Source organism: Topomyia yanbarensis, chromosome 2 (assembly GCF_030247195.1).
Source record: "Topomyia yanbarensis strain Yona2022 chromosome 2, ASM3024719v1, whole genome shotgun sequence".
Taxonomy (NCBI): domain Eukaryota; kingdom Metazoa; phylum Arthropoda; class Insecta; order Diptera; family Culicidae; genus Topomyia; species Topomyia yanbarensis.
Window position 1 is genome coordinate 42,965,176 of NC_080671.1, and position 144,179 is coordinate 43,109,354.

The 144,179-nt window shown below is 38.5% G+C and overlaps 1 protein-coding gene across 1 annotated transcript; it reads right to left on the bottom strand.

Moving 5' to 3' along the window:
• Positions 1-10,202: 10,202 nt before the first annotated feature.
• LOC131679445 (GATA zinc finger domain-containing protein 4-like) lies at positions 10,203-115,333 on the bottom strand. The gene is made up of 3 exons (XM_058960174.1): positions 115,283-115,333; positions 61,359-61,424; positions 10,203-11,177 (listed from the first exon to the last, which is right to left on the bottom strand). The coding sequence occupies exons 1-3, from the start codon at positions 115,331-115,333 to the stop codon at positions 10,203-10,205; spliced, it is 1,092 nt and encodes a 363-aa protein (XP_058816157.1).
• Positions 115,334-144,179: the final 28,846 nt, after the last annotated feature.

Consider the following 144,179-nt stretch of genomic DNA (forward strand, 5'->3'; position numbering starts at 1 on the left):
GATTCAAAGTCTGTACTAACAGGTTATCGTGCTCAATAAAATTACAAATTAAAAATTATCAAATTAAACAAAATCTGCAATGTGTTCGATTTTAATATGTCGAAACATAGAGAGAAGTTACTAAGAAGAAACATTTAAGTCACAATACATCTGCGATCATCACAGAAGATTTTGGAGTAAAATAAAATAAAATTCAAAATAAAATTTTCAACACTTTCGCTTCACACGGTTGGGTAATGCATAATAGAGACCCTGTGGTTCGCCACAGCGACCCTTAGTCTCTTGTCCAGTAACAGTACGAGTAACCACAGGAAAGATTGGGTAACCATCCCCGGTGGGACCATGGTAGTATGCTGATAGGGAAGGGGGGCTCCTCTTTTCGGAGGGTGAGTCCATCCGAGCGTCTGTTCCCCATTTTAGGGGCGGCTCAAAACAGCGTCCGTTCTCCATGTTAGGGGCGGCTGATGTATCGTCCTCGTGTCAGCGTGGGACTCTAAACAGAGCTGACACGATGGTCCTCCGGGGGGTTGGGGAAGGCTCAACAAGCCGCCCTGGAAAACTAACCGTTACGAACAATGCAGAAGAAAATACGAATCGGAACAGTCGGCAAAGACCTACGCGACGAAATAAGGACTACGATTGGAAACTCGGTACATGGAACTGCAGGTCACTCTTTTCGACAGGATAGTCTACGACGAACTCCAACCACCTAACTCTGTAACACTGCAGGAACTTTGCTTGACAGTACAAAAGGTATGGAAAAGCGGGCATCGGGCGGCTACTTTCTACCAGAGCTGTGGCACCACCAACGAGCTAGGAACCAGATTTGTAGTGCTGGGTAGGATGCGTCAACGCGTGATTGGATGGACTCCGATCAACGCAAGGATGTGTAAATTGGGGATCAAAGGCCGTTTCTTCAACTACAGCATCATCAACCTACACTGCCCACACGATGGGAGACCCGACGACGAGAAGGAAGCGTTCTATGCGAAGCTGGAGGAGGTGTACGAAGACTGTTCGCAACGGGACGTGAAAATCGTTATCGGTGATATGAACGCTCAGGTAGGACAGGAGGTAATGTTTAGACCGGTAATCGGGCCAAATAGCTTGCATACCGTATTGAATGACAACGGCCAACGATGCGTGAACTTCGCAGCCTCCCGTGGCATGGTAGTACGAAGTTCCCCTGCAAAGATATCCACAAAGCTACCTGAAGATCACCTGACCAACGCACCGAAACCCAAATCGATCACGTTCTAATCGACGGGCGAATCCTCTCTGATATCACCAACGTCCGTACCTACCGCACACCATGGGCCACAAATCGATTTTTTTGGTCGAAAATCCAGAACTTATAAACCGTTAGTACTAGAATTTCAGTGTCTTTGGAACAAATTCTCTACAATAAGTATTCTTCATTTTAGGGAAAACAAAATTGGGGTGGCCCTCTCGATTTTTAAAATAAAAAAATTATCTCCTGAATGAAAAAAGATAGGAGAATATGACCTTCCAAAGAAATGTAGAGAAATTAATTTTGAGTAACTTTGCTGAAGACGTCGAAACTCTATCTTCAACGGTTTTTATTTTACAGCGATTTCCCGTGTTCCGTTTAGGGTGGCTCCTTAAAATTCAGTTTTTTAATTATAACTTCTTTGAAGTTGATTTCTCGTAAATATCGACTTCAGACAAAAGTTAGCTCTTACAAATGCGCACATTTCTTCTTCAGAGACCAACTCATTAACTTTTATATAAACAGAGTTATTGACGATTTTATGCTCAAAATTCGACATTTTCTAAGCTAAATAACTCCGAAGGTGGCAAAAAGTGGCAATCAATGTTACGACCAACTGATAGTACTTCAAAAACACTACAAAATAAGGGGTACATGGTTTGTCTCCTAGCGACTGTTCATGTGAAATGTTTGCTTGTAAACTCCCTCTGTTATAGAGAATGTATGCGGAATTCATCTAAATTCGCACTTAAAATATATATTAATCATAGTTGCCGTTCTTATATACACATATCCGGATCTCCGATGCAAATCAAATGTAATGGTACTCTCGAAACATGTTATTCTAAACTTGTTTCGTGGAGTGAAATTGTACATAAAACATGTGGTTTTCGGACAACGGTTTATAAAAAGAATGTTTGGAGTATTTGCATGGCATTCGTTTTATTCGCATGACAAAAAAGAAATTATTATCAACGTATTACAATATATTGAAAGCTCAGGTCAGGGGCGGCGAAACATTTTACGCCCGAGTGGTAGAAAGCATAGGATGAGGGGTCCTTTAGTAATGATTTTTTTCCCTTTTTGCAATGCATACTCTTACATTATATTCACATTAAGTCACGTTCGTTTATGCAATTGGAATTGTGGTACATCGATGTTTTCAAATGGGTGTAGTGCGAGATACTTGCGTTGCACATCTAAATTTTTTGAAATGGTTCAAAATTTCGAGTGGGTAATTACCCACTCGGTTATTTTCGAGTGGGTAGTACTACCCATACTACCCACGCTTTCCGCCGGCCCTGGCTCAGATTTACCGTAACGGAAGCACCCTTTGTTTAGCATTAATGATTTATTTGTCTTTTATTAATTATATTATCTTCTCTGTTTCAGCTCACTGTAATTTGCTCTAATAGTTTCCCAACATACAATTTTTTGTCTTTGGAAATTAACAAAAAAAATCCACGTGAACGTTGGGGGACAAGCTGTTCAGCTCTCATTATTAGTATTTTTACTATTATCAAACGGATAGATTGGCAGCCTCCTACTTCGGAGTTAATATGGAAAAATACGCGGCAAAAAAACTTTATCAATGATATCAATCCATTATCCATTTCATAATAACTCGATGAGGTTATGTCGATGGATTAATTGATGCTAATAATGGGTCCTTTATGAATTACTTCAAGCGAGATAACCTACATATTAAAAACGGAAGTTTATACTACTAAGGATGGTGCAAATATGCGATAATTCAACAATTTCGACTGCTCTGGAAGATTCAGGGATTCTGTCAAGTAACAGTTTTTATGTTGATTTTAGGCTTTTAGGATAGAGATTCTATCAGGATTCTTGAACTTTTCACCGAGGAAAATAATGTAAAACTGGTGTTGTATAATATAAATTTTCAGTATTTTTCATTCTGGGACGATTTTTATTAATGGGTATTTTTTACGTATTTCGTTGTAAGTTTTCCACAAAAAACAATAGATAAAACGTAACCAGGTTGACGTACAAGCTCTTTACCCATTAAGTGGGTTATTCCACTTTTATTCAAAATGGGCAGTTTTCTATGCATTAAAAGGTACTTTAATTTATCAGAGTAGAAATTGTTGAAACGCGCAGAAAAAAATTTACCACTGAGAAAATTATTATAGGGACGATCCATAAATGACGTAGCATTTTTTTAGTGATTTTTAACACCCCCCTCCCCCTGGTAATTACGTAGCTTGACGGTAATTCTACCCCCCCCCCCTTGTCCACGAAAAATATAAAAAAAATGAAAAACGTTGTTAGTTAGTCCCCTTTAAAAAAGCTACGCAGCACGACATGACCCCCTATCCCTCTGTCGTCACACATCATCACAAAATACAATACTCCCCCTCCCCCATATAATGCTACGTCATTTATGGATGATCCCATGTTAGTTTTTTAAACTAATAAGTTGGTTTCCAAAGAAAAAATAGGCACTTATCAGAACGAAATTTCAAATTTTTTGGAAAATTTACTTCAAAAGTATTTTATTGAAACACTATTTTTTTAAAGGTCAAGCCAAACCAAATAATGAAAAATGCCGTAAAATAAATGCCTCTGACGATATTTAAGGAATTGTCAACAAAGTTACTCAAACATGATTATTTTTTAATTTTCAGTAGGTCTTTATACTTCTATTGTTATTATTCAGGAGAAATTATTTTCATTCCAAAAAGCAAGAAAACCACCCTGTTTTTTACACCGAAATGAAGCGCACTTATTGTGAAGAAATTCTTTTGAAGACTCTGAATGTCTAGCACTTACGGGATATAAGAACTGGATTTTCAACAAAAAATCGATTTTGGGCTCATGGAACAGAGGTAATTTATAAGCAAACATTTCACATGAACAGTCGCTAGGAGACAAACCATGTACCCCTTATTTTGTAGTGTTTTTAAAGTACTATCATATGGTAATAACATTGATTGCCACTTTTTGCCACCTTCGGAGTTATTTAGCTTAGAAAATGTCGAATTTTGAGTATAAAATCGTCAATAACTCTGTTTATATAAAAGTTAATGAGTTGGCCTCTGAAGAAAAAATGTGCGCATTTGTAGGAGCAAACTTTTGTCTGAAGTCGACATTTACGAGAAATCAACTTCAAAGAAGTTATAATAAAAAACTGAATTTTTAAGAGCCACCCTAAACGGAACAGGGGAAATCGCTGTAAAATAAAAACCGTTGAAGATAGAGTTTCGACGTCTTCAGCAAAGTTACTCAAAATTGATTTCTCTACATTTCTTTGGAAGATCATATTCACCTATCTTTTTTCATTCAGGAGATAATTTTTTTATTTCAAAAATCGAGAGGGCCACCCCAACTTTGTTTTCCCTAAAGTGAAGAGCACTTATTGTAGAGAATTTGTTCCAAAGACACTGAAAGTCTAGTACTAACGGTTTATAAGTTCTGGATTTTCGACCAAAAAAATCGATTCGTGGCCCATGGTGCCGCAGTGCGAATATAGATTCGGACCATTACCTAGTTGCAGTATGTATGCGCTCAAAACTCTCGACGGTGTACAACACTCATCGTAGTCGGACGCCAAGGCCCAACATCGCGCAGCTTCGGGACGCCGGGGTTGCCCAAGACTACGCACAGCGGCTGGAAGCAGCACTACCCACGGAAAAACAGCTGGGCGCAGCTACTCTTGAAGACGGCCGGAGGGAGATCCGTTCCGCCATAGGAAGTACTGCTATAGCGGCACTAGGTACAGCGATTCCGAATCGAGGAAACGACTGGTTCGATGACGAATGAAAGCAGTTAATAGAGGAGAAGAATGCAGCACGGAACGAGAAAGAATGAGGAGCGATACAAACAAGCACGGAACAGGCAAGCCTCGGTCTTCCAGGGAAAGAGGCGCCAACAGGAGGAACGAGATCGCGAAGCGATGGAACAACTGTACCGCGTAAACGACACATGAAAGTTCTAGTTGAACAGTTTGCGCAAAGGCTACGCTCCGCAAGCCGATATGTGTAGGGACTTAGACGGCAACCTTCTTACGAACGAGTGTGAGGTGATTGAGAGGTGGAAGCAATAATATGACGAACATCTCAACGGTGAAGCAGCAGAAGACGAAGGCGTTATGGCAACGGATCTTGGAGCACGCGTAGAAGACGATAGGCTGCCGACCCCTGATCTCCAAGAAGTCAAGGAGGAGATCGGTCGGCTGAAAAACAACAAAGCTGCCGGTGTAGATCAAATACCCAGCGAGTTATTAAAATACGGTGGTGAAACACTGGCTAGAGCGCTGCACTGGGTAATCGCCAAAATTTGGGAGGAGGAGACTCTTCTGGAGGAGTGGATGGAGGGTGTCGTTTGCCCAATCTACAAAAAAGGGTGACAAGTTGGATTGCTGCAACTACGGCGCGATCACACTACTTAGCGCCGCCTACAAGGCCCTCTCCCAAATTCGTTACCGTTGATTGATTTGCAAGGGAGTTCGTGGGGCACTAGGAAGCGGAATTCGTGGGTTCCCGCGCCACGACGGGCCAAATATTCGCGATTCGGCAGGTTCTGCAGAAGTGCCGCGAATACAACGTGCTCACGCATCATTTGTTCATCGATTTCAAATCGGCATATGACACAATCGATCGAGATCAGCTACGGTAGATAATGCACGAGTACGGTTTTCCGGATAAGCTAACACGATTAGTCAAAGCGGCGATGGATCGGGTGATGTGGGTAGTTCGAGTATCAGGGACACTCTCGAGTCCCTTTGAATCTCGAAGAGGGTTACGACAAGGTGATGATCTATCATGCCTGCTGTTCAACATTGCGTTAGAAGGTGTAATAAGGAGAGCGGGGATAGACACGAGTGGCACGATCTTCAGGAAGTCCGTCCAGCTTCTTGGCTTTGCCGACGACATTGACATAATGGCACGGAGCTTTGAGGTGACTTGCAATTCAAGGTCGGAAACGTACATCCGACTGAGGGCTGAAGCCTGCAGGATTGGACTTGCCATCAACGTTTCGAAGACAAAATACATGAGAGGAAGAGGTTCTAGAGACGACAATGTGGACCTCCCATCCCGAGTTCCGATTGACGGTGACGAAATCGAGATGGGTGACGAATTCGTGTATTTGGGCTCACAGGTAACCGCCGACAATGATACCACCAGAGAAATTCAGAGACGGATCTTGGTGGGAAATCGTGCCTACTTTGGACTCCGGAGGACGCTCCGGTCGAACAAAATTCGCCGCCGCACGAAGTTGATGATGTACAAGACGCTGATTAGACAGGAACAAGAAGACTGCGAGGCTGGCAACAAGCAGCAATGGACCGAATGGAGTGGAGACGGCTTCTGCATACAGCAAGAGACAACAAGGCTCTAGCCTGAACGGTAAGGTAAGTACTTTCGCTTCACGTCATCCATAAGAGCTTGTACCTAGAGTTGTATCCCATACCTCTGTATCATTTTGTATACTTTTACTAAGCGACCCAGTCAGCCGTTATGCTGGCATATCAATCGAAAAGACTGCTTGGCGTAGCCAAGGGTTATCCCCCACCAAAATAATTTAGATTGAATAAATAGAAAAGATATAAAATATGTTTCAAGAGTATCATCTGATAAACATTTCGGAAACCTTTTCTTGCGAACATCGTAAGAGCATTCGGAAAATTTCGGGAATATGTTAATCTTGAACCTGACGTCGTAGTGATCTCTAAATTGTTCAAATGTATTAAATAAAGGCATTATTGTAATGAAGCGACCCACGTAGAAACTATTCTCGAAATTCAAACTAATCTTTTCCCCTCGATTTCAACTAAAGACTATTTTTGATGAATTTTACAGTTTTATCAAATATCGATATTTATTCCATCTAACAAAATTTGAAACAATTCCCAGTTGTTTGGTTGCAGTATCCTGATCAGAATCAAATAACAAGATTATAACAGAACACAATTTTTGTAACATATTGTGTTATAAATTAGGTATCGTTAGTAGTTAAAATAACAGAAATTTATAAGAAGTAACAATGCGAGATATAGTTTTGAAATATTTCTGTTATGTGTTTGTGATCGGGTAACCACCAAAACACCCACCAGTACACAAAAACTATTGAAATAAAAGGCCAAGATTTTACAAAGAGTGTGATACTGATACTCCTTAAGCTCGTACCACGCATTGCCCCCCTGCTCCCAATCATAACAGAATGTATTGTAGACTTCCAGGTATCTTGATATTGCGCCATCACTTTTCTTGTACGCACGCGCATGTTCTACGATTGCATACAGCCATTGAGTACAGGGCTAACCAGAAATCGACGGCCGAGTTTTCTACTGAACATAACTCTAGCAGGTCTTTTTCACGTATTATCGCTACATGGCCAACCCACTCTAAAAGGTGTACTGATCAAAACTTGGTCACACAAGAATGTGCGTAAATCTGGCTTCCAGTATTCTTGTGAGTATTCTGCGGATTTCGCTCGACGATAACCCCAGCTCGGGTATGTTGGGAAGGTTCCTTGAACATCACCTGCACGTTGTTTGCGACAAACCACTTAACGACCTTTTTCTGTCATGACAGCAGTTGTTTTACCAGATACTTGTTCGAAGTTTTGTCAGATACTAGATGACGATACCGGTTTCGATGAAACTTTTCAAGCTGCAGGTACAGACGGCCTACCAAACTAAATATTTTTTAGGCAACTTCGACAGTATTATTTGCTTGAAAATGTCGTCTTTCGTATACAGTTTCCAGGATAGGCACTATATCCTGATATCATGCATAGCTACAATATAAGGGATGCTGAGGTTATTGCAATTCCTGACTAAAAGATATGCGAGAATCAACTTTAAGATGACCAAACGGAATTTTTGATAACTAAGCCAACCTCAGAATGTTCTATTCGAAATATGCTTTTTTACCCCCCGGCTAACATCGTTATCGTCACTAGTGTTTCAAGCTATATGAACGGGCTTCGTACCATACTTCATAGTCACTGGAATAGAGAACAAGGCAGCCGGAACCAACACCGTTCCAACTGTTTTGTTCTCTACCATCAACCATGTCCTTTGTCTTGTAATAGTGTGTCGTCAGTCAGCCTTTTTTTAAAGGCCGTAACATCACTTCTACAGCTTTGAGATCGACTTCAGTGATGTCAACCTAGTCCGCGAAGCATAGAAACATATGGGATCTGCTAATGATAATTCCGTTCATTTGTGCCAGATGCTCGAAAAGAATATTACTTTATATGAAGGTACAACTCTTCAAGAATATTTTCCTAAATTTTTATAGAGATCCGAGCCATACATCGAAAATTACAGCGCTGCGAAGCGCGCCTCGGCTACCAAGAACTTGAAGTTTCAAACTAGATTATCTCGAGGTGTCGTTTTCCGAAAATAGCTTATCCGTGATAACGATTGCTGAAAAACTCGTAATTAATGTTCCTCGAACCTTAACCATTCCCTTTTTATGTATAAATTTTTGTTTTAGAAAATTTACAATTTTTAGAGTTCAAAACATCGATTTTTGGACAGAACGTTTCAGACAGAAACAAATATTATTAATTCAACTAATCGTTAAGGTACGAAAAATACTTCTACACCAATGAATTTTTGAGTTTTGGGATTTTAGCCTCTTAAATAAAAAAAAGGTTCTGGAGAAAAAAACATAAGTGCGCCATCAAAATACTATAACTTTGATGTAAAAAAATCATCGTTTCATACCTTTACATGAATTCAAATTTCATCAAATTTTTCTCGCAAAATGGTATGTAACAAGTGTGGGGTTGGAGAGAGGGTCTTGCTGACGAGTAGTATAGGGAAACGAATTCTGTCTTATGGCATTTGAGCCAAACGTCTGGGGCTATGCCAAATTTATTTTTCACGGAAAAAAATTGGACTAACCAATCTGGCACATTACCTAACATAGAAAAGTTGAATTTGAATGTTTCGTTTCCACTCGTCAGTAACTGACTGACACCAACTCTGTGCTTGGCTAACCGAGACATCACTCGGTACCAGACAGTTTCGTTGGGCGTTCACACATGTTGTGTGAACTGTTTGGATTTAGTGTCTAACTGGCGCTAAGTTGGTGTTAGTTTGGATATATCGTCTAACTGGCAGCAAGTTTGATGTCAGTTACTGATGAGTGGGACACGAAACACTCAAATTCAACTGTTCTACCCTGAGATGCACAAAATCCTCTAGTATGAGGAAGTTACAATGAAACCCATAGTATTTTCATAAAATTTGTCCCATTTTGTCAAATTTTACAAATTCAAACGAAAAAAAAAATGCTGGTAGGTGTACTATCGAAGATACGTACTCTAGAGATATATCTGTATTTCTATAAAAGTGTGATCATAAAAGCAACAACTTCGCCAAACAAACTATATTTTTAAAGTGAACGGTTTAGACACTATTAACTTTGAGCAGAAAACGGCATTTTAAAACACTGTGGAAAGACAGGATTTTTTCAATACAGGGTCGTTAGGATAAACGTTCATTAGTCAGAAGCACCTGTTCATTAGGCAGAAGCAGCTACTGCTAATCCTAAATTTACATGCATAGTGGTGACCAAGGCCATCTACGTTATTGATTGTATAAAATTGATGTTTCACGTTGAGTGTGCTGTGCTTCTCCCAAGTATCATGCAATTGGATTGGTCAAGGTAAGCTAGGTAAGGTCAGTTATGTCAAGCTAAGTAGGTATGGTTAGGATTGCCTGAAACAAATTCTTTCATTCAAGAGATCCAACATATTATTCGATGATTTCATCTCTAGCTCGAACTACTACTGACGACATGGGGAATTATCCATTAATATTGCAAAGCTCTGTTTCGCTTCGTGCCCATACGGGTCAGTTGACGCTAGTCAATAGAAAACCATATGCCCGTCCATACATTGTAAGTACAGTACAATGAAGTCAACATGAAAAACGATATGTGGGGCACTTCTGCTGCAGCTTCCCATCAGCGGATGGTGATGCGTACACTTATGTACATACCTGCGTAAAATGATGCGACCGGTTGATGGCCGTTAGCTTGCCACCACCTTTGCCGCCGTGTAATAGTGGCTGCTGTCCCGCGCGCGGGTCCTGTCCAGCAGGACCACCGGGCGGAAGTATGACAGCGCCTGGTCCACTTCCGTCTCCAACCAGCTGACTGTGTTCGATGATAATCTCCTCCCGTTGCATCTTGCCACCACCGTCCATCGGTAATGTGATATCTCCCACCCCGAATGGCGGCTTTTCGTCCAGATAAAAGGACTTGGTCGAGTGGTGCTGCTGCTGTTCCTGATGGTTGAGATACTGATTGTAGTTGTTGTAACGATGATGGTCGGCACTGATTTTGTTATTCTTGTAGTTTCTACCGTTGTTCTGATGATGGTACTGATAGTGGCTGTCGAAATGATTGTTTTCGTCGTATGATGGCACTGCACCAGGTACCAAGCCGGGCGTTGTCGTTGTCGTTGGAGGCGATATCAGTATGTTGTATTGATTTTTCGTAAAATTCAAATTGTAGTTGATGTTATAGTTCTGGCCACTGTAGTGCTGCTGTAGCACGCTGTTGGTGTTTTTGGCGCTGGTCGGTTGTATGGTGTTACTGTTTCGGGTAGCGTTGTTGAAGTACTCATACTGCTTTAATTCGTAAATTAATGGACGCCGTTTGGAGTAGCTGCCGTTGCTACTGTAATTGTTATTGTTTTTCAGTATCCCCGCGGGGCCGTCGTGATTGTTCAGCAGCTGCTTCTGATAGTCGAGGGGTTTAGGTTTGGATTTCGGCTGTTGAGCCGAATAGTAGTTGTTGTAGTCACTGGGAGGAACGCTAGAACTGGCATCCAGAACGGATGGTTTCAGTTTCACACGTTTCCCGGTTGACGGTTTGGGAAATCGTTGCGTTGCCGATGGATAATGCTGCGGTTCTGAGGGTTCGAAAGGATGCTGACTCTGGCGTTGCAAATGTGAAACCTGGAAAATAAAGAAAAAATATTAGAATTTATGAAAGTATAGCTTAAGCAACATTTCCGTGCATTTTCGCATTAATCATGTCAACCAATCTGTCCACTAATGTGGTACTTTGTATATGAATAATGAACCACCATTTGAAAGGAAAACAAATTGCTTCATTCTTGGGTGCGTGACCTCTTGCTGACAGCACGCAGCACATTCTAGTAAACATCATTTGTCAGTTAAGTAGACCCAGCGAAACACCTCTTTCTCTCGTCTAACTGCCAGTTCCTTCCACCAATAAATTATGCAGATTGAGTGAAATGCTGTGAAAGGCATATAAATTACAAAATTTGTATCAGTCGCCTTGCAGCTGTTGTAATGTGCGTGCTATAAGCACTCATTGGCCAATCAAGCGCCCAAATCAAGTCACCGCTGCCGACCGTTGGACAGACGCTGCAAGTCACGAAATGACACGCTGCTCCATACAGCTGGGATCAAATCGCAATTATAGACTGTACCCCTATACAAACACTCCTATCTACAAGCACTATTTCACACGCAGGCCAATTTGTAGTCACTAGCCACGGTTCGACCGCCCGCCATCGACTCCATCGGGTTGGGACCAAAAACCTACCACCGAGTCTGCTGAACGTTACATGCCATGTGCACAAGTACTAGCGGCGTGACACACCCATACCGCGTTGCACGAGGCACAAATAAATCATTTGCATAATTGATCATTGAATAAGTATGTTTAGCGCGCGCATTGCCATTGAGGTGTCACATACGAAGGTAAAGGGGGGAAAGGATCAACAACAATTGCGGAATGAGATGATACTTTTTGTGTCGTTTACCGATACCCGGAATGGGTGATTTATCGTTCGAACTTTGTGGTGATTGAAAATTCCTCTACGAAGCATGAAAAAATATATGCAATCAATTTTGGTTTGTTCGGGAGGCACGTTATGTTAAGGGTTTAAGGGTCAACGGTTTACGCGAGAGGGTTTAAACGATTATAGCACCATCATTCTTTTCTAACTCGCACATCTATTGGTAGGTACACGAGTTTCTGGAATAGAAGTTTTTCGAAATTGTCTGACGAAATTTTAATATTGGTTTTCGTTAATTCACAAATAGTATCCTTGTACTGAGAGCACTCGAATTTTTTTAAAAATAAATTTAAAAAAAACATGTATTTTCGGCGACTTTAAGCAAATTTGTAATTCGTTTGGGTTGAACAAATTATTGAGAAAAGTTTGAAGAAAATTGCTATCTACAACCACCAAAGAGAATACACAGTAGGGTGGGACAAAAATTAGATTCATGCTCCGAGCAACTTTTTGGGTTACATTTGGGTCCTAAAACAATCGTGCAAATTCGTAGCTCGATGGGTGAAACTACATTTTTGCGTCCATAGTTTAAAGTTTACATGGGAATTCGTATGGGAAAATTGATTTTCACAAAATAATTCCTCCCAATACCTCCTAAAAATAAATCATTATGTGGTTTTAGAAGGAAATTGACCAGTGAAACAATTAAAATTAAATTACTTAATCTTACAACATGTATAGCAAAGTTGTTGTATTTTACAAGGCTCTTCTTTTAGTTTAAATAGAAGCTAGGGTGGTTCTAATTTTAACAATACTTTTTATTGAACTTTTTAACGGTTTGAGATAGCGGTTCATTGTCTTTGATGGTGTTGTAGAACAACACATTTTAAACAAATTTGCTAAAGACACGCAAGCTCCAGCTTTTATACCTTCCATTGCACGACAAATCCAAATGTAAGCTTAAGGGTGTTCTTTAAAAAAACGGTTTTATTTCTGTGACTTTTGTAGTTTTTATTTTACACTAAAGTACGCTTTGGCCAACTTGAAGATTATTTTAAGGCGTATAACTTGCTTTAAAACACTAATTACTAAACTTTTTCGTTTCAAAGTTATGAGAGTTTAAAAAAATACTTTTTCAAAGAGCGTTATCTTCGATTAGGGCACTTAACATTAAATACCGCTGCTGTCATATGCATTCCGTGTAGTATAGATCACCAAAAATGACAAATGCGATGTTTTTATATCCTGCAATATCCACTCAAAAAATAGTTTATTTTTAGTAAAAAGTGTATATAGCTTTCTAACGAGAGTAGCTAGAGGTTCGGTAAATCGAGACAAATTGCTCTCCTTCAAAATATTTGAAAGTATTTCTAAAGTGATTTTAATGAAAAACTAAAACTGCAAAAGTTATATAAAGAAAACCATTGTTTAAGAAACACCCTATTTGTATTTGGTAAAGTTATTGTAAAGTGGAAAGTACACGACATAGAGTTCCACTGTTTTCGACAAAGTTTTTATTAAATTTTATTTTCTACAAATTTCTGGAAGACAGCGAAACTATCTCGGACCATTAAAAAGTTAATTCTCTGGTTTAAAAAAAATAGAACCACCCTACCCACTATTTAAAATAATAGAAAAATATTGTACAGTGTAATATTTTATCATGGAAGCGAAACTATATTTTTTATATTGTTCACCGTGAAAATAATCATATTACAAGTCATGAAAACCCAAAATTTTTTTATCCCTCATGCTCGTTTGGCTGCACTTTTTGACAGTCCGTTTGGTTGCAATTTTTTAACACTTCGCTAGTCTGTGTATAAGTGTCTGTAGTTCAAACTTGCGTTCAGCACATTGCGGTATCTATCATTTTGCACGATTTCTCTTGTATAGCAAAACGTAACTTCTATTGTTTAGAACGTCGCACTATGGAGCGACTAGAACAAAAAATTGGACAAAATAGGAAAAAAAATTCTAACCTTTTAATCAAACTATCAAACTATTTTTTAAACATTTTTCAATACTTTCTACATCATGTACTATTGTAATAATAACTAAAAACTTTGACCTAAATTTGTGACATACAGTCAAACATTATTAAAAATAAACAAGCTTTTTTCTGTAAATCAGGTAATAGGAAACTGTTTCTACTGAAATTGAACAATACAATCAATGAAGTATTATTATACTAGGAAACGTTGCTAGTGACCTATTCTAACTTCCTAATGCTGGAAATATCGAAACAAAAAAGGTAAACTATTTTGTTTTGAAAAATAAAAGTACTTGTTTATTTTATGATTTTCGTACTATTTCGCAATTAAAAAAGTTATCAAATTAAGTCAAATTAAGATAGAAGGTTGAAAACATACGAAACTATCGGCTATTGTTAGTCGATCGCAGGTGGATACTGATGCGACCGCGTCCGACCGTTGGTTTGAGAGCAATTTTAAAATTGTAGTTTTTGCATAATTTTGGTGCTTTTTATCAAACATTATAAGCAACTATAAGTTTTATTTAACTGGATCGCCTGCTAAGATTTCTAATCAGTTTCGTAAATTGTTTACCGTTTATAGTAGTCATATATTTTCGATGACAAACCCTCACCTCCCTCCCTCCTCGCCTTTTCAAACCAGCGGTAGAACTTGAGTCATCGAGGAATATTAACGTTACACACTTTTCTTCAGTATACAGTAGCACTTCCGAAAAAAATTTTATAATGCTTTTATTCATAGTCGATAAACTGAAAAAGTGTTTCTTTTTTCTTTTATTTACTATTTACCAAGAGAATGAGATTCCCCTAGTAATTTTCCATCGATGTCGACACAAATATTTTCTCTAAGCGGTCGCTTACATCCGCATTTCAATCTTTGAACAATACATTCATACACAATGACGAACAACATTATTGTGACTATAATATTAAATGCATGCATACAAAGTAGCAGTTTCTGTAGTATATAATTGAATATCGTCTCTTTTAAAAATATTACTTTTTGCTTTGAGAAAAATAACATGGTTTGAAATAATTATCAATATATCAAAGTAGTTTATGTATTGTCCCCAATATCAAGGCAAATATAATAAAATACATTAGAAATTCGCCCTACAAACGCTACTATACCCATCAACCACAATGGTTTCATTTAGGTTAAGTTTTTGAAGAAATATTAGAAGAAAACAAATTTCACACTGCTAGGTGGATTTTTTATGAAAAATGTGCTCTATATCAATTATTTGAGCTTCTCTTGAATTATAATTGCAAAATAATATATAGAACAGCAGAACATGTCCAGCTTTTCGGCCTAGTTACCCCATAGTGCGTCGTCAGTTCTATTGTTAAAATTTAGTTTAACATATGTTAATTAAAATTATTATCTTAAATGAGGTTATATAGTTGTAACGAGTACGATACACATACAATATATGCTTTAGCGCAGTTATTTTCATTTAGTTAGGAAACTGAACAAATGTCACGCGGGATGGAGATCGAGAGTAGGTACACACTGATAAAATAAAGTACCCATTAATGCGTAGAAAACTACCCATTTTCAATTAAAGTGGAATAACTCACTTAATGGGTAAAGAGCATGTGCCTATTAATAAGTACAGATCTTGTACGTCAACCTGCGTACGTTTTACACATTATTTTTCTCTGTATAGTTGCAAAAAATGCTTAAAAATCCCATTCATGAAAATCGCCCCAGGATAAAAAAAATTTCTAAAAACAGAATTGTTTCTGAATTTAAAGAAAGCATTATAAACATTCATTTCACATTATTTCCCTCTCAACAGTATAGGAACCTCGATAGGAATCCTATTTTAAAGCCACAAAACAAAATAGAATCTGCCACTGTGTAGATTTTTTTGTTGATTGAATCGTCTAAAGCAGTCAAAATTTCAGAACTGGCGGATATTTGCTCACAAAAACAAGTAAGGCTCATTAATATGACAATTGCCTTTAATTTGAGTATTAACAGTTACAAGGATCAGCTCTAGAACTGAAGTTATTGCAATTAGTCTGATTAAATTCCGATGGAGCAGTGCTGCCAGGCACAGTTTACGTTGACGACGGAAAATGATTTTTTCATATATCTTCGTTATGGTGTTATATTATTGAAAACTGATAAAACTTATCAATTTAGACTGTCGTTGGCTACGTTCTCCACGTAATTGGACTATTGTAATTATTCTGGGAGAATTGTATTGAGCATAAGAAGGTAAAAATTGACCAGCATCTAGCACTGCCATGGAAGCATCTATCTTTATGAAAATAGGCTTTTCGTGTTTTTTGACCCAACTGTTTTCAAGGAAAAATAGTTTTGAAACCCTACATGCAGTAGAAAAAAGTTGGGCATGAAAGGGTTAAAGACAAATCTGCAGCGAATTTATATTTAAAATTTCACATAACTATTATGTTGTGTTGGTATTCCATACTGATGGCTTTTCCCGGAATAGGCTAAACAATTTCATTCATTCATTCATTAGATTGTCTTGTAGAAACTTAACTTCATATTCACCGCAGCATATTCGCTGACAATGCTGTCAAGGGCGCTAGAAGACTACGCCACGGCTCTGTGTAGTACCATTTAAAATGAAAATATAAAGTGGAGTTAACGCAAAATTATGGTGTTGCCATAGAACAAGTAGTAGTGACAAGACGCCTAATCAAGAAAATTGGAGATGCACCGTTTCTCCGCATCTACAAATCGCCTGCCTGATCAGAAGATTTTGAGCAATTTTTGACATTCTCTTTGTTCAAACTTATTCTGCAACAATGAACTTGGATTTCACGCTGATATATTCCTCTCCATGGGGATAATCTTGACGTAGGTTTCGTTCTTCATCACGATGAAACACGATCTAATTAGCAAATGCGTGTAAAGTATCGTGAAACGGGTTTTTAGATAATATTTTTCTACGCATTCCAATTTAGCGTCTTCTAAACCTAGAATACCTTGCATTTTCTAGCACTATCAAGGATAAATCCTGGCTACGGGTCTACTCCCTCATCATTTCCTGTTCGTCCTTCGCAACTGCAACTGGTCTTCTGAAGTTTGCGCTTCATTATGGCACAAATCCACCGAATTAGCCGTATACCACTCTTACACGGTTTTCGAATAAGAGCATAACGACAACTCAAACCAAAACAATAGTTTTCGATCGTGCTCTCTCAAAAACGGCAAAAGCCGTTTTGTAGGAACTCAGTTTTGTAAATCTGACCGTTCATGGTACCTTAGGTCACCAATGATTAGCTATGTTTATCACAATTGCAAATGGTCTGCAAATTGTGTATACTTCGCGCATTTCGACACCTTGTTTTCCAAGTTCTAAGATAGGCTCAACATTTATCCAATATGAATTAAATTCTTTTCAACTAGTCTACTGAGAAAACCTTGAACAGCGGTCGTCTTGGAAAACGAACAAAACAAACTGTTTTATTACACACCGTCGCCAGAATCTTCATGAAAATCAATCAATAGTATTCTAACCATGCCCGAATACGTGGATTGATTTTCATGAAAATCAGGTAAAGAGTAGCGAAAAAACTACTTTTTTCGTTTTCAAATAAGGTCGCTTTTTGAGGCTGTAAAACCCAGAAAAGCAACACCTTAAAGCTACTGCAATACGCCTTATCAAGAAAAAAAAAAAACTAGAAAACATTTCCGCAGCATAACGTCATTCCAAGCTGTCTTTTTGCACGAAACAATAAAAAAGTGCTTGAAGCTAGATCTTGGTTCCAAATGTAGTAATGGATTTTTTACAATGGTCTTTCGAGTACCCACTTTGTACTGAATAGCCTTTTCAAGCGAGAAGATAACCTCTTCACTGAAACAGGTACACAAGTAGCAACAAAGTAAAAGAATCAATATTATTCGTTTCATTATATCTGCAAAAACCCACTGTCACACCTCTACTGGAATTGTATCCCCGTTCATATGCAAATCACTCTGTTTAAGTGTCGGTACTTGAGATTCCCCATTTTTTTTGCACTACATGTAGCTATAGAAACTACTACCTACTAGGTATGTACTAGCAACCAGAACCGGGCCGCGGGCGAAGCGAAGGGGCAACACTTGAATAAGTATCTTTTTCACACTCACTTACGCTGACAGACGGGACTAACAAGCCTTCCTGACCTGCGAATGGGGGTAGAGTGTGTGGTGGCTTTGATGGGTGGTGGAAAAGAGCAAACAAATTCGCCAGTTTTGCCTAAACTAACACCAAATGGGGCATGGCTAGGAATCGTGGCCAGACAGCATAACATACGATACACTTGATGTGGAGGCATTTCAGCCGGAGTTTGTACACCGTCAACAAATTTTGTTGATTTTGCTAATCTATGCATGAGTAGATAGAAATCTGACAAACAGGTGAATGAAAAATAAAGGTAGCACTCGTCTTAACCATTTTTTTTGTGGGAATTTTGCATTGAAACTATCGAACGGTAAGTTATTGACAGTGTACCAAGTGCAGCAACTCCCTTGCAAATGCGTAAATCAAATTCACAGAATATGGAGCGCTGGCAATAAATACCTCTCCTGCTGTCAAGGAAGATCCACTTACGACCGTAAAGCCGAGGGGATCGAATAAGACAGTGTTCCCCCCGGCAAGGCAACGGCCGCAGAACGTTCAAGAGTATATTGTAATGTGTGTACACACATTTCAGTTGCAATTGAAATTTATCACATTTTATTGCATTATTTGTTGCAACGACAGTTTATCATGTTGTGCTGCCGACACGTATGCTTTTGCGTACTGGGCGGATTGCTTGCACCAGCACTAGTCCACAATTGTGATGAGCGGGATCACGGTGCGGGGTTGTTTGCGGAGGGAACGCACTGACTGTTGTCTGACTGCAGTTGATGTTTAATAATCCCGCTGTTGTTGAATTGAATTACAGAACTCTGCTATTCAGGTTGACCTGTGTGGTGTGCATATGTTCGGCGACGGGACTACAGGACAGGAGAGGCAATGTATGCGAGGATTAAGTTGTCACGAGTGACTTTTGGCGCGCCATAAATGAAAAGGCTTGTAGACTTAGTTGAGGTGAGGCTTTTGTGTGAGCTGTTCTTGTTGATTGAATTAGGAACAAACTGTAAAGTAGCAACAATAAGAACTTTTATATTTAGAATACCAATCACTTATATCGATGTTATTCGAACTGATACCAAATTTAATCACGGTATTTCAGATGCGGGAGAAATAGTGAAATTGGAGTCAGACTTGTCGAGGAAGGTTAAACGAATCGCTTTCCCTAACTGCGAGCAGTAATTTTCTTATTTGGGAAAACTTTGATTTATTGCCCAAACGGCTACATGGAGCTTCTTGCTTCTGTGCTTAAAAAGGAGGAGAATCATGGAACATTCATCATTGGCTCGTTTACGACGTTAGCATCCCGAAAGGCAAACCGACCGTCGGTTCAGGCTCAAAGTCGCAGCACATTTCGTGTGCCATGGGAAATTTGTTTCGAACTAACTAACCAACCAGCAGCAGCGGCGTAAACTTTTCCATTTGCCGGTTATGCCAAAACGAGACTTTGGTCAACTCTTTGACCGCACATTCCAGCCTTTTACAACCAGCGCACCATCAGAAAAACGTTATAGATAAAATCTGTATATGCGCTGTCCATTTTCGGACACGAACAACTTTGTGTGAATAAGTTAGTCCTCATACCCTTGCTTGCCTGCTGCAGAGATTGAGAGTTTTGAGAATTTCTATTTTTCTTCCATCTACTTGATATAATAATTGACGTGCTTCTGGAGAATTTTCCTGCTTGACATAATCTTTTTTTTTTATATAAAACACGATACTGTTGTTGATGGATCACAGCTGTTTTCGACTGAATAAAAGTCGTGGCTGGAAACTTATATTTTGAGTTTGTTAAAGAAATATTAAATGCGTGGTATCTTAAAGGACTTCCCGAGCAAAGGCAGACAATAACACGATTTCATTGATAATATTGTTTGTGGCCATTACTTTTGAGCTAGAAAGGATTCAATATAGGGGTCCCGTTTCAAAAAAAATGAATATCTGTCGTTGTACAGAATAAAAAATTAGATGTCGCTAACTGATTGGAACAGTAATTATTTGCGCCATGATTGGTCCGTACAATTCGACCAAGCAGCGAGCGTTGCTACGACTGCCTCTTTGTCATGCAATGAACTGCGACACACGCATAGATGTAGATAATAAGCAAAATTCGTCAGTTTGCTTTCTGGCGTTGTAGTAGCTGCTACGTTTCATGTCAGCTCAAACTCAACGGTGGTAATATATTTCATGGTCGCCGTCAGGCATCACTCCAATAATGTATAGGCGTACCAGTTTCATACATACAATGATCACACACTACGGAAAAACCGTAATGCTCTTTCTTTTGGCGCTGAGCAAACGGATTTCAGGGGTGATAGGGTGATTGGGTGCGAGAGAGCCCGCTCTCGTGCTCTATAAATTATATGTGACGCGCGCTCCAGAGTGCACTGCGGTGGTTGTATACACTGCACAGTTGCACGACTTAGAACAAAAGGTGGACTAAAGTCAAAACTTTATCGTATCGGTTCAAATAGGACGGTATTATGTAATTTCGGCACGCTTAATTCGTTTTTGATAATAAAACATATTAGAAATAAACAATTACTATTCATTTGGGTGTCTCAAAAATATCTATTTTATCGAAATTGTTCTTAATTTTTTTTAATACTGGAAACCCGATTTTATAAGCCCCCGATTTTATCAGCCGCCGATTTTTTCTGCCCCCGATTTTATCAGCTTTTTTACCTGATTTTGTGAGCCTCATATGAAAATTTATAGTTGGTAGTTTGATGGGCTCTAACAGACGAACCAAGAATGCGAGTAAATACTTTCTTGAGCATATTTTTCTTATCTTAGATATCCGAAATACGCTAAATTAAAAATTTGAATTTCTTTTTGAAATTTTGAACTGTTAGACCCTCTTAAAGAAAATTTAGACTAAATAATCAGAAAGGTTTATGAGCCTATATCAATGGACTGAAGAATAATATTTTAAGGACTTCTGTTTATTAATCTTAGAACGTTGAACTGGGGTACAAATGTACCCCACGCCTTCTTTGGAGCCTTGTGAAGACGAGAATTCGGCATTTGCCGACCTGGGATCCTAACCATTATTCGATTTAGAGTTCCTAGTAAGAGTAGGAAAAGGTGGTATAGCCAGTTTGCTTATGGCTTTCGTGGAAGCAGGTCTCAAAGTTGGCGTGGAGTACATTTGTACCCCAGTGTACGGTTGCCGTTAGCGTTTAGTCAGGTTTGGTACTGTCAGTGGAAATGGGACTCGTGACAATACCAGTTTAAATACTGTTTGTTTTACTACGTAAGTAACAATTAGTATTATAAAATCGTTTTTAATCATTTATTCAATTAATTTCATTTAATTTTTGAGCAGAAAAAAATCGTTCTCATTTTTGCTGATTTTAATTGTTGTATTGTTTATTTTTTGTAGTTTTTCAAAACAATGGCTCGCAAATATAATTTGCGCACAGTAACTGCTGAAACAGTAACGTTGCGTGTTAGCAATGCATTACTGTTCAGTATTTTTTTTCATTTCAATTTTCACCCCATTTCGTGGTATTTTTCAAAACCCGATTTTTAAACTTTCACTCTTCCAAATAATTGCACTTTTTCAAAAATATCAAAATTATATTTTATACCATTTCTAGACCAAACTTTTAGAACCATTTAATTTTTTTAAATCGGTTGAAAATTCGCAAAGTTATTGTAATTTTTTGTGAAAAACGTTAAAACAGCGATTTTTTTCATTTTTTGTTCAAACCAATTTATGTAACATTTATTAAAGAAATTGCGTTCTTTGACCCATACAGCTGTTTTCGCAATTAAAAAACAAAGAAAATGATGTATTTTACATTTCTTTCGCTTGCATTTTTGCCTGCGAAAATTGCGATCAAACGCGTGGGGTACATTTGTACCCCAGTGCAACGTTCTAGGGAGTAAAACGCAAGTGCAACTTTCTAGGGTTAAAAACAAAGCCAAGCATATGTCCCTATTTTGTCAATCTCCCCGTTATATCAGCCTAAAATTCACCAAGGGGCTGATAAAAACGGGTTTTCGCTGTATTAATTTTCGTACGCTAAATATTTTTTGGTAATTTTACGATGTAATTTAATCACATGGATAATTTTGGTGACGTAATGCAATGCATAAAATCAACCGTTTCTTCGAAAAACGGAAATAACCGGATGTAGTTCTCATGACAAAATTTTGCAAAAAACCCTTGAGTTAAGCGGTTTAAAAAACTGTCAAAAATTCATTTTATGTTTAAATCACCTAAAATTTCGTAAAAATGTCTCTGATAGCTTAGCTGATAAGAAAAAAAATACTAACGATAATATCGTGGAACCTTCATATATGGACTTAAGTCCGGGCTCGTCCCACTGCACTATGGGGAGGCATGTGGCCAAAAATCGAAAATTGCATCAACTCCAATTCAAACCAATTCTATACTGAATGTTTATATATACTCTAGCTAAGCAATTCCCAGAGTATCTCGGAAATATATTTGACTTAACTGTGTATATGGGTGTCCAATGATAAAAATTTTGAAAAACAGAAATATCACGTGCGTTTTTTCAACTGTTCGTATCTTTGCTGAATTTTGAATGAAACATTTGTTCATATATGCCATTTTAAAGCTAAGAATGCCAGCTTTGTGATTATATTATTGAATTTTTTTTATATTGTAACGACAACGACAACGACATAGCAAGGGACTGGAAGGTGAAGTATTTTTCAAATATTAAGAGCCATAGTACTCAAGGGAGAGTAAAGATTTGAACTAAGAAAGTTTAGAAAAGCGTGGAGTAGGGTCAATGAACAAGCTTAGAGTTTCCCGGTTACTTAGCTTTTTGTCTTCTGCAGCGCAGGAGTCAGGATCTTTTGGCATTAAAGGCGAATCACCTGAGTCTGCGGCATGTCCGGACAAGCGTAAAGTCAATTTAATGACTTATGCTGTCGGAGCCGACAGCATAAGTCATTAAATTGAAAAAAAAGGAAAAAAATTATTGAAAATGCAAATATATTGCATTGGTATGGAGTTATATGAAAAATAACGATTCAAAGTCCTAAAATATACACAAATTGGATCCGGGAAAAAAAGTCCCCCAATGTCCTCCGGAATTCTCGATGGGGGATGCAAGGATAATGCATCTTCTAACTTATAGCGAAGATTTTAGTTGCCCGAATTTGCCCCAAACTGAGAACGCATCACTTGAAGTTTTAAAGGCAGTCTCAACTAGTCGACCAGAAAAGGATACTTCAGTACATGTTTCGGTTGAGTGCTTCATATTCCACAAAGAAATGAGCGTGGACTACAATTTTGTTGAAAAGATAATTCATCTGACTACATTTTTGCTATTCAACATTACTGTGTAGCAATAAATGGTACTGAGTTGTACTGGAATTTCCAACTTACCGTTAACACGATCAATGTAACCAAATATTTGAAATTTTAAATAGCATGATTTGTAAATTCAAAAAATGTTCATGCTGATAATAATGAGCCCCGGAATCGCCAAAAGCAGGTTTTGTGACCAAGAATTTTTTTATGGCCACTCATAATATAAAAAAATGTATTTCAAGACCTATTCTGATAGTTTTAACTATTTCGTTTTCGTGATATTGGTTTATATAGGATTCATTATACTATATTTCCGGAACAAGAGTTCCAAATGAAACAACAATTAATCGCAAGCTATAAATATGAAGAAGATATATTGGCATAGCAATCAACTGAAAGAGCGACATTTCTTTTAAAGCTCATTGGTCATTTCAACATTGAAATAATCACTATGCACTTCAAACTACTTTCTATTTACTTCTATTTAGTAAATAAATTAAAATATTTTTGTCTCTTTGCGGCATGCATTTTTTCTCCGTTACTATTGGTTTGAGGGTTAAAAAGCACATGTTATCTGAGTTTTTCCTTTTTTTTTGCTTTTTGAGTTTTTTGTAACACTTTGAAGCCAAAGTCCCATTTTCGCTAAAAAAAACTACTAACATTTTTTGTAAAAATAGTTGTAATAATAATTTTATCGAAAGGTCTTGTAGTTACCTGGAGAATGATGTGAAGAAGAACTGTGAAAAATTTCGAAACCATTGGCCCAGTAGATTTTGAGTTATGATGCACACCGCATTTTTTCGAGGTACCTTCGGAAATTCATTTGACCAATGAAAATTTAAGAAAATATTGTTCAAATACTGCATCATTATATGGAAAGTGATTGAATTGAGTAAAACTCTCTGTGCCTCTTTTTTATTTGTTTAAAAAAAATACCTTGAATACCTATACCAACCCCCCCCCCACCTCTCCCCCTCCTCCTCCCCCTTAAGGTTTTTAAACCTGGATACGTCCATTATGAGTTTCGTTCATTATTAATAGCTCAAACAAGCTTTTCGCGAAAGAATATGAGACAAAAAATTTTTGGCCACCTGTTTGTATGGAACCTTCCCATAGTGCACTGTGCACTGGAGTGTTCATTTGAGTGTGCCCTTTGGTTAGTTTTCTTCTGGCAAGCGTTTGACCACTTAATTAGCACTGTTTGTGGTGTTCTGTGAAGGAGATGATGATATTATAAGTTTCTGATGGTGATATTATTAGTTTCTGCTGATGATATGATACAAACTGCTTCGTAAAGCTTACGAGTTTACGGAGAATTGTTACACTGCCTCGGGAAACACGGGCCTACTGTGAAAACTTTTGACATGCCATCGCATTTGCTGCTATAAACACAGTTTTATAACGATCCGTAGAACCAGATTAATTGTATAATAGGTGCATATTAGGGTGGGACAAAAATTAGATTCCAGCTCCGAGCAACTTTTTAGGTACCATTTGGGTCCTAGAACAACTGTGCAAATTCTTAGCTCGATCGGTGAAACTATATTTTCGCGCCCACTGTTTGAAGTTTACATGGGATTTTGAATGGGAAAATTAACTTTTACAAAATAATTCCTCCAGGAGTCGCCCATTACTTCCTAAAAATAAATCGTTATGTGACTTTAAAAGGAAATTTAACAAAGAAACAAAGTCTCGAAAACCACAAAACGATCTGACGCGTGAGAAAATAGTTATTAAGCAGAAACTGATTGATGCTCTGACGATTGATAAAATATTCATTTTTTCTAGCACCACTGCTGTTGGTTGTTCAGTTATACGCAATTTTGTTTCAATCCTCTCTTAATGTGTCTAAATCGTTTATCTACACTGGCCACTTCGCAAGGTTTTGAGGGCTTCTTTTGTACATAATAAGAGAAAGTTAAATTTTTTTTGTATATAATTAGACCGTCAGAAGCAGTGATGCTATGAAAAGTGAAATTTTCATCAATCTTCAAGACATCAATCGGTTTTTGCTTAATAACTATTTCCACAAGCATCAGATCGTTTTGCAGTCTTCTAGACTTTGTTTCCTGGACAAATTTCCTATAAAAATCAGACATCTATTTATTTTTAGGAGGTAAAGGGCGACTATTGGAAGAATTAATTTGCAAAAGACAATTTCCCCATACGAAATCCCATGTAAACTTTAAACCGCGGGCGCAAAAATATAGTTTCACCGATCGAGCTGAAAATTTGCAGAGTTGTTCTGGGAGCTAAATGGGACTCAAAAAGTTACTCGGAGCCAAATTTTATTTTTTTCATATAACCATGTCCCACTCTAGTGCATATATGACCGGATTTATGCATGCATGTTAAGGGGAGGTTCACAGTCAAAATTTTCAAAAATTTGTTTTTCTCGTCATAGACGGGTCTTTCGATCCGCGCATCAAAAAAGTTTCTACATGCCATTGTTCGAAGCAGCATTTTGGCCCCCATTGGGACGCTCTCGGCTCGAGACGCGCGCCTCAGGTAGACACCTTTTTATAGTATTATGAACGTTCCTAGAATGCTATTAACCGCCTAAAACCTCTATTAACAAAAAATCTGCATATCGCATTCGAAAGATACAGTATCCAAGCATCTTCTCACCGAATTTCAAAATGATCCATCGAGAGAATCGAGAGATATTATGATTTGAAATTTTATGACTCGTTTAATAAGGCTATAACCATACACTCATAGGTTTTGTCTGATTTTTATTAACAAAGAAATATTTGTATACTTAATGGTAGTGGTCATTCAAAAGATATAGTATTCAAATATATTCCCTGCAAATTTGAAAATATTTCATTGACGGAATCGAAAGTTATTGCTATTTTAATTTTTATGCGGTCATCGATAGGTTTTCTGTCAGACTTTCAACGTGAATCTATGTTTGTACATTTCCTATTTAGAGTGTTTTTACGTGTTGCAATTTTAAACAAAAACCTTGCCATTTATTTACTTACATATAATGTGCAAAAGGTGCTATTTATATGCTACACTTTAAAAAATCTGAAAATATGGTTGTGTATCTAACGTTATAGTTAAACGTGTAAATTTAAAACAATGTGTAAAAGTTGGGATGTTTGCTTCAATAGGCTATACTAGTAGTTTGTTAATCGTTTCTAAATAATATTTCTATTGCCTACCTCAAGCACTAGACAATTTAATTATTTTCAACTATACTACTGGTACCCACATAACAGTCCCATATGAATTTTCAACAGTTTTGAGCTAACCCCAGGGTTAGGTCTCATTTTTATTGTACTATCAAATAACGTACTGAAAATTATCGATTTATTTAAATATGTACAAAAAATACCAACTAATGTCAGTCCCATATGACAAGTACCCACATGCCAGTCCCATATGCATTTTGAAAAAAATTGGTCACATTTGTTCAAGTCACATTTTAGTCCACCATATTGGAATCGCCATTTTTATTTTATTGATTGTGATATATATTAACCTAAATTTGTGTTTATAAATCATAAATCCTTTTTTCTCGATTTTGGCTGAATTATCATTTACTTTTTGTGGGGGTCTGCCATGTTGGTCTTTTTGAATTTCGAAAACCTGCCTTCAGATTTGTAATCAGCGGTCTAAAACCCATAATTCCATGCTATTGTTACAAAATTTTACATTCTATCACAAATAATTCATTGAACGTGTTCTCAAAATAGTAAACGCGTGTATCTCAAAATATGATTTTTCAAAACTGCGTGCAATCTCATTTCAAAACCGTTCAATTTAAAGACTTCATCTTTTGAACTCAAGAAAGAAAGCCTTATTCATTGGAGGAATGGCCTATAAAATCTACAAATTCTTTGTATAGTTGTTCAAGAACCGTTCCAATTTCCATAAAGGAAACTTCTATATTGGAAAGCTACTTAACTCCATTTTCGTAGCTCTCAAAAAAAATGGTATGACAAGTCCACGTGAAATGCCTCGTGTATGTATGTATACTGTGCCATCGACGCATGCCTTATATCCGATCTCACAACTCGCGATATTTGTGCTGTCACGGTACATATGACTGTTGACAATATAAGCAAGAAATACGTCTATTATTCGGCATATTTGCCGCATAATGAATCATCATCTTCTGATGATTTCAAAAGGGTTGAATCATACTGTTGCAGAAATGGGTTTTCCCTCATAATCGGCAGTGATGCAAATGCTCACCATATAATTTGGGGCAGCTCAGATATCAATTTGAGAGGCACCGAATTAATGGAATACTTGACTAGTACAAATTTGCATATACCTAATGCAGGTAACCGCCCAACATCTGCACGAGCTGGCAGAGAAGAGGTGTTAGATGTAACTTTCTGCTCTGACGGTATCAAGCATGAGTTGACAAACTGGCTTGTATCAAACGAGCTCGAACTGTCGTTATCTGATCATAAGTACATTATCTTTGATCACTTAAACGTTTCGCTAGATATTTAGATTTTTTGGAACCACTACGAAGAGCGCTTGGCGACTAGGCTGAGTATTATTCATGTGATCTTTGTGAATCTGATAACGGAACATCATATCATTTGATAGGTAAATGCCCTGCAGTAATGCAATCGCGTATCTGGACCCTACATATATGAATCAAGAGCCAAAACTTAATGATATGCTATTCCTAATTCCTAACCCAGTGTGGTGAAGAGTTATAGTTTAAGCCATATTTGAGAGGCAATATCTCTTTGGGTTGTTGTCTTTCTGTTATCTCAATATCCTCTCGGGGGTGTTGATATATCCGCCCATCGAAAAGTGTCTTTTATTCCCTTGGGAGTGATGAATACTTCTGTATTGTCTATGTTCGCTGTGTCGTTATTTTCGTTATCGCTAACCTTGCCACTTCCCCAATCCTTCCCATCAGGGAAAGATGAAAAGAATTTTTTTTATAAATTTGAGTGAAGCAAAATAATCAAAATTGTTGTGCATTATAATGTATCATTTCAATAACATTCTGTAACTGCGGCTGTCCAGAGTTCAAGGTGTTTTCGATGAAACAAATTCTCGATAAACGGTTACCCAGAGTTGAAACGCCTTCGCATCTAGAACATTTACGTATCCTACAGTCAATAAACTATTCAAACATTTTGTGCACGAAAATATGTTCTCAGTCACATCGCTTGCTTGAGGCGAATCCTGACTAACAACCCACCCACTACCCAATCCGTGGTACTTATGGGAGTGTTACTGAGTCGGGGCCTTCCGTTAAGTAAGTACCACATCAAAACTTCCTTTCTCGTATCCCAAGTTGAGGTAAAGATGTTCGTGGCCCGCAACGGTGGTTCTCAGGCAAAATTCTCGCTTGGACTGGATCAATTGTTATTCCCAAACAATGCTCCTCCTCTGGGTGGAAATGAGAGTCATCAATCTGCAATCTACGAAGTATACCGTGCTTACGCAACGCAACGCAGTGTGACAAAAACGTAGAGAAAACAGAAAAGTGGCATTTGTTTTGTCCAACGCAAAAATGTACTTTTCATACAAATTTTCTTAGTACGCAGTCGTTAAAGAGTTTAATGGCCATGTAGCGAGATCGAATAAAATTAGACCATCGAGCATCGATTAGGGAGGTTTGCTTTGTTTTTATTCAATAATTATTAAGATTACTGGCGCTTTTTAATGAGGATCGGTATTTGTTGCACATGTTTTGTCCGATAATGTATTTCCAATTCCAGCTCATTTCAGGTATCAGTAAAGATGATAGTGGTCGACAATGAAGAATTTTAGGCTGCTAGATGTTTGAGGGGCAGGGCTTTCGGAAAGTCATAACGGAAAGATAGTGAGAAATATTGCAGATAGAATAAAATTGTCTCACAAGTAGTTGCAGGGATGTGGTAATCGTCAACTGCAATCAACGAAAAGCCGCACGTTGTCACTGAAAACCTTGTAATATGCTACGTCACACAATTATTCAAATTGATTACGCTATCAATGCAAAATTATTATTAATTTAATAGCTATTGATTTTAAATATTGGTTATGGAGAACATTGCTGACCCGCATGTTGCCATCTTTGATTTTAAAATGGCGTCAGGCTGCAATTTCCGTTATATAGTCGTTTACTCGAATTTAAAAATACCTAACTTTCATTAGCAAGAGTTAGCTAAGAATAGGGTTAAATCGTGTACCGTGAAAAGGGGGAACATTGATCGCTTTTTCAAAAGTTTTTCGAATAACTATCTTGAATTCAAGTAGATGATGCAACTCTTTTGATTTTTCAAACAAGTACTGGTACCCATAGATTGTAAATGTTCAAATTGTTGTGTATTTTTTTCGTTTTACTATAAAAATAAAATTGCTTTGTTGTAAATTTCCATTTGTTGTTTTCAGGGTAACTTTGATCTGCAAAATATGTGCATCGAAATGAAAAATAACGCTCCAAATGTTGTGTGAAAAGCATATCTGCAGTTAACTTCATAGCCCTAGAATAAAGTGGAATTACCTAGAAGGATACTGTTGACTTTTATCGAACTTTTTAGGAAAATAGCCGAAGTTAGCAACAAAAATTGCAGATTTTTAAAATGATTTATTGTTTAAAAATATATACGTTTTCTAAAATAGTGATCAGTTCACTTGAAGTTGATTGATTTCATTAATATACAAGTGAGTGTTTGAACAGATTGAAACGAAGCATGAGAGTTGTACTAAATGACGAAATAATCGTTGTCGATAGATGCTGAACATGTTTAGAATATCGTTTGTATTTTGTTTCGATGATTTACGGTATAATTTCATAATGTACTGTATGTACTCAAACTTATTTTACAAACGTTATTTTTAATTTAGTTCGCAAAAGAGTTATTCAAATCGAATAACGCGTAAAAAGGTGTTCACAAATAAAAGCTCAGGTTATAATGCAAGATAAGATACTAATCAAAAGCTCTTCGATGTGAATTGTCAATGCTAAATAACACATCATCACCAAACCTTATTCCAAATGATCCATTCTTTCAGTCTGCCTCCAACCACCAGTTGGAATCGAGCAAAATGACAACTCATCATTATCATCCTGGGCGTCCACTTTAACATACACAATGGATCATTTCAGGAAATCAAATCGTCGTTGGGTCGGAAAATCTCTATGAAACTAGGCTGGATTACAACAGTGAAAAAAGAAGCGAAAATGAGAAGAGCTCGAATATTATCATGGTTGGAAATCATACACGCTTGAGCAACTCGTCCAGACGTCTGGATGGAAGCGACGGCAACCGGGCAGAAGGTGGATGATGTCTGGAACACGTTTATCACTCTCAATCTTCGGACTTTTTACAACTTCTTTGCCCGCTGGCTGGTGATTGTTGTTACATTGTCCCGCCGACGAGTGACCATCAGGAAAAATCAACAGCTGCAGGATTGTGGCATTAGCCAGCGGACGCCGAAAGACCGGAACAGTGAGCCACCATATGGGGGTAAAGGTTCGATCGAGAAATGATAAATGGATGGAAGTTTTACGGAACGACAACTATTAATTTCACAGACCCTTCTCCACCCCCGGAAGATGGCATTATGTCAATGTGATTTTTGCCTCGTTCTGCTATTGTTCATGAAGCGATAATTCTTAGAACTACTGGTGTCGTGAAATGGTTTCCTACCGAGATCGTACAATCTACACGCCTTTCTGTCTTCCTGGCTAGTGCTCGAGATGAGAGAGATTATTATGGTGATTAGTTGATGAGTGATCATTTATCATGTGAATTTTTATTGCATACTTCAAGTCAGTTTTATACGTAAGGGACTGTCTGTTATAACGTTAATTTATGAAATTCTGCACTAAATTGGTGTGCGCAAGGTGAGGGATTAGTTCCACTTGTTACTGATTGCCGAATTCCCACAAATCCTTTATGAAGTGATTTGAATTGCGATATATTGGAAACTGTTCGTGTGTATAAATAATTAAACTTTCGAAAATCCATCGGGCTTCACTGATAGAACATACGTTTAATTAGAACATTTACACATTTCAAATTTCTATGAGTTAAAAATACTTTTTCGTAAAACGCAAGACAAATGAGAAGAATATAGAAGCAACTTACTTCGACTTTTAATTTTCAAATGAATTCGATAATTTCTTAATTTCGTTCTCTGCTTGTACCTAGTTGCTTTTAACGGATTCATGAATAATGAATGAAAAAGAAAAAAACAATGATCATGACAACATATCCTAAAACAAGCGTTCGCACTGTTGATAAAGGCACAAGCTCATCAAGCGACACAGGCGAAGACCGTAACCGTAATCATTCCTTTCTTTTTTTATTACCCGACATGCTGAAATGAAAAGAATGCAACGGATTTTACGACTAACTAATAATCAAAAAAAGCCCCCAAGGCTCTCTTCACAATGAAAACGATCGCAAATACAAATTATAATAATAAGGTGCGGTTTTCCGTCCACAGAGAGGATACTTTAAAAAGTGCTTTGTTTTTCTTCCTATGCCTTTCTTTTATCATCGTTTATTATCGCCGATTTGTTTACTCTTTGCGCCCTGCTTTACGCCGGGTGTGTCGAGATTTTGATCTCGAGAGAATATCCTTTGGCACGATTTTTGGCACACAGTACACAGAAGGAACGGCGTACTTTCCTGGAGACTGTACCAGAAAAAGAAGAAGGAAAAAAATGGGAGCACCGATCGTCGTCGCAGGCCGTGTTCCACTTAATAATGGTGATTATTCGCTATAAATATTCGCTTATTGTCGCGGTCGGTTTCGCACTTTGCTCCACAGGTGATTGAAGTGTGTTGATAAGGTAAATGATGGGATCGATGTTTCATGGTAATAAATTAGTGCGACAAGGCGGCTTCCAGTTTGGGGCTTGCTTTATAGTGGAATGGAAAACCGAAATGAATCCCTTTATTGGTTTTTCGTGGATGGGTACATTTAGTACTCGTTAGGCACACAATCAGAATCGTGAATACAATGGGTGGTATCGAATATTCGAGAATGATCAGAAAAGGTTTTGCTTCTTCACCAGAGATCGCATTTCTTTAAAAAAAATCTGATCACCTGAGTCATGGAGATGTGATTCCGAATGAATTCAAAACTGATCGGAACTTCCAATTGTCCAATTGTCACAGATAAACATACATACATAAAAAATAATAATTCGATAATAAATTTTTTTAGAACCTAATTTTTTTAGGGTTTCGAACCAATACAGAAAAGCATAAACGTACAGCAACTGTGAATCCATCCCGCCTTGTGCAGGAAGGAAAAGCTTCCATAGCTTTAGTTCAAGAACCGTATTTCCGTAAAGGAAACTTCTATGTTGGAAAGTTACTTAACCTCGTCTTCGTTGCTTTCAATAAAAATGGCATGACAAATCCAAGTGAATTGCCTCGTGCATGTATACCTGCGAATAGTGCTATTGACGCGATACTTGTGCTGTCACGGTAAATATGACTGTTAACAACATAAACAAGAAATACGTTTATTGTTCGGCATATTTGCCGCATAATGAACCATCACCTTCTGATGATTTCAAAAGGGTTGTATCATACTGTGGCAGAAACGGGTTTCCCCTCATAATCGGCAGTAATGCAAATGCCCACCACATAATTTCGGGCAGCTCAGATATCAATTTGAGAGGCACCGAATTGATGGAATGCTTAAGTAGTACAAATCTGCACATTCTTAATGCAGGAAACCGCCCAATATTTGCACGAGCTGGCAGAGAAGAGGTGTTAGATGTAACTCTCTGCTCTGACGGTATTATGCATGAGTTGGCTCGTACCAAACGGGCTCGAACCGTCGTTATCTGATCATAAGTAAATCGTCTTTGATCATTTAAACGTCTCACTAGATATCATAATCCCAAATCTACGAACTGGAACCTCTAAGAAGAGGGCTTGGCGACTAGGTTTCATGGGTATCTTCCGACGATTGAATCTCCAAGTGACTTGGATGAGGTCGTGGATAAAACCAGCTCACTCATACTAGCAGCGTACCAAGACGCTTGTCCGCTTCGAGTTATGCGTGCTGCTAAAGAAATACTTTGGTGGAATACCGAACTTGTTCGACTCAAAAAGTTATGTAGAAGAGCTTGGAATCGCAGACGCAGGAACGGGTCGGAGGCATTTAAGTTGGCTCGAAAAGCATACAGAAATGCCCTTCGATCCACTGAGCGAAGTGGTTGGAAAAGCTTCTGCACAAATGTCTCAAGTCCCAACGAGACGAGTAGATTAAATAAGTTACTTTCTAAATCATAAGACGTTCATGTCAGTTCAATTAGAACCGCTAATGGTGAATACTCGTCTGACGAAGATGTAGTACTCAACTGTTCTTTTGACACACACACTTTCCATGCTGTATGGAACCAGCCCCTGAGTTCTTTTCAGGTAGTTCTGATTCTTGGGCATTTGCTCGTAGAATTGTGACAACCGAATCGATCAAATGGGCGATTGAAAGTTTTGCTCCGTATAAGTCTCCGGGAAAGGATAGAATCATTCCAGTTCTACTACAAAAAGGATATGAACACATCAAGCATGTTTTGAAAAAGGTTATTACTTGTAGTCTTGCAACAGGATACATTCCATTGGTGCGGCGGAAAATAACTGTCAAATTCATTCCCAAAGGTGGCCGTGTCACTTATGAGCAGGCAAAGAGCTTTAGACCGATCAGTCTGACCTCCTTCCTTCTCAAATCAGTGGAACGTTTAATCGACCACTACATTCGGCATGTTAGCTTGGGCGAGCACCCGCTGCATGCAATGCAACATGCATATCAGTGGGGGAAGTCTACTACCACTCTGTTGCACAATGTTGTCTACAATATTGAAAAAGCTTTTTCACAAAAGTAATCAAGTTTAGAAGTTTTTCTCGATATTGAAGGTGCTTTTAACAACGTGTCTTTCGAATCTATTTTGGAAGCCGCACCAGTTCATGGAGTATCTTCATATATCATGAACTGGATACACGCAATGCTTAGCAACCGACATCACACATCGTTACAACAAGTAGAGAACTGAGTGTCTGTGGATGTCCTCAAGATGGTGTGCTGTCACTACTATGGAACCTTGTCGCCGATAGCTTGTTGAGAAAACTTAATGAGACTGGGTTTCCGACGTATGATTTCGCCGACAATTATCATAAAATGATCACCGGTATTTGCATTAACACACTTTTTGATTTGATGCAACAAGCCTTATGTTTTGTTGTGTAATGCTGTCTTCATGTTGGACTATCAGTTATTCCAAATAAAACATCAAAGGTGTTTTTCACGCAACGAAGGATTACAACCGGAGCTCGTTCATTGCAGTTCTTTGACTCTGAAATTATAATCGCAGGTTAAGTACGTTGGGGCAATTCTTGACTCAAATCTTAATTGGACAGTTCACATCGATTTCAGGACCAAGAAAGCTTGCATGGCTTTCGGCCAATGTAGACGGGCTTTCGCCAAATCTTGGGGATTCAAACCCAAGCACATTCAGTGGATTTACACAACAATTGTTAGATCAATACTGGCATACGGGTGCCTTGTTTGGTGGCAGAAGGGAGAAGTCATGACAATCAAAGTTAAACCATCTTCAGAGGATGGTCTTGATGGCGATGACTGGTGCGTTCTCGACAACACCTACTGCTGCTCTCGAGGCACTCTTGAACATAAAACCACTACATGTGTTTCTGAAACAAGAAGCACTTTCTTGTGCATACCATCTAAAGGTTACTGGGCTCTGGAACAGTAATCCAATAGATCGTGTAACTAGCCACACAAGACTGTGGCCCCTAATGATTATTTGGGATGAGTATACACTTGCTCCCGGTGACCTTACACTCACATGTAGTTTTAGAACTTTCAATGTGAGAATTCCTCTTCGCGAGGAATGGCTGTCTGGCTGGATGGAGCGACAACTTGAAGAATACGTAGTTTGTTATACTGACGGTTCTTTGTTGGAGGGCCGGTCCGGTGCTGGTGTCTATTGTCATGAAATGAGATTAAACCAATCTCATTCGCTTGGTAGATACTGTACCGCATTCCAAACAGAAATCTTTGCGATTCTGTGTGGCGTACAATCAGCACTTCAACAGGGAATTTGCGGTAAAAGAATCTATTTTTGTTTTGACAGCCAGGCTGCCTTGAAAGCACTTAGTTCGGCAGATTCAAGATTGAAATTAGTACTCGCATATCGAACTCAAATCGAAGAACTATGCTCTCTACCTTCTATGGGTACCCGGTCATTCCGGTATTACTGGAAATGAATGGGCGGACGAATTGGCTAGAGCTGATGTTGCGACTGACTTCGTTGGTCCAGAACCAGTTCTACCACTGTCGGTAAGTTGGATAAAATTTGCTCTTGGGCTGCATTCGAACATGCCAATCATTGGCGTAGTTTGCAAACTTGCGTTCAAACAAAGACTTTTCTGCCGGATGTGAGTCCGAAAATGTTTTTTTGTATTTTTCCAAGCACAACTGCAGTATTCTAGTCAGGGCACTGACTTGACATTGCAAACTCAATTATCACATGGTTACTATTCAGCGCGCTGAGTATTATTCATGTGATCTTTGTGAATCTGATTACGGAACATCATATCATTTGATGTGCAACTGCCCTATAGTAATGCAATTACGTATCCGGATTTTTGGTTCTCCATACATAGATGAACCTATGTACAGAGAGCTGAAACTGAAGGATATGCTATTGTTCCTAACCCAGTGTGGTAAAGAGCTAAATGTAGCTTTAGACGTTTTTGAATGACAATATTTCTTCGGGGGCGTTGTCGTTCTGTTATCTCAATATCCCCTCGGAGATGTTGATATATCCGCTAACTGCTTAAATAAATTCTAAATCCCTCCGGGGGTTGGTAGTTTAATTCCTGCTGTTATAGCACCTCTATTATTATATTATAGATCGTTCAGCATCCCTTCGCAGATGTAGAATGCTCTGTTTTAATTGTTCTGTGTCGTTATTTTCCTTACCCCTAGCCTTACCACTTCCCCAATCCTTCCCATCAGGAAATGGTGAAAAGACGATTCTTGGCAAGGCACAAATCTCAAATCAACATAAGAAACGTGTCATTTGAGCCAGACGCTACTGATTCCTGAAGCAACCACCCTATCTGTTAGTTAAGAGCAGACACTTGGATGATTTAATGTCCAATAAAAATGTCCTTCTGACTCAGAATCGAACTCGTGCTCTTGCGCATTTTAACACTGAATACTAGTACTGTTCCCTTAGCTCCAGGGCGCTTTACTCTCGTCCAAAATAAAAAAAACAGTTCAAAACAGATCATGGAACTGTGAAATAGGAAATGAATCCGATTACATGACACGTGAGAAGTATGATTTTACAGCAATCTGAATTCTCCTTAATCCTTTCATGCCCAACTTTTTTCTAGTGCATGTAGGATTTCAAAACTATTTTTCCTTGAAAACGGTGGGGTCAAGAAACACGAAAAGCCTATTTTCATACAGATAGTTGCTTCCATGGCAGTGCTAGAAGCTTGTCAATTTTTACCTTGTAATGCTCAATGCAATTCTCCTAGAATAATTACAATAGTCCAGTTACGTAGAAAACGTAGCAAACGACAGTCTAAATTGATAAGTTTTATCAGTTTTCAATAATATTGCACTATAACGAAGATATATGAAAAAAATCATTTTCCGTCGTCAACGTAAACTATCCCTGGCAGCACTGCTCCATCGGAATCCAATCAGACAAATTGCAATAACTTCAGTTCTAGAGCTGATCCTTGTAACTGTTAATACTCAAATTAAAGGCAATAATCACATTAATGAGCCTTACTTGTTTTTGTGAGCAAATCTCGCCTCAATCAAAAGTTATAGCCGTTTAAAAACGTTGTTTTCCACAAACAACATGGGCATGAATGGGTTAACAGCTCTACTTAAACTATCGTAACGTGCACAGTTAGGATTCGTGTTTCATTTTCCATAACAAATTCACAGACGTTATATTATACGACACTTCTCTACCGGTATTGTGGAAAACCACGAGTGCACGCTTTATGTTTATTGTTGGATCGTCTCGGCTGCACTTACCTGATCCATTTGGTTGCTATTACACGCTTCAGTTGGTAACGAATTCGTTATATCTTTAACCACCCTGTCAGAGCGCCGCCAAAGAAGCTGACAGACAGTTTTCTCATATTACTCTTTATTATACCTATGATAGGAACCATTATTGTGGGCTAGACGGTAACTGACAGTCATAAAAGCGCTCAGGTTTTTAAATTGAACGATACTGGATCCAATTATGGAGGTAGTTTTGTGATAAAATTGTGGAACAAACGAAAAAAATTATTAGTCTTATCATCAATCCGTTCGAAATGCTTGGCAAATTTTTATTAAATCTAAGGAAAAATTAGAAATTTGATCACTAAACTCCCAGTTACTGTCCCGTGTCTCCCTAGGCATGTATTACTGACATTCATTTCATACTCTATAGTATTGTAAAAAATATTGAACGTGTAAGGGTCACGTTCAATATTTTTCACAATACTATAGGGTATTGACAAAAGTATTGTACGTGTAATGGAAAAAAGTTGCATTGACGATGGGAATTTCAAATGGGATAACAATATTGTCAATACTGTGACAAAAATATTGAACGTGGCCCTTACATAGACTGGCGTCGATTGGGATACTATCGTACACGCAGAAAAATATTGTAAATCCAATCAATTCTTATTTCATATCAAACAAATTTTCATGTTATATATAGGCTAACCAAATTTTGGATTAATTATAACCAATTGAATGGTCAGATCAATTTTTCAGGTATCGTTAAAACAAACATAATTTTTTATTGAACTAAAAACAATTTGTTTTTGGTACAAACTTTATCTACCATTAAAGTAAACGGAGAGTTTCATGGTTACAACAAGCAATATCAATTGTTTCAAATAGTCAGAATGGATGTTCCAATAAAATATTTGTTCGAAATAATTTTTTTCTTATGTCCACCTCAACTCGAATGTTATAGTTTAAATAAGAAATAAATTGTTTCACTTATAGGATCAGTTTGAAACAATTACCAAATATATTGGGTTAAAAAAACTTTTGATTGTTAAAGCTATTTTTATATTCAATTTTACCGCAATTTTCTTTGATTTAATAAGAAATTAACATTGTTTCAACTCAAGGACCATTTTTAATTAAAAACAAATCAGTTGAAATATAAATTTATTTTGGTTGGTGGCTCAATGTAGAGAAAAAAGTAATTAGGATTGAAAATATTCCTATACCATATATCACATATTATCACAGCCAGACGGCACTAAGTACACGGACGTAACGAAGGTTCCGGCCAGCGGAATATTCTTAATTTTTACATACATGTCCAAGCAGCTACTAAACAGGACGGATATTCCTTGTTTGCAAACCGTACAGCAACCGGCGCTCCAAGAGAATTCTGGAGCAGGAATCAGGAATCAGAATATATTGGCTTAAATGGCACGTTCCCCGTATGTAGTCGGGGATTTGTGCCTTTTAGTGTGTTTTCATCATTTCCTGAGCGGAAGGAAAGGACAAGGAATTGTGGGGAAGTAGAATTGGAAGGGTGGGAAAAATAACAGCACAAAACAAAAATAAACAACAGGTAAGTTAAACTCACAAGTAGTTCAACTTTCCTGCGAATAAGGCTAAAGCTCTTTACCACATTGGATAAGAAACTTTAGGATGTCTCTGATTTTCAGTCGTTCAAACATGGTTTCGTCTATATAAGGAAGGCTGAAGACTCGAAATCGCAATTGCGCCACCGCTGGACAATTGCATATCAGATGATATGAGGTTCCGTTGCCGGATTCACAAAGATCACATGAAAAAGACTCAGCGCGCAGAATAGTTTCCATGTGATAATTGAGTTTGCAGTGGCCGGTTAAAGCCCTGGTCAGCATGTCGCAGTGGAGCTTCGAAAAATGTAGCAGATTTTTCGAAACCACTGGGCATAGTTGTTCTAGAAACGCCTTTGTTTGGTGACACGTTTGTAGATTTCTCCAATAATTGCGGTGCTCGGACGAAGCCCAGGACCGTATTTTTTCCCTTATCCAACTTGTCGAAATTGGCAGCGCGGGCTCAATCGCTGTCGATGTCAATCGCTGAACCTGTCCTGGCCAATATGTCAGCCCATTAATTTCCAGTAATACCGCAATGTCCGGGCACCCAGACAAGGTAGATAGTATTGACAATGCGTAGTTCTTCGATTTGGGTTCGGCACGCGATCACTAGCTTGGACGGGGATTTGTCTGAGCTAAGGGCCTTGATTGCAGCCTGACTATCGGAGCAGAAGTTTATAACTCTGCCGGACAAAGTCAGTTGAAGGGCCGATTGTACCCCGCACATAATCACAAAGATTTCTGCTTGGAATACAGTACAGTATCTACCTAATGAGTGAGATTGTTCCAATCTCATTTCACGACAGTAGATACCAGAAAAGTATGCGGTTACCAAGCATTGCGTTTATCCAACCCGAGATACATGCAGGTATCCCATGGCCGCGCGTCGCTTCCAGAATAGACTGGAAGGACACATTGTCAAAAGCACCCTCAATATTTAGGAACACACCCAAGCCAGATTGCTTGAGCGAGAAGACTTTCTCAATGTTGTAAACAACATCGTGAAGCAGAGTGATCGTGAATTTCCCACATTGATATGCATGTTGCATTTTGTGCAGTGGATATTCAACTAAATTAACGTTCCTAATGTGATGATCGATTATCCGTTCCAAAGCTTTCAGAAGAAAATACCTTAAGCTGATAGGCCTAAAACTATTGGTTTCTTCATAGCTTGAGCGGGGATGTACCCGGTAGCAAGACTGGAAAGCATAATCTTTTTCAAGACATGTTTAAGAATTTCAAATCCCTTTTGCAGTAGCACGGTAAGTATTCCATCTTTTCCGGGTGATTTGTATGGAGCAAAGCTGTCAACTACCCACTTAACCGATTCAGTGGAAACCAATGTGCGTGCTAACGCCCACGAGTCCGAATCACCAGAATGAGATCTGTGAACATTGTTCAACTCCGGATCGATACAACCTGGAAAGTGTGTGTCGAAGAGACAATTAAGAACATCTTTTTCGTCCGTCACATAAACACCATCTCTGGTTTTTAAGGAGTTCATCTGAAAATCATTCGATTTGGAGAGAATTTTATTTAACCTGCTAGTCTCGTTCAGACTAGAGACATTAGTGCATAGGTTTTGCCAGCCAGCCCGTTCTGCAGATCTAAGACATTTATTATATGCACTACGAGCTGACCTGAAAGCCCTGGAGTCGTCACGCTGACGCCGGTTCCAAGCTCTTCCTATAACTTTCTTCATTCTTTCAAGCTCAGCCCTCCACCAAAAGGTTCCCCTAGTCGATTTAACAGTACGAAGTGGACAAGCTTCTTCGTAGGATGCTAATATAAATGAGTTTGTCGTATCCACGACGTCATCTAAGTGGTCTAGTTGACTAATTGTTGGAAAATATCCATGAAATTTGGTCGCCAAGTTTTCCAAAAAGAGGTCCCAGTTTGTAGATTTAGGATTACGATATATTACCACATTGAAGGTGACATCAAAATGATCGAAAAATATATATTTATGATCGGATAAAGACGGTTCAGTTTCATTTGGAACCTGCCAATTTCCCAGCTCATGCAAAATTCTATCAGAGCAAAGTGTTATGTCTAAGACCTCCTCCCTCCCAGACCTCGCAAAAGTTGGTCGGTTTCCCACATTCAGAATATAGAGCTTTGTACTAGTTATGTACTCCATCAGTTCAGAGCCTCTCAGATTGATGTCTGAGCTGCCCCAAATGATGTGATGAGCATTCGCATCACTGCCGAAAGTGAGCGGAAGCCCATTTCTGCTACAATATGATACAACCCTTTTGAAATCATCAGAAGGAGATGCCTTTTTAAAAGACAGTCTAGATCATTTTTGAAAAAAACGAAGTATGCAAGTGGCTTTTTTGTGACAAAGTTCTGAGGTACAGAAAGTTTCATTCAAAAAGTAAACAATTTGTTTGTGCTATCACAGCAAAAAAATGTATTACCTTTAATACATTTTTCGTATTATTGCAACCAGCATTTTTAGTTTGTTTGATAACAATGTTTTTTATTGACAAAAACATAACAAAATTTTCATCGTGTGGGATAGGGGTCATATAACCTTCTCATTCCACTAGAATGCTATAAAATGCGACTTCTGCTCAACCCTAATATGTATGTCACGCGAACACGATAAACACCACGCAAAATAAAACAAAATCTCCCATGTTGTTGAGTTATCTCGATCACATGAATGTCACAGCCAAACAGCGTAAACTGCAAACAAATCTCATCGATACGCTCGGTGTACTGCCGCAGGAAATACAACGGCACTTTTTTGTTATGCTGTTATCGAACCCTTGTCAGCGCTATCTGAAAATCATCAACGGAGTAGAAGAAAAAAGGAAGAGAAAAATCAAAACAAACTTTTCCTCTGAATGACGAGCATCTTTTAGTTGGAAATGTTAAGTGCAGTGTGTAGGACAATCTTGTATCTATAGCTTCCTTCTATCTGTAGGACAACAGATTGCGAGCCACGCTGAAGAACGAGTCCTTCGCTTTTGCAGCCGCCTCGAGGAGGTGGTTGCTTTTCAGCCCTCGCCGGCATGAATTGAATAGTGATAAAGAAAAGTCGATAACGAGTGTCATCGACGTCAGTTTTGCTGTCGACCTTGAATGTACAGCTGGAAGAAGATGCTTTCCCTGCATAGAGACATTGAGGAAGTAACGAGAAATCGATATCGATCTCGTAACTACGGGAGGTGCGATGAATTCGAGGAATCTTTTCGCTTCAACGGCAAAATTAATTGAGACGGAACAGTTTTCTGATAAGAAATAACGATTTTAAAACATAAATACATTCTAGTAACGTGTCCAAATGGAACAAATCCCTGACCAAAATATGAAACAAAAGTGGCTTAAAACACGTATCCAATTAGGTTTAACGCTCTTCTTCTTTCGACTGTTACAGCTTTGCGGCTTTCTTTTATTTTCAAAATCTTGTTTGTTTGATGTACAAGACATTTGATATGATACCTAGTACTGAACGTTTTATTTAACTTTATTCCGTTTATCGCTTCGATCGCACCATTGTCAATGGTGGAAACCCCCGACTTGGTTTGGGTGTGGCTGATTCTCTGTTCATCGGCGGAAGGTAGTTCAAAGCCGGGAAGACCTCACACGTTTCGATTCCCAATGGTCTCCTCCAGGCACAGTCATTACAATTGGTTTCTTTTCGCTGGCCCCAGCTGGAAATGTGGTACTCGATTTGTCACACCGTTACTGATATACAAGCTGATCGGCTATTAATCTAAATATAAAAATATCAAATATCGTAAGACTTGACGGTAATGCCCAGAAGGCTCATAGGATTGTAGGCCGCTGGAGACGACAACACTAGGAATGAGCACTTTATGAGCGTCGTTTTTATTAGTTTTTGCGATCCTTTTAAATTAGTTTACGCTCCGTTTTCTGAACTCGTGGGGTGAATGTCGTTTAACGGCATTTAATTTAAGTACATGGTTATGATATGGTGTTTGAAGTTAAAGCAGGATAGGAGCAGCTCCATTGCAGAAGAATGACAGCATTTGTCGCCGGTCTTTTGTTCATTCTTATTTCCCCAACAAAAGATCTCATTTCTTTAAAATATTTTTTTAAGTCGAGTCCTATTTTTGCCCTTTTCAAATTAGTGGCAATCTACCAAATATGATTTTGCCCAATTACATCGAATGCCATTGCCCCCAATTCCATTTACTCAAAATTATATTAACCCATATGCTTCATCACCCCGACTGATATTACCCCTAATGCCATTACCGCATGTGCTATTGTCCGGAATGCCGTTATCCCGAGCTACAATACTCTGAATGTCATTAATCTGAGTTCCGCTGCCCCGAATATCATTCACCCGAACGCCGTTTTTATTTCAAGTATTCAAATTTCATTATAACCTGCTAAAATGCTATCGAACATCTTAACAAAAGCTATCGTGTATAATCAATAAACTGTGTTTATTAGAGCTCCATTGGTTAGGAGAATCTTCCTTCTTTTGAATATGAGCTATGACAAATTTCTGAGCATTTTAGATGTATACAACCTGCATGGTATCTGGTCATTTTGTACGTCTTTTGGTCATGTACCAAATGGCCGAAAGGATTTATTGGTCTTGTACAAAAATGTTAATTTGGTTAACAAGTTCAGTCAAATGTTTGGCGGAATGCTCTTTATCAGAATGTCATTTAACGAATGTCAACCTACATAGCACGTTGTGGGTGCAATAAATGACATCGCGAAACTTTGTGTAAATATAGTAATGAAAGATTACTCAGATTGTGATGTATTTCTGGTGTTTTGTGATTCAGCTCAGGAAACACAATAGCCTTTTCAAGACATCGCAGTAAAGGATGGTTGTTTTTAGGCCTAGAAATGGACGGGATCGAGTTGTTGGACCCGAAACCCGGACTCGACCCGAACCCGACGGGTTCGAGTTCTATAAATTTAAACTTGTCAGTTCGAGTCGGGTTCAGTGCTTTCAAATTTGAAATTCTCATGTTCAGGTTGGGTCCGCCATTTTGAAATTTTAAACTTTCGGGTTCGGGTCGGGTTCAGCTTTTTCAAATTTGAAATTTTCGGGTTCGGGTTTTAAACAGATCACACCCAACCAATTCTTGATGCGTCTTTACGTCTATACACAATACCCAGTCTTTTTGTAGTAATTACTTTACTTCGTGATACGAATGGATGACACATAACCATTCTAAATTTTACTACCTTAGAATCGCTAGAATTAATCATATTTTTGTGCTCAAATATTGTATTTTTTTATTCATGTATAAAATTTCTTCTAACCAGATTCCCGAACTGCCCGAATTAATTTATTATTTAAACGAGCACTCATGAGAGAGCATTCAACAATAAATGTTTCGCATCTCAAATCTCCATGCAATTTATTGTTCATGGTAATCATCAATAAATCAAGTCAAAAGAAATTTGTCGGAAGATATCCCAAGTAACAATTGAAGTTTTATTGCACGCTGCAAATGCAATCTAAGTTTTATGAGTGGCTTCAAAACTACAATAAAACCTCGATTGTTACTAGGGATTGGTTCAACTTTCCAATATAGAATATGAATTACGACAGGCGCGGTCGGAGTATATTCTTAGCATAGTTGCGTGAGATCGTGAAAATTCATGTATTTTCATGAAGGAATCCGGATCATGCAACGACTCAGCCCTGGGACCAACAGACAGAAAATGCTTGTTTTATATATGTACCACTGGTTTGATAGTGGGGTCAGTATACCATCACCATGTGAGTGTCATGAACAACGATGGCACTCATATGGTGATGGTAAACTAGCGCCAGTATCAAGTCAGTGGTACATATATGAAACAAATACTTTCTTTCAGATTGTTCCCGAACTGAGCCGTTGCATGACCCGCAATCCTTAAGTAAAATACACGATTTTCCATGATCGATGAATGAATTCATCGTAAAATATTGTGTGTTCTGTTGAAGTCATTAAAACTCCATTGGAGATGTCGCAGTATCTCTACTGGCGAGCATACCGTACTATCTGAAGCATAACAGAAACTGTTTACCTCATTATAGACAATCATGCTAACGCCAATGACGTGACATCAAGAACGCGTCAGAGAATCTTTATTGACACCCTTCGACACCAGTTTTATCGTACCAACCTGTAACGCGGGTGACGTCGTGCAGACTGTCGAATACAAATTGCCAATTGCCATAGCATACTTTAATACACGTGATAAATTATACAAAACTACTCTTGCAGGAATGGTTTTCGATCAAAAATTGGAAATCTTGGTTATGTATGACAGGTAAGGTTGTTTGAAACTGTCATCATAAAGCTTTTTGATTCCTCATTAGTTAAACGCCGACATATCCTACTTTCAGATTAATATATCAACGATTTATACGTTTCTAAGAACATTACATTACATTTATACGTTTCTAAGAACATTACACTACAAACATTACAAATTCCACTCGCCAGTAATTTGTTTTGCAATAGGCAGACATAACTGGACGCATATGTGGCTACTTCGGGTAATTGAGTAATTCTATAATTCTTAGATGAGCCTAAGATCCAGCTCGGGTGACTAAAATTCAAAACTTTCGTGAACTTTGCTTGATTCTCCGTATTAACAGTGATTTTCGATTGGATTTTTTTAATTACAAATTTTCTGGTTCAGATAGAGTTCGGATTTTCAAATTTTGAATTTCTCGGCATTGGGTTGGGTTCGGGTTTCACAAAATTTTCATTTTCGGATTCGGGTTTTTCAATTTTAAAATGTTCGGGTTCGGGTTTTTTTTAATTTTATAATTTCGGGCTAGGGTAGGGTTCAGGTTTTTCAATTTTCAAGCTCTCGGGTTGGAAAAAATTGAATCCCTATCATCTCTATTTTTAGCAAGATATCTTTTTTGCGTGCGATAATATGTAAACCGACAAAAATGTAAAGCAAATTACATAGAAGTTTGCGTTTCGACTTTGTTTCACTAGTAACAGGCACAGACTGCGGATGCCCAATTCAAAACTAATATACCACTTGTGTTACAACTAAATTTCTAGTCAAAAGTGGTGTCCCGCATGTTCCTAAGGAGAAACTTTTTTTAATCACTACCCAAAACTAAAACCTCTTGAATTATTTGCAATTAATGTTACCATCTCTTGTAATTTTGCGGTTAAAGTTCCTTGCAATTTTGCAGTTATATAAAATCACTTCATCATTTGCTATATATACGTTTCTCTTCAACACAACTATAAATTCATAAACCACGTAAATCAAAATTTGACACTATTTGGGGGAGTCTCCTTGAAGACGCAAATTTTCTTCATCATTCAAAACTAGAACAATAATTCCTTTTCTGAAATATATTTACACATAGGATTTTAACATTTTCATCTCAAATAGAAAATTAGCTCCGTATACTACCTACTTTGGACTGAGTGAGAACTACAAAGGAATAAAGTGAACGATCTAGTGCGCATAATCTCAAGAACAAAGGAAACATTGTATTTATCCTTTCTGTCATGAGTACACTTTGGGAAAGAACGATGCACCAACGCACCCGAACCTTTATGAGCAGCGCTGATATCATTCGACAAGTTAGGCCAAGCGAAAGAACAACCGGGAGCACGTGGTTGAAAGTGGCAGCGCAGGAATTAAGATTCTCGTTTATATGTAAATTGACAATGTGAAGGTCAAACTACAAAACCTAACACTGCGCACAGCCTCCGAGGTCATTGCTAGAAACATGTCGCAATACCGAGCAGTAGAATCTGTCACACCTGGTACTTGAAGAAACTTCACGGATAATCCTAACGATGTTTTTGTAGTGAGGATGCGGATCCAGAGACCTCTTTCCTGTACTTAAACCAAACCGGTTTCTGGTTTGGTTTAATTTTAGTAAAGTAGCAACTGTTCAGGTAAAAATACCAACTACAAAAGCTGCATCCAGCGGCCCAAAATCCACGGGTAGCACCATAACAGTCGATGGCAAGAGCCACTTTTATGCCCTTTGTTCGAGAGGTCGTATTGATGTGCTCCGATTGTGATGAAGATTTCAGCGTTTATCAGAAAAACTAAACAGAATTAGATTTGATCAAGTTAAACCAGAGTTGAGAAATTTTTAAATTTCGACCTAGTTATTCGGACCAATTTTCAATATCCGTTTTGCCTTTGGAATCTAATACTTGACTGAAGTTCATCACACAAACAAACGCTGTAATTTTCATCAAAAACGGAGAACATCGTTACGATCAGTGGCAAAATTTTGAAAAATTGGGGGTGGGTTTAAGTTGGTGACCCGTAAGTGCAAGATTCATTTTTCTGAAGCTCCCCAAAGAATCGATTTTTTAAAACTACAAACAGAACTTAGATTTTGGTAGAGGTAATCAAGTCCAAGAGAACATTTCTCTCAAGACACTGTTGTACCAAATACATATTTTTAAAAATAATTTGTGTGAGACAATTCTTTCAAACAATTTCAAAAGTCAATTTGCAATATTTTTACATTCAATATTCCAATGTGTTAAAATGGATTCAACTTTTTGGTAATTGATAAACCACTGAAATACAACTGATTTAGTGGTTGAAAATTAGTTATGGATATGCATTTCAACTTTGTCTCATCAGAATCCGAAACTAACTTAGTGACAGGACTAAACTAACACCGCGTTGACGCTAGTTCCAAAAAAACGAAAACACTATTTGTGTTTCTGAGAAAAACCGTAGTCTAACTAAACTAACTTTTTGTCGGAATAGATTAGCGCCGGCTTAATCTATTCAAACAAAAAGTTAGTGTCGGTTTCTGATGAGGCGAAGCCGAAACGCAAACTTGTAACGGATAATTTGCCATTTCGACAATAAAAACTCCCATTTTCACACGAAAAGTTATTGGCACTCACAAAAAATAAATAAATCCGCCGGAAAATGAGCGCATGAGTTTATCACGATACCCTTTTTGCGCTGTATTTTTGGCGTTTTTCTAGGCACGACAAAACAAGTATATTATACTTATTTGTTACTTTTATTGGAAATGTAGTGCATATTTTGACATTTTGTTGATTTCCACGAAAATAAAACAATACCACCTTCTCCGATGAAAAGGAAAACATCAGATAAATTTTATCGGAAAAAATATTCTCACGCTAATTGTGGAGACGGAGAATTTTGTGACTCATCTTATCCTGGAAAAATTGGGCATCGGATAAGTTCCTTCTCGCGTGAGTGAGTGAGTGCGAACTGCAATGCGCGATCAGATGAGATTTTTGATGTTCATGGAAGTGCTGGAAACTTCTTGTTTAATGCTGAATTCTAAGACCAAGAGCTGTTTGTTTGGGCCTTGTGTCGGAGCTTCCTCGAGTGGCCTCTTAAAAGCAAAATTTAAGCATTTACAAGAAATCTTTTCTGCTTACAGTTTAAGGAAACAGTAAAAGATAACCCCATATAGGGATCGGCAGAGTTGCACTCTTCCGGATCTAAAAGAGCATAATTAATGACTTGTGATGGTGATTTTCGTAACTCTTTTTAGTTTTTTTTTTGGCAAAAGAATGTCCGCTTTTAAGCAAACGCTTCAGATTCTTCAACCTTTATACGCGGGACATGGTAATAGATCCTGTAGACTATCTCTACACTTGGCGCATTTGTAAGTTTTTCTACTCAAAAATCAAATTCACGATTCTTTGCGAAATTGTCACACCGAGCCTTCTTGCTATAATGGCTCATTTGCTTGTATTTAATACAATGCACGACGCGTCGAACGTACAAACGATCCTCGCAGAAGAAACGCAAAGTAGTCCTACCAAGGATCACCCGAAACTAGTTTGAAGGGACACACAATTTAGTTCCGTCCAGTGTGATTTTCATTCAAAATTCTCGCTCACTGGAGTAAAGGGTCCTTAAAGTTTCCAACCACATGCATCAGTAGATCCGTACATAAAAAACTCGAATCGGTAACGACACCGTCGATCTCAGCTTTGTGAGCTGGAATGTAGGCAGGATAGTAGTTCATAAAAGGCTTGTCGTCAGTAGCGTAATTCGCTTGCTTTAGACAGAATATCACAATTACGAGCTTATCTGGGCCAACTCTCAATCTCTGTCGCGGTTGTAAATATCAGCTACATTTTTTTTTACAAAATTCAAACTTTTTGAGCGACTTAGTGGAATGTCACAATCTCCTTAAGATAGATGTCTTCCTTTTAATTCCACTGTAACAATATAATGAAATTAAATAAAAGACATCTGTCTTAAGAGTATTAATTTAATATATCATCGAATGAATATTTCTGCGCCAGTTCTTTCAAAATATTCAAAATACTTGGCGGATTATCTGCAATGTGCAATGTGTATGAATTTAAACGGGATGGTTAGTTTTTCATGACGAACCTTTTTCAACATCCGTTTTATCTTCAGCGGACTTTCAGGAGCGTATTTATGCAGGAGCTAGAGACTGGCGCGAAGTGAAAACCTAAAAAAAATCAAGGAAAGAGACTATACGCCATAGTCAACAATCCACAGCTCCTAAAAATTGTCTCATCTGTATACTGGTCTTTGTCGCCTTTAAACACCTAGCGTCAACTGTTTTCACGAAAATACAAGAGCACGTAAGTCTCCCTGAATAATTCTCCCTCCGTTGCCTTCAAATACCAATGCAACAACGTCAATTGATTTCACAAAGTCTCACAAAAATGCCCTGTCCTTCATCCTAAAAGCATTTGACACCTTGTATTGCAGACAAATCTGCAGTAATATATATTTAAAATTTTACAAAATTTTAGTGTTCTGCTGGTGCTCCATATTGATGGCTTTACTTGAGATAGGTTGGTAACTAAGAGCATTAAAGAAGTAGGAATTCCATTCCAACGGTTTGAACCAAAAATGTCTTGTTAGAAAGGAAAAACTTTAAGGACCAAAAGAGCGCGATACTGAGACTCCGCCAAGGGCGCCAGAAGACCAAACTACGGCCCTGGGAGTCTCCACTTTTTGCTTTTATTTTTTATTTGAGTAGAGTAGATTTTTCGGAAAAATAAAATCAATTCATTTTTGAGAGTATCATTTCGACAGCTCATTGCTAAAAATAAATTGCCTTTGATTTTGTATTCATTAAGTTATATCGACAGTCATGGACCAAGTACGAAAACACATTTCATTTTTAAAAGTGTATACCTTGTCAGATTCTTTTTTGTTTTTCTGTTTCCCACGGTGCGAATACATGCGAAATTGTTTCAAAATAGGGCGTACTTTCATGTAACCCACCCACATCAAACAGTAGCCTTTCACCCCCAAAAGCCACCGTGTCGCAGGTGAAGGACACAACGTGATTCTTGTTTCTATGTTTCTCCTTTTTATTAATGCTTTGTTGGGATTGTTTCCCAGTAGTAGCGAACCTTACACCAACGATTTTTCCTCCCTAATTGCTATTTCACGTTCCGTTTTCTACCCAAGTCAGAACTCATTCATTCATGAAAAGGTGTATTCTTTACACAGACCGCCGTGCCAGCGCCATGCTGTTGCTGTTCAGCAATCTGGCTTTCACCCGAGCATAATATCAGCAATCCTGACAGGCGTCTTTGCTGCTACAGACGGCAGAATTCAAGTGTTACCAAGTCATCCACACAATCATAGTGAGTGATTTGACCTGTAAGATCGAATCATGAGCTACTGTTGGGTCGTTTCGTTGGTTGGCTGGATGGAACAGGTGCCATTGACGTGCCTTTCTTTCCGTTTTTTTTGCGATTGAAAAGATTTCATTAGTCGGGTTCAGAGAAAAGAACAGCGGAAAAATATTTCGCTGTATCGGATTGATGGAACGTCAGCGTGATTGTTAGTATCAAATCGATAACGAATGACAAGAAACGTAGGTGTATATATTGCAGAATGATCGTTCAAAATTGTTTTTATATGAAAATGCTATTTAGTTGACGGAAACTCGAGTTAATCCTTTATATTATATTGTATAGTAAAAGTTATTAAAATAATCATTCAGAAGAGATATTTTTTGGAAGATTTGAAACGGTCGGAATTTTTTTCATCTCATTTTTTGTGGATAAACTAATACAGAACTCAACCCAAAAACCTTTTAACTACAATCTTCATCAACACTAAAAATGTAACATTCCACAGTCGTGTAAGTCTCCATATGCACCAAACTTAACACATTAGCATTGGGATATAGAAGACTCTTGTGCTTCACGATGAATAAACTTTGGAATTACTCGTACTCCGCAAACACGCAGATTTATCTTCGCCCATATGAATGAGTTGTGTTTTCCATTCCAGAGCAGATAAGATATGCTAATAGACTAATGGCCTGTTTGGAGTTCTCAGTTCCAGGTTCCAGACATCACGTAGGAGAGACTAAAACATTAGCGTGCACCTCAGATATTGGTGGCGCTTCTAGAGGGCAGCCATATGCATACGGGAGAAATGAAAATCCGTTAAAAGCGCACAGACAGAACTCACGTAGTACCGTGCCACGAGGGCATAGATATTTCGATCGGACATACATTTCTTGAATTTAAATGTCACCTAAAAGATTAAGAATAAAATCAAAGACCCAAACGCTATTGCTACACCAGCATTGACTGTAGGTTCGCACTGCTGATGCTGGTCTTATTTCATCACGGTAAGCCATGTAGTGGGAAATTATGCATTTTGTTACTATTACTGTTTGGTGAGTGTTTTCACAGTAAATCGAGATAAATTAGCAGCCTACTGGTTGATATACCGGACTAGGATTGGTGGACGTGGTGATCAGCGAGGTAGCGCCGTACGGTTTGGGCAACGGTCGCTGCAAGCATGATTTTGCCTGTAGTTAATTCTTCGCGCGTCGATTTGAGAGAAATGTGCGCCTTTGGTGCATGAATTAATCGTCACCGATAATCGGCTTTATGATGGGAAATAAATTTCTCACTACCTGGCTGGCCAGTTCTGTGCAACAACTCGTGCCCAATGGTGCGTCGTCGGAAAACAGATTGTCGCTAAAATAAGACATTATAAAAGGTATGCGGAAAGAAAGTGGCTTGGACCGTGAAATGTGGCTGTGAATTTGCAATAATTATTATGGCATGTTGAAATGAATTGCACAACAAGAACTGGTCGAGCTTATAATTTGTCAGACGTTTGATTTTTAACGAGCCATTTCAGATACATTCAGACGTAATGCATCAGTATATTTTCTCAGTGGACGTCATTACCACGTAATCGATTAACGATGGGACACAAGACTCATACCACAGCATTCTGCTCCCAAGATTGAGTAACCTGGAAATCTAAAATACATTCAGTCACGATTCGGAGCACCCGGATTAGGAAAAATATTTTTTTAATTCGTTTATTTGACACGGCTCAGAGCGGTAGTTCAACGGAGCCGTGGATTTTTGATATGTTATATGTAAAATATGTAAATCAAACAAATCTTATTGATTATCCGTTGCATCTAGTGAACGCAACATTCTATTGCGCGAGGAGACCTTCTTTCGTGGCGGGCAAACGTTCGGCTGCTCGCCTACTGAGTCATGGACGTTAATCAATTCTTTCGTGTCTTTGATGTCTGAATCACTATCGTTAAAGCTGTGTCGATATCCGCCATCAGATGTTCTTCCCTGCTTCGGAAACTTACGGATGATCAGTGTAAACCCGTCGTCATTATTACTAACTTCCTCGCCGATGCTGCTTTCAGTTGATTTTGGGGTGCTTCTTTTGTGGTAGTCATTATGACAAACACTCCGGCATACAATATGTATGGGGCGAAAACTAGGTCATCAGTTTCAACATCGTAAAATGCCGAAACACCCTGACTCCTGCGGTAGAATACATAGGGTTAAGTCGTCGGGACTCTAAACTTGCTCATATTCCTCATATTATTTTCTAAATTTCTTCATTCACATCTCTTTTCTAAACTTTCTTCATACAACATCTTTCTTCATTCACATATTTCTTGAGTATTATGACTATTAATATTAAATAAGCTCACACCTTCCAGTTCCTTGCTAACTGAATGTAGGCACGACATAAAAAAAATCATTTAAAATTTTGTTTTGGACTGGTTTTCCGTCAATGAGTTGGCAATCGATTGACTCATCCTTACCACAAGAACACCGTTAGAAATGCCCGGGAAAAAGTTTCTCCAAGTATCAGGTATGACGAATTCTACTATTTCGTATTGCAACATGCATTTTGCCATTATTTCGGAAGGGGTACTCAGCGATAGGTCATGTAGCCTTACCTCTATATAGTCATTTTCTATTGACACGGGAATCTTAATTCCAACGTTGTCACCTGCAACCACTTTTATTAAGTTGTTTTGCAAGACGAAACGTTCTGCTTGTGCAAACGTGTAGAATGATATTATTACTGCATTGCGGAGATGATGATACTGAAGGTGCGCGACTTCCGCAAGCCTAAGCTGCATTTTCACCTTCCGGAGGCACTCCAATTCACGAAAACTCGGTAGTATTGAACTAAATTTAAAGCCAACGGCGTTGAATCTAAGCAGTAGTTTTTCGTCTACGTTACTTATGATGGCAAGAAGAAATACAATGTTTCCTTTGTTCTCGTGACGAAGTACACTAGATCGAAAGGATGCTAGTTGTCGTTCACTTGGCTCAAGTCAATGATGCAATATCGAGATGTTTGATTCCGGGAAATTGTTTACAGTTCCACAGTTTATGTTCGCCGCCATACTCGGTAAAGATCATGATGACTGATTCATAATAAATAAATCGAATAAAATATTCTAAAAGTTCATACTTTTAAAAATACCTGTGCGAAATTTCATCGAGATCGGAGCACTAGATTTTAAATTACAGCCATTTGCCATCTTCCACGCATGAAGTTAACACAAAACTTTAAACGCAATTATCTCGGAGTGAAGTTTTTTGAAAGGTACCGTTGCGGTGAACGTGAAATCTCAAAAACTATTCATCCGATTTTCCTAACTTTTTTTTAAATGTTTGTATTTACATTCTCGTGTACTTGAACGGTTCCTATTTCATTAAAAAAATAAGATTCTTTGCAATGAATTTTTGTCTAAAATTTAGAACACCAAAAAACTCCATTTTTTGGTCAGCGTATTTTTTTGCAAGAGAAAAAAAAACTGGAAAAAAATTCGTTCAAGTACACCAAAATACATTTTTCAGTTTAGTTTTAGTTTTTAGATTTCAGTTGAGTGGTTCGACTTGGAGAGCGTTCACCGAAAACCTCTGCCAAAAAACACACTTCGAGGGAAGGACCATATCTCCGACAACATTGAATTTTTTTTTTTAAATTCAACTTGTTTTTTTCTATCTTCGATAGAATCAAATTCAAAATCTGACCCAATGTCATAGAGGCTAAGTCTTCGTGGAAGGCACTAAAAATTATCATATAGATTCCAATATTCGCACACAGCGAACGCTTGTCCGGTGAAAGTAACCAAAGAAATTTTCAAATGCGCCAATTGTCGCGGAAACCATAAATCTAATTTCTGGGCACGCCCTATTCGAGAACAAATTATAAATTCCCGCTCAAAGCAACAAAAGCAACAAATAAAAAAAACTTACTTCATCAGGTACCTTTCAGTAAAACATGGTTAAGGGTTTTGATCCGCTTCAAAATAGAAACACAACTTCTCTACCTATACAAGGATCTTCGATTTCAGTTACACCATCCTAGAATGGTGCTTTAGTGACAGGTAACGCGGATAAAAGAACGAAGACTACTTCATCTCCAATTTCATCTCTACACAACGCTTGCTTTGCTCCAATAGATCTACGTTACGATCTACGCATTACGGAAGAAACATTTAATTTTTTTGTAGCAATCAATGCTTCAATTGATTACGGCAATGCTAAATTCTACCTCCATTTTTTACGCTTTTTAGACTAGCTGGGAGTTTGCAAATAAAATTATCACGAGTTTAAAGTCCAATAATGACTTTAAATAATTCATTCAAATTTTTTAAATTGGCATGCTAAAAATGAGAAAATGGCACGAGAAAAAAGCGATTGCATAGCCTTTCTATAAGAGACAAGCAAATAGCTTTGGCAAAATTTTATGTGTAATCGCAATCTTTATCTCATAACTCTGAAATCGAAATCTCGAAATCTGCGATCCTAATGAAATTCAATAGCAGCTGATAAGCATACTATACCTTTCACTTGAAACTAAGTTTGTGGAAATCGAGTTAGCCATCACTGAGAAAAATGTGTATTTAATTCAGTGACTTTTTCATTTCCTCCAATTTGTCGGAACCATCGTTGATGACCAAAGTCGTCAAAAGAGGGTTTAATTGGGCATCAGTAAGCTAGAATCACAAATCTCAGCAAATTGGGAAATGTTTTATTATTTTTGTGTAAATTAGATAGCAAGGGTGATACTGATTTCTATGGGAATTTGATGTGTGACCGCACTCTTCAACTCTTGACTACGGATCCAGAGCTCTGATCCAAAATCTACGGCGATGTTACACCTTTTATTTGAATATAATATCACTGAAATCGGCCCAGCCATCTCTGAGAAAATGGGTGAGATTATTTGACACATACACATATACACCCATACATACTAACACTAAATACAAATTTGTACACAAACACCTACAGACCTTTTCCGATCTCGACATACTGAGTCGTCGAAATTTCGAGCGATTGCATAACACTTTTATATAAGAAAGACAAAAAGCTTCAGAGAATATCATGTATAACCGCACTCTTTCACTCATAACTCCGGAATCAGAACTCCGATCGGAATGAAATTCGACAGCAGCTGATAAGAATACTATAGGGGAACCCGGGGCTATTTGGACCTACTATAGCAAATCGCCCTTTTAGGTGGATAGATGTGAAAAAAGTTACCAGTCAAAAGTCCTAATTGTTAGTTTGAAACAACAGCTACATTTTGGTGCCATAAAAGGTTCATTTTCATCACTCAATGGCAGCGCTAGGCGACGATTTGCAAACCTCTACGTTTTTGCAGCCTTTTACAATGTAGGGGTAATTCGGACCTCCCTACGGGGCAATTCAGACCGTCATTTTTCTTTAATTTTTTACAATGGAATTATGTTTACCTATGAATTAGTTACAAGAGACACTCCTTAAGAAGCAAAAAAAAATAAATTACATTACAAAAACTTAATCTGGCTAGTCACAGCTGTTGATTGGCGGCTCATGTATTTTCTTTGCTGTGGTGTATGCAATGGTGTGCGCAGCCGCAAGCCGCTGAACGGTGGTTGACGGAATAGGCGGTCCGAATAGCCCCGTACGCTCATATCGCACAAAAGTGGTGACCATCTCGAAAATATCTCTGTTTTCACCCAAACAAAAATCATTCCATAAAATAGGAACCCCAAGCTTTCCAAAACACTTACCTTTTATTTTTTCACTTTTGTTTGTTGTTTTAATCACGGTTTTTCCATTATAATGATTTTTGTTTTGAGAATGGCAAAACAACGAAACACGTTGTATCTCCTTTCTACAAAGAACAAAGAATCAACTTCAGCTCTCAAAATTAATGTTTCAGAATAGCGGTTCCACGAATATGTACGAAAGTTAGAAAGTCTTGCTATTTTCTGAGAAATCGAGGGGTTCCGAATTACCTCCACTGTCTTAATAGCCCCGGGTTCCCCTACTTTTGTTTTGAAACTTGGTTTGTGAAAATCGAGTTAGCCATCCCGTAGAAAAATGTATATTTAATTCAGGGAGATTGTCACTTCCTCGAAGCTTCTGGTTCCATCATAGGTAGCCAAAGTGGTCAAAGGTGTTTTAATTGGGTGTCAGTGAAGCAGAATCACAAGTTTCAGCAATTTGAAAAATATTTAAATATTTTTTACGCAATATAGATAGCAACGTAACTCCGGTTTACATTGGAATTTGATGTGCGACCGCACTCTTCAAGCCGTAACTCCGGAACTAGAACTTCAATCTAAATTAAATTCACTAGTGACTTATGATGATACTACACTTTACGTTTGGATATAATATTGATGAAATCGGCTCTGCCATTTCGGATTAAACTGGGTGGTTTATTTTGTTTATATTACACACATATATACATGATCTAGATGAACTGAGTTGATTGGTATAAGAGACTCGGCCTTCTTGGCCTCGATTAAAAAGTCGAAATTCAGAGTGGTTGCAAAACCTTTCTGTATGGGACAGGCAATAGGATTTCGCCAATTTAAACTGACTGACTTTGAAATCAACACAGCTGAATTACCGACGCGAAAAACAGAAGACAAACATTGTTAGACGACTGACCGCCATGGCAACTGTTTAATACCCTAGGCAAGGATACCGAATTTTGTTTTGGTTTATTTGGACTGCCTTGATGCTTTTTGTTTTCTGAGTACACTCAAAAAGAACTTCAAAGTGGCGCCATCAAGCGGTGATTATGGTCAAATATGAAGGGATCGGAGTCATTTATTCTTAAATTGTGAAATTGGACATATATTTTTATAACTTTCTTCGTACAATATACGTCTTTATTAATTGTCTTTGGCACAACCTTGACAATATTTTTGTTTTTTTTTATGACACGCAGCAATTCGATCTTTTTATAAGTTTCTTATGATTGTCCAAACTTTCAGATAATATGTCATCATTGAGATCATTCGAATTATAACAAAAGACATAGGGCAAAGTTAAAAAGTGGCCTTAACCTGACGACAGTACCCTAGTGGTTTCAATTTGAGATTCAATACAAACAAATTTTAACTTTGGAGAATAGTGAGTAAACAAATACTGATTAAGCATTAAAAATTAGCAGGATTGGATATTAAGTCATCTCACATTTTTAGAATACATGAAAAAATACCTCACTTTGTAAAGAAAATCAATTAAATGTCGATTTGAATAGTTTTACAATAAATTCAACAAATGTTACTATACGAACAGAAAAAGAATGCCAGTCAGAATCAGGAAAAAATCAGTATTTCAAACAAAATTATTTTGTTTTCAAAATTCAATGTAATTCCAATCAAGAAATTCAAACACTCCTGGCCAGAAAATAAGCGACACTAACAATGCAATAAAATTTTAGCTCACTGTTTGAACAGTGAACCACCAATCAGGATACAGTTGATGACTGCTTTCATAATTTTTTTTTAAATTATTTATAATAATTGAATATCCTACGCGAAATCTTCGTGAATATTTCCTTTCAGATAGTGTAAACCAGCCCCCGTATAATTCCATATGGAATAGGGTAATGAGCCTATTTTCGCCATTTTCTATTACTACCCTGTCCATTTGAGGCCGCTGATTAGATCAGTGTCGGCCATCTTTGTTCATTTCATTTGACCCAATGCACAGTGGTCCAGAATGCAAATTTAGCAGGAATTTTAACTTTTTGCTAAAATTAAATGACTTACAACATGTTTGGCAAAGTTGTTGTACCTTGCAAGGCCCTTCTTTTTGTTTAAACCGATGTTATAGTGGTTCTAAATTTGGCAATATTTAAAATAGAACTTTTTAACGGTTTGAGATAGAGCTTTACTGTCTTCGATGAAGTTGTAGAGCAAGACATTTTAGACAAATTTGCTGAAGACATGCAAAGCTCTAGCTTTTATATTTTTCATTGCACGAGAAATTCAAATGTATGCTTCAGGGTGTTCCTTAAAAAAACGGTTTTATTTCTGTAACTTCTGAAGTTTTTATTCTTCGTTAAAGTACCCTTTGGACAACTTGAAGATTATTTTAGGGTGCATAATTTGTTTAAAACACCAACTACTTAACATTTTTCGTTTTAAAGTTACAAGAACTTTTATATAAAAAAATATAACTTTTTCAAATAGAATTATCTTCAATTCGGGTACTGAACATTAAATACTGTTGCTTTCATATGAAATAGCATGCTTTGTAGTATAGATCACCAAAAAATGGCAAATAGAATATTTGTTTATATCTTGCAATATTTACTCAAAAAATAGTTTATTTTTAGTAAAATGTAGGTATATATATATAACTTTCTAACGAGCGAAGCTAAAGGTTCAATATATTAAGACAAATTGTTCTCCTTCAAAATATCTGAAAGTATTTCAAAACTGATCTTAATGAAAAATCAAAACTGCAGAAGTTATACAAAGAAAACCATTTTTTAAGAAACACCCTAATTTTTTTTGGTAAATTTCTTGTAAAATAAAAAGTACACGACATAGAGTTTCAGTGTCTTCGACAAAGTTTTTTAAAATTTCATTTTCTTCAATGTTCTGGAAGACAGCGGAACTCTATCTCGAACCATTAAAAAGTTAATTTTCTGATTTAAAAACAATAGAACCAGCCTACCCACAATTTAAAATAATAGAAAAGTATTGTAAAGTGCATTATTTTATCATGAAAACGAAACTACATTTTTTATATTATTCACCGTGAAAGTAATTTAAACATATTACAAAGAGTCAATTCATGAAGAACCAAATTTTTATAATAACTTTTTCAGTTTTCATTTTTTTTCCAGCCTATCCTTCAGATGTTTTTTAGAGTTTTTGAAGACGAACATTTTCCTGTAAAACATCAAAACTCTAGCTTTTATTGTTCAAAAGATATAAGCACTTAATATTTAATAAGCACTTAATATTTCAAAAATAGATTTTTTTAAATCAATTTTATGAAATTTTAAAAAATATCGTTTTTGCCATTTTTGCTCAATTATAACTCTAGTCGTGACCCTATTTATAGTTCAAAAAGAATTATCTTTTATTTGCCCCAAATGAGTGATATTGTTATTCCAAACAACCCAATTTTTAGCGAAAATGTGCTCATAACTTTTCAACGGAAATAGCTAGAGGTTTGGTACCATGAAACAAATTATTCGCCTTGAAACAATCTTAAAGTTGTCTAAAGACTACTTCAGTTTTAAATGAATACAGCAAAAGTTATTGGAATAAAACTGTATTTCGAAGAAACACCCTAAGCTCCGACTTTAAATTTGTTGTAAAATAAAAAGTATGACAGATAGAGCTTACATGTCTTCAGCAAACATTTTCAAAATTTTTCGTTCTACAACTTCGCTGAAGGTCGTTTGGCTCTAGCTAAAATGATTAAAAAGTTTATTTTTTGATCTTGGTAAAATTAGAACCACCCTAACTGTTGTTTTAACAAAAAGAGGGGGCTCATAAACTACGAAAACTTCTCCAAAGACTTAATAAGGCAAAGCTGTTTACTATGCTATATTTTGGTTTTTACCAAATTTTCCTCCTTAGGGTGAAATATAGCATAGTGCTTTCGCATAGGCCTGCTAAGCCAAGACAAGTTTCGGCTTCACTTGTGTCTCATCGGCATGAACAGAACTTCTGCTCGAACGGGACATCACGTTTGATCAGTCGTTTGATTGAAACACATAGTGTGTTTTAGTTTTAAGGGATTTGCGTCAAGCCGGCGCTAATCTATTCCGACAATGTGTTAGTGTCGATTTCTGATGAGGCGAAGCCGAAACGCAACATAGTATGAAAGCTGTTTAGTTTTTGTAAAATCTCAAAATTCCTGCTAAATTTGCATTCTGCACCACTGTGCAACGGTGTAACGAAAATTGGGGCACTCCATTCCAGATTTCGTTGCGATCAAAAATGAGCAATTTACTGTTTTCAGGGCATTGATTCTAATTTATATGCATTCCATCGATTGTTTAATGTGATAGTAAGGCCCTCCTTCTTAATATGGTGGAAATAAGTTTTTTCCCTATGTTGGTCTAGTTCATTGTCCTCATGGTATGTATTCATTTTCTGCGTCACCGGCTGAAGCAAGAAATCAAATGCATTCAAATACCAGAATCATTCACATTTTCATCCTTCAACTTTCCTAGACCGTTTCTGTCACGCAGGTAGTTAGTGTGAGACTGATTGTCAAATTTATTCTTCCCAGGCAACCGCCTTTTTTCTATATTATTTATCGATTCAATAAGCACAAAAGGAATGCTGAAAACTTTCCGGGGCAAAAGAAAGGTTTCACAAGCTGTGGTCGTCTTTCGCACGTGCTGTGCAAATGGTACACACCCATAGAGTAGAGAATCTTGGGATTAAAGTGTTCCCTCTGAACCCATTTCAAGGCAGCCAGAACCGCAGGGTCTTTATTTTTCGTTTGCCACTTTTTCGCTTCTGCCGTTGTTTTCTTCCAAAAGCTCACTAGCTAGCTCCTCGGGCAATAACCAACCAGACGGTAGCACGGGAGGGACGGATTTGAGATGGAAGGATAATAGAATTATATGACAATAATAATAGTCCCTCCGGGGAGTGATGGCGATGGAGCGAGATTCTCGTTCTCTTCTACAATCTACCCACGAGCGCTCTGGGAGGTTTATGAAAAATATGATTTGAAGCATGGGAAACGAGACGTGATTGAAGTAATGATAGGGATTTTTGATGAAGTATTCCTCCGGAACGTTATGACAGCATTTTCGGCAGTATAGATTATTGATAAAATCAGAGCAAAGAACTTAGTAGTCATTTATCATCGGATATTGTTGTACATACATTTGCCGTTTCGCAGATCCAAATTAGTTCTTGGGTGGCTCGGGTAGATTTATTGATAAGACTCACCTGTAATGAAAAAGGAAGGTAAAGATATAGTTTAGATTTATCTTCGACGTTCAAGCTATAAGCTACAGTCTGGAAGCAACAAACGGATTTAGCAATCAATTTGATGTGACGGGAAAAAAGACAGCCCCGTTACGAGCAGTGCCGCCTCCCTTCGTCGCAGAATGCCTGCTAAAGTGAACAAATTCCAGCCTGCTTAACTTTAACGATGCGTAGGATTTAAAATGAATTGGGTCAGACGAACAGAGGCGGCTGGCGATGGCGGAGAATGGCTACTAATGAATCTTCCCTTTGGATATCCAGTTTTTCGAGTGGTTGAGAAGCGTAGAAATCAAAGAACTGTGTGTCGCTGTGAATCTTTGCGACAACAGGAGGGCGTTGTACAGCTAGATTAGCTTTCACGACCGACTCTAGCTTATGGATGGCAATGTGAACTGCATATGTACGTATCGGTTCGGCTCTCAGGAGCGTTTTAGATATGACTGCGGAAAGATGAAAACCGGGCGGACCGAACATAGTGTGATCTGCATCCTACAATTTGTTTCAATTTATCCTTAATTGAAAACAAATGTTTAATTAATATAGCTGGCTGCAATGCTTTAATTAGAGGTTTACAATTACATCGCACAAGATGCGAATGGTTTGCTACGGACGTGACTACTTTCGCGCGAAGTGGTAGGTTAGACTATACAATGTATCGAAACTAGTGTGTTGTTTTGAATCGTTTTGTAATTTCTAGACGTTCTTAAAATGTCGTTTATTATTGATGCTATTTGTTATCATAGTATTTAGTACTAATCTGCTTTCGATTACATTTTGAAAATCGAAAAGAGCGTTCGCCCTTGCTTACATAAATGCAATGACATAACCAGATACTCGCTAATATGTGCATTAATCAGTTAACCAAAACCAACATAGCTAAAAAAAAGCAAGATCAACGGACCGCACCTATGTTTTGAAGTTTACAAAGCTAGCTGAAACCTCATATTTATTGCATTGTATGGAACAAATACATACCAACGCTCCTCCATGCCTACATTTCTTCTTCACTTCGCTGTTGCAAGTTACTACGAATAGCTTGTTAAGTTGTTTTAACTCGTGCCATCCGCAATGGACTCACCTACCTGTTAAAACAAACATATTTGTTTAGGCCTCTTCATTGCGAGTGTCAACATTACTGTGGTCCGAGCATGTATGTCTTCTTTCCATCAACTCCTATTTTGTTTTTTTTTTTTACACGGCAGCAGTGTCTCGATTAGCATCTTTTCAGATGTTGTTGTACTGCATTCATCATGGTTAAAAAATCCAAGATGTTTACAATTTCGATTCTGTGGGTATCTACACGTAAATCTAGGCAGTAATACCTTTACGGTAATAAGAAAATAATGTTCAAATAACAAGACGATGTATACTAAAACGGTCGCAAAAAAATCCCTGAACGGCTACGGCTTACATAAAGCATGGTTTATTTCAGTGTTTCGGATTCTCCTCGTCAGTAACTAACACCAACTTAATGTTAGTTAGATAAGTCCAAAACAGCACCAAGTTACTGACGAGGAGAATCCGAAACACTAAAATAAACCCTACTTAATGTAAGGTTTTGTATCCTTATTCACAACAAAAAAATTGGTCTTATACAATTTTTCCCCGTTTGGGAAATTTGAATACGGCTTACATAAACTAAGCTAGCTAATCTAGCTGTTACTTTTTATGACGTCATAAAATCAATTGACTGGTGCAAATTGGGAAATAATTGACCTTTTTCATGTCTAAAAACAAATGAAATTGCAACTTAACCGTAGAAATATCAAACCGAATATCCGCAGGTCGAATATGACCAAAATTCACCCGAAAATGATCAACAAGCAGTAAATGCTCATGATTTAAATTTTCATTCGGCATTTTGACATAAAGCATTTTGACATAAATCTCCCCAATCAAAATTTTTTTCTTTTTAAATTTCATGAGTTTTTTGATGGACTCGTCGGCTTTGAAACTCTGAGAAATCTCGGGGCAGTGATTGGTACAGCTGGTAATAAAATCAATATCGGTAAACTAAAAATTCCAATGAAGAAGAAATTTTCAAATCGAACAGAAATCAATTTTCAAAAGTTTAGATGCCAAATAAAAGCATTGCCTGTATCGTCTACATGTGATTTTTTCCTTGAGCAAGGTATCAACGTTGATAAGACCTGCCGGGTTATATGTAGCGCGTGACGATTCCGTATATTTTCCTTTCATAAACAATGGTACAGTACCAAAAAAATGCGAAATAGATGTTGAGAGTATAATGATAGAAGCATGACCTATACAAACAACTGAGAACAGAAAATCCTAATCAAGAAGAGAAATCATGCTTACTGAAGCTTATCTCCAAGCATCAGAGCGTGTTTTATATAGATGGTACAGACCTCAGCTTCTCTAATGTTATAAAACAAGATTGAAACGAAGGACGAGGCTCCACTCTTCACCAAAAGTTTTTTTTTTATTCATTTCGTTTATTTGATAGGCACAAATGCGTTAGCTTGGCGGTGCCAAATGCTTTTGTTTTTACATTTTGGATATCTTAAAACTAGGAGGTTACAATGTTGAAATATTTTTTTTACAAAGGAAAAGAAAGTTTACAGCTATCTTAAGACTAGGAAAAAGATTCAATATACAAGAGAGGGCCAAAAGATTTTTTTATGAAAAAATTTAAAACAAGGGATTCACTTTGATATACAAGAGGGGGAGTAATAGTATTTTACGAAATATTTTACGGTTATCTTAAAACTAACAACATAGTTTAGTACACAAAAGGGGGAACAAATATTTATGAGAAATTTCACAGAAATCTTAAAACTAGGGATTCAATTCTATTTACAAGATGGAGGACAAGAGTATAAATAAATAAAGAGTAAAAATTATAGCTATCTTAAAACTAGGAATACAGAATATTAATTTGATTTTTTTAACGAAAACTTATGCTTGGTCAAGATATTTAGAGGGTGGCTTATTTCCACATCAGTGTAGCAGCAGTTGTATTAAGGATAGGGGAGAGAAGGCGTATGGTGACAGGGAAAGAAGAGCAAAACTTGCAACTTTCGCTCAAACGGGGGGTGGGGGGTTTGATCAGCGAAACAAATTTGCGCCTCAGTCTGGTAAGTCGTCGAGTACCGGATTGGCGGATGGTATTCTTCGGACCCGCGGGGAATCCTTCAAAAGTCATCGGACCTCGAGTCGCTCTCTCTTCAGTTTCCTTCTATGCAGGCACTCTGGAGCTGATCGGTTCCACAAGGCAGAAGGAAACTTTAAAAACGAGAAATATAAGAGAGGGGCTAAATTGGGATATTTATCGTTTTTATGAAGGTATAAATAAGGGACATATAGGGGAAATCACGAGTTGCCAGCATATCTCGGACTGGTACATTGGGTGCGCATCCATGGTGTAGTGATTGGACATAAGTCGGGACATTACACGAATAAAATCCCGACCCACATCCATCCCCCCGAACCAAGGCTTCGTTGATACCTTTGGGATAATCGAATGTAGCCATCGTCCAAGTTCCCCATTGCTCCACGAGGTTTGCCAACTGCTGAGCGTCCTCTGACGACAAATACTAAAAAAATCGTTGAAGTAGATTGGTCTTTCGTATATGTCACCATTTAATACGCCCAACTTTGCTAATGAGTCGGCCTTTTCATTGCCCGGGATAGAACAATGGGAGGGGACCCAAACAAAGGTAATCTGATAAGACTTTTCAGATAACGTACACAAGGACTCCTGTATCTTCCCCAGAAAATACGGGAATTGCTTTTTAGGCTTCACCGCACGAAGAGCCTCGATAGAGCTGAGGCTGTCCGAAACGATGAAGTAGTGATCTGTGGGCAGAGTGTCGATGATCCCAAGGGTGTACTGAATTGCAGCTAACTCTGCGACGTAAACTGAAGCGGGATCATTAAGCTTGAATGAAGCGGTGATAGTATTGTTGAAGATACCGAAGCCAGTGGAGCCATCGAGATTTGATCCGTCAGTGTAAAACATTTTGTCGCAGTCGACTTCTCGGAATTTATTATAAAATATATTGGGGATCAACTGCGGGCGTATATGGTCCGGGATTCCACGAATCTCTTCCTTCATGGATGTGTCGAAGAATACAGTAGAATCAGAAGTATCTAGGAAACGGACACGGTTGGGATTGTACGAAGAAGGATTGATGCTCTGTGCCATGTAGTCGAAGTACAAGGACATAAAACGGGTTTAAGAATTAAGCTCGACGAGCCTCTCGAAATTTTGAATCACCAACGGGTTCAGAATGTCGCATCGGATGAGCAATCGATATGAGAGTTCCCAAAATCGATTTTTTAGCAGAAAAACGCCCGCCAGCACTTCGAGACTCATCGTATGGGTCGAGTGCATGCAACCCGAGGCAATGCGCAAGCAACGATACTGGATTCTCTCCAGTTTGAGGAAGTGTATGTTCGCAGTGGAGCGGAAACAGAAACACCCGTACTCCATCACCGACAATATCGTTGTTTGGTACAGCCTGATTAGGTCTCCTGGGTGGGCACCCCACCATGTTCCAGTTATTGTCCGGAGCAAATTGATCCTTTGTTGGCATTTCTGTTTCAGATACCTAATGTGACATCCCCAGGTACCTTTAGAGTCGAACCAGACCCCGAGATATTTAAATGTGAAAACCTGATTGATCGTTGCACCCATTAATAGAAGCTGGAGTTGCGCCGGCTCACGCTTCCTAGAAAAAACAACCAACTCAGTTTTCTCCGTGGAGAACTCAATACCCAGCTGAAGAGCCCAAGCAGACAAATTGTCCAAGGTATTTTGTAATGGTCCTTGCAAGTCGGTAGCTTTGGGCCCTGTAACAGAGACCACTCCGTCGTCTGCAAGTTGCCTTAGCGTGCATGAATTGGCAAGACAATCGTTAATGTCATTCACGTAAAAATTGTAGAGCAGGGGACTTAGACATGAGCCCTGGGGAAGACCCATGTAGCTAAATCGCGATGTTGTTAAATCGCCATGCGAAAAGTGCATGTGCTTTTCAGACAACAGGTTTAGCAAAAAGTTAAAATTGGCGAAAGACCATGCTGGTGCAGCTTCTCTGACAGAATGTTGACAGAAACTGAGTCAAAAGCCCCCTTAACATCCAAGAATACTGATGCCGTCTGCTCTTTGTTAGCATAGGCCATTTGGATTTCTGTAGAAAGCAACGCAAGGCAATCGTTCGTCCCTTTGCCTTTGCGGAAGCCAAATTGTGTATCTGACAGTAAGCCATTTGTTTCAACCCACTTGTCGAGGCGAAACAAGATCATTTTCTCGAACAACTTCCGAATACAGGACAGCATTGCAATCGGCCGATACGAGTTGTGGTCGGAGGCTGGTTTTCCTGGTTTTTGGATGGCGATGACCTTCACTTGCCTCCAGTCATGAGGGACAATGTTACCCTCAAGAAACTTGTTAAATAAATTCAACAAGCGCCTTTTTGCAGTGTCAGGCAGATTCTTTTGCAAGTTGAATTTGATTCTGTCTAACCCTGGGGCGTTATTGTTGCATGATAAGAGATCAAGTGAGAACTCCACCATCGAAAACGGTGTTTCGTTCGCGGTATCGTGAGGAGACGCGGCGCGGCACGTTTTCTGTACCGGGACAGAGTCCGGACAGATCTTCTTGGCGAAAGCGAATATCCAACGGTTTGAATATTCCACGTTCTCGTTGTTACTGTTTCGGTTACGCATTCGTCGAGCCGTACCCCAAAGAGTGCTCATCGCTGTTTCTCTCGTTAACCCGTCGACGAACCGGCGCCAATATCTGCGTTTTTTGGCTTTCATTAGACTCTTCATTCGCCTTTCTAACGACGCGTACTGTTTATAGCTAGCGGGTAACCCGTCTTCCCGGAAGGCCTTATATGCAGTGGACTTTTCCGCGTACAGCACTGAGCAGTCTTTATCCCACCACAGGGTGGGAGACCGTCCATGGGTATTCGCGCTGGGTACTGGTTTAATCTGAGCTTGATTCGCACTGTCGAGAATCAAGCCAGCCAAAAACCTGTACTCTTCCTCCGGAGGAAGTTCTTGAGTGGATTCGATTTTAACGGATATCGCGGTCGCGTAACTCTTCCAATCAATGTTCCGTGTGAGATCATACGAGACATTGATTGTTTCCGATGGTCTTGAACCGTTAGCAATAGAAATCACGATAGGCAAATGATCGCTACCGTGGGTATCAGGGATCACCTTCCACATGCAATCTAACTGTAGCAATGTCGAGCATAGTGATAAATCCAACGCGCTCGCGCGTGCTGGTGGTGTAGGAATCCGCGTCATTTCTCCCGTGTTTAAGATGGTCATGTTGAAATTGTCGCAAAGATCTTGGATTAATGTTGATCTATTATCATCGTGAAGACAACCCCATACCGTACCGTGCGAGTTAAAGTCTCCTAGAACTAGCCGCGGTGCCGGTAAGGATTCCGTAATATTACAAAGCGTTCGGTGCCCTACCGAGGCTCTAGGAGGAATGTAGATGGAAGCAATGCAAAGGTCTTTGCCTTTGATTAGAACTTGACAAGCGACAATTTCAATGCCTGGTGTCGAAGGGAGGTTAATTCGGTTGAAAGAATAGCACTTTTTAATCCCCAAAAGTACTCCTCCGTAAGGGTTTTCTCGATCCAGACGAATTATATTAAAGTCGTGGAAGTTGATATTTATATCGGAAGTTAACCAAGTTTCACATAATGCGAAAACATCACATTTTAAACTGTTTAGTAAAAATTTGAAGGAATCGATTTTCGGGAGGATACTTCTGCAATTCCACTGTAAGACAGTGATCGAATCAGTGAACTCGTTTGATGACTTAGCCATCGAAGGATACGATCGCTGCAAGGAGGGGCCATTTAGCAGTCAACTGCTTCAAAAATGTTTGCACTCCCTAGTAACAATTGAGGTTTTATAATAGTTTTTTAGCCACGAATAAAACTTAGATTGCACTTGTAGCGTGCTATAAAACTTCAAGGGCTATAGGGAGAACATGTATCAGAATGCTTTTAAGAGGATCAGTAACATTGAAAGTTGTGAAAATTAAGTCCACTATGTCAGAAAATTTCATTAGTCCTTTACTGGACTGAGTGTCTGTTGGAAAAAAGGGGACACTTGGGGTTTTTGGTGTCCCTGGAAGTGGTGGATACTCCTTGTTAGAATTAATATTTCCAAGTCATGGAGCAAATGGTTTCGGCTTTAGTACATCACTTCCGTTGGATTTATTGATTGTAGTTGGCGCACTCTGAGGGAACGACACCTTGGCACCCTTACGAGGCAATCTAGGGGAGGCTGGACTTATCCTCTTCCTGGATTCCCCTGGGTTAGCCAAAGATGTTCTCTCTCGTGGGTCGTCAGATTCTTGCTCAACGTTAGCCAAACCAGCGTAGGGATTTTCGGACAGGACAGATGGCGAAGCATTCTTTAGCATTTCTGCATAAGAACGCCTCGAGCGTTCCTTAAGGGAACGCTTAATTTTATCCCCGCGCTGCTTGTACGCAGGGCATGATTTAAGAGCATGTGAAGGGCCCCCGCAGCAAATACACTTTTCAGTTTGTTTGTCGCAAGAGTCATCCTCATGCTCTCCTTCGCATTTGCCGCATCATTTCTTATTTCCACAATATGTGGCTGTGTGGCCCAACTGCTTGCAATTGCTGCAGCTCGTGACCCGCGCTACAAACAGGCGAACTGGTAGGCGAACCTTGTCAAGGAGGATGTAGTTGGGAAGAGAGGACCCGGCGAATGTCACCCGAAGCGAGCCTGATAGAGAGTAGGTGTTTGCGGTATACAATTGTTTGCATTCCAAGATCTTAATCTGTTCAAGTAAGGGGTCCTTAAAGCAGCCAACCCCGTGCTCCAACAGTTCTTCGCATTTTGGGCCCGGTTCGGACACTACCCCATTGATTTCTACGGCCACACAAGGCACGTACGCTTTAAATTCCCGCGTAAAGCGCTCACAGCAAGCAATCGCGTTTGCCTGGCCGAGATCATTCACTAGAACACGTATCTTGTTTGCCCGAACACGTGTTATCTGAGTTACGGCCGGGTAATTAGCAGTCAGATCTCGAGAAAGTTTTAATATATTAACCGGTTTCTCTCCGGTCCGAAAATATACCACCCATGGCCCAGAGGAAATATAACGATCCGTTTCGTTCAAAGGTTGGGAGACGTATGTTCACCAAAAGTTATCAATACCTTTATTGCCACAAGCAGGAAATCTCCGAAATGCTCAAACAAGGCATTATTAAACCCAGCTCTTCACCCTGGGTTTCTCCCATTTGGATCGTTCCAAAGAAGGCTGATGCCTCCGGCCAAAAAAATGGCGATTAGTTGTTGATTATAGAAAACCTAATGAAAAAACTGTAAGTGACAAATATCCTCTGCCTAATATCACAGAGATATTAGACAAATTAGGGAAATGCCAATATTTTACTACATTAGACTTAGCATCTGGCTTTCATCAGATCGAAGTTGATCCTAAACATGTTCAAAAGACCGCATTTTCAGTCGAAAGTGGGTATCTTAGAATGCCATTTGGCCTGAAAAATGCACCTGCTACGTTTCAGCGCGTTATGGACCATGTTTTGGGAGAATTTATCGGTAAATGTTATCTGGTTTATATGGAAGATATTATAGTATTTTCCACATCACTTCAAGAGCATATGGAAAACCTAGAAAAAATATTTACAGCTCTAGAAAAGGTCAATTTGAAAATCCAATTAAATAAGAGTGAATTCCTGAAAAAAGAAGTAGCCTTTCTAGGACACTTCGTTACTGAACAGGGAGTTAAACCTAAAGTCCCAAAAAATCAGAAAGAATTGAAAGGTTTTCTAGGAATTCTTGATTACTATAGAAGATTTGTTCGAGATTTTGCCAAAATCACCAAACCCATTACCGCCCAATTGCGGAAAGGTGAGCAAGTGGAACACACTCCACAATTTTTGAAAACATTTCACCTTTGCAAGGAGTTATTAACACAAAGTGACATTCTTCAATATCCTGACTTCGAGAAACCCTTCGTGCTGACAACCGATGCAAGCAACTTTGCGCTAGGAGCTGTGCTCTCACAAGGAGCCATATGCAAAGATTGGCCGATCGCATATGCCTTCCGTACATTAACAAGGTCTGAGGAAAATTACTCAGCCATAGAGAAAGAATTGCTAGCCATTGGGTGGGCATGCCAATACTTCCGCCCATGTCTTTTTGGTAAACGATTTGCACTCTGCACCGACCATCAACCTCTCACTTATGAACTGAATCTTAAAACTCCAAATTCTAAACTTGTTAAATGGAGATTACGATTAACAGAATATGATTTCGTGATAGAGCACCGTCCAGGTAAGCAAAACGTTGTGGCCGATGCTTTATCGCGAATCAACGGTGAAGTTAATATGAATGAAATGAATTCATCATCAGGTGATGCTTTTGTCCATTCTGCAGACACCGATCAATCGGAATACAGAGAATGAAACGAGCTATCATTAAACGTTTTCTCTAACCAAATTGTTGTCCAAAATTGGGGCGGACGAAATGAAATTTAGTCTACAAAAATTACTTCGGTAGATATAGAACGTTTAAAGTGAAAATATAACAGAAAATTTTGATTGATTTGCGCACTAACGAAGAGCAAGATCAAATCATCGAAGAAACTCACGAAACTACTCACCGAGGGATTCGTGAAAATCGAGAAAAAACAAATATGAAAGGAAACCATATAAAATCCGCCTAGGCGAGACTCCCATTCCCAAGCAACCCCTCGACATAATACATGTCGATATCTTCATTTGCCAATCCAATATGTTCCTTTCAGTCGTTGATAAATTATCTCGATTCGGCACTCTTCTTCCGATACAATCTCGTTCAACTCCAGATCTAAGCAAAGCTTTTCTTAAATACATCTCTTTATATGGCAAACCTAAATTAATGGTTTCAGATAATGAACCGTCCTTGAAATCAATCGAAATAAGAGGAATCCTGAATGATCTGAATATTCAACAATATTTCATTGCAACTAACCCTAGCGAATCGAATGGAATAGTCGAAAGATTTCATTCAACGATTAGCGAAATATTTAGGTGCAATCGTCACAAGTTCTAAGGATTATCCAATAAAGAAATATTTTTGCACGCTCTATAATAACAGCATTTATTCGTCCACAAATCTCAAACCTCGAGAGATTTATGGGATTTATGACGATGAAGAAAGACCGCTAAACATGGATGAATTGATACAATACCGAAATAAAATTTTCGACGAAACGGTTTTGAAAATAATCCAGACACAGCAAAAACAAAACGACTACCATAATCAAGGAAAAGACATACACCCTGTCTCGAACCTTACCAAGTGGTGAAATGAAATGATGATGATGGTCCCACCTCATACCCCCACAAAGGTGTGAGCTGAACGATTTATCTAGAAGATAATTAATATTTTAAATCATGACAAGACCAGTTAACAAAAAAACGGACTGGTTCAATTTACAGACATAGCCATTCCTTCAAAAGAACGTAACCAGATACATTTCGAATATTCCATCAACAACCAGGGTCCATCAAGAAAATTTCCATTCCGGGAAGATACTTGATAGAATCGGGAATTGAACCCAATAGCTTCCATTTCTGATAATTCTCTGTAAGACTCCTCCCGCCTGACCAAGACATCGGTACTACCACCTGCTAAGGTGAGAAGTGACGAGCCTAGTGGCAGTGCAGAGTCTAATCGAGTTATATCATCCACATCAGGCCGCTTTATTGAAAGTTGCGTACCACTAACCCAAGGCAATCCAAGGATATTCCTTTCCGGGAATACCCTTGATTGATCAGGAATTGAACCCGATATCTTGTTTTATCAGAAGAAGTCACCAAGCCCCCCACTCAGCGAACTAACTCCGTTATTGCCGCTATGGCAGCAATAACCGAGATTAACTCTATTGTCGAGCAAAGCCAGCAAAGCAACTCCATCATCAAATCAGACCCTGATCACAACAAAAGTCTAAAAGCTTCAATTCAACCCGATGAGCTCTTAGTACTGGTCACCATGTTCGATTTCAAGTTAGTCTCTATCTGCTTATCGTGCACGTGGCTCAGACTTCTGTAGACATCTCATTATTTTTAAAAACTGTAATAAACAATTAACAAAAATCCATCATCATCATAGCGAATATATTAACTTAGTGTGACTAAATGCAAATAATAGAAGAGAAAAAAAAATACAATCTTCGTGGTATTACATAGTTATTCAAATAACTCCAAAATATAAAAATTCAAAAAATCTGTCTACAAAGCAGATTTTACGTGTGAAATACATAGTGTTTTGAACTCCGCTAATGTTGCCGCACGTTTAATATGTCTAGGCATCGAATTGAAAAAACTTATTCCTTTGTACAACAAGGAGTTCTGTGATCTACTAAATAAAAAGTTAGGTGTTCTTGCATCAGACGCGTTTCTAGTGTTGTACCTATGCAAATCACTTCCTCGTTCAATTCGATCACACAAATATCGAGGCAGCATTCCATTAATAATTTTAAAAATGAACACCATTGTTAAGTAATAAATTCTTTGCTTCACAGAGAGCCATTGTAATGCGCTTAGCATGAAACTAGAGGAAGTGTATCTGTTACATTTCAAAATTAATCGCATGATTCTATTTTGCAATCGCTGTAGCCTCAATATTTGTGTTTGATTGGCAAGAAACAAAATGGACGGGCAGAAGTCAATATGTGGTGAAACAATAGATTTATATAATAAAATTTTACTACTAATTGTTAAATCATTTTTCAGACGACACAATATACCATTCTTTTTAGCAATCTTTTTGATGACATTATCGATGTGAGATTTAAAGGTTAACTTATCATCAATGATTATTCCAAGATATTTTAATTCACTAACGCGATCAATAGTCTCACCATTTATTTCAACGTTAACGTCAGGCCTAGTATTAGCCGAAGAGATAATCATATATTTAGTTTTAGCAACATTTAACTTTAATTGTTTAAATTTTAACCAACGAGCAAGGGAATGCAAATCTTCGTTTAAATGCGCCACGGCTTCATCTATATCCTTAGCTGCAATGAACAGAACAGTGTCGTCAGCAAACAAATTTAAGTCACAAAATCGTAAAACTCGCTTAATGTCATTTATATACATAATAAATAAAATAGAACCTAAGACACTACCTTGCGGCACTCCAAGAGGATTGTCGAGAGGACTAGATACAAAATCGTTAAAACTAGTTTTCTGAGTTCTATCACATAAATAGTTTTCAAACCACTTATGTGCTATCCCTCCGATACCAAATCGCTCTAAAGTTTTCAAAAGTAAAGGTCTCGAAATTGTCTCAAAAGCGCGTTTCAGATCCAAAAATACAGCAAAAATAGTCTCTTTAACCTCGATTTTCTCTTTCCATTTTGCTAACACTAGATTCAAAGCGGTTTCGCAAGAGTGTCCCTCTCGGTATCCCGATTGCTCCGGAATTAGCAAATTATTATTATTCAAATAACTCATCAGCTGGCCCTTAACAACAAGTTCTAATGTGTGCAACATGTTAATGGGGCGGTACTCTTCGGCTTTATCCGTCCCAGTAACTTTGGGAATAGGAATCACAAGTGATTCCTTCCAAACTGTCGGCACGTGTCCAGTTTGTAGCGATTCATTTACAAGGTCCAGCAGATCGTGTCCGATGACATGAAAGCAATCCTGTATCACTTTTGCATTGACATTATCGATACCAGCCGATTTTCCCAAAGAAAAACAAATATCTTTCAATTGTTCAAAAGTAATTGGGTGAAATCCATCAAATCTACAGTTAATATTAATCGGCTGTGTTATTTCCACAAATTCACTGACCAGCTCAATACTTTGATTGATCAGTTGAACACTGTTAACGAAATAACTGTTCAATTTTTCAGCTATTATTTGTTCAGATTGTTCTTCTATCCCGTTAAAAGTTATGGACTGCGAGGAACTACATTTAGGTTTAATTAAATTCTTTGGGATTTTCCATAACTCTTTGCTGTTGTTTTGATGTTGATCGATCTTCCTTTGAATATATTCAAAGGATTTGGTCTTCTTCAAGGCCCGTGAATAAATATTTCGCGCGTGTTGGTACCCATTCCAAAGACGTTCACTATTAGTTCTGCAAAAAAATTTGTACTTTTTATCCCTTTTACGTTTAAGACGCAAAAGATCTAAAGAGTACCAGCTGTTCGAGTTATTTGAATTAACAAACTTTTGAGAAACTAAACTATTTGTACACTCTTTTAACACGTTAGTTAGAACAGCTGACTTGTTATCCAAATTTCCATTCAATTCCGTAAAATCCATGCTTCTCGAAACCAGTTGAGACATAGCTTGTTTCGAATATCTTTTCCAGCACTTGATTTTAACTTTATCCTCTTCACGGTTAGGTTCATTCTCCAGTAAAATTGAAATTGTCTCATGGTCTGAAATTTTACAATCGGCCTCTACATACGAATGAACCCCATCAAAATTGGAATACACGTGATCTATCAATGTTCTACTGTGTCTGGAAATTCTTGTAAACTCGCTAACCGTTTGCTTGAAATTGAAAAACTCTGCCAACTGCTTCAACTGATTCGAATTTTGATCATTGAGCCAATCAATATTGAAATCGCCCGAAATTACATTAAGTTTACTTAAGTCAACGAAATTCTCCCACCAGTTTTCTAAAATTTCTAAAAACCGTCGATCGCTTGAACTAGGAGAATGGTATACTACTGCAAAATTCCCCATCTACATGCCTCTTTCAACTGATATACCCAAGAACCAATTATTATCAACTGCTTCGTTTAACCGAACGTTGAATTTAATCGATTCTTTGCCGTAAATGGTCTTGAATAAAGGACGACAAATGAAGTCAAAAAGAAATAATAGTTTCGACCTAGTTATGGTCGTCGCCGACCGAAACCAAACATATACTGACGAAAGAGAACGTAAATTGCATAAAACTTTATCACAACGCATCCGAAAGTAACTTATTAAAAATATTTGAAATCACCGTTTACAAAGATATCTAACCAATCATCCTCTATTTTTCAGATACCCCTATCATGGCCACCTCATATACCATCATTCTTGCGACTTACATTTTTATATCCACAGGACTACCACATTCCATAGAGATAATGGATCTTAGCAACAACCCCGGTCTTCTAGCCATGAAGACAGAGCAATATTTTCTGAAAATTGGCGAACACAAAATTATACATATAATTGATCTCCAAAATTATTCACCAATTCTCAGAAGATTATCCATAACTATAGACGGGCTAACATCATTTGTTGAAATCAAAGAAATTACAGACTCGATAGAAATAAAATTTACCAAAGCCCATGAAATCTACACCGACTTAAATCCTAGAAATAAGAAAAAACGAAGAATTTTGAGCTTCTGGAACAATCACGTTTTTACGTTACGAAAACTGGACCATGAACAAAAATCATCAGGCTTTTATCTTTATGAACATTATTCATAAAACCAAAGGTTGATTTTTTTGCATAGATATAGAAACATTAGTTCACAAAATCAAAATATTCTAGCTATTTTTTGGTTAACTATTTCACGAAATTCGAAATTTTATTCATAAATCCATTCAATCCTCATGAACTAATTCATGATCCCTAATATATTAGTCACGATCCAAAATCCGTGCTCGTGAAATGGTTCACAAAATTATCAAATATTATTCATACATTCGTGAACTGGTTCATGATTCCTAATATATTAGTTACGATCCCATATCCGTGCTCATGAAATAGTTCACGAAGTAATGCAATATTATTCATGTATTCGTGAACCGTTTCATGATACCTAGTATAACAGTTGCAACTTACCGTTCGTTTTCGTGAACTAGTTCATGAAATCAAAAAATATTATTCATGCATTCGTGAACTGGTTCATGATTTCTAACATATAGAAATAGTTCACGAAATCATGTAATGTTATTCATGTATTCGTGAACTGGTTCATAATACCTAGTACAAAAGTCACAACTTGTCATTCGTTTTCGTGAAAAAGTTCACGAAATCATAAAATATTATTCATATATTCGTGAACTTATTCATGATTCCTGGTGCATGATTTACGATCTATCTAGTATCTATTTCAATGCTTTTGATATTTTGAAGATATCCCTAATCATTCTAACAAATCCACATATCGCGAATGAGTCTTATTTTAATGATCCAGTTCACATTGTCATGTTATTGCGGGTAAAAAAACCGTTAGTAACCAAAAAATAACAGATCGTGATCGTGGCAAAAAGAATTGTTCATTTTTTATCATGGTAGTACGACTACCATAATAAAAAATGAACATTAGTTACATTAATCTTTGAAAGTAACCTCTAAAATAAAATATCATGATAACATGGCCAGAAATTACGAAAATCGTGACTAAGATCCTGAAATCGTGAACACAAATCACACAATTCGTGACAAAAATATCTAAAATCGCGACTAAGATTCTGAAATCATGACTAAAATATAACGATAACATGAACAGAAATTACAAAAATCGCGACTAAGACCCTGAAAGCATGGGCACAAATCACACAAGTCATGACAGACATATTTAAAATCGTGACAAAGATCCTGAAATCATGAACATGAATCACTCTACTCATGGCTAAAATATCACGAAAACGTGAATAGAAATTACGAACATCGCGACTAAGATCTTTAAATCTTGAACTTTAATCCTGCTAACGTCATGAGAATTCACAAGAATCGCGAATAAGCTCTTGAAATCATGAACAACGTTTAACTGTCGACTGTGTATTCCCAAATCATGAACAAGAATCACAACAAAAACTAAACATGTCCACTGAGCAACAACAGTAACCCAACCAAACATTCTAATGTAACGCCATGTATAGATTCGGGGCGAACTAGTTTTAAAAAACACAAATAGTTTCATGAATACGCGGTTTATTATTCATAATTTCAGGAACTTGGTCACGGTTTTCGTAAAGCGTTCAGTTCACGAAATCGTGACCTTTTGTTCATGAATTTATGAACGGATTTTTTTTTTCGTGTAGAAACTGGAATCAAACTTCAGCAAATATATGCGCCATACAAAGTTCTAAAAGTGTTGCAAACAAAGTATTTACGATAAATCAATGTATGAAATGACAAGTGAGAAATAGTATTTTTAAGGGGCCACGCTTTCATCGCTCAATCTCTTATGGTAAAATCAACTGAGAAAATAGTCAATGTGTGTGATAATGCCAAAAGTCATGAAAATGTGACACTTTTTGAAAAAAACAGTGATGATAGCGTGAATTTACAATAGTGTTAATAGCGTACCATGGTAAATTCTAAATAAAAGTTATCTATTACATGGTCAATAAAGCAAGTACCGCCAACATGCATTATAGAGATGCTAGGGAGTTATGCTTATGAGTTATTTTGCCAGTTCGCGGTTAGCGATTTTCAGACTTCTTACTTTTATTTGTTTTCAAGTAACAAATTGATTTGATTTTTAATTTATGCTTTCAAACATTGCATAAATGTTGGAAAAGCATACAATAATTTCCGCTGCTATGAATAACAAACTCGTTTCAAGCTTTCATTTTAAGATAACAAGACGTGAATTAAAGCATTTTCTTTCTAGCACTCGTTTTGAGCACTAGTCCGAACCTAAAAGGTTTTTTCATAAGTGAGCATAGATAACTTTTTGGCCGATTTAGAATTAACGATGTTTGCAACTACCACTACTGTAACCGTAACTGTGTACTATAATTAATATAAAAAATCGGCAAGAAAGTTCTAAGAAAGTTTGCCGAATATACTGTATAACTAAAACCAACGGTTTAGGCGCAAACAGTTTTGTCTTCCTAAATACAGCTTTTGGGACCATAGTTCACTGGTTGCATTCCACGTCCTCAATCGGAGTGATACAGATGGGAATCATTCCGGCAATTACGCGTACCGCCTCCGACGAAATCGTTCTCGCGACATGTACAGCCATTAGACGAAACGCGCTTGTCAACTTCTTTCAGTTCTGCTTCGAGTTCAGCGCAGCGGCCAGGCCGGTACGCCATACCTCAGACACCCGCCCGGAGACGTCTCGTGTTGTCTCTTGCTCCTCCGTTATTCGACATGATCCTTGTCAATGCGTTAGTTGTCCTCACAGCCTTCTCACAAATATAGTTAGCCAAAGTCGCTGTAGGCAAAGCCACCACCTTACACACAATAGCAAACCCGCTACTAACGCGATGCAAGAGCAATGGTAATAGTCAAATAAAAACTACCCCGGCATTCGAAAGGCAAACAGAGATGAACATCAGCATTTTTTTGATGCTGTAATCGTTGACATGTTTTCAGTGGTCATCTTAGATGACTTCTCTTTTGTCGGTTCGCATGGTAAAGAAGGACAAGTCTGTCTTTGCCGGGAGATATGTTGGTAGACTTGAGTGCTTCCTAGTAATGCTGCCTAAGCTCGACCCCTGCCAGCAGAAGACTAAAGATTAGTCCGTAAGATTTTAAGCCTGTTTCTAATCATGCTGCCACTGTCTACCGATCTGTATATTTGACATTCTTGCTCTCACTTGAGTACTATGGCTCTAAATTTTCATAACTTTCCCTACTCAGTACCCAAGTAACATTTTTAGTTTTATAGCACACTACAAATGCATTCTAGGTTTTAAGAAGGACTCCAAGAGTACCATAAAACCTCAATTGTTACTAGGGTAATCTCTAGCTAAAAGGAAAAAACGAAAAATAATAGCTTTTAAAAAACGTTTTTGTTTATAAACAACATGCACACCAAAAAAATCTAAATTTTATCGCAGACGTAATTGCAAACATGACACAATTCAACGAACCGTAATTTACGAAATGACGTAACATTACCGTGTTCCGTTTAATTTTACATGGAACATATACTTTACATGCGCAATGACATAAAATTGCACTTCCTACCATTCAGAACAAACGCTGTACGTGGAGTAAAATTACATGATTTACGAAATTAAACGTCATGTAAAATAAAAGTCAAACGTAAAACTAAGTCATTTTTGATGCTCGTATATGTCAGGGTCAGGATATGTAAATTTACACTATTTTTTCTAGATGTGTGGAACTGAAGGAGTTGAAACAAGATCAAAGTTGGCTTAAGGAGCAAATCAATTCAATCAACACAATTGCTTGTTTGAAATTATATGTTTCGTATACGTACCATGGAATCATATTTTGCATAGGAAAAAAATGCCAATTTGCGGCTAAGGGCACAAAACCTGACTTAAAGGAGTTGGATTTGAATGTTTCGTGTTCCACTCGTCAGTAACTGACGCCAACTTGCTATCAGTTAGACGATATATCCGATATATAACATCAGATTGGCATCAGTTAGACCTTAAATCCAAACAGTCCACACAACATGTGTGAACGCCTAAAACAGCTGGCTGGTAACGAGTATAGTCAAAGGAGTTTGGCTCTAATGCCAAAAGACAAGAGCTCGGTTCCATATACCCAGAGCTTCTGTGTTTGGCCAACCGAGACATCACTCGGTACAAGCCAGTTGCTTTAGGAGTTCTTACATGTTGAGTGAACTGTTTGGATTTAATGTCTAACTGCCACCAATTTGGTGTTAGTTTCGATATGTCGTCTAGCTGACATCAAGTTGATGTCAGTTATTGACGAGTGGAACACGAAACATTCAAATCCAACTTCTTTATATTTTGGATAAATCAAAAAGAATCCAATCGCACTACTATTTGAATTAAAATAGCGTTTTTTCCCAAAGCGTTTGAAATATTTAAAATGGTTTAAAAATACAAGATTGGCTAATTTAAGCCTGCGAAAGGAGCGAAAAATAATTTTCTACAATTATCAAGATTTTGAAGATGTAGTGAATTTTTCAATCATTTTCTGTACCTTATACTAGGTTGTTTGAAAAGTTTATACAATATTTTATAATATTGCGACAAAGTGTTACTTTTCATCTAAATGTGTAGCATATTCAAACAAGAATATGGGTGTTGTTCGTCTTTTGTCTAAAGAATTACCACTGGGCCTCTGTTTCCTACACTACGTTCAATATCACGTGAATTACGATTTAATGTTTTATGTACCCTGTCCAACAACGATTAAGAACGTTTCTCTTATTAATAAACATGCAAAAAATCAAAAATCATATCCACCAAAAAGGTAGTTATTAGTTTTCCACGCCGATAATGTTGATTTTCAATCTCTTGGCTTTCATTGAAAATTGTTTGCTAAATCGTCCGAAACCTTTATTCGGCAATGCCGTGCTCATTGCCGAACTGCAGCTCAGACAGAGGGCCTTTAAACGTCACGGCTCATGGGTTTCAAGAATGTGTAACTTTTGCTTCCCTGATAAACTTCAAACCTGGTAGCTGGTAATATTTATAGTTTGTTGTCGTACCAGAAATGGGTGTTTGGTTTATTTTTTATGGGATTGTTCCTAAATGACACCTCAAGCAGAGGGTTAATAATTTTGAAGAACCGTGCGTTTTCCCGAACTGGTGGGCTGAACCATTGGATCTGGCGTGGAAGTAGACTACCCGGCTGATCGGAGTTTTAGAGGAGTTTTATACTTACTGTATTTTGCTTCGGTTCTAGTGATTTATAATATGACAACTTAATTTTCAATTCTGTTTTGAACAGGTATCACTTCTACAGGTAGATTATTTATGGTTTAGCCTTCGTTCAATGTTTCTTCCAATGGGATAAAGTGTCTGAAGCCTTATAATGCCACCAGCCTGAAAAATCTTATATGATACACCTATTTAAGTTTAGAAATAATCTAATAGGATTTCAATATGAAGTAGAAATCAAATTCTTATCACGACATACAATGGTTTCTGAACCATTTATTTGCGTTCTGACGAAATAAATATTTATTAGACGTTTTTTCGCATTAAACACCTCCGATTATGTCGAAGGTAACGTTTCTATTTTACAGCTCATAACTTAACTACAAAGCAATAGCAAAAACAATTCTTGAAACCAGCGACTATTTTCACAGTAGATACAAAACACTAGATTAGGATTGTCAGTGGTAGGAACATCATTTGTCCCGTGTTTCCCCTAAACGTCTCTACAGTGATATTTTTAAAACTTGACCCATAATCTCATAAATATTTTGTTTTGTTTAATTTTGGTTTTGCGCTCTCTCGAGAAAGAGCAAATTTGAGTTCGGCTCAAATGGGCTTTTCCCTGCTCCAATAAATAAATAAATAAAAAATAAATAAATAAATAAAAATAAATAAATAAAAATAAATTAATAAATTAATTAATTAAACTTAGTATTCGCAGTAACTTAGATAACAATGATCTATTAGAACTCTCACACGACATAGAAAATTTACAATTAGGAAATTCTATTCTCACAAACCAAAATAACGAACAGTTGAAAATTAATTTACAATTGCAAGACAGGATCAATACTATCATTAAAAGACTCAACCATCAACAAAAACAAAATGTCAAAGGACCTATTTCAGAAAGCCGTAATAACAAGTCCCTATCAATTATATTAGAATTGTACAAATAGAATAAAAAACCTCGATCAATTAACTTCACACCTTCAAGACATAGAAAATGCTGTTCGATTAGCTAAATTAAACATAATTTCGCAGAGAGTTCTTTCGCCTGAAGAATTAGATTTTGCAAGTCATTAACTCGAGAGCCAAGGAATACTTCTCCATAATATCGAAGAAATTTACGATATTTTAGGCCTTAAAGCATTCTTTAATCAGTCAAAATTGTTCCTAGTTGGTTCAGTACCCTTCATCGAAAGTAGCACAAACACGTGTTTGTTACTAGAAACAGTACCTACCAGTAGGGAAAACATACATAAATCTGCCCGCTTCAAACGCCATGATCAACTACAGGAAGAATTTCTTCATCACAACGCTCTGCCAACGAATCAACCAAAATGCCTTATGCACCTAGAAAAATTTGTTGGATTCAACTGACGACGCCAGCTTTTCAAGACTCCATAGAGGATTGTCAGGTAAATGCCATTTCGAGTGTTGTTCCAAGACCACGGAAATAAAGTCTTTAACTAGTAACATTATTATCATCAAGTCCGCAAGGAATATTACAATGAAAACTTCGTATAAGCTACCAACCAGAAACATCACAGGTACTTTTTTAATCGAATACCATAACTGTACTCTCCAAATCAGTGGCACTGAGTTTGCCAATACCGAAGTCATCAGAACAGAATCCCCGATCATTATTCCTATAAGTGGTCTTAAAATTATTCAACAAAGCGTAGAAAATCTCACAACTATGGACCAACTCCATATCATCAATAGACTACATTTGGAGAACATGTATCAGCCAAAAACGCAGACATACGTTGGCACGAGTATTTCAAGCCTGTGCTTGGTTTTAATCATAATTTTTGTAGCACTTGGAAAAACCCAATGCCACATAACTCGGCATGCAAACCATATCCAATCGAATCGGGACGATTCGAACTTACAGGAGGGAGTAGTTATGAGTAACATTTCGGACATACAAATTCAAACCCAGCATATATCAGAACAACAACAAGTCTTAGAACAGACACTACATTGTTTAGAGCAGTCACGCTTAGCGTAATCCAAAAGCCACGTGATACCATCCGTCACCAAGAACGAGCGACGTGGGAACCGTCTGGGCCATCGGAATTTGCTTAGTAGGGACTTTTAGTAGGAAAGCCAAGCCTCTGTAAAATAAATCAGTCAGTTTTGGGCAACAGCGAGGGAAAGATCGTTTTGATTTTTCAAAAACCCTTCTACTATAGTAGAAATTATTACTTGAACACTACACCCACAGACCATTATTTCATCTTCACTAACAGTCTAAGTACAATTTTGAGTCTTTTTTCATTGTCAGTCGGTTCAGCCATTCCTGAGATATTTTTTTCCTTTTTTATTTTAACTAATATGTAGTCACATTTTAAATGCGTCGGAAAAATTTGCTATTTGGACAATAAAAACTCACATTTTCACACATGAAAAGTTATTGGCACTCACACAACCTATCCGGGTAAAAATAACCCAATATTTCTCCGGATAAATAAAAATCCGCCGGAGAATGAGTAAATGAGTTTATCACGGTATCCTTTTTGCGCTCGCTGCCTTGCTGGCGATATTCCAAATCAAGAAAAAAAAAAACAATTATATTGTACTTCTTCGTCGTTTTTCTTGGAAATGAAACATAGAATTTGACACCTTATTGATTTCCACAAAATGAAAATATTATCACCTTCTCCGGTGAGAAAAGAAAAGTGAGTGAGTGAGACTTACAATGCCTGCTGAGTAGGGAAAGTTATGAAAATTTAGCGCCACAGTACTCAAGGGAGAGCAAGGATATGAAAGATAGAGATTGGAAAAATATAAGTGGCAAGGTCATTAAAAACAGGCTTAAAATTTTACAGGCTAATCTTTCGTCTTCTACTGGCAGGAGTCGAGCTTAGGCAGCATTACTACGAATCGCTCAAATCAGCCAAAAAAAAAAAAAAAATCTCACGGCAAAGACAAAAGAAAAAGATATAGTTACCCAGTTTCGATCAAAATTTGGACAGTGTCATTTTTTCATGATTTGAAACGATGCTGCGGGGTGTAGGTTGCAAATTTTTTTAAAATAAATTATTGTCATCCTATTCTACATGCTTAATATTGAAAGCCAGATGCTTTAATTCTATAATTCCGCAGTTAACAAATGAGATTCGTTGCCTTACAATTTTTGGTAGAGGTGGTGAAAAACGTTGATAGAAATTATACTCTCCCGGAGATCTTCAAATTACTGAAAAAATAACATCTTCAATCAACACTGAATACAAACTAGATGAAATGCTATCAATACATTGGATGTTTGCCATACATTCCTCGCTTAATCTAAGATAATCGAAAATAGCTTGTTGAAGTACAGATGAATCCAAATAATTTCCTCTCACAATCTTTCCAAATAAAAATATTTACATACATAGATAGACAGACCTGCCACTGACAGCGCAGCACTCCAACCTAGCAAATGCGTAATCAATAGGCCCCATAATGAATTTAGCGATAAAAATCTACTCCGGCGCTACTCGAAATGCGGAACTGCATCCCATGCAAGCAATTGAATCGTTTCAAAATCAATTTCTCCACTTCTCATAAAAACACATGGCGCTGCAGCTGGGTTGCAGTTCGAAACCGCTTCCTAACAATTTTGATTTAGGTAAGCAATGTGAACATGTAAATTTATCTTTTCTTATCTCGAGTGCCCCCAACGGGCGAGGCGAGCATTTGATTTGCCAGACACCACAAGCCACCCCGGTGATGTTGTCGTTTAGATCTCGTGTTTGGAAAACGGAAAACTTGAATCCACTAGTCGCTGCAAACTCTTCGCCTCCTCGGCATCGTGGCACGTAGTTGTTGCTGCTGCTGCTGCATCAGCCGTAAGCGATAGACAAGGGACTCCGATTGCATCTATTTTTTTCCTTGACACGATATGGTCCACTAGCATCTCGGACTCTGAAGTTTTATGATGTACAACTAGTGTACAAGACCAACAAAAAAAAGTCGAACTTGCCGCTCCAGCTGACTAGTGTTGTGTTTTGCTGCATCAGCAGCCAGCAGTGTGATAGGAATCTATACTCATGCGCTGAATGTGGAGACTCGACCGACGGACAATGTTCGTTGATGATGTTAATAAAAACTAATAACAAGACTGCAAACATAGTTTTGCTGGCTGCTGGAGCTCCTTTCGCTTCCTGCCAAGGCATTCGTTCGGTGGTTGGCGGAGGGAGTGGCACCGCCGCGAGTGCCTTGCCGTATAACGAAGTTGTTCATCTGTGTTGCTGAAGGGTTTTATGATCATTTCACAAGGGTCACTTGTATTATCAATGATAGATAGATTGAGAAAAGAATGGGTTTGAAGACGGTCATTAGTTAGGAAATGATTGTGAGTAAAAATCGGTTAAATATCAAATATATTTGTTATTTGTAATTTTATTGAGCACGATAACCTGTTAGTACAGACTTTGAATCAGGTCAAGGAAGTTGAATCTTTAAATCCCCCAGTTTGAATTTTTCTTTTCTGTTTTGTTTCGGTGCAATCTATCTGGATCCCATGAATTCTGGATTTTCCATGGGATGTAACAATATTTTTGAGTATTAACAGTTACACCAGCAATATAGGTATTAAAATTCTTGGAATCGTCCCAGTAAACTGCTTCTTACGATAATTGACGTCGGAACAGCTTTTGCGGAACAGTTCCGTGGGGAACCGTGAGATTAATATTTTGGATCTCGTAGTTACATTCCAGAAGAAAAATAGCAACTACAAGACTTGGATAAAAACTTAGGAGGTACATTTTTTGAGCTGTTTTTCTGCTTGTAATTGTAATGAAGCTTTCGGCGTTTGTTTATGCGCACCCAAAATCCGACGGGTAAGGTTCTATTACTTTTTGGAAAGATTGTGCTGCCTATCTCTTTTCTATAAAAAGTTAGTGCCTTCTATGCGATCACAGGTGGAAATAAAGTGTTCTAACCAAAATATAACTCAAATAATGTATTACATTTTTTCTGAACATATTATTTAGCTAAATCTAAACATTATTTCAAAAAAAATGTGTAGTTCGTGGGAATCGAGTACTGATATACAACCATGCACTGCTAGGCACCATACAAAACCGACTCAGACATCACTTCGCTAAAAGTTTAATAACTTCTTGTACAAAAGCTAGATTGACTAGCAGTCTTCGACAAAATTGTAGACAACTAAATTATATTCCTTATTTTTACTTGCAGAGATAATACGATGCATACAGTGCGAGGTAGCGGCGAAAATGCGAGGTGAGACCTAGTGCGACGAAAGCTGATGACACTGCATTTGGGAATGCACAAAACCATCATATTCCGCACACACCAGTCGTTGAGAGTATCCAGTCGGACTGATTAGGAATTACGTAATATAGTTTAACATCGTCAGCGAAAAATAGTTTGCCATCAGGATTCAAAATATCAGCAACGTCATTAGTGAATAGCGCAAAAATCAGCGGTCCAAGTGCACTACCTTGAGGAACTCCAGAGCTGTTCGAAAAGCAATCAGACCGAGCAATGCCAATACAAACAGCAACTTGACGATGAACGAGATACGATCGAAACCACCCACAGAATCTAGTCGCGCAGCCAATTTTTCTTTCAGTTTGGCAATCAGGATATCGTGATTCACTTTGTCAAATCCGGATTTCAAATCTGTACATCGCATCCACTTGAAGTTTCTTTGCACATATTATTCATACAAAATGACGTAAAGCTCACTAGATTGGTTTCCACTGAACGGCCAGGATAGAATCAATGCTCACAGGTGCTAATATAGTGTCGGCAGGAAGCAAATAGCGTTTCGTTAACCACTGACTCAATCTATTTTGATTCAACTCCGAGCGGTACTTTTCATCGTTACACTTGTCGCCTTTTTGCCTTTCTCATATAAAGAAAGGCTATGCAATCACTGTAAAAATCGACTTCTTAACCGAGGCCCGGAGGGCCGAGTGTCATACACCATTCGATTCAGTTCGTCGAGATCGGCAAATGTCTGTGTGTGTATGTATGTGTGTGTGTGCATGTGTGTGTATGTGTGTGTCATTTAAACTCACACAATTTTCTCAGAGATGGCTGAACCGATTTTCGCAAACTTAGTTTCATCTGAAAGGTATAACACTACCATAAGCGGCTATTGAATTTTTAGTTGATATGACTTCTGGTTCCGGAGTTACGGGTTGAAGAGTGCGGTCACACAGCAAATTCCCATATAAACTGGTACCACCATGATGTTCAAATGATGTAAAACCTATTAAAATTGATGAAACATTACTCTAGTTTGCGGGTCTGGATCACCAATGATCAATCAAAGCAGATTTGACCACATTGGCTACCCATGACGGTTCATGACGCCCCCGGGGAACCCGCAAAGTTCCTAAGCTAATATCACACCCATTCCACAACGAATTCTCTACCGATTTTTACAAACTTGATTTCAAACGATAGATACAGTAATTCCATTGATTGCTGCTGAATTTCATTCGGTTCTGACTCTTGCTTCCGGAGTTACAGGGGTATTAGTAAGGATACACTGGAATTTCCCATATAAATCGGTACAATCGTAATACCTCAGAGGCTAAAAACTATTGAAATGGTCAACAAATTACTTCTAATCGCAGATTTAGATCACTGATTGCCAATCAAACATTCTTTGAATATATTGTCCTTGGGCTTTCGTCGGAGCGGAGACGATAGCAGTAGCCGACAGATATATTTAAATTATGCAGTGCGCTGTGTACTGCTTTGCACACCACAACTGGAGAGTTAAGGCACTCAATGTCAGTGCTAGTCAGCGTGCCGTTGCGATGAATCTAGTACCGCGTTGCTTTTTGCGACATTGCGTTTTTAAACAGACAAAAAACAAATCGACGGTTCTCAAATTTGGAAAGCCGATTGTGTTGAGCTTCGTGTAACATCTTGAAACTCGGTGTATTTACACCGGCACACTCTCTTGCTCATTTCGATTTATTTAGGTACTCGTTCCGCATAAAAGATTAAAATTTGTGCGTATCGAAAATGTTGAGCCTTAGTTAGCTTCACCGATATCGTGACCCTGCCTATTGGCGCCGTACATAAATGACGTCGCTTTTTTCGGCGAATTTCGACCCCTCCCTCCCCCTCGTAGTATTTTGTCACAATATTCCCTCTCGTCACACATCGTCACAAATTTGCTACACCCCTCTACCCCCAAAGTGCTACGACATTTATACATGGCCCTGACACCGTACTGGCTATTGTTTAAAACAATATGTATTGATGGAAATGGTAAAGCGAAATTTGCACTCTTCCATATCCCTGCGGTGCTGCCGCTACAATGAGCAACCGGTGCAGGCAAAAACAAACAGCAACGATCGGCGAAACAAAACAAGTGCTCTAACAGCAAACGGAAAATGCACTATTCACAAAATTTTACACGCTTTAACTATATATAGTCACGTAGTTTATCAATAAAATGCACAATGACTAGATACACTAATTTATAATAAGGCCTACATATCTCGCTTCCGTTACTGTATGGAGCTTTAGTATCTTCTGCAAAGTTCTTTACATCAACATTTTCTAGAACTTTTCTGAAAACCGCGAGCTACTAACTAAAGTTTCTGGGAAAATAAATTGCACCTCACTTTTAGGGTATTTAATCACTCATTTCATTATATCGTGAGATGCGTCTATAAATGGATGCGTCTATAAATCAAGAAGCTTCTTCGAAGAAATCTAATTTCCAAAAGCAATAGTTCAGAGGTTATTGAATTTTGCTCATGAAAACGATATTTTGAAACACTGTGGAATGGAATAGGATATTTTCAAAAATTATATTGACCTTCATGTATGAATAACTTTGTCGGATACCCTCCAATCAATATGCAACCTTCAAAAAATGTTCGTAATAAAAAAAAGCAACGCGGTTTTAAAATTTGAGGTATGCGAAGTCACTGAGAGATTTTATTGAATTATGAGTATTTATTTCCGATTTTTCACCATGGAAACTAGAAAGCTCTTGTTTTTTCCACACCGTGTGTTAGATCTTTTTAAAAATCAATCAGCTTATATAAAATGTTGTTACGGTACTGCTGATTGATTTTTATGAAGATCTATCACACGGTGCGGAAAAAATTGCTTTTATCGTTTTCAATTTTAGCCCATTCTCTGTTCAACCTTAATCCATATCTCCGTAACGAGAATTCCGAATGAAACGGACATAGTGTAGTTGGTAAATTGATTACCTTGCCCGCAGCTCACCTAGGTTCGATTCCCAACCCCGCACATAGGGTTGGATATTTTTCAAACACTAAAAAAGAGCCAAATGGCAATAAAAATTTAAAAAAAATCAATTTACAAGCGATAAGGATGACTGGAAGGAGACTGTTTTGTGTGTTCCATCCGAATTATTAATGTGACGTAAATTAATTTACCCTATTAATTTTATAACTGTTTTAAGGTCGCCTAATTTTTCATTTCAATCATTGAATTTATTTTATTTTATTTATTTTCTTTTTCCCTTTTTTCATGTAATCATTTTATTTATTTTATCTATCTATTTATTTCATATATATATTATTTATTTTGTTTATTTTACTTATTTTATTTATTTTACTCATTTCATTCATTTTATTCGGTTTCTTAGTTTTATTCATTTGATAGATTCTGTTCAGACATTCTTTTTATTCATTTCATCCAATTTGTTAGATTGAATCAATTGAAATTTTTTATTTAATTTTATAACTTTTTGATATTGTGTCATTTTTCATTTAGCTCAATATTAATCATTGTTCTCATTTTATGAATTTGATAATTTTATATCAACTTCTTGCCTAAATAGTTTTTAAATTTCATTTGCTTTATTGATTTTCTATAATTTATTCATTATCTCTTCTATAAAAAGTTAGTGTTAGTGCCCTCTGTGCGATCACAGGTGGAATTAAAATATTCTAACAAAAATATAACTCGTATCATGTACTACAATTTTTCTGAACATACTATTTAGCTAAATCTAACCATTATTTCACAAAAACGTATAGTTCGTGGGAATCGAGTACTGATACACAACTATGCACTGCTAGGCCCCATGCAAAACCGACTCAGACATCCCTTCGTAAAAAGTTTAATAACTTCTTTTACAAAAGCTGGATTGACTAGCAGTCTTCCACAAAATTGTAGACAATTAAATTATCATTTATATTTTCACTTGCAGTGATAATATGATGCATACAGTGCGACCTAGCGGTGAAAATGCGTGCTAGTGGGTTGTCTCCATGTGAATTGTCGAAAAATCCCATGCAAACTTCACGCACGTTGGTTCGGTAGCTAAACTTGTCCGATTTGCTTTAAATTTGGAGCATGTACTCCTGGTGGGACTAGGAATGGACTCAGGGGTGGGCCGATAGGGGCCATTTTTTCTCGTCATTCTAATGACCATCCCAATGCACCGGAACTAAGGCCTATCGAAAAATACTGGGTAATTTGAAGCACGCCCTGAGGAAGATTTGATGAAAAAGTGGGTTTCCGTACAGAAGAAGCTTCAGCCAGATATTGTACAGAACCAAATGAAGCGTAAGGTGCGAGCGTAGAGATATGGTATTGAAGTTGAATGAAATACATATGCCAAAAGCTTACTAACGGTTTATATTTTGTCTGAAAGTTTGAAAAGGATCGGTCCACCAGCTAGTTTTTGCTGCGTTTTTTCCGTAATGCAATTCAAACACCTTTTATAACTGGCACCGAATTTCATAACAACTTCATGATCCGAGTGTCTTGCAATTACTCATTAGTGTTACAGTTGCTCGTAGATGCCCCCACGCAGCACATTCGGTGCTTTTCGTGCGATAGTTTTCCATTTACCGAAATATTTGAGGATATTGAACTGTGCGTATCGTGACGAAAAGGCTCTGAAAAAGCAGTATTTATAATAACGTTTCAGAACCGACAAATTCTGCGTCCAGATTCTAACTGAAGTAAGCATCACAGTATCAATCCGGTAAAATCCTCTGACATGTATTTCCCCTTACAGTTTGTAACTGATAGGAGCACGAAAATAGACGCAGCGATTAAAATCCGATTTGAAAGGTGTGCCAGACTGATGGGATCAGCATCGACTGCCAGCAACGAGCATAAAGCGAAAACATATATGGAGTGATTCAATTAGCGATCACGGTTGGTTTCGCATGTGCTTTTTCTATCCAGTTCTCTTCACAATTCTATTGATTGGAAGCCGCTGTTGTGACCGTTGACAAATTCTGAACAGACAAAGACCTCCGGTCCCGTGCCGCCTCACGCCATCCACGTCGCTGTTGCGTGGCCTCACGGTATTCCTGCATGTATGCTCTGCTCTGCCCGGGGTTACGGAATGTCGATTGAAAACAATCTATGCTCGGTACGCGTTGAGCACATTTCCGCCAGAAGCATCTGGGCATCTGCAAATTGCATCAACGCAGCGCGTTGCAGCAGACGGACGCTGCTGTTAGGGTACAGATAATGGAAATGGAATAGAAGAAAAAAATGGTCCATCGCAGAATCTGGATCAACCGTGCGTGACGGTTAGGGTCGCATATGCTCACTCATTTGGAAGATGCGCGAAATGAAATTGGAAACGCGATGAGGATTTTTCTGCTACCTTTAGAAATGTCATTTCGGTACACAATAGCAGCAGAATTGATGCAAGTTGGAATGTTATTTTTACGCGGATGAAGGCTAAATTAATCCCTTAACTGTGGAAAGTTTAAGACCCCCAAGAAATGTAGCAAATGTTGAGACATCTATCAGCACTTAGATTAACAGGAACCTCGAGCTATATTTATACAAAAATTCCACATCAGACCAAAATAAATCCCTCCGAAAGTTGGAACAATCACATCGATTGTTTCACAAGTTACGTTTCATCATCAGCTCAGATGTGATGAAACGGCACTTGTCAGAGCTGTGAAGCAAGGCACAGCAGCAATATGCTCTGTTGGCATCATAAAGCACCGCCACCGCTTCGCGAACCGCCTGTACATAAAGTGATCATCTAAAAACAATAAAATTAACATAAACTCGCCACATATCGTATCGGATCCGTATGCATGCTCCCGCTAAGCAGCACCACATTTGCGCGCCCACCAGATCGTGGAGTGTTCAGGCGCAATCTGCTCGACAGCATCCCAGAAGAAAACGAAACTTTCTCGCAGGGTTGCCCGAGTGCGATTGGATTGGTTTTGACGTGTTTGGAAATGTTTATGATTATTTTTGATATAATGCTCCAGGACATAATTCAAATTCTGCTTTTGCCGGTAAAAGGGCATTTATAACCTATGTCGCACGTTTAGAAGCGGGTTTTAAATGCTCTGAAAAATAATAAAAGTTAAATTAAACAAACAATTGACAATTTGCGACAAAGGGGAGGGAGAAATTTTTCCGTGATTAATGTATTAATGATCCAAAAACTAATTTCTTGCATTATGTCTCACTTTTTTAATTTTTATTTTATCCAATTTTATACAAATATTAGCAGCTAAAATGATAGTTTTCACATAAACATTGCCTTTCGGTACAACCCTGCCGTAGCTTGATGCAATCTTTCGAATCTAGAACACACATCCCGCGTACCTCTGAGTGCGACGAAGCCAGTGGCTTGGATTCACGTAGAAAAGGGTCCATTTATCCGCGCACTATCTCGATTTACATTTACTAAATTGGAACTCACAACAGGTGGAACTAATTTGTAAACGCGCAACGTGCGGTGCAGCACTATAATGATGCAGAAGTGCCGAGGTGATTCGGGACTGATGGCGGTGTCCGACTTTCGGATTCGGGCAAGAACTACATGCAGGTCTCGGACGCATTTTCGATTTGACCTGGTTTCTCAGCTTTCGATACACTCGAAGATTATACCACCTGCGGGATGCGCGCTTGGTGATTAATGCCCTTATGCAGTATCGACAAAATGAGTCACTCTAATGCCAACTTTTTTGCCTAGCAGCTTTTGAATTGTTTTAGAAAGGTTGTACTGAAGCCAATATTGGCAGTAAAAAGATACCCTCTCCAATCGAGCATAATTCTGACCTAGATAACAGCATCGCGTATCGTCACATCTATTAGACAGCACCGGTTTGGATGATGCAGCTTCGGATTTCCATTCCCGACGCAGCCAACGCACAAGTGAACAAGCGAAGTTGTAAACTCCCCACCACCGCCGCCACGTCGCCCTTCGGTATGGCCCTAAAGGTTTTATCGAAGCTACAGGAACAAACTGAAACAGCATAAATTGCTGTTGCTCTGCTCTGTCGGCAATAAGCCGCCAAACAGTTCGCCCTGCATCAATATATTTATATATGATGTTTGTTTATGGATCTTTCCCCTCCCTATACCTACTGATGATAGAGCTGCAACTTTACTCCATATGTACCTACCATAGGAACTCGGAGTCGGTTGGAGTTTTTTAATTTATTCATACGAGAAATCAAGTTTATTAATATAAATCATGTAAACGTAGGTTAAGCCTTTAGCGTTCGCACGGCGCCTTTGGAGCATGGAGTGAAATTAGTGCGGCTTCTTAAAAAGACAGACCAAAAACGTAAACGAATTAGAAGTTTCGAATTTTTCGAAGCTTGAAAACATAGAAACGTTTTCAAACAAAACTGATGTTCTATCGTGATATTGAATGAGCTCGACCCATTTCGTCGAGGTAAGTTTCAATTTTAATAAGCAATAAAAAAATACTTGATTGGTGAAAGTAGTAACAAAACCTTCTACACAAATACTGTTTTTTGTAATAGTAAACTGATCTTTCAATAAATTTGTTGATTGATCAAAAAAGTCCGATAATAAAAAGACGAAAATAACTTGGATCCCCTACCAATAATTTCACCAAAAAGCGCATCTCTAATACATAAATTGTATCAGATACGATCTATGTAATCGCTTCGAGACGAGTGCCTCCCCCCATCAACTGGCAGCACACCATTTAAGAACAAACCCAAACGAACCCACTTGACAGTCAGGATGAAACAATGTGTCTTCACTCGTTCAACCCATTCCCATATTCAGCCCATCGTCAAGATTCAACCCATTATGAGAATGAAAACGAGGGGGAAATTACTATTTACGATAATTATACCGAACTTTGACGTCGCCTTTGTCTGGGCGGGTGCGCATCAGTTCGAACCTACCGGATTGGGAAGCTTTGTTTACGGGATGACTAAGTTGGTTCATTAAATTTTATTGGTCGCCGAGAAGGGATTTTGTATATTTATTTTTACATGCCAATCAATCATCGACAGGTTTCTACGATTCTCTACTATAATGGTCACGAGTCGAATGGTTTGAGAATTTATGAGGTAATTCGATTGTACTTTCGGATGTCATGGATTTACGTTTACGCTTCGTCTCATCAGTATCTGGCAGACTGACTTGGTCATCAGATCGACTCTTAATACAAACCGGAACTAGCGTTGACAAACGAATAACTGGTTACGGATGATGTCCTGTAAGCAGAGAAGAGATCAACATAAGATAACACAAGTTTCCTATCTCATGTCTCCAGGTGAGTCTTTTGATGACACTAGGTTCTTATAACGGTGTCGACTGGGTGATATCAGCCTACTGTGGTTATAACGAATGAGAGGGAGTCAACAGATTTGGGCATCAAAACCCGAATTGTCTAAATTATATATTACATAGTACTTTTCGGAAAGTAGGAAAATGATGAAAAATGGCATTTTTCGTTTGTCTCTATTACTTTTTAAAACGTTTTTTATGAGCATTTTAAGGTTTGTTGAACACTGAAGTTTTTTTATGCGGGGAATACGTACCGCATAAAAAACGCATAACTTTGAAAATCCGCATAAAAAAGTCGCATAAAAACCGCATAAAAAAGAAAGACTTCAATGTACTATCAATTATAAAAACGGCCTAGGTGGCCGGTGAAATTAAAAATTAGAATAAAGTTAAATATGTGGCTATTTGTGGTGTACATTTAAGTGCTGATCTTTTGTTTTGAAATAAGACACTCGGACACACTTCGCATAGAATACGCCAAGAACTCTATCTCCATTTCAATCGATATTATTTCAACACACATAACTTGTGTATTGGAAGCGCAAATTGAACGCAGCTTTTTTCAGACTGTTCTTCCGATATAGCAGCTACTCGTTTTCACGAAAAGCTCTACGCCATTAGTACATTAGAAGCAAGAACCCAATGTCCGACTGTTGGTGAACAACAATGCTATAATTCAGAACTTGCAAGATTCCGCAATAAGCACGTAGCCAGATAAAATATTGTGGGATGGGCAGAGGTGGGAAAAAACCGGTTTAGTACCGGTGCGGTAAACCAAATTTCCACACGATTTTCTGTTTCCTTTACATCGTGTGCGGTCTTACCGCTGGTTGTGTTTCAACGAGACACGAAAACCAAACCGAGTTTCGTTTACACAGCACCGTGGTTTGGTTTTGATTTTCGTTTACCGGTGCACGAGTATGGAACGAAACACGAGAATAGCGAAACCAAACTTCGGCTGTGTTGCGGTTGTGTATTCGGGTTGATGTTTATCGGCTATGCTAGTGCTGCCAGCATTTTTATTAGAAATTTAGTGCAAATTTATTTCAGATATAATATCAGGTAAAAGTGGGTTAAAATATTCTCTTAGATCCGAAATGGTATATTTATCAAAACTTCAGGCAAAAGCGGGTCAAATATCATTTGGCGCAAAAATTGTTCGACAAAATTTTCAGAGCAAGAATGGTATAGAATATTAACCCATTTTTTGCGGTACGAAAATAATACATAGGTTCATAACAGGCGTTCAGAATATTTCTTATTCGGACTTGTGAACAGAAATCGTAAGATTTTGGATCCGTATTGGTCAGCAGACACCGAAAATTGACCATTACCGCCATTTTGGAATCCAAAATGGCGACTTCCGGTTCCCACAAAATAGTGAGAACCACAATCAATATGGGTGTCATTTGAAAGGATATTGTCAGCAGACACCGAAAATTGACCATTAGCGCCATTTTGAAATCCAAGATGGCGACTTCCAGTTACCACAAAATAGTGAGAACCACCATCAATATGGGTGTCATTTGAAAGGATATGGTCAGCAGACACCGGAAATTGACCATTACCGCCATTTTGGAATCCAAAATGGCGACTTCCGGTTCCCACAAAATAGTGAGAACCACAATCAATATGGGTGTCATTTGAAAGGATATGGTCAGCAGACGCCGAAAATTGACCATTACCGACATTTTGAAATCCAAGATGGCGACTTCCAGTTACCACAAAATAGTGAGAACCACAATCAATATGGGTGTCATTTGAAAGGATATTGTCAGCAGACACCGAAAATTGACCATTAGCGCCATTTTGAAATCCAAGATGGCGACTTCCAGTTACCACAAAATAGTGAGAACCACCATCAATATGGGTGTCATTTGAAAGGATATGGTCAGCAGACACCGAAAATTGACCATTACCGCCATTTTGGAATCCAAAATGGCGACTTCCGGTTCCCACAAAATAGTGAGAACCACAATCAATATGGGTGTCATTTGAAAGGATATGGTCAGCAGACGCCGAAAATTGACCATTACCGACATTTTGAAATCCAAGATGGCGACTTCCAGTTACCACAAAATAGTGAGAACCACAATCAATATGGGTGTCATTTGAAAGGATATTGTCAGCAGACACCGAAAATTGACCATCAGCGCCATTTTGAAATCCAAGATGGCGACTTCCAGTTACCACAAAATAGTGAGAACCACCATCAATATAGGTGCCATTTGAAAGGATATGGTCAGCAGACACCGAAAACTTACGAATGCCGCCATTTTGAAATCCAAGATGGCGACTTCCGGTTCCAACAAAATTTATTTATTTATTTATTTATTTTATTTTTCATCTGACCTACATGGTCTACATGAAATATAGAATGAGGAAAAGCCCATTTGGAGTCCATCAAACAACCTCCAAATGCGCGTAAAAACCTCATTATCTTTTCACATATACATATGAAACAATATTACACATTACATTACATAACATTACATTACATTACAATGTGTTACTAATAATACATCTAACAAATCAAAATCACTATCTAAATCACATCTTATGCACTAAGTTAGCCGTTTAAGCCTATTTTTAAAAACGTCACTTGATACAGAGAAGTCAAAACATTCATAAACATTATTAAATACGCTACACATCGCTCTTATGGGTTCATTCTGTCCATAATCAGTACTTTGATAGTCAAGTCTTAAAAAATTCCACGATCTTATACTTCTAGCGGGCACATTTACATTAATCTGAGAAAGTATATTTGGGGCATCTATTTCACCTGTTAGAACTTTCCCTACAAACACGGCTCTGGATATATTTCGCCTTTTTGAAAGAGGGTCCATGTCGAGCAGACGACAGCGTTCAATGTAAGGTGGCAACTCTATCGGGTTGCGCCATGGCAAGGTTTTAAGGGCATATCGGAGAAACCTAGCTTGTATAGATTCAATTCTGGTAATCCAGACATTTGTGTACGGGCACCAAATGATAGCTGAAGCTTCCAGGATGGAGCGTACAAGAGAGAAGTACAGTGCTCTCAGACAGTATGGGTCAGTAAACTCTTTGGCTATTCTAATGATAAAACCAAGGTTCCGATTGGCTTTCGCAATGATGTGGGAATAGTGATCTCTAAACGTCAATTTAGAATCCAGCTGTACACCAAGGTCCCTGACAACTGACACTCTATCCAGTAGTTTCCCTGAGATAGTATAACACCACAAAATTGGATTTTTTCTGCGCGTGAAAGAAATTACTGAGCATTTGGATACACTGATAGTCAACCGATTTCGAGTGCACCAGTTACAAAATTCATCTAGTTGTCGCTGTAGTTCAATGCAGTCCAATTCAGATCGTACAATAAAAAACAGTTTAAGGTCATCTGCATAGATCAGTTTGCATCCTGGTGGAAGGACATTACAAACGTCATTGAAGAACAAGGAGAACAGCAAGGGTCCAAGATTACTACCCTGGGGCACACCTGATAAATTTATAAAGTTATGTGACTCAACATTTCCTAGTTTGACAGATAAGGTACGACCTACAAGGTATGATTTAAGCCACTTGGTGAAGTTGAGTGAGGCACCCAATCTTTCTATCTTCGCCAGTAGGAGCGAGTGATCAACACGATCGAATGCTGCTTTGAGATCTGTATAAATAGTATCCACTTGTGCTCCGCATTCAAAACTTTTAATACAGTGTGAAGTGAATTGTGCTAAATTCGTGGATGTTGATCTACCTGGGAAGAACCCGTGTTGATCTGTTGATATATATGTTTTGGCTTCCCGGAACAATACATTGCTTACTAGAATTTCAAATAACTTGGACCCCGCACAGAGAGAGGTTATGCCCCGATAATTTGCTATGTCCTGCTTATCACCTTTTTTAAAAACAGGAAACATAACCGATTTTTTCCAACAAAGAGGAAACGTCCCTTGCGACAAAGATAGATTAAAAATCAGCTTTAGGGGAGCGGAAAGGGCACTCGCACATCTTTTTAAAATAATGGCAGGAATCCCATCAGGACCAGCCGAAGTCGAAGATTTCAATTTATCAGTAGCAGCAACAATGTCTTCCTCCGTAAAATGGATGTTACCTAGGCCCATCACACCCCTGGGAACATCTCGTAGTCCGATTTCGACCTGTTCTGGAGTAGTCGGAACTATTTCAAATGCACACAAAAAATGTTTTGCAAACAGGTTACAGATACCGCGAGTCGTGCTAGAAGTTTCATTTGCCAGAGTCATACTAGAAGGAAGTCCACTCTCTTTACGCTTCTCATTTACAAAAGACCAGAAACGTTTCGGATTTCGCTCAAGGTCAGATTGCGTTTGTAATACATGCCGAGAGTATAGGAAGCGGTTATAAGCTTTGTAATTGTTGCTAGCATATATGAATTCCCGCTTTGTATTGGGATTTCTTCGGTTGGTGTAGTGCCGAAGCGCGGCTACCCTCAGTCGTTTAAGTTCTCGGAGACGTCGATTGGACCAAAGTGGTTTTGGTATAGGACGCGGGGCTGGGACATATATTTCAAACAGTTGGGTCAGGATCGATGAGAACTCTTCTACTGCGTCATTTACAACGGTTGCGTTATTGAGCAAAGTCACCCAGTCAATCGTTTGCAGTGAGTTGTTGAGTCCAAGAAAATCGGTTTTTGAAAAGTTATACTTCAAATCGTCAAGAATCTCGTCAAAAATAACCTGTCCAGGACAGGTCTGCTCAACTAAGAGGGGAGGGTGATGCGAATCTATTTCAACGAGTGGCTCATCTGCACGATAGACATGGCAGTTCTTGTATGCATCTTCATTTACAAACAGAAGATCTAACGTGCGATTTAGTCTGTTCGTGATGGTACACATTTGCAGCATGTTGAGTAATGACATCCCGTCTAGTAAAGCAACGCTAGATCTCGAAAGGGATGAGTCAGAATGGTCGGCGTAAGCATAACCGAAAGAAGTCGTTTTCCATACAAGACCAGGCTGGTTGTAATCTCCAAATAACAAATGAGAAGCTTGGGGTTCTAGCGAATTAGCAATGTCAAGTGCGGATTGAATATGGTTCTGAATAACGTTTATGTTATCTGCGGAGTCCGGAGGGAGGTATACGACGCCCACGCATGTGTTAATACCATGGCTATTAAGGTTTACCCAGAGTTGTTCTACGCCGTTATTGTTAAAACTTTTTTGTTTAGACGCTAACCGATTAGAAACAGCTATAAGTACACCCCCGCCCCTTTTTTTACCAGAAACGACTGGGTCACGATCGTTACGATAGACCGTATATCTAGGTCCAAACAGCTGCAGGGAATTGATTTCGTCGTTCAGCCATGTTTCTGTCAGGATAATGACGTCGTGCTCTGCGTCGGTTACAGCTACGAACAGCTCATCGATCTTTGTGCGTAGTCCTCTCACGTTTTGGTAGTATATTCTGAGCTGGGAACGGGAATTCATTTGAAGGGAGGCAGTATCTGTATGTCTAGCTTCGGAGGAACATATACATTCCTGGCATTTACCTGGAGAAACAGTCGTGGTGTCTTCATAATTTGAGTCATGGATAGCTAGGTGGAAGTCAGCTACGGAGTCGGAAGTATGTTGTCCAACGGTAGACTGGAACCGAAAATTACTTTGAGGGGGTGCAGTATCAAAGGTAGCTTCGAGAGGACATATACCCTCTTTGGATTTACCTGGAGAAACAGTCGTGAGGTCATCATAATTTAGATTGCAGATGGTTTGATGAATAGCAGCTACGGGGCCGATATTGTGTTGTCCAACGGTAGACTGGAACCGAAAATTGCTTTGAGGGGGTGCAGTATCAAAAGTAGCTTCGAGAGGACATATACTCTCTTTGGCTTTACCTGGAGAAACAGTCGTGAGGTCATCATAATTTAGATTGCAGATGGCTTGATGAATATCAGCTACGGAGCCGGGAGTGTGTTGTCCAACGGTAGACTGGAACCGAAAATTACTTTGAGGGGATGCAGTATCAAGGGTAGCTTCGAGAGGACATATACCCTCTTTGGCTTTACCTGGAGAAACAGTTGCGAGTTCATCATCGTTTGGATTGCAGATTGTTGGATGAATATCAGCTACGGAGCCGGGAGTATGTCCAACAGAAGACTGGAACCGAAAATTATTTTGAGGGGGTGCAGTATCAAGGGTAGCTTCGAGAGGACATATACCCTCTTTGGCTTTACCTGGAGTAACAGAAAGTAATCCGTTCAGATATCCTGGTATGCTGGTCAACGTCACGACTAATTTGCTGACGCTTTCTTTCAACAAGCTTCCTATACACAGCGCATAGGAAAAACGGTAGGCTGCATGTTTTGTCTCCAGATTCAGCTTCCGGTCCTTATTCATCTGAGCGCAATTAGCACAGCAAAGTAATTCTGATGCACATTCTGCTGTAATGTGGTCCCCTGCGCATTTAGAGCAGACCTGAGAGTTTTTACATTCAGTACTCTTATGTCCATACACACAGCATTTAAAGCAACGAACTATTCCAAAACACTCAACCACTCTACATCTTTCCCAGCCAAAACAAACAAAATAGTGAGAAACACCATCAATATGGGTGTCATTTGAAAGGATATGGTCAGCAGACACCGAAAATTGATCGTTAGCGCCATTTTGAAATCCAAGATGGCGACTTCCGGTTCCCACAAAATAGTGAGAACCACAACCAATATGGGTGTCATTTGAAAGGATATGGTCAGCAGACGCCGAAAATTGACCATTACGGCCATTTTGAAATCCAAGATGGCGACTTCCGGTTACCACAAAATAGTGAGAACCACCACCAATATGGGTGTCATTTGAAAGGATATGGTCAGCAGACACCGAAAACTTACGATTGCCGCAATTTTGATTTGATTGATTTGATTGATTTGATTGATTTGATTGATTTGATTGATTTGATTGATTTGATTGATTTGATTGATTTGATTGATTTGATTGATTTGATTGATTTGATTGATTTGATTGATTTGATTGATTTGATTGATTTGATTGATTTGATTGATTTGATTGATTTGATTGATTTGATTGATTTGATTGATTTGATTGATTTGATTGATTTGATTGATTTGATTGATTTGATTGATTTGATTGATTTGATTGATTTGATTGATTTGATTGATTTGATTGATTTGATTGATTTGATTGATTTGATTGATTTGATTGATTTGATTGATTTGATTGATTTGATTGATTTGATTGATTTGATTGATTTGATTGATTTGATTGATTTGATTGATTTGATTGATTTGATTGATTTGATTGATTTGATTGATTTGATTGATTTGATTGATTTGATTGATTTGATTGATTTGATTGATTTGATTGATTTGATTGATTTGATTGATTTGATTGATTTGATTGATTTGATTGATTTGATTGATTTGATTGATTTGATTGATTTGATTGATTTGATTGATTTGATTGATTTGATTGATTTGATTGATTTGATTGATTTGATTGATTTGATTGATTTGATTGATTTGATTGATTTGATTGATTTGATTGATTTGATTGATTTGATTGATTTGATTGATTTGATTGATTTGATTGATTTGATTGATTTGATTGATTTGATTGATTTGATTGATTTGATTGATTTGATTGATTTGATTGATTTGATTGATTTGATTGATTTGATTGATTTGATTGATTTGATTGATTTGATTGATTTGATTGATTTGATTGATTTGATTGATTTGATTGATTTGATTGATTTGATTGATTTGATTGATTTGATTGATTTGATTGATTTGATTGATTTGATTGATTTGATTGATTTGATTGATTTGATTGATTTGATTGATTTGATTGATTTGATTGATTTGATTGATTTGATTGATTTGATTGATTTGATTGATTTGATTGATTTGATTGATTTGATTGATTTGATTGATTTGATTGATTTGATTGATTTGATTGATTTGATTGATTTGATTGATTTGATTGATTTGATTGATTTGATTGATTTGATTGATTTGATTGATTTGATTGATTTGATTGATTTGATTGATTTGATTGATTTGATTGATTTGATTGATTTGATTGATTTGATTGATTTGATTGATTTGATTGATTTGATTGATTTGATTGATTTGATTGATTTGATTGATTTGATTGATTTGATTGATTTGATTGATTTGATTGATTTGATTGATTTGATTGATTTGATTGATTTGATTGATTTGATTGATTTGATTGATTTGATTGATTTGATTGATTTGATTGATTTGATTGATTTGATTGATTTGATTGATTTGATTGATTTGATTGATTTGATTGATTTGATTGATTTGATTGATTTGATTGATTTGATTGATTTGATTGATTTGATTGATTTGATTGATTTGATTGATTTGATTGATTTGATTGATTTGATTGATTTGATTGATTTGATTGATTTGATTGATTTGATTGATTTGATTGATTTGATTGATTTGATTGATTTGATTGATTTGATTGATTTGATTGATTTGATTGATTTAATTGATTTGATTGATTTGATTGATTGTTTTCAATTTGATTGATTTCATAGTTTTCTTTGATTGCATTGATTTCATTGATTTGATTGATTACATTGATTGCATTGATCGCATTGATTGCATTGATTGGATTGATCGCATTGACTGCATTGATGTCATTGTTTTTATTGATATCTTTGACGTCATTAATTTCAATTTCAACATTTTTACATTAACATCAACGGCTTTCCCGAATCAAACATATCTACATTACTCGGTTTCATACGATTATTCGCCAAGAAAGATAGCCATTTTGAATTTCGTGTAACGAACATCAATTGTGAAACTTTAACAATCGCCCAGAAGCTAACATTTCGATATTGCCCCATCGACTCTCAACAACTAACCTTATTCAATTCAGTTGTTCAGTTGTTTATTCGGCAGCACTGCACATGAATTTACTGCCTCTTCTTTCTACCGTAGTACCGCGTACAGAAAAAACCAGGTTCGGTTTTCTAAAACCGAACCGATACCGCTGTTTAGAATACATTAACACGAGTTGAAACTCGTGCACACATGTAAACGGTGCTGAGTGACTCGGTTTGGTTTTCAAAACCGACACTCGGTCGTGGTTGTGTTTTCGTTTACCGTGTGAACGAAATCAAAACCGCACACGATGTGGATCACTCGTTTACACGTGTTGAGACTTTGAGCACCATACCAGTGAATGTACGTACCGGTTGGTTTTCTTACCCAGCTCTGGGGATGGGCTCAAGAGTTTTAAAGTAAAATACCGGTTTTCAAAAAATCTTTTAAAAACGATATTTCGTTATACATTATACGTTATACATTCCATATCAACATTTGAATAGGGCTAATAAGATTTGTAAACAAACTTTTGTTTTGCTGATTTCTCCTAATTTGTTACCATTTCAAGACAGAAAACATTTGAAAATGATTCTACCAAGGGTAAAGATGTTGATTCATGTGTATTTTTCATGAAATTCAACTCGGTGGCGGAATAATGAGCGAAATAAGTTTGTTTACAAAAGTCTCATTCGCCCTTTTGAAGAATTACTATTGCATTGATGTCTTTTAAGCGGATTTTCCTAGTTATAGGTTATCCCAAATACTTGAGCTTGAGCTTGTGCGGTCATCTCTGGCTACTACTCCGTTATCTATCTGGACTAGCTGAAGTTGCACAGGGAGTAAGTAGATAATTATGCTTGGGAGTAGCGAAACATCTTTCAATGTACAACTCCTGTTGGTAATCCTAAAGTGATTATTGATCAATACCGGCGCCGGTCAGGTCCGAACGTAGATCGCGGAAGGAATGGTTAGTTTGATACTTGCTTTTGCTAGAGGCCGTACATACCACTGCGCGCTCCACAAGTGTCACGGGAGGAGGATATTTGTTAGTAAGTATAGAAGTTGGATTCTACTTCTTCTTTACCGACGCCAGAGAGGTGACTCCACTATCTGGACTAGATACCGATCCATCAACTCATGAACCGGGAACCGGCTTTACTTCCCTTCCTAAGAAATACGTGACCACAGATTTTCACCTCAGAAAAAACTCAACGACCTCGGCTGGAATTGAGCACTCAGGCCAACTGAAATGAGTGGCGGTCACGCTTACCACTCAACCACCCGTGCCGTCAAGTTATGGTTTATACCAAGTAGTATTTTGTACATATTTCTTGAGCTCATTGACTCATTGCAGACGTTTTGAAAAAACGCTCAAGATTTGTATTTGGTTTCACTTTTTGCGGATATACGTTTCCACATTTCTCCATGCCATCATTGGTAGCTAGCTGTTTGAAGCTCTTATTCCGGGGATGTGCAACAAGACCGGTATATTGGGAAGACCGGGGCCAGTTGGCGGTGTGTTCAGTTTCATTTTTAACCGTTTTGGTATAGATAGATCTTGCAAAATAAAACACATATCAAACATATATATATCAAACAAACATATCTCAGAATTTTATTTAAATATTTGATGCATTGTTTACATATTTGGAGACAAAAATAACGTGACGCGGAAAAGCCGCCAACTTACCCAAGCCCCGGGATAAGTTGACGGTATAATAAAACGATTTTTTGGCGGTATAAATAAAACGAATTTTTGAAAGCGGGCCGATTGACCCGCCGCTGAATCAGGAATCAGAATATTTTGGCTAAAATGGCACGTTCCCCGTATGCAGTCGGGGATTTGTGCCTTACGTGCCTTTTCATCATTTCCTGAGCGGATGGAAAGGAGAACGAGTGATGAGAAAGTAGAATTGGAAGGGTGGGAAAAAATAGCAGCACAAAAACAAAACCAAACAGCAGGTATGTTCTGTTGTGGGATTCACATAGATCACATAGGTCAGCATGCTGCAGGGGAGATTCGAAAAATTCAGCAGAGAAATCACTGAGCACGGTTGTTCTAGAAACGCCTTTGTTTGGCGACACGTTTGTAGATTTCTCCAATAATTGCGGTCCTCGGACGAAGCCCAGGACTGTAATTTTTCTCATATTCAACTTGTCGAAATTGGCTGGGCGGGCTCAAGACCAACTAAGTCTATCGCTGAACCTGCCCTGGCCAATTCGTCAGCCCATAGTGCCAAATGGCCTGTTTGGCCAAATGAAACGGCCATTTCGGCCAAATCAAATGGCCATTGCCGCTAAATGAAATGGCCATTTCGGCCAAATTAAATGGCCATTTCAGCCAAACCAAATGGCAATTTCTGCCAAATAAAATGGCCATTTCGGCTAACTGAAATGGCCATTTCGGCCAACTGAAATGGCCATTTCGTCCAACTGATAAGCCCATTTCGGAAAAATGAAATGGCCATTTCAGCCAAATTTCCTGTTCGGCCAAATTTCTTGTTAAGCAAAATTGCCTGTTCGACAAAATTGCCTGTTCGGCAAAAATGCCTGTTCGACAAAATTGCCTGCTCGGCAGAATTGCCTGTTCAGCAGAATTGCCTTTTCGGCAGAATTGCCTTTTCGACAGAATTGCCTGTTCAGCAAAATTGCCTGTTCGGCAAAATTGCCTGTTCGGCAAAATTGCCTGTTCGGCAAAATTGCCTGTTCGGCCAAATTGCCTGTTCGGCAAAATTGCCTGTTCGTCAAAATTGCCTGTCCGGCAATATTGCCTGCTCGGCAAAATTGCCTGTTCGGCAAAATTGCCTGTTCGGAAAAATTGCCTGTTCTGCAAAATCGTCTGTTCATCAAAATTGCCTGTTCGGCAAAATTGCCTATTCGGCAAAATTGCCTTTTTGGCAAAATTGCCTGTTCGACAAAATTGCCTGTTCGGCAAAATTGCCTGATCGGCAAAATTGCTTGTTCGACAAAATTGCCTGTTCGGCAAAATTGCCTTTACGGCAAAATTGCCTGTTCGGCAAAATTGACTGTTCGGCAAAATTGCCTGTTCGCAAAATTGCCTGTTCGGCAAAATTGCCTGTTCGGCAAAATCGCCTGTTCGGCAATATTGCCTGTTCGGCAAAATTGCCTGTTCGGCAAAATTGCCTGTTCGGCAAAATTGCCTGTTCGGCAGAATTGCCTGTTCTGCAAAATTGTCTGTTCGGCAAAATCGTCTGTTCATCAAAATTGCCTGTTCGGTAAAATTGCCTGTTCTGCAAAATTGCCTGTTCAGCAAAATTGCCTATTCGGCAAAATTGCCTTTTCGGCAAAATTGCCTGTTCGACAATATTGCCTGTTCGGCAAAATTGCCTGATCGGCAAAATTGCTTGTTCGACAAAATTGCCTGTTCGGCAAAATTGCCTGTTCGGCAAAATTGCCTGTTCGGCAAAATTGCCTGTTCGGCAAAAACGCCTGTTCGGCAATATTGCCTGTTCGGCAAGATTGCCTGTTCGGCAAAATTGCCTGTTCGGCAAAATTGCCTGTTCGGCAAAATTGCCTGTTCTGAGATTTTGGATATAAATTTACTTGCTGGTAGCCACGGTAGCCCTGTTCGGCAAAATTGCCTGTTCGGCAAAATTGCCTGTTTGGCAAAATTGCCTGTTCTGCAAAATTGCCTGTTCGGCAAAATCGTCTGTTCATCAAAATTGCCTGTTCGGTAAAATTGCCTGTTCGGCAAAATTGCCTATTCGGCAAAATTGCCTTTTCGCAAAATTGCCTTTCGGCAAAATTGCCTGATCGGCAAAATTGCTTGTTTGGCAAAATTGCCTTTTCGGCAAAATTTCCTTTTCGGCAAAATCGCCTTTTCGGCAAAATTGCCTGCTCGGCAAAATTGCCTGTTTGGCAAGATTGCCTGTTCGGCAAGATTGCCTGTTCGGCAAAATAGCCTGTTCGGCAAAATTGCCTGTTCGGAAAAATCGCCTGCTCGGCAAAATTGCCTTTTCGGCAAAATTGCCTGCTCGGCAAAATTGCCTGCTCGGCAAAATTGCCTGTTCGGCAAAATTGCCTGTTCGGCAAAATTGTCTGTTCTGCAATATTGCCTGTTCGGCAAAATCGCCTGTTCGGCAAAATCGCCTGTTCGGCAAAATTGCCTGTTCGGCAAAATTGCCTGTTCGGCAAAATTGCCTGTTCGGCAAAATTGCCTGTTCGGCAAAATTGCCTGTTCGGCAAAATTGCCTGTTTGGCAAGATTGCCTGTTCGGCAAAATTGCCTTTTGGCAAAATTGCCTGTTCGGCAAAATTGCCTGTTCGGCAAAATTGCCTGTTCGGCAAAATTGCCTGCTCGGCCAAATTGCTTGTTCGGCAAAATTGCCTTTTCGGCAAAATTGCCTTTTCGGCAAAATTGCCTTTTCGGCAAAATTGCCTGCTCGGCAAAATTGCCTGCTCGGCAAAATTGCCTGTTCTGCAATATTGCCTGTTCGGCAAAATCGCCTGTTCGGCAAAATCGCCTGTTCGGCAAAATCGCCTGCTCGGCCAAATTGCCTGTTCGCAAAAGTGCCTGTTCGGCCAAATTGCTTGTTCGACAAAATTGCCTGTTCGGCAAAATTGCCTGTTCGGCAAAATTGCCTGTTCGACAAAATTGCCTGTTCGGCAAAATTGCCTGTTCGGCAAAATTGCCTGTTCGGCAAAGTTGCCTGTTCGGCAAAATTGTCTGTTCGGCAAAATTGCCTGTTCGGCAAAATTGCCTGTTCGGCAAAATTGCCTGTTCGGCAAAATTGCCTGTTCGGCAAAATTGCCTGTTCGGCAAAATTGCCTGTTCGGCAAAATTGCCTGTTCGGCAAAATTGCCTGTTCGGCAATATTGCCTGTTCGGAAATATTGCCTGTTCGGCAAAATTGCCTGTTCGGCAAAATTGCCTGTTCGGCAATATTGCCTGTTTGGCCAAATTGCCTGTTTGGCCAAATTGCTTTTTCGGCCAAATTGCCTGTTCGGCAAAATTGCCTGTTCCGCCAAATTGCCTGTTCGGCCAAATGGTCTTTCCGGTCAAATGGCATGTACTATCGACCAAATAAACTGTAGTATCGACCAAATAAATATCGACCAAATAACTTGTAGTATCTTGTACCAAATGGCCGGTAGTATCGACCTAATAATCCGTAGTATCGATCAAATGGCCTGCAGTGTTGACAAAATGACCTATAAAATCTACCAAATGGCCTGTAGTATCGACCAAATGGCCGGTAGTATTGACCTAATGGCCTGCAGTATCGACCAAATAACCCGTAGTATCGATCAAATGGCCTACAGCGTCGACAAAATGGCCTATAGAATCGACCAATTGGCCTGTAGTATCGACCAAATGGCTTATAATATCGAACAAATAACTTGTAGAATCGTACTTTATATATGTTCTTCTACCATTTAATTCCACTTCCAAACATAGTGGAATTAAATGGTAGAAAAACATATATAAAGTACGTTCATTCCGCTAAGACCTCCGTTCGCGTATAAATTTTGTAGAATCGACCAAATGGCCCGTTGTATCGACCCAATGGCCGGTAGTGTCGATCTAATGACCCGTAGTATCGATCAAATCGCCTATAATATCGTACAAATAGCTCTTAGTATTGACCTAATGGCCTGCAGTAATGGCCCGTAAGTAATCGACCAAATGGCCCGTCGTATCGATCAAATGGACTGTATTATCGAGCAAATGGTCTGTAGTGTCGGCCAAATAGCCTGTGCGACCAAATGGCCGATTGAATAACCCATTCGACAAAATAACACTCCACTAAACGTCATTCGGCCAAATAGCTTTCGGTTAATTGAGCTGGAACCCAAATAAACAATCCAAATAAAAAATGGTATTAGGAAACTGAGCGTCTGTGGATGTCCTTATGATAGTGTACTGCCCGTCTTAGATGGGCTCTGTTGCCGATGGTTTGTTGAGGAAGCCTATGAGCTTGGATATCCTACATATGGTTTCGTTGATGATATGTAACCATAACCGGTATTCAAGCTAACACACTACTTGCTGATTCGATGCATCCATCCATACTTTTTTTGAGCAATGCTATCAATGCAGTGTTTTAAACTGTCGTTTTCGGTCTCAAAATTAATGGCGTTTAAACCATTAACTTCCTTAGTATGGTTTGTTCGGAGAAGTTCTTACTTTTATGATTGTGTATCTATAGGAATAATGTTAAGTAATTATTTCACCTATAAATGGTATACGAAATTTGTTTTCCAAAGCAATTAAATAGAGATTTTGTGTCTTCGGTAAAGTTATAGCAAATATTACCGCAAAATACATTGGTGAGGACATAGTCTTATGATGCTGTTTGCTCCTTAGAGGGTTACTTTGTTCTGCAAAAATATGTGTCTAAATACAACAAACAACATTGTGGAGGATTATAAGAACGTAGGAGATTGGCTAAAAAGTTATCACGAAAAAAACTAATTTCGAAGGGTATTCCATATAAAATGTTTCATACATTTAAAACTATCAAAACTAGGTATATGGTGCCTTCACCAACTTGTTTATAGTAACATTTACTACAACTTTGCTGAAGAAACAAAATCTCTATCTTAAATTGCTTGGAAAATAAATTTCGTGAACCACTCATAGGTAAATTAATCACTCAAGGGTATATTCCTATAGAAGTGCAAGCATAGAGGTAAGAACTTCTCCGAACAAAGTCGACGGCTTAGACACCATTAATTATGAGCACGAAAACGACGGTTTAAAACACTACAATGTTCGATTATCAACAATTTTAAACAACACAAACTGACTTGGCGAACGAGACTAATTATGCGTTCTGCCCCGTCCGAATATTTAGTGGATTTCAGTGGATGGAGTATTTTCTCGTCTCGTTCATTATGATTGCTTCCAAAGCAACTCAGTCATAGAATCGATAGGTATCTTTTTCGTATGCATTCATACAGATGCTAAACGAAGATGATCCTTCTACTGACTGGCCATCATGAGCTGTGACTTAACGATTGTTGCTAATAGGCCGCCAAACACCAGGCCATAAACAAATCACAATTATGCTTGTCTGGCACATTTGTTCTCAGAGATGATTGATTCATTGCTCAAACTGGTGAGATACTACGTCGCAAAACTTTCATGCCATGAAACGTGAAGAAAATGACCCTTATATAATAAAAATTTACAAGCCATCATGATCAGAGCATTTCCCATTCTGTATGATATATTGCCCATTATCTGGTATTTTGACAGGCTGAGACCCCATCCCAATAATTTTTCCCCTAGAACAGCAGCTCCTCTAATAAATAGACTTACCAGTTATAACCGACAACCGCGGCTACCAGCAAGTAAATTTATATCCAAAATCTCAGCCCATGTCGCACGTTTTCGCATAACAAATCGCCTCGTTTTCAACACTCCTGCCAAATATCGCACGAAAGAGCCGACCTCGATCTAATCTGTTGTTAATGATTTTAATGACCACTATAAATATTATTCCGGCGGACCCCATCCAACCATTCGTTGTGCAGGGATTTGCATAAAAAAAACGAAAAAAAAAATCGAAATGAGAATATATGTTGCATCTTCAAGGGAACCTCCTTAGTACGGTTCTCGAGTATGGTTCCTGAATGCTCCCGAAGCTCCGAATCGTCCACCATCGTTCAAGTTTGCGATTTCAACATTGTAGATGAGAAGATCCAACCGTTGCTGCACTAATGGCAGCAGCGTTGATCACTTAGAGGATTTATTTGTTCCGATTCATATTGCACTGCCTGGTTCGTGCATTTGTTTGTTGTCTCCTCGAATGTTTGTCTGCGATCAGAAGTCCCGCGGATTGTTCGAACAAGCCGCAGTCAGCGACGCACGGTGACGCTAGGGGGTGCGTGCGTGTCCAACGGCTTCTGCGCCACTGTCCCCGTTTCGGGGCGGCTGTGGGTCTCCCGAACAAGATTGTAAACAAGCGATAGGAAAGTATTTTAGAAATGTGTGCACTTTGTCTGGGCCGCGCGCATGCCTCACAACAGCGCTATTCGGCCACCAGTCAGCACTGTGGGAACGATGCATTTTGGTTTGAGTTCGTTCAAGTTGATTTTGTTTACAGAATTTATAACTTTTAATAAATGTCAATGAGTTCAATCATTCATCTGCGGGCTTGCAAAGCTGATTGAAAAAAAATAGACACTGTATGGCTTTACAATTTAATTTGGCAAACATACACAAAATTTCGGTCAATATTCTATAATCTCATAAGTATAAAAATTAAATTGTTGATAATTAATCATAATTACTGAAAACTGAAGGCAAATATTTCACAGTGTCATCACGCTCTAGGGCGGGCTCAAAAATATCAATAAGCATTTGCATAAATAAGGCTATCTCACGTAAATCTAGCATTCGTGTATCTGACACCCTACGGTTTGTGAAAGTCGTTCATAATATTTCAGCCCAACGTAGCCCTTAGAAGCCTCTATACTATCCAACGTCCGAATACAGCAAAGATAACTGTACCATTGAATTCGATTCGATTAACTATATTTATACAGTCACGCACGACATAACCTAGAAATGCCTACCCAGCCACGAATGTCTCGAGATCTCTGCATCTTTTGTCTATTCGTTTTTCATCTCGTGCCATTGTATCACGCACAGGAATGCAATCGTACCAGACAGTACGTCAGCTCAGGGAAGATTTTTTTTCGGTTGAATTGCACCTTGATGCAACAACAAATAAGAAGTAGTATTGAAATTCGCGTGCTAGGTCTAGATATCCGACTCGAGCGAAAACTCCCCGGCTAGAAAGTTGTTTTCATAATTCTCTATTCAATATTGGAACTTGGATTTAGAAATAAGATTCATATTTAAATTGGATAATCTACTGTTTCAAGGTATATTTAGTGTAAAAAGAGAAATACACTGATAGGAGAACTACTTGCTTTAAGTGCATTTTTGGAGGCGACATATTCCGCGCCCAAATCGATGCAGAGTAGTGCATTTTAGATACTTACGCGATGAAGGAAATGTATTTCGAAGGTGTTTAAATGTTTTCAACGTCGGTTGATATTGTGTGCACCGTGTGCTCAGCTGGTGCAACCCGGTAGGAAATTCATTCTTTATTTTCTATATACTAGTTTCCATGAATAGATGCGAACAATTACTTACCTGAAAAGAAAAAGGATAAATATATTCTTAGTGATGTTGGAAATTAAAATGTACTTTAAGCTTTGGATCGGATAAGTGTAAAAATAATGTACTATCATACATTTCTCCTTAGTTGAGGTAATCAGGAAAAAACTACCTTTGTCACCACTAAGGAATCTTTGTGTGTAAACAGCACAAAACCTGTAACTAAATTAGTTATGGAATTTGCGTTTCGACTTCGTCTCATCAGAATCCGACACTAACTTAGTGACATGACTGTGCTAGCGCCGGATTGACGATAGTTCCAAAAAACGAGTGTTTATTTGTGTTTCTCAGCAAACCTCTTGTCATGCGTGATGTCCCACAACAAGAGAAGTCCACTTACTAAGTTAGTGTCGGATTCTGATGAGACCAATCAAAACTATTCCATAACTAGTTTAAACACAATGTTTAGACGTCTTTCCGAAGCTTTTCTTCTAATTAAGTTGAATCATCTGTAAAAAAACATTCAAAGCCTGGATAGCTCATAGCCACACTATATTAAATCCTCCCAGCTATAAAAATTCATTTTATCCAAACCTGACAGCACAGCCGGAAAAGTACATAGCATAGCTTTTATTTTTTCTGTTTGGCGTAGAGAGTATGTGACTTCAAAGCTACCAACGCACAGTGCAGTATTTGACTGAAAAAGCTGGCCGAAAGTCTAATTTTCAAAAACCGTTATCAAGGACATTATATTATATCATGATATTCCCTAGTAATTTCTGCATTAGATGGCAACCACGTTGCGTGTATTTACTAAAGTTTGGCAACGCCGTTAACTGTCAAAGGTAGGGGTTTTTAATACCCCAGGCTGATTAAAAGTTGCGCGTGGAAGCAAAATCTTCCAAATATTATTTATTCGAACTTTTTCGACTCAAATATCCTATGTTTTGAACAAACCAAGGTCATGGTCATATTTTGGTGTAGATGGATCCATATACTCGAAAAAATATTAATCTTAGTAAACTTAAATACAAAGAAAAAAAATCCGCTATTTTCTTACTTCTCAAAATTGAAAAAGTTCATGTTCCCAATCCGTCCCAGTGAAAACTCTTGTTTTTCTGATTAAGTTTAACCCGAATACTACTAGATCGGCGAAAAAAAAACTTGCACATAATTGCTCCATTTTGAATGCGAGATATTTGAAAAATTTGCCATTTTTGACATTTTTCCTCATTTTAATACATTGTCCGTGCGCAGTTCAAACATTTACAAGGATATTTTTTTCGAAATAATGTGTAATTCTTGGCAAGATGTAGTTTTAGTTAGCTGGGAAACGAAATGATGGTTTTATTGAATCAGAGCGCATCAAAGTGCTTCGGCATCAGCTGATACATTCCAAAACACAGTTCAAGCAACATATGTAGTTCAATTCTGCACGAAAACAAATCGATTCGAAGCACTTTGAAGCGCTCTGGGTCAATAAAACCATCATTTTGTTTCCCAGCTAACTAAACCTTAATCTTGCCCAGAATTACTCATTATTTCGAAAAGAAGTATCCTTGTAAAAGTTTGAACTTAGCACGGACAATGTAATAAAACGAGGAAAAATGTCAAAAATATTTAATTTTTTAAATAGCTCACATTCAAAAAGGAGCAATTATGCGCAAGTTTCTTTTCGCCGATCTACTAGTATTTGGGTTAAACTTAATCAGGGCACAAGAGTTTTCACTGGGACGGATTGGGAACATGAACTTTTTCAATTTTGAGAAGTAAGAAAATGGCGGATTTTTTTTCTTTGTATTTAAGTTTAATAAGACTAATATTTTTTCGAGTATATGGATCCATCTACACCAAAATATGACCATGACCTTGGTTTATTAAAAATATAGCATATTTGAGTCGAAACAATTCAAATCACTAATGTTTGGAAAATTTTGTTTCCACGCGCAGATTTAAATCAGCCTAGAGTATTAAAAAACCCCTACCTTGGACAGTGAACAGCGTTGCCAAACTTTAGTAAATACACGCAACGTGGTTGCCATCTAATGCAGAAATTACTAGGGAATATCATGATATAATATAATGTCCTTGATAATGGTTTTTGAAAATATGACTTTCGGCCAGCTTTTTCGGTCAAATACTCCTCTGTGCAACGTCGAGCGCGAATGTTCTCACCGGAAACGTTGGGGAAAGCGCTGGTAGTGTTCTCTTGTTGGTGTATTCGGAACTAATGAAACGTTTGTTTCAAATCTCCACAAACTACTACCGAACGCCCCCGAAAACCGAAGAGCACCGCTGCGAGGAGAACTAGTAGACCCGGAACCTTCCGATGAGCATGGCGTTCAGTGACACGCCTCAGACTGGTAAATGCCACATCTTTCCTGGGTCGGCCGACTGCAGTTCTCAGGGCGTAACTTCGTGGATGTAGTTGCTCTCCAGGTACTTTCCAATTGGACGTTTCAAGCTTATTTTCTATAGATTTATTTGACACGGCTTAATGCGTTAACACAACCGAAGATTGTTTAAGTTTTTACAATAAGTAAAAATTAAAATAAAATCTAAGAATGTCTGTCTGCTAGATCTTGTTGACGCAGTTTGCTGCTGCCTGTTGAGATCCTTTTTGTTGGCGGTGAACCATTAGCTTCCGTCGCAGTTTGGGGGTCTTTCAGTCTGCGTTTTCTCGCGTTATCGTTCACGTCCATGTCATCATCGGTGCTGCTTTCTTGCTATTCACTGCCAGAGGTTCTTGATTGTTTCTTGTTCTTACGGGTCGCTGTTATTTTTTGCTACTTACTACTTTGATAGACTGTTGCATGCTTTGTCGTAGATCTGGGTCCTTATTCATTCTCCTCTCGAAACAATCCAAGCGGTGCATGGCCATGCGAAACTTTTTGCGAATTTCCACTGCATCATGACGCCACAACCGTCCCGTCTCGAATGCTTTTGCAATCGTCTTGGTTGTTCATTCTGGGATTTAACAAGCGCGCTTATCTTCTTCCGATTAAAGGCCTTTGTCTGCCGAGAGACTCATATTTTCGATTGTTAAATGAGGCTTAACTAGATCGTGTAGCTCCTGATCAGATATACATCTGCATTGGCATTCATAAATAGGTAGGGTACAGTTCGCTGAACTAGCTTTATCTTCTTCTTCTACATGTTCTAGTTATTTTCCGTTGGCGTATTTCCGCTACGAGGCCAAACACCGATCTCAGAGAGGTGACTCCACTATCTGGACTAGATATCGACCCATCAACTCATGGACCGGCGATCAATGGCTTTACTTCCCTTCCGAAGTAAGGCGTGACCAATTTTTTTAGACCTCAGAAAAGTCTCAACGACCTCGGCTAGGATTGAGCCTACACTAACTGGAGTGAGTGATGGCCACGCATACCACTCAACTACCGGCGCCGTCGACTTGCTTCGTTCGCAGTATTCCCGAAGATTAAACAGCCCAGGCGCGTCTTGGTGGCCAGAGGATCGCCTAGTTGACCCAAGTAACAAATGAAGTTCTATAGCATGCTACAAGTGCAATCTAAGTAATGTAATAAAATCTTAATTGTTACTTGGGGACCCTCGCGTTCTTTCCACATTTCCATTAAACCAGCATAATTCGATGCAACCAACAAACTGTCACGTATCTGGCTACCGAGAAACCTCGTAGATGCGCGCACTCACGTGTCAGTTCCATTTTTTTATTAGGGGAAACTTTGCCACTGCGACCACTATTCAGGTTATCTTTTGTGGCTGCCTCTGTTTGCTCTACATGTTACAAATTGCCCGAATCCAATGTAGTTGGAAGCGAGTTGTTTGTTAGTCCACATGTGTCGTGCCAACCGGGTAGTACATTTTAATGTAGCTAAGGATCCGTTTAGGACAGCTATGCCATACCTCGTGAGGCCTCATAAGATGCCTTCCAAAGTGTCACTCCTTTCGAAGAAATAGTACTGCACAAGGGCAGAGAATATGTTCCGAGCTCTCGGGCTCGTAGTTACAGAATCAACAAATGACATCTTGTTTTTTGCCAATTTTTTCAGATGATGATACTACAATTTTTACTGATGATCTTTTCGTGGCTCTCGTTGTATCTGAATGCATGAATTTCTAAGCTTGTCGAGCGCCTTCTAGGGTACGCCAGTCGTTTAGTAGTTGGTCTCTTATCCAAGCCGAAAGTTCTAGTTTGATGACACAGGATATACCTAGAAATGGTCCTAGTCCAACAAACATGTTTGATGAACCACGCCTGGCTAATTCGTCGGCCACTTCGTTACTATCGATTCCTTGGTGACCAGGTACCCAGAATATCATTACTTTATTCCGAGTTGCCATTTGTTGTAAAGATGTAATGCACTCCCAAACCAGTTTGGACTCACATTTCGACGACCTTGCCACTTGGCTGTCCGGGAAGATTGCGATTTTTGCACGTCTGTAGTTTCGTTCCGTGTATATTGCATATACATCTGCCTGGAAATTGTAGGCCTCTTTCCCATTGATATCGTTTCTTTAATTCTTGATCCGTAGACTCCCGAGCCAGTCAGCTCACCCGCTTTAGAACCATACGTATAGAATGATTTTGTTCCTTGAGGTAGTATGGGACTCCCTTCAACCCACGATCCACTATGTGGACCTCATATGAGATATCGAAGTTCTATACAGTTCAACGTCAGTTTCGCAAGGTTCAGTCTAGCTATTGTCCTCGTGCCACTTAAACGAAACCGTCCGTTCTTTCCCAAACCGGAAACATCTACGCAAATACTCCGTGAATTAGGCTCCAAACGAGTCACGTTTCTGGCCCAGGCTAAACACAGGGGGCTGTTTCTCCGGCTTCAATACCCAAACTCGCCGCAATAGACTGCTCAATTGTCATCGCTGATCCGTCATCCAGGAACGCGAAATTTTGTACCGATCTACCTTTCCGGAAGTTTTACTGGAAGAATGCAAAACAACGTAAGCCTAAAGCTCTTTACCACATTGTATAAGGAACTCTAGTACCGTATACTGGGGTGACATTGATCACTTTTCGAAATAATCATTTTATTTTTATAGGCGCAACACTTTTTTTTCCAAGTTTAATATTTTTAAAGCATGTACTGATGTATGAAGAACAAAATGGAATGGTTTTATCTGAAATTGTCCGCTTAATACTATTTTTTCAAAAATGATTTCAAATTAAAGTCCGTTTTCGTATTCCGGGGTGACTTTGATAACCTGCATGTTCATCCACATAAAGTTCTGGATGTCAATGTTTTTCATTCAAATGTTTCTTTAAGCTAATACTGAAAAGATACTCATTGTAAAATAACTGTTAATTAATAGCATAGCAAAAAAATAAAATAAATTGCAGTTTTTTGTAGGTTTTGTATCCAAAAATAGAACAATGCTCACAAAAAGTACATCAAATCAGTATAATAACTATATAATAAAACTTATTTCATATTTAAATGATTCAGTAGACTATTCTGGCTAAATAAGTAATATCCGATAAAAGTTTCAAGAGATCAAAATCACCCAGATGATCAAAGTTACCTCGGTTTACGGTGTGTTAGTAAATTCCAGTCGCCCATACACAGTTTCGTCTATTTAAGGACAGCCGAAAACTCGAAATCGCAATTGAGTTGCTGCTGGGCAATTTCAAATACATGAGATTTCGTAGTCGGGTTCACAAAGATCACAAGAGAATGACTCAGCGAGCTGAATAGTAGCCTTGTGAAAAAGGAGATGGCAGTGGCCGGTTAAAGGCCTAATCAGCATGCCATAATGTTGTTTCGAAAAGTGTAAGAGGTTTTTCGAAATCACTGGTCACGGTTGTTCCAAAAAAGATTTTGTTTGAGGACAAGATTGTAGATTGTGCTAATAGTTGAAGTGCTTGGTTGAAGCCCAAGACCGCATTTTTTCCTTTATCCAGTTTCTGGAAATTAGCAAAGCAGGCTCAGGACCATCAAACTCAATCTCTGCGCATGTTTTGGCCAATTCGTCGTCCCATTCATTACCAGTAATACCGGAATGTCCGGGCAGCCACCGAAGGTTGATAATATTGTCAATGCTAAGTTCTTTTATTTGAATTCGGCATACAACCACTAGCATGGACCGTGATTTTTGGGGTTAAGAGGCTTTGCTATAGCCTGTCTATCGGAGCAGAAGTTTATAACGGACCGCTTGTAACCGTCACATAATCGCGAAGATTGCTGCTTGGAATACGGTACAGTATCTACCTAGCGAGTGAGACTGTACAAATCTCATTCCCAAACAGTAGATACCAACATCAGCGCGTGATGGCAGTCAATACAATTTTACCTGTACTATGTTTGCCCTGTTTACTATGCGTGTGTACCAAAATAGGTACTAATATACCAATAACAATAATGCTTACGTAGGTGAATCTTGACTGTACTCAGAGAGTGCACATGATCACAGGTAAACACTGTACGTACTCATCATACTCGCGTATAAAACCTCTAGTAAGCCACAGTGCTTCTCATACCATATTTTACCATCGAAGTGAAAAGTTATATCGTACTAAGTTCTACAGCGAAAAGTGAAAATGAATACTTTAAATAAAAATTATAACAATAAAAGGATGACAACTCCAAAACAAGTGAACCTTCGACGTCGTCAACAAAATCGTGCCTGTGGTAAAAAACAAGCTGGATACCACGACGAGGGACTAAAATATGGTGAACCTAACATCGCAAATATACATCATCGGTATCCCAGTAAAAACGATAGAATGTCCCGCTCCTCATCTCCAGTGTCGGATCACTGCCGACACTGCGAACATGATCACCTAAGAAAGTGCTGCATGAATCGAGGTGATTCCGTCGTGGATTCAATTGGATACTCGGAGTGGGTGAATGAACTCGGATGCAGCAATGATCGTACCGGACACGATCGATGTGTTCCCACAGGTGTGGGACCGCTTTATCACGGAACGAAGAAACACAATGCCGTACCACCAAAGAACACAAAATCGCGACGTGAGCATCGGACTTCGCATAAGTGTAGCAATACTGATGCATTGTTTTACTCGCATCCAATGCAGCCGTCCGTGTTTGTGCCGACCATGAACTATCATCCTCAGTTTGTACCTCAGTTCTACCAGATACCAGCATACAGCTACTACCCGCTGTTCTGCGTGCAACATCAATGTCCAGTGCCAACCACGTACGTTCCATGCTTTCCACAGTTTATCGATATGAACACTGTTGCGCACCCGGTAAAACAGTTCATGCAACAGTTTAGACAACGGCACCAATGCAACAACTATTGAATAACAAAGTGGTTTTGAATTTGTAACATATGAAAATTGTTAGTTTAAGTAGGTGTATTATAATAAGTTTAGATATTTACTGACAATGCGATAATAAATTTATACACAATTAAAAAACGGATTTATTGGAGATATTCTTTCTAAATACTGACCAGAGTCGCGCCATTTTTGAGATTTATTTCCTTTTGGGTTAATATTTTATCTAACAGTGTGATTTATAATAACCCCTTCCTCGTATATTACATCGAATGAGAACTGATGTTTTTCAACCGGGAGTGAATGCATCCCCAGGGGTACGAAAGATGGTGAATTGTGCCGGGCTAATTTCGGATTGTTATCCTAATATTTCCATCGAATTATTGTCTCTCTTCGATGGAATATTAGGAAATACCAAATTACAATAACATAACTTGACTTGAGTTGTAGCTCAGAATCAAAGAACTGCAAGCGACAAACCCTGGTTGTTATTCGCTTCGTTATTCGTGAAAAGATCCCCTGATATGTTGGTGGGCTCAACTGTTAATTTAACTTGTAAATACCAGAGCTCTTAATGCTTGTTGAATTAACTCAAAGATTGTTCCGATACAAAGTCCAGTAGTTACTATTTACATCAGCAAACGAGTAGGTTGGACATCCAAGCAGCCGGCATCCAGATTTCATAATAATGATGACAGAACGATACCCTGTGAACTATCGCAAATATTCAACTTCCGTATCTCCGCCTGTATCAGTCACGAGCAAAGAATGCGATTACTAAACATCCACTCCATACATTATCCATTCCAAAGCATTTAGAAGTAAATAACTTAAGCTGATAGACCTGAAACTCTTGGCCCAGTAGAATCTAAACACTTTGTTTAACATACATATCCAAAAATCTTAAAACTCCCATCCATAAAACTCAATGACATGGTGCTTTAATTTATGGGACTTATATGCATTTACACGCGGTTAACAGGATACTTAACAATACACTAAAAATACTTAATGAGTACAATGCTGCCCTTCAACCCTTGTGAAGGCAAGCTGAAATCCTAACATTAAAGGGCTAGCCGGGCCTCTCAGGCCCGTTTAAACTCAACATCCTTTTTGCCTTTTCATATAGAAAGGTTATGCAATCGGTCGGAATTTCGACTTTTTAATCGATACCCGCAGGGCCAAATCTTTTATACCATTCAATTCAGTTCGTCGATATCGTAAAATGTCTGTTTGTTTGTGTATGTGTGTGTATGTATGTATGGATGTATGTATGTATGAAGCAAACAATCTCGATATTTCTCAGAGATGGCTGGACCGATTTGCACAAATGAAAGGTACAACCTTCCTATCGGTCGCTATTGATTTTTTAATTGATCCGACATTCGGTTCTGATGTTACGGGTTGAACAGTACGATCACACAGCAAATTCCCATATAAACTGGTATCACTATGATGTCCAAATGATGCAATACATATTAAAATGTGTGCAACATTACTTGGCATTGCATGTCAAGATCATTAATGACCCATCCAAGTCGCTTCGACCACATTGGCCAGCTATGACGGTTCTTGATGCCCCCGGGGAACTTACCAAATTCCTAAGATAACGTTATACCTATTTCTCAGCGAATTCTTTACCGATTTTTACAAACTTGGTTTCAAATGAAATGTACAGCGTTCCCATCGGCTGTTGAATTTCTAATTGATCTGATGTCCGGTTCCGGAATTGCAGGATGATGAGTATGAACACGCAGCAAATCCCGATTTCAGCGTATAAGGCGATGGATGTAAAAAGGTGAATTTTTTTCCGAATGGGACTTATTCGGAGGATCACGTCAATTGTCGTTTGGTTCTGAGCTCAATTTCGTTTGATCTCGACCAATAAATGTTTCTGGGTTGGTATTTATTTCTAGTGATGCATAACCGGAGTACATATTCAGATTCTTCTTTCCAGTCTGCATCAGATTCATCGTCGGAAGCAATATCATTCGCATCTTCTTCCTCGCTTTGCAAATCAGCTTCGGTATCGTCTGCTGTTGAATTTGCTCAAATTTCTTCCATTATTTCAGATTCCTTGAGGCGATTGAAAACATGGGCAGATCGTCTTGTAGCCATTTCAATTTTTTTGCCTCTACCATTTGAATAATTACACCAAGAATAAGCAACAAAAATAGACAATAAAGTTAGGTTATGTTGAATCCAAATAATTGTCAAGTAGACCACAGTGGGTGAAATAAAAGTATTTAACAAAAAAAAATATGACACACGTGATTATCGTATGCTATTTTTTCTTATAAAAAACGTAAAAAGATAAAATCAATCAAAACTTGAAAAAAATCCCTGCTAATATGGAGATGAACTCATCAAAATGTTTTTTCAGATAAATTTTAATGTATAAAACCCATGGTATTCCTAGTAAATATTGCATGCACACCAGGCCTGCCAGGCCCGGCTTGCCTTTTTGTGCATGTAAAAAATTCAAACATTGCTGTGCAGCACTCCATAGATGAAAATTTCACAATTCTTTATTTTTGTTATAGATTTCAAAGCTACTTATCAAAATTTCCATGCCCAAGCTTATACTGCATACACATTTTTTTGTAACTCAAAAATTATAACATGCCGGGCCTTTGAGATCCGCGTGCCTGTTTGAGGGTTAATGCAATTGTGACGTTAGCGCCAATAGGAATATTTGCAGGAAACCAATTTTTGTGTTTCGTATTGTATTCAAAAGCACGATTAATGTTTCAACTATCTGTTCTGTATAAAATGTGCAGAATCCATCGTAGATAATAGCCAATTGCTTTAATGTTCACTTTTTGTGAAAAGCTGGCAAATTTTAGCTAACGTCACTTTTGTAAAAAATAGCGATTTCATTTCACTGTTTTTATGCAATTCTGACGTTTCCTAGGTTGTATGTGGTGGTGTGGACAGATGGTCGGTTTTGGTTTTATACGGATGTACCGTGGGTTATGTCCGAGGGCCATTTAGTACAATTTCATAAATTTTCCAAAGTTTTTCTGCAAGTCTGGCATTATTATAAAATGTATCGAATATGTTATTGTACATTTGAACACTATGAATTAATTTTGGTATCATGCATGCATTTTTCAGGTAACGTGGAAGCGGTTGTGGGTTGGAGGACCCAGTGAATACGACATGCGCTACCCATGTCTGTGAAACATTCATGCTTGAAGGTACCGGCCATGCGGCACTTTAGCGGTAACCTACGAACAATGCAAACATGTATAATCATCCGGACACACGTGGAAACTTTACGACCTATTCCGGTAATTTCGGATTCCTTTTTATCGGACGAAAATTTAAGTGAATATTCCTGTCACACGGCACATCAAAGTACACCAGCTCGGTTTTCTACGAACAATACTATCACAAAATTTATGGAAAATGAAAATTCAAAGTCAAATGGAGACACTTTATTAACGATTCCAGAATACGGAAGTTTGGACCAAACAAATCTAGTAATTATTCCTGTCATGCGGCATACCAAATTTTGTGATCTGTGAAGAATGTATTCATATTTGAAGACATTTGGATACAGTGTTCCACTTAACGACCGGTCCCGGTAATTCCGGATTTCGCTTGAGTGGTAAATTCTTCTAGTGAATATTCCTGTTACACGGCACATCAAAATACATCATGTCGAGTGTCTATAAACTATTCAAGCACATTTAAAGTCTTCCAAGCATATGGTTATGCTGGAGTTGGTCGAAATCTACCCCGTGTGATCTGATGACTATACATCTAATGGCATTGTTCGTTGATCGAGTGTGTCGAATAACAGGTGTATTTAGGTACAAATGTTTCACAGGTGTGAGTTATTCTTTGTGGATCCACTACGTCTTTCAGATGGTTTCAAAATTAATTTAGAGCCTTTACAAATTCAATTTATTAATGTTCATGTTATATTAAGATTAGTCTTCAAGCTAAATAAAAATTGCTATTTTTCTAGAAAAATTGCGCCATTTTATGAATAAAAGACCCCTTGAAAAAAATATCTCGAAAACTCAACGTAGAGGTTAGGTATTTTTTTTACATAGAATGTGTATGCAAAGTTTGAAATAAAACGGTTAAGTAGTATTTGAATGGCAGTTAACACCGCAAATCGTGTTTTTCCAGATACGTTCTACAAAAAGTTTCGTCACCGAGTCGCTTGTCGATATTTTTGCATAGAAAAATTACAGAATGTAATTTAAATGATACATTATAATGTACAAAAGTTTTGATCAATTCGCTTCACTCAAATTTCTAAACAAAAATTCGCAAAAAAGTGTTTTTTCACGCTGAAAACCTTAGCTCCCTTCCCCCCCCCCTCACTAATTATAATACCACCCTAGCTATTTGCATCACAAAATGGTGCTTATCTAGATCCACAACATTGCCTTGTTAAATACGCCTTCATATTATATTGCACTGGTACGTCACTTTGGTAAAAGAAATGGCGTCTACGTCACTTTGTTTTTCGCGTTTTAAAAGTCGTAGATTTTTGTAGAGAGCTCGGGAATCTGAAGAATAGAAATTTGACAAAAGTGGCGTTTACGTCACTTTTGCATACAAGGGCAGAATGGAACATAACCTCTTCCAGAGCTTGTACGTGAACCAAAATCGCGCTAATTGCAAAAACATCATAAAAATCCGCATTAGCAACAACAACAATTCCAACCGTGGGACATCCCACGTGCTACCGATAGTCTTTTCTCCTAGCAAACTCCCCGTCCCATTCTATCGTCACCTAATTAGTGTAAAATTTCACAAACCATTTGGCACATCCCCGCTCGAACAACACAGTACGCTCCACATGACAAGAACGACTATCAACGCCTACTCGAGTGCGAAAAATGTGCCCGTTTTGCACCGCTCGCAGTGATCCATCACCACATGTGCGTCCGTCCATCGTGTCTCTGTACGACGATGGCAATGAAGATGACAATGATGATGACTTTCTTCTCCTGACGGATATATGTTACGTGTACGTATTTGTACAGATACCTACATATTACCAGAGTCAAACGGTGCAACCGTCTGTACTTTAATTGCAGCTAACTAAATCGGAATCGCAGTTGGTGCGTCGTGATCGCTCAGACGCCGGGTCTAAATCCGTTGAATCGAGTCAATAGCGATGGCTGGCGAAACGCGCTTCTTTAATGGGTTGCAGATTAAAAGTGGAAATGTTTTGACTAATATTTTAATAGGTTGGTGAAACGAACAGTGACGAACTCTTCATTGGATTGAATAAACAAAGCAAGTGGGATGGGTAAAGTTGGTTCACATACTACCGAGAAGACGGCACTATATCAAGTCCTAGCAGATGGCATTTCCACTTACCCGATTTGTGGGAGGTGCAAGAGGCATATAAGTGTGAAAAGTAAAGACTTGAATAATGTCCCCGGCAGATGTGAACGGAGTAAACCGGGATCTCTTCTTTCAACGAGCTGCTGCTAAACGATTTATTATTGTGCTAATTTTTCCAGGGTGGTGCGCCGTCAGTCCTGAGATGATTTATATTGTTGTGGCAATTAATCTTTTCACTCATGAAATGATTGGAAATAACGGATGAACTTTCTTTCGTAGATGCAGTTTTCCGTGAAATTGATAGCGAGTTCCGTATACCATCCACAACATAGTACAAAATTTTATGATGTAAACCAGAAACATCGATATCTACAAAGCCAGGCGTTTTCTTTAGTCTACGATCGTTTTTGATGATAGGATAAATTATATTAAGTGGGACTGAATAAAGATTAGGACTATTTGAAAAATATGCGACAAATGAAGTAATGCGCCCAAAATACAATATACTGCAAAATTTTACATATTTTAATCAATCTCCCATTGTTACATATAGCTACAAATATTTCTAAAGCATAAAATTTTCCGAAACCAAATTATTTATTTTTGTCATACATTTCAAATAAGCATTATTGAACAAGCTTGCTTGTGATAAAACTCTTAGTTTTGCACCCATTTGGTATTTACATCGGCTTTCTTTTTCAGATCAACTCTCGAACAATAATTAAGAGTATACCTGTAAATCACACACTTATTCTGTCTTGTTTTATTATTTATCTTCTATTATTTTATAAAGCAGATTATGATTCCACTGGTCATATTAGCAGAACCAAGAAAAGATTTAACAGTCATATATCAACACTCGAATATACCATTTAAAATATAGAACAAGGCCCCCTGTGAAAATATAGGCCGGTATATTTTTATCTCCATTGCCATTAATAAAGTTACCATTATTAATCAAGATCTTCGATTCTTGTCGAATTCACCAACACGAAATTTGTTGGAACAAAGAAGTCATATTTCACGCTTCACATCATATGACATGACCATGCAAAAGTGTGAGCAACTCGCGGAACTATTTTTCATTGTTCATTGTATAGCAAAGACATGTCCGTATCCGTCAGACATGTGAAAGAGCAAACAAATGACACTCATTTGTATTTGACACATCTATTTTCTAATGGCCCGGCATTCTAACGTTGGGATAGGACACAAAAGAATTGAACACCGACCGGTTTAGCTATAGGTGCTGCCGGTTCCCAGTGTAAACACCGTTTTTATCGACTTCCGGTAGACAAACATACACTCCAGCACCATCGGGAGAGGCGGCATATTTTTTACGAAATCCCTATGAAAAATTACCTCCGCTTTCAGTTCCACAAACAAGCTGCTGCTGCTGCCGCCGCCACCGCCGACGCCATCGTCGCCAGCGCGGCTGACTTTGATGGTATAAATTTCTATCATTATGACTTCTCTATTGATCTTGGCTTCTTCATTCGTTCACTGACTATACGGTTTTTGGTTCATTGACCGTGAATTTTACGCACTCTCGCAATCCAGGGTTACATAGCTTTCACACTTTTAAACCATGGTGATAAACCACCCAAGATTTTCGAAATTCTCCTGTGAAAGCAATTTAGATTTGTCAACAACACACTGAACGGCACGTGATTAGAATTTTCATTTGTCACGAAATGGCGCTAGTGGGTGGCTCGATTCACTGTAAAACGTTTGTTTCAATGATACGTGATCACAACTTTTATTTTCGAATACATGATACACACAACACAACAATGTGTTTCCTCGAAATTGAAGGGGAAATTTTGGTAACTAGTGAGTTGGTGGTGTGGTGACTAGCGGTCAGTTTCTTGGAACGATGTCTGTCACATTACGAGACAGGGGAAACCCACAATGGCACTGGCATGACGGATGGATAGGTACTAAAACTTCGAAACATGTGACAATGCTACCTTCTCTTCTATTGGATGGGTGATTCCAAGTATTAAGAAAGATTTATGATGACTTGACGGAGGTCGTTTGGGAAAGTTTGGTTATCTTTAGACTGTATATGTTCTGGTTGGAAAAAAGAAAATAAATAAACAAAATACTCTACTGACGTTTATGTCTTATCTTAATAACGCTTGCCTAAACCCACACTGCATATGCTTCATAGAATGATGTAACTGCTACATATTGCCCTTAAAATACACAACTTATGTCTTCAAGGCGACGCAATCGACAAAAATCATTCTTTAATCATCCTATCAGGATATACAAGAAACGCGCATAAATACGTATATAAAAACGAATTTATCTTGAAAATACATATATTCAATATCAATTCTTCAAAAGGGCTAATGAAATTTTTGTAAACAAACTTATTTCGCTCATTATTCCGTTGTCGAGTTGAATTTCATGAAGGATACACATGAGTCAACATCTTTACCCTTGGTAGAATCAATTTCAAATGTCTTCTGTATTGAAATTATAACAAATTAAGAGAAATCAGCAAAACAAAAGTTTGTTTACAAATCTTATTCGCCCTATTCAAAAGTTGATATGGTATTGATAGTTCTCCAAAGCTGTCGCATTGCTCTAACATAACAAAAGTTTCCGATGTGTAATTTAAAATCAGATTCATATTCAGAGACTAGTTATCATGATATGACAATTGTGTGGATGGCTAATCTCTCGTTTCGCGTGCCAAAAAGAATAAAAATTCTGTACAATCATATGATTATGGATAAATCTTTCGCCTTTTACTAAAGATTAAATAAATCATGTGATTAGGGCGTATTAGCCAACTCTCAAAATTTTCCGGGCAAACTGTAATTGAAAGAACACAGTACACAGCACTTAATGAAATAGAATTTTTTTCCGGTCTGGAGAGATCGAAGTTGTCCTTGATCAATCGGGCATTGCAAAAAAAAATTAAAATCTCAAAGCACAATTTAGACCCCGGCTCACTTCGCTTCAAGTTTTTAACATGGCACTATGGAATAATATGAGGAAAAAATATATTAAATACTTTTAAAGTAGCACTCAGAAAATTCTTCAAAAAATCAATTCTTCAAATAATCGACATTTCAAAAAATAAATTCTTTAACTAATCCGCTTTTCTAATAACTGATTCATTACATAATCGATTCTTTAAATAGATATTTATCCGTGTTGTTAATCCAGTCGGTGTCATCATTCCTTACTCAGGGAGCAGAACAGTTCGCCTGTCAGCAAAAAGTCGCCGTCCAATACGTGGTCCGTGTCCTGTCCGTTGACGTTCACAATGACCAGTTTTCCATTGGAGTCCGCTGGGACGTGAATCGATTCAGAGACTCGCAACCCTTCATAGCCACCTTCGCAGGATTTTTTAACTGATTTGAAACTGCTTGTTGATGGCGTTGCCAACTTAATGCCCATCTCTGCTGCGATGGAGTTCGGAAAGAATTAGTGTTACTGTCATTAGCTCCCAGCTGTCCTTGAGCCCGTGGGCTTCTCTGCATATGCGGAAGCTTTTGGCTCCATTGCGTACGCTGAGTCAGCACGCTATCCAACCCTCGCTGGACCGTCGCACAGTGTCGCCTAGCCGGACAAAACCTCAAAATTTTGTTTTAGATTTTTCATGATTCAACATTTTTCTCTGATTCTTAACAGGTTGAATAGAGTCTTCTCAAAATATTAAGTCCCGAGGACGAGAGTTCGGTTTTTTACAGAACTTCAAAGGTGAAATAGATGATGAATTCTGAGGAAAACTATTTTCAAACCTAAGTTTTTCAAATGAATATATCTTTTTAGTTAAGATTCCGATTGGGATCAAACTGATATCATTTGAAAGGTTATTCGCTGGACTTATAGCTGCCATTCGATTTAGTCGATACAAGCTTTTCTTTTCTAATAACCAGCTAATGTATAATAGTTTAGATAAATGAGAAAGACACAATCGAAGCACTAGGGGGATTAAAAGAGGCTTAAAGTGGTGGTATCACAGGACAAAACTCTATCTTTTTTGTTATGCGATAGAAAAAGCAACACAGTAAATCATGAGTTTGCATATCGACTCCGTCTCATCAGTATCTGGTAGACCGACTTGTCAGCCAAATAGACGCTAAATCCAAAACGGAATGTTACCGCTTTTCACAAGTTGGTGCTTGTGAACCGTGTCAATAAATAGCGATAAAACATTTTTTCCAACATATCTCGTAATTTAGATCGTGTTGCAGACAAACTTGTTCAGAAAATCAAGAGCTAGCCTGTGAAACATCAAATGGTTCTGCCGCTAGGCTGCTCTGGGCTGTGCTAGGTAGCGCCAGAGAGCATGTTATTTTTTAAACTTACTCTATTTCAAGATCGAAATTTTTTTTGGTCCTGTGCTCACATTAAACCCACATTTTACGTACGAACACGAACACACTATTTCGTACCAAAACACGCGCACATGTTTGACTGCACAACCGAACCCCATGTACGTACAAGGTTTGCGTACACACAAGTACGTGGCACCAGTTTTTTCTTTCTCACTAGGGCTGACTCTGTTTGCCTTGTGCGAATCGTTCTCGTGTACGCACCCGGTGTATGTACACGGATATTTGAACTAAAGTTTGCACATCGTTTGCTTGCATTCGATGTTCGAGGCGAACCTGTACATCGAGACGAAGCATGTTTGAGTTTGAATGCGTGCACGAATTTTTGTACTGAGGTACAAACATGTCATGGGAAGTCAGCTTAATTTCCTGATTTTTCAGCAGGATGGTGTTTTCGGCAAAGTTGCTCACGAGATCAAAATATGCAAAGTGATATGTCGAATAGTGTGGGATTCTTGCACTTGCAGGTGCTAGTAGACATACCATTTTTTCGACTACTCTATCTCAACTCACTCACTCTTTAGAAGGTTGCCTCTTTTTTCTTCGAACCAAATCCGAGAATGGTGAATGTCACTGAGTGGGAGAATAATTCAGCGATATTCCGAAAATAAGTTCACTAAATTGTCAGATAACGTCCTTTTATCTTATTCTGCTAAACTGAGTAAATTTGTTAAGATGCAATGTTCATAAAATTATGTGTATTTATGATTTTGGAACATGCACACAAAGAAATGTAGATTTGGAAGTCGTAGAATTCTTGTGGAACATTTATGCAACACTCAACCACGCACGATGGTGATCTTACTTCATATTAGTCGCAATTTTGCGGGCCATTAATAACAAAGGTGCATGTTTACTAGAATCCTGAACTATTGTCCGAGACACCAGCCTGCTAAAAACTCAAGAACTTTATATAGAGTAGGTTGCAGTAGGTTGAACAAATAATATGCTTACTGGTGCCGCAAGGTTGCAGAACCCCGAATTATTCAATTAATCACTTCGTTGGTTTAACTCTCTTGAGAGGCTCTGTCCATGACACCGACCTGGCAAGACCTCTAAGAAGTAGTATTCACACTGGGTCTTTTAGTGATAGAATTTCGAACTATGCGACAAACTACCCGTAAGCAACTTTGCCGAAGAAATAAAACTTTTAAAAAATCAGAAACTTGAGATATAGTACGTTTGAAAAAATGACATGTTCACTGGCGCTGTAAAGTGGCAGAATCCATAATCACGTAAACCTCCTAGTAGATTTTGGTCTCCTGGACAACATTGCTTCAGAAATGAAGGAAAAAATGCTTGCTAACAAATCAGGAAATTGAAATACAATAATGTCGTCTCGTAGGTTTTGACCTCCTGAATAACTTTGTCGAAGACACAAATATGCTAAAAAATATAAAATTTAAGATGTATATGGTTGAAATATTTTATGCTTACAATCCACAATAGATCAAAACATTGAACCCAACAGAAAAAAATGCAATTACAATCACTGTCTGGCGGCAGAGTTTATTCATTCAACTATCCAAAAGGTAATCTTCTACCCAAGTTTGCAGATGAAAGCAGTATTTTAAATTATTAGAAAAAGCATAGCCTTCATCAAAGCAAGGAAATATGCAAGTCGACATATTTTCGAGCACACCCAGAAAGGATGCTCAGTGTTAGTAGGATGTTAGTACTAGCACTGCAGTTGTCCTGTACGTCAAGAATCGGTTGCTAAGTGTATCAAAACAGAAGGCGCAACTCCCGCAAAAGGATTATAGCGCCATGACTTTGCTTGTTTTGCTTGCATGAATTCCTATAACTTTAGAAAGTCATGGATTTTCGTTTCGACTTCGTCCCATCAGTATCTAACAGACCGGATTGGTCACCAGAAAACTTCGATGGTGAAAAAAATCACAATACCAACCTCAGATTTACGGAAGAAAAATCAATCAAGAACGATTAATTTGACCTTCTTGGGTACCAATAAAAATGAACCTAAACCGACAGCAAAATTAGAATACGAAACTATAAACATCACTCCGTCTTATTCGCCGTTCGTGAAGCTATTACTTTTACGCGACCATCAACAACATAATCATCGTCCCTTTTGCAGGACGGTCGAGGTGGCTTACTCAGTCGTCGTCCAGCAGAGCCATTATCATTACCATACCCACTTCCTATCTGAACTGTGAAGCCAATACGCTCGAGGTTGAGTGAGGCAGCAGCAGAGCCATTCTCACAGATGACCGGATGACAGAACAAATCTTGTGAAACGAAGACGCAGCAGACAAAGATCAGAAGAAAACAATCATTTCGGAAGATAAACGGTAGCTTTTATAGGTGTGCTTGTGACGGCGGAAATTTGCATTAAATTCAGATTACACTCGATTTGTTTTAATTTTTATGGCAAAGGGTGCTTCTCATCACACTTTTGCGGTGGCAGTTAATTCTGTCCGTGACTTCTGCCTACCTGCCGAGGGAGGAAGAATGTAGGCCAATCGTTGTCGCTTCCCTATGTAATGGTGCTATAAATTATTTTTAGCCGTGGATTTGATTTTGACTTTTGTTAATTTGTGGTGTGAACAATATGCAAATTATACACAATATTCATGTAAATTGTGGTACTCTGTCGAAAAACTTTAGTATCATGTCTTAGCCTCAAATCTCATTAATGATGATTGTCTCGTGTTATTGACAACATGCTAATTCTAACCAATCTATGTCACGCTAAATTGCTCGTAATACGACAAAAATAATAACTACAACAAAAGCAGACAGGAAAACATCCATATTACAAAACATCAAACCGAACCTGTCTTGCAGACAAATTGGAGCGAATCGTTGCGCTTCCGCCATTCTCGTCAGCCTGTCAACCGGTCTCCCGGTACATCTATCTTCATTGTGTCACTTTCGTTTCGACCATCAGATGTTGTGTTGGCTTCCCTCTCTCTCCGCCTTCATCGCACTTTAAAAGACCCTGTTGTTATGACAGTTGGTTGGAAAGAACGAATTCAGAACCAGTTGAGTGACGGCAGATCATGCGCGGAGCGACGCGGATGTTTCGAAATTGCTGCATATGACACGTGTCTGATTATAAAACTTCTCAAATGTTGGGGACTCCCGCTGTCATAGCGGGTATAAATGCGGCTTTCTTTTAACATAGATACGGGAAAAAGAAAGATATGCTCATCGTTTGATAAATTAAAATATATTATTGAAGTTTCGTGGTCTGCTCAGAACGTAGCTTGTTGAAAGACATTTGTCGCGAGGGAGTGCTTGGCTTCATAATAACAATAATAAATAAAAATGGTGATCGTTTCGACGATACATCTTTTTAACACTGAAAAAGTGTCGACAAGCTGTCAAAGGTATACTACATCATGATTGTCAGTGCAGTCTTTATTCATGAATACAATGGTATTTTGGGGCCACAAACCATGCGCTTTATAAAAAAGAACCGTTTGGGAGTATAGGAAAAGCTAACACCAATTTTCTTTAATAGATATTATACAAGTGTATTTCAATGCACCAATTTTTATTTTGGCATATAAAATGTCTTACTCCACTATCTGGGGCTAGGAGTCATTCTAATATCTAATATATCTTCTATGTATCGAAACTATGTAAGGTTTGCACACTTAAAACTCCGCTATTACAAGATGGATTTTAATCTATCATATACCAGCCGATTCAGAAACGCTTAACTTGAATATTGGTAACAATTTAATATCTGTGCAATAAAAGTAGTCTTCTGAAAATTGGTAAAATTGTATAGTTCACGAAAAAGGGTGAAATTACCATTCATGAAGCAGATTTTTCTGGCAAAGCCGTCAATAGAAAGCACCTAAGTGGCTCAATTAAATACGAGAGGTTATAAATAAAGGAGCCGCATTTCTGTTTGAATCATTTGTTGCTCGCATACCAAACGAGCAACGATTTCCCTGAAAACCTGGTCAAAAGTCGAAAATGGTAGTTCTTTGTGTTCTAGTACACATATTGTCCTTCAGATAGTGCTGCCGCATGCCCTTACCAGCGGAGAAATGCACGCAATGCAAGGAGACTGGTCCGAGCGGACTCGTTGGCTAAGTGGCAGCAAGTTTCCAATTGACACAGTTTCCAATTGACACAGAATGCCGTATGCCCCCTTCGAAGAAGTTCGAGGGGGTATGCCTGGCTGCGTATCATCCGAACTTCAATATCGTTGACAACATCGTCGAAGAGATGTGCCACGACGAGCATATCTGGAATGCTGCCTACAGATTGGTTACGAGTATACTCTCAAAGCTGCAGAGGAAGTGGCGAAGGGATCAACAAAGTGGCGCCATCGGCTTGAAATCCACCGTGAAACCACAAATTGGATTTCGGGAGAAATTTCACCACAGGGGAACTCTCCGTCGGTGTAGACTGAGTCCACGCCGAAGATCAGTTGAGTAGTGCGCAACGTAGCACCGCCAGATTTCACCGGAATCGCCGGACCGACCTCGACACCCTACCGAGTAGTTAGAGAGCAGGCTTGATCCACCACCGAGGAGTAGATCGCGTTGAATAGCTAGCAGTGGGTCGTTGGGGCGCCAGTGAACTGAAATTGCTGGGTGGACCTCAACACCTACTTGCTGGGCCATTCATCGCCGGGGACTAGATCGAGTATATCGGGACGCAGCGGGGAGCTAAATGATTTACGAATACAAGCATCGGTATTATGGTACATTCACCATCTAGTAATTCACAGTAGTGCAGATTCTAATTGGCTGACAGTTAATTGGCTCACGAAACAGACATCGGTATCAAGAGAAATTCCACCGCCGGAAAACTCTCAGTCGAAGTAGGTTAGTTTTCCCCCGGATAATATTCGAATAGATCTCGAAAAAACGTGGAGCTAAATGGCTCAAGAAATCGCATTGATGTAGTTCCAAGCGCGAAAAGGGCGAAAAAAAGAGTGTTTTTAGTGGTCATCCCACAAAGTGTCAATACACTACAGGCCAGGCTTTTGTATCCTTTTAATCCTAAGTATAAAAAACCTGTTTTAATCCACCTAGAGGTGCAATTGTGCCTTTCTCATTTCTCCAAACTATGATTTAATAGCTGGTTCGTACAATATAACTTTATGGAAATGTCTTTCATTCTTATTACACTTGGTAAGTATATATAAGAGCACCTTTTTGCATTCATCGCGGTATCGGTTTGAATCGGAGTTTTCTATGTGATCGACCTCCACAACCCGTAACTCCGGTGCTGGAAGTCGGATGGAGATGGAATTTAATATCAGTTTCTGGGGACGCAACACCTTTCATTTGAGACTAAGTTGAGCAAATCTAGCCATTTTCGAGAAACCAATATAACCGTTATTCTGACTTTGGATGCTTCCGGATCCGTCGATGGTGGCCAGTGTGGCCAAAGAGACTTTGAATGACTGTTGGGGACCTAGATCTACAAATTCAACAGTTGTGTTTACATTTTGGAAAAAAATCACCTTTTTACATTCATCGCAGAATTCGTTAGAATCGGGATTTGCTGCGTGATCGTACGTATCACCCTGTAATTCAGGACCAGAACTCGGATCCACACAAAATTCAACAGCAGCTGATGGACCTTTCATTTAAAATTAAGTTTGTCAAAATCGGTTCAGAAAATTCCGAGAAACTGATTTGGAAAAATCAACAAATTTTGTTTTGTAACCATACTCTTCAACTCGTAATTCGGAACAAGATGTCGGTTGAAAATGAAATTCAATAGCAACCTATGGGAATATTATACCTTTCATTTGAATCTTAGTTTGTAAAGATCGGTTCAGCCATCTCCGAGTAACCGATGTGGACATTTTGTTAACAAATCCGCACATACACACACATACATACACACATACACATACACACATACATACGCACATACATACACACAGATATTTTGCGATCTCGGCGAACTGAGTCGAATGTTATATGAGACTCGGCCCTCCGGGCCTCGGTTAGAAAGTCGGTTTTTGGAGCAATTGCATAACCTTTCTATATAAGAAAGGCAAAAGAATAATATTTAATTAGCTTAATAAGCATGAGTTCAATGTTATCTTCATGTGATTATAATTTGCAAAGGTTGGTGGAATGCGTTTGAACGTGTAGGGAATGGGGGTTTAGTTTTTAGCCTCTGAGGTATTACGATTGTACCGATTTATATGGGAAATTCCAGTGTACCCCTGTAACTCCGGAAGCAAGAGTCAGAACCGAATGAAATTCAGCAGCAGTCAATGGCATTACTGTATCTTTCATTTGAAATTAAGTTCGTAAAAATCGGTAGAGAATTCGTTGTGGAATGGGTGTGATATTAGCTTAGGAACTTGGCGGGTTCCCCGAGGGCGTCATGAACCGTCATAGGTGGCCAATGTGGTCAAAGCTGCTTTGATTGATCATTAGTGATCCAGACCCGCAAACTAGAGTAATGTTACATCAATTTTAATATGTTTTACATCATTTGAACATTATGGTGGTACCAGTTTATATGGGAATTTGCTGTGTGACCGCACTCTTCAACCCGTAACTCCGGAACCGGAAGTCGGATCAACTAAAAATTCAATAGCAGCTTATGGGAGCGTTATACCTTTCAGATGAAACTAAGTTTGCGAAAATCGGTTCAGCCATCTCTGAGAAAATTGTGTGAGTTTAAATGACACACACACACATACACACACACACACACACACATACACACACACATACATACACACACACAGACATTTGCCGATCTCGACGAACTGAATCGAATGGTGTATGATACTCGGCCCTCCGGGCCTCGGTTAAAAAGTCGATTTTTACAGTGATTGCATAGCCTTTCTTTATATGAGAAAGGCAAAACGCACGCACACATACAGACTTTGTCCCAATTTGTAAAGTGGAGTCGATTGGTATATGAGTGCCCTCCGATTCTCGGAAAAAGCTTTCAAAGTTTGCATTAATCTTATATATTGTTTGCATTAAATGTAAAACTTTTTTTTATTATAGAGGTTTTAAACTTATGGTAACTCGCCCCTTTTCGGGTTAGAAAAATCTCTTTAGAAAAATTTCTAACCGTATGTGCGGGGCTGGGAATCGAACCCATGTGAGCTGCGTACAAGGCAATCGATTTTCCAATTACTCCATGCTCGTCCCCCACCATGTAAATCTTTTAATTTCTCGATAATTGAATGTTGTTAGAATAAGTAAAAAACTAGTCACTAGATGAATTCTTTTACTTGTTTGAATATCATTTCTCCTGAGCTGTAAACCCGATCTGGACTAAAATTTTATGCAATTCTACTTGGCCTTGAACAAGAACTCTATGCGACCACTCTTTTATATACATATGCTGACACAAATTAGGTTTCACGGTTGCATAGAATGATACTACGATCAAGAAGTCGACTCTCGGAGTGATTGCATAGTTGTTCTTCCACAAAAAAGACAACACAGTATCACATGTTTGCCCACCACAGACAAGCATATCACTTTACCAGTGCATAATGTATTGCTGTAAACAACACCCATCCTGCTTATGTACTGTAAACCACAAATTCAAAGGAAAACTCATAATGCCCCCGTTTGCATTTCTTCGTTCCACAAATAACGCGCTGGTGATCCATTCATCACGACACCTCAGCCAACAGCCCCACTACTATTAAGCGATTAGATGAGGCTCCAGAAGCATAGCAAAAGAAAGAGAATCCTATCCACGGCTGGACGGATTTCAGTTCTGTACGTACGTAGAAACATACCTAACCCACGCATACGCGCATGCGATACGACACTATTCACGCCTCGACACATTTACTTACGTTATGAAAGCCATAAATTATTCTCTAATGGTAAACTCACTTCCAGCCGCAGCATCCACCAACGTGACATCACGTGACGCCTGGTGAAATGATGTGAACAGCGGCTGTTTCTTCGGGCAAAAGTTTTGAATATTTTTCTTGGAAGCGGTGAAACGGCAGGAAAAGGGGCACATCCCCACTTTGATTGAAGACGAACTGGCTGCCATTCATATGCTCGCCACGAAGATTAGATTAGTACTCACTAGGGTGGAGCAACATTGTTGTGGCCTGTCAAGTCGCATTACCAATGAAATTTGTGAAATTCTTATAAAAAGCTTTTGCTTCTAGACATCATAGCTTTTCAAGGTTATACCCTGTTCAAAGTTGGCTGGTGCGAATTAGAGGGCAGATAAATCTTCTGCTAACACTGAACGAGATGAGAAACATAAAAGCTATTTCCATTTCAAACTTTAGCTCCACCTGCTCTTGAATAATTCATCGATACATACCAAATTAAAAATTAAAAAAAGCAATCCGAAGTTTTTTTGGTTTGAAATTAGACTTCTGTTAGTAAATCAACAGTGTTGTCAAAAATTTAAGTCATTGCAATTCAAGTCATTGATCATTGAATAGCCATAACATTTTAGTTACAAGAACAACAATTTTAACAACAATCACTCATCGGCAATGTCCTTGAGCATTTCTAGAACTATGCATCCACACATTAGATTGTACACTACAGGTTAAATTATGATCTTTTGAAAAAATAGTAATCAATTGACCCCCTATCTTGAAGGTTTTTTTTACCCCCAAATGGAACCAAAAAAGATTTACCCTACCTAATAAGGCCAAGTTTACATTTACCATTCAACAATGCCCCACCCTAGTACTTACCCATTGGAAGGTAATTTATTGCATTTATTAGCCTCATGCGTCTTTTCGCGGTTTCACGGATCAGAAAGCCCAGCGCAACATGTGTGCTGCGGTCTAATACTGCCCAGTTCAAGTTTGCTTTCGGAACACGGGTGATTTATCAGTTCAGTTGTACATATACCTCATGAGAGAAGTCGATAACTGCAGATTTATTTACACTTGAGACTTTCACTTTGAATGTAGGACAACGAATGACCTTAATGATGATTTTAGTGTTATTTTGCACCCTTTCAGTAGATCGAACTGCCCAAATTAACATGAACTCATGCAAATTTCGTTCCAGGTGTACGTCATTCGTTCTGACCCTGTCATGTCCCTCAACGCTATCATCTATCCGAAGAAAAGACGCATTGATACGCCGAAAATACCTCTGAACCAGCAAACCGAGTTGATAATGCTTCCATTACAATCTCGGTCACGTACATCCCCATCTTCGACACAGTTTCCCACCATTTTTTTACTCCCGTAGAGGACACAACATAGATTCAATTTGCCTTCGGTTCGATCCAAAGGTCGCCTCCGTTCAATTTAACACAAAAGAAGAAAAAATCTTTTCCAAACGAGGCAGGAATGTTTATTTGATTTGATCCTTTCGCAGCCGGCAGCGACAACCTATGTTGTGAACTTTTTACCCCAATATGCCGCTGACATATCATGCACTCTGTGTGCCCTTCACGTGACTGCACGCCCAAAACCGACGCGAAACGATTCTCCACCGTTGTCAGTCCGAAATGTGGCTGCTAAACCGTACATGTACGAGTTTCGTGATGTTGCCCCAGCCAGGACGTGATAAGCGTGGGTCAACGAGAAGCTAATAATTCGGGACCGGGACGTGAGGGATGCTGGCTGACGAGATTCCGTTTTTTCTGTTTATTGTGATTTGCTTTGTGTTCACTGAAATGAAGGGAAATCGACAAGTTGACTCTGGGAACATGGCACGTACAAATTTGAATTTGGAATACTTTCGTGGGAAAGCATGCGGTAGGATCACTTATGCCGTTAGCATGAGATTTTCACTTTCTAGAAAATCCAGGTAAGGACTTTGAAAATGTGTTGGATGCCTCTATGACTTTTTTTGATTGTTTAGTTTTTTCAAAGGGTTATACAAAAAAACAGCTTGAAATTTTCAAAAAATCTTTGCTTGAAAATTTTCGGATAACAGGAATTGTTATTAAACGGCTTTACCAATACACTCAGAAAAATAAGCCACTGTACATTCGAAGAACTAAAATGTCAAAACTGTTATCCATTGGCGTATACTTAAAAAAATAATAAATTTCGGATGGCGATGAAAAAACTACAAAAGAAAATTTATTGAAATAAATTGCCCTCAAATCCTACTATCACAAAACCTTCTACAAAAATGCTGCGACACCCAGGCGGTAGTTGGTCGGAAGCTTAACTTTGGTCGATAAAAAGATGGATATTCTTCAATTCTCTCGTGACCTTGGCGATCAGAAGCTTCTCCGTTTGTCCACGAAATTATTTAACTAGATCCCCCGTTTGAGGTTCGCCCAACAATTTTCTATCGGTCACACTTTAGGATGGTGGAAGGGTTGGCGGTCTATTATGACCACGAAGTCGTCCTTCACCAGCAACTTCAGTCGCTCCTTCCGGGTGATTTCATGCTGCTATGGCACGGCCGGCCTCCGCTGGCGCTTTCGCAGAACAATGTCCATTTTGTCCAGGTACTTCTTCAACGTTTAGCCTATTGCTCAAACCTTCCGGCCCAAGGTTACGAGCGAAGAGACCACCATCCTCTCAATCTTCTTTTTAGCATCTGTTGCACTTTACGGCCTCGCATATAGACTATATCCAGAGGGCACAAAGTACCAAACGATGTCCAACTTCTTCGATCCGGGGTGGAAGTAGCAGGTATTAGTTTCGCTATAACTGCTGCAAATTAACTGATAACGCTGTCATTTCGTTCTGTACACAACAGGGTTGGTGATAAATCTTGAGCGTTTTTTCAAAACGTCATATCTGCAATGAGTTACTCTCTTTGTTTACTTTCTCTTTCGATTTTTACGGCGTCACTATAACACTTTTCACTTATTTTACAGTACAGATCGAAAGACGGTGGTTTTAACTAGCATATTATGCAAAGAGTTGAGGAATAAATGTTAAAGTGACCGAATTATTAACAGAAGAGAAAGTAAACAAAGAGAGTAACTCATTGCAGATATCTTGTTTTGCAAAAAAACGCTCAAGAAATAAGATTCAACGCTACGTTGCAGGCTAATCGCTTGAAAAATTGCTAAAGTCAAATATAATGTCAGCAGCAAGTAGCAACTTGCCGCCAGCCGGTGATACGATCAGCCAGCAGGCCTCCAGCAATCAGTATTCGAACCTTCCGTGTAAGCTTTGATACAATGGTTATTCAAGTATGCGAAATTGAATGCGATCGTGATTTGTAACGTATTTTTATTCAAATGTTTACACCGATTTTCTGTAAAAAAATTCTTCTAGCTTATATGTCTGTTCTCTGTGGCAGTATATTATCTTCAACCCGACAAACCCAGCTTAGAAAATGTATAGCGGGTTGAAATATTTCCTTCAAGAAATGATCCGCCATAATTCTGCTCGCTTGTTGTTGCAGGCAACAGAAACTGGAATCCCCATAACAAGGTTCTGCATATGCGGCTTGGAAAAGTGGGGTGTGTCTGCCGTCTTTGTAAAATGTTTCTGAAGCACGCTTAGGAAAAAAGAACTTCGAATTTTTGGAAACACATTTCCTGACATACATGGATAGTGCCAATGACTCAATTGCTAATCATATGCGGAAAAGGCCGCCACGTATAAAACCTCCCGGAATGACGGGTTACTCGCTAGTAATCGACAGTATGCGAAGTTAGACACGTGACTGAAGATGAAACCTAAGAAACGGAATTACTGGCGCCGTTTCGTTGACGGACTAACGAGGGAAACATCGATGAGTACTTTTTGGGCTACGACCCGGCGAGTGCGAAACCGAAACAGCAGTAACGAGAGTGTGGAATATTCAAACCGTTGGATATTCAAAGGAAGGTTTGTCCAGATTCTGCCCCGGAACAGAGGATCTACTGCGTCGCGTCCTCTCACGATAGGACGAACCAAACACCTTTTTCGATAGTGGTGCTCTCACTTGCTCTCTTATCATATAACAAAAAGGAATAGAGTCAAACAGAGTTAAAATCAACTTGTTGAAGAATCTGACTTATTGTCAGATACACAATATGGTTTCCGCAAAGGCAAAGGGACGAACGATTATATTACATTGCTCTCAACAGAAATTCAAATGGCCTATGTTAGCCACGAGCAAATGGCATCAGTTTTCTTGGATATTAAGGACGCTTTTGATTCAGTTTCTATCGAAATTCTTTCGGAGAAACTGCACCAACATAGTCTTTCACCGACTATAAACAACATTTTACTAAACTTTTTGTCTGAAAAACACATGCATTTTTCGCATGGTGATCGATCGACATCACGAATTAACTACATGGGTCTTCCTCAGGATTCATGTATTAGCCCTCTTCTCTACAACTCTCCAGCTGGGTATCGAATTCTCCACGGAGAAAACTGAGCTATTCGTATTTTCAAGGAAGCGTGAACCACCGCAACTACAGCTTCAATTAATGGGTATTGCTCAGGTTTAAACTTTTCAGGGTCTGGTTCAACTCTAAAGGTACCTGGGGAAGTCACATTAGGTATCTGAAACAGAAGTGCCAACAAAGGATCAACTTTCTCCCTACAATACCCGGCACATGGTGGGGTGCCCACCCAGGAGACCTGATCAGGTTGTACAAACAACGATATAGTCGGTGATGGAGTACGGGAGCAAAAAATTTGAAGCTGTCCAAGTTTTTCGTTAAAAGAGTCAAGTACCGGGAGGGACAACATACATATAAAGTACAGAAGGCTCCAAATCGAGAATTAACGGCAAAATAAGTTTGCAAATAAATACATGATTGGGCAAGCGATCTGCTGATGTGGCAAACGGAATTCATGACTACATGGACTATAAACGGGAAGATCTACCTCAAGGAGTGTCTACAGAAGCGTCTGCTTCCTCTGTTGAAGCAACACGAGGGCGATCTTCTGGCCGGATCTAGCTTCTATTCAAATGTTGTCCTGGAGCGGTAATAAGCTAACGAGGTCACTTTCGTACCCAAGGACCCCCTCCCCCAACGAGCCGAAGCGAAAGACTATCAAAAATACTGGGCAATTATGAAGAAGGTACTACGGAAGCATCCCAAGGAGGTCAAATCTGAGAAAGACATGAAGAAGAAGTGGGTTTCCGTACAGAAGAAGCTGCAGCCAGATATTGTACAGAACCTAATGAGTGGAGTTAAGCGTAAGGTGCGAGCGTACGGTTATAATATTGAAGTTGAATGAAATAAATAGATCTCCGTTTGATGAAACCTAGAAAGCACATTCCATATTGTCTGGGGAAAATATGGGAGCGTGATTTGTCTGTAAGATCGTAGAACATTACCTTAGTTTGGGTTCCCTCGCATTGCTCCATCCTAGGTAATAGAGAAGCGGACTAAAAGTTAAAGCGGGCCCTTTAGAAGGTAACATCTACGAAAGAACAATCTGCTGCCATGAATGTTTCAATATCTATTGACGCTAGAAAGTTTGCAGACATCTTGGAGCAATGGGGAGTTGGGACTGTGGCTTAGACCTCTCCACATTTTGAAAAAGTTTTGAAATATACATGGGTCAGCTCAAATTTTTGGTCTAGGTGTGAATTTAAGAACTGTTGTGTATTCGCCTTAGGGTGAAATATAGCATAGTACTTACACTCAGATTTGATAGGTCCTACATGCCCACATATCATCAAAGGTTGTTCTTTGCACATATCTTAACATGTTTTAACAGATGAACATAGCTCTAATCGCAATAGACAATTTGTTAACTTGATTTTCATATAGAAAAACGGTAGTATTATTTCTTGGTTTTGGTATTCTTTTCTATATAAAAATTCAGTTAATAAATTTTCTATTACGATTAGTGCTAGGTTCACCTGTTAAAACATGTTAAGATATGTGGAAGGAGCAACCTTTGATTATATGTGGGCATGTAGGACCTATCAAATCAGAGTGTAAGTGATCTTCCTATGGAAACATAGAAAAACACGATTTTTGATTGCAGATACCTCTAAATCATGTCCAAATTAAGCCATTTTTGGCGAAAGTTCATAAATTCACACCTAGAACAAAAATTTGAGCTGACCCATGTATATTTCAAAACTTTTTCAAAATGTGGAGAGGTCTACTGTGGCTACATTCTATCATCCCGAAAGTATCAACGAAACCTTGGTTCAGAGGAATGGATGTGGGTCGGGATTTCATGTGATGTCTCGGCTCATGTCCAATCGCTACCCATTAGACGCTTACCTCCGACGTATTGGGCTCGCGAATAGCAGTATCTGTGCTTGGGGCAACGGTTATCACGATATCGAACATATTGTCTGGGCATGCGCCTAGTACTGCCAGATCTCAACTATTGGATTCCCTTCTGACCCAAGGTAGATCATGCAACGTCCCGGTTAGAGATGTACTGGCAAGCCACGATCTCCTCTATATGTCCCTCGTATACACCTTCCTAAACACCATCAATATACAGATTTAACTGCCCCTTTTATTTTTCTTATCGTTCTCAGAAGTGTCCTCTTCCCCTTAAACCGTATACTTACGATGGTTTGATGCGAATTCAAGGCGTCACAAAATATCTCTGTCGAGTGAGCCAACAAACACGGGACCTACAGCACAAACATCACACTTAGCTTAGCTTAGCTTAATTACAAAAAAACTATCAATAGCAGTATCTGTGCTTGGGGCAACGGTTATCACGATATCGAACATGTTGTCTGTTTAAAAAATATTTCAATGCAAAGCAAACAAAATTTGGCACCTTTAAGCTAAAGCAACCGTGCCTTAACAAATAAACGAATTGATTAAAAAAAACTTCCTTCATTTCCCGAAAGTTCTTATGCTATTCAAAAATATTGTTGGTGGTCTTTTGGGGTTAACTAATCGGATCGTCACTGTATACAGAACGATGCGTTCTTGCCTACCTCGTCAATTTAGTAATAGTA

What these genes read in the sequence shown, in the direction of transcription:
- LOC131679445 (XM_058960174.1), bottom strand. Translation starts at nt 115,333, where the DNA reads ATGAATAAGGACCCAGATCTACGACAAAGCATGCAACAGTCTATCAAA. An exon ending in TGCAACAGTCTATCAAAGTA is followed by an intron (nt 61,425 to 115,282) that starts GTAAGTAGCAAA and finishes TTTTCATTACAG; the next exon opens with GTGAGTCTTATCAATAAATC. An exon ending in GGATCTGCGAAACGGCAAAT is followed by an intron (nt 11,178 to 61,358) that starts GTATGTACAACA and finishes TTTATTTTCCAG; the next exon opens with GTTTCACATTTGCAACGCCA.